This window comes from Somniosus microcephalus, chromosome 1 (assembly GCF_052327205.1).
Source record: "Somniosus microcephalus isolate GS21.2 chromosome 1, FLI_Smic_1.0, whole genome shotgun sequence".
NCBI classification, from domain to species: domain Eukaryota; kingdom Metazoa; phylum Chordata; class Chondrichthyes; order Squaliformes; family Somniosidae; genus Somniosus; species Somniosus microcephalus.
In genome coordinates, this window is record NC_140987.1 from 154,812,910 (window position 1) to 154,957,088 (window position 144,179).

Consider the following 144,179-nt stretch of genomic DNA (forward strand, 5'->3'; position numbering starts at 1 on the left):
AAGCGTGTGAGGCTGCTTTTAAAAAGGGTAAACAACTCATTACATCAAAGGAAGTGCTCGCACACTTTGACCCAAAAATGCCAATGAGGTTGGCATGTGACGCCTCCCCGTACGGTATAGGGGCAGTGTTGTCACACAAATTTCCCAACGGGACGGAGAGGCCAATAGCATTTGCCTCAAGGTCGTTAACTACAGCCAAAAGAAATTATGCGCAAATCGACAGGGAGGCCCTCAGTCTGGTGTGGGGTGTAAAAAAATTCCACCACTACCTGCATGGGCAACGTTTCACACTACTGACGGATCATCAACCGTTGGTGTCGATATTTAATCCAACAAAAGGGGTGCCCCTGATGACGGCCCAAAGGCTACAGAGATGGTCACTGTTCTTAGGAGCACACCAGTACCTTATCGAATATAAGGGTACCAAACAGCATGGCAATGTGGATGGCCTGTCGCGGCTACCCTTGCCTGCCGAGATCGAAGAGATAGTACAGGACCCCATGAAAATATATCATACGGCTGTTATGGAACACTTGCCCATCACCAGCCAATGTATCGAGCGGGAAACATGGAACGACCCGACATTGGCAAGGGTTTACGAATTAACCGTGGAAGGCTGACCGGCACAGGGTGACGCATCATTGCCGGCGTTTTCGGCAAGGAAGGACCAGTTGTCCGTTTGCCGGGGCACATTGATGTGCGGAGCCAGGGTGGTGGTCCCTCAAAAATTACAACATAAAGTGTTGCAGGACTTACACGAAGGTCATCTGGGGGGTGTCAAAATGAAAAGCCTCGCCAGAGCCTACGTCTGGTGGCCCGGCATTGACAGGGACATTGAGGAAGTAGCAAAAGCGTGCCAAGGGTGCCAGATGGTACAGAACGTACCACCACAAGCCCCACTACATCCGTGGGAGTGGCCCTCAACGCCGTGGCAAAGGATCCACGTGGACTTCGCTGGCCCCTTCCTGGATGCGATGTTCCTTATTGTAGTGGACGCCCATTCAAAATGGCTGGAGGTCATAAAGATGTCATCAACGACAGCCGAAAAGACGGTCGCAGTCTTAAGGACCATTTTTGCCTGAAACGGGGTGCCCGAGCAAGTCTGTTCGGACAATGGGCCACAATTTGTGGCAGAAGAATTTCAAGCATTCCTAAAAAGGAACGGAGTGCGACATTATACGTCCGCACCATATCATCCGGCTACAAATGGGCTGGCAGAGCGATTTGTACAGACTTTTAAAAAGGCCATCAAGGCGATGGGGGAGGAAAGGTTGCCACTACAACACAAGGTGGACAACTTTCTATTCGCATACCGTAATGCTGCACATACGGTGACCAACCAGGCCCCCGCTGTCATGTTCTTTAATAGAAGGTTAAGGTCTCGCCTTGAATTGCTCAGACCAAACATTCAGAGAGATGTGGAAAACCGAGTATTTCGTAGGGCTCCTGAACGACAGACACGGAGCTTCGAGGTGGGGCAGCAAGTGTTGGCCCGTGATTATAGGAATGAAAAGTGGCGGTCTGGTAGGATAAAGGCCCGCCAGGGACCCTTAATGTACACAGTTGAGACAGGGGAAGGCATAATCAGACGACATGCTGATCAACTTGTGGAGTCCAGAAACCCAACTGATTCACTACCTCAAATGTCTCAGCACATTGTTACAGCAGAATCACGGCCCAGCTCGTCGTTACAGAGGTCTCAGGATTGCGAGGAGTTCAGCACTCCAGTGATCTCCACGGCACAGGATGTGCCATCAGACACCGACGAGTCCAGCGATGAAGGGGTGATGGAAGTACCGCCGCCTACACCGAGACCGACTAGAGAAAGACGTTATCCTAGTCGAGACAGGAGGCTTCCTCAGAGACTGAATCTATAACATGTTTCTGTTTATATATATATATATAAGTAGACAACTCTTGATGTAAATATGTTATGTATATTGTGTTACCAAATGTTATTAGCCCTAGTTATGGGGCATCTATTGACTTAATTGCACGGGTACGTTTTAATTAAAAGGGGAGGAATGTTGTGTATGTAATAGGTATGTTACTTTAAACCTATGGCCAGGGCAGCACTACTTTGTAGGGCGTAGTGATACCATAGTACCACCCCTGGCCATAGGGGTATAAATAGTACTGTGGGTACTGATCTCCCCTCAGTTCCCGCCTGTTGGTATTAAGTAAAGACCTACGTTGAATCTTCCAAGCTGTCTCTTCATTATTGGATTAAGTATAGACACATACTTTATAACTTCCATCTTAACAAGCGGCCTTTTCCATACATTGTACTCAAGGGAACACAGATAGACAGGCTGCGCTGGCTCTAGTCATAAGTCTATGTTAGCTGGGGCAGATGGAGTTAAAGCACCCGTGGCTGTGGCTACCCTCCCTGGGCCAGCCAACAAAACTCGAAGTGCAGCTACTGACGAATCGAAGCGGAATTGATTAGAGTTGACTGGGAAAATAGATTAAAGGGTAAGACGGTACATGATCAGTGGTGTATATTTAAGCAGTTACTTTACAACTTCAAAAAAATATATATTCCACTGAGGAAAAAAGGGTGCAAAAGAAAAGATAGCCATCCGTGGCTAAGTAAAGTAATTAAGGATAGTATCCGACTAAAAACAAGGGCATATAAGGTAGCCAAATCTAGTGGGAGGATAGAAGATTGGGAAGTCTTTAAAAGACAGCAAAAAATAACTAAAAGATTGATTAAGAACGGGAAGATAGATTATGAAAGTAAATTAGCAAAAAATATAAAAACAGATAGCAAAAGTTTCTATAGTTATATAAAAAGAAAAAGGGTGGCTAAAGTAAATGTTGGTCCCTTAGAGGATGAGACCGGGAAATTAATGGTAGGAAACATGGAGATGGCAAAAACGCTGAACAAATATTTTGTATCAGTCTTTATGGAAGAGGACACTAAGAATATCCCAACACTGGACAAACAGGGGGCTCTAGGGGGAGAGGAGCTAAATATGATTAAAATCACTAAGGAAGTGGTACTTGGTAAAATAATGGGACTCAAGCCAGATAAATCCCCTGGACCTGATGGCTTACATCCTAGGGTCTTGAGGGAAGTGGCGGTAGGGATTGTGGATGCATTGGCAATAATTTTCCAAAACTCCCTGGACTCAGCAAAGGTCCCGGCAGATTGGAAAACTGCTAATGTAACACCCTTATTTAAAAAGGGTAGTAGGCAGAAGGCTGGAAACTATAGACCTGTTAGCCTAACATCTGTGGTTGGTAAAATGTTAAAGTCCATTATTAAGGAGACAGTAATGGGACATTTGGATAAACATAATTTAATAGGACAAACTCAGCATGGTTTCATGAAGGGGAAGTCATGTTTGACAAATTTGCTTGAGTTCTTTGAGGAAGTAACATACAGGGTGGATAAAGGAGAACCAGTGGACGTAATGTATTTAGACTTCCAAAAGGCATTTGACAAGGTGCCACACAAAAGATTATTGCTCAAGATAAAAAATCACGGGATGGGGGTAATATTCTGGCGTGGGTGGAGGATTGGCTCTCTAACAGAAAGCAGAGAGTTGGGATAAATGGTTCATTCTCAGACTGGCAATCAGTAACTAGTGGTGTTCTGCAGGGGTCAGTGCTGGGTCCCCAACTCTTTACAATCTATATTAATGATTTGGAGGAGGGGACCGAGTGTAACATATCAAAGTTTGCAGATGATACAAAGATGGGAGGGAAAGTAGTGAGTGAGGAGGACATAAAAAACCTGCAAAGTGACATGGACAGGCTAAGTAAGTGGGCAGAGATTTGGCAGATGGAATACAATACTGGAAAGTGTGAGGTTATGCACTTTGGCAGGAAAAATCATAGAGCAAGTTATTATCTTAATGGCAAGAAACTGGAAAGTACTGTAGTACAAAGGGATCTGGGGGTCCTGGTGCATGAAACTCAAAAAATTAGTATGCAGGTGCAGCAAGTGATCAAGAAGGCCAATGGAATGTTGGCTTTTATTGCTAGGGGGATAGAATATAAAAACAGGGAGGTATTGCTGCAGTTATACAAGGTATTGGTGAGACCGCACCTGGAATACTGCATACAGTTTTGGTGTCCATACTTAAGAAAAGACATACTTGCTCTCGAGTCAGTACAAAGAAGGTTCACTCGGTTAATCCCGGGGATGAGGGGGTAGTCATATGAGGAGAGGTTGAGTAGATTGGGACTCTACTCATTGGAGTTTAGAAGAATGAGAGGCGATCTTATTGAAACATATAAGATTGTGAAGGGGCTTGATCGGGTGGATGCGGTGAGGATGTTCCCAATGATGGGTGAAACTAGAACTAGGGGGCATAATCTTAGAATAAGGGTCTGCTCTTTCAAAACTGAGATGAGGAGAAACTTCTTCACTCAGAGGGTGGTAGGCTTGTGGAATTTGCTGCCCCAGAAAGCTGTGGAAGCTTCATCATTCAATAAATTTAAAACAGAAATAGATAGTTTCCTAGAAGTAAAGGGAATTAAGGGTTACGGGGAGCGGGCAGGAAATTGGACATGAATCTAGGTTCAGAATGGTCATGGCCCTGTGGGTAGTGGAGCGGGCCCAGGGGCTGTGTAGCCTGGTTCTGCTCCTACTTCTTGTGTTCTAATTCTGTGTTAGATTTCAGGAGATGGTTTTATTCCTGTTCCTGGCTGGGGTGGAGATCGCCTTTACAGAAGGTAAGTACAGTCGAAAATATAGGGACAGAGTGATCTCCTGGACGAGTTTCAATCGCCTAGATGGGTCGGAGAGGAATTTCCCAGATTTTTTCTCCCAAATTGGCCATTGGGTTTTATATCTGGTTTTTCGCCTCTCCCGCGAGATCACATGGGTTCGGGTGGGATGGAGAGTGATAGAAGATTTGAGGTTAGGATCAGATCAGCAATGATCTTATTGAATGGTGGAGCGGGCTCGAGGGGCCTACTCCTGCTCCTATTTCTTAAGTTAACTGTGTGGGGAGATGTCGGTGTTTCTGCCTTTGGGGCAGGAGCTGGGGAGTTCTTTCCTACACTATCCTTCCAAGGGTTTCTACAGTCCCTTCTCCAATGCCCACTTTTCCCGCACCCAAAGCAGTTACGCCTCGTATCGGAAGGGTTACCCCCTTCCTGGTGCCATTCCTTCTTACTTTGGCTTAGTTTTAGCTCGTGATCCTTTTCTTTTGTTTGTGGTTCTTCCACCTCTCTACTGTTGTGGTAAGCCAGGGTCAGTTGTCTGACCGCTTTCTCCTCGGTGACTTGGGGGCCCTTTGGGTCGAACCACAGCTCGGCCTTGGCTCTGATCCATGGCAAGATGTTCACCACCAGACTTCGGAGCCAGTGAGCCAGCTCATCCTGGTTCAAGTTAGCCCTGCCGAGATCCCCATTACAGGCACTCCTATACACAGGCCACGGCCTGTCTGCGAAAGCCTGTGGGGTCTCCCCTGCTAACTGGGTAGTCTTCTCCACCCGGGAGAAAGGGCTACCATCATTCATCCCCATCGCCTCCAGAACTTGATCTCAGATGACAGCGTATCCGCCCTGTCCCTTCTTGCACTCAGCAGAGAGGGACTGGTACAGCTTGCCATCCAAGGTGAACAGAAGCATCTTGGCCATTTCTGAATGGTCGCACTCATTAATGGCTGCTGCTTGTTTCACTTCCATGAAGTGGACTGAGGGGGTCTCCCTTGTGGGTGAGTTTGTTCAGGTGGCTTACCATAGCCCTAAGCTGTTGGGTCCCGTGGGGAATCACGAATTGGCTTTCAAGGGGCCCCAGGCCCCCACCACCGCTGGGCGGGCCAAACATTTGCTGCCGAGCCGGGCACATCGGCCCCGGCTCCGACCTTTCCTGCATTTGTTTGCCCACTTCTCCCTACTGCCAAACTGAGTCAAAACCCGGTGCCACAGGTGGTGGTGGTGTGCACTCTTCCCTGCCCTCCCTACAGATTGCTTGCCCCTCCTGCTGCCCAACCGAGTTGTTCCCCCGTGCCACAGGTGATTTCTGAACAGTTTCCCCTTCTACTTCCATGTCCACCCGGGCTCACTAGGCATACCATGACTTTTGCCCTGTGTAGTGTATGTACCTTTAAGAGCCCCTGTGTACTGTAATACCGGTAGTGACCACTCGGGTATATAAGCCTGTATAGCGTCTTGTATCTTTTAGTTCACCTCCAGACTTTGTTCAGTAAACACCTGTTAAACCAACTCCTGCATTCCGTGTCTCCATTAACACACGGATACAACAGTGGCGACGAATTGGAAATGGACTTACCTGAAATTCGGCAGCACCTCAAGGAGATCGATTCCTCAGACGAAGGTCGAAGAAAAAAAAACAAAAAACTGTGAGTTCACCAGCTAGCTGGGCTGGTGGCAGGTACTGCACTAATCCTTCCTGGGCGGCGGGCTGGGGCTCGATCGGGTGGCTCTGCAGCGGGGCCGAGCAGCGAGTCGGAAGGCGGAGGCAAACAGAGACGGAGGGTGGAGCACTCGGGAGACGGCCGGCGCTGCAAAGCAGGTCGGTGTTCGGACCAAGCAGGGGGAGGGAAAAGTCCCAGAGAGTCCGGCGGGAACGAGTCTCCAACTATTAAAAATATCTGTGTAAATAAAAACCATGGAGAACAGCATTGTCAGCAGCGGCAGTGGCGGGAAAGCGCGGGAGGCGCCATTTTTTCTCAGGAGGGAAGAAAGGAAAGCGCGGGAGGTGCCATTTTTGATTTTCAGGATGCCTAAGACTGGCAATATTACTGCTTTCGATAGTAATATAGAGGATTGGACCACATATGTGGAAAGAGTGGAGGTATATTGCACAGCGAATGAAGTAGAGGATGATAAAAAGGCATCGGTACTTCTAAATCTGATGGGCGCAAGGACATATGGGCTGTTACGAAACTTAATCACTCCAGCCAAACCGATGGACAAGAATTTTAAGGAGATTGTTGATACCCTACAGGAGCACTTAAACCCAACACCGCTGCTGATAGCGGAATGATTCAAATTCTTCAGGAGGAATCAGCACAAGAATGAAAGTAACGCTGATTACCTCACCAAATTAAGAAAGCTGTCAAAGCACTGCCAATTCGGGGCAGGACTGGCAGATTCTCTACGAGACAAATTCGTCTGCAGTCTCCTAAGTGAAGGAACACAGAAAAGGCTACTTTCTGAGAAAGATTTGACACTGGACAAGGCTTTCAGTGTGGCTGTATCATACGAAGCAGCAGCAAGAGGAGCTGCAGAGGTACAGCAAAAGCCACAGGACTTCGGCACCCATGAAATGACATGGGGTTTCGTGAGATGTTATCACTGCGGCAGATCCACCCATGACGAGAGGGACTGCTGGTTCAAGGACAAAGCATGCAGGCAATGTGGAAAGATGGGACACATTGCACGTGTATACCGATCTGGAAACAAAAAATCCACTGACAGAAAAAAAATCAATAACGAAAAGTACAGAAAGGTACAAATGATGACGGGCAGTAGCTCCGAAGACCAGAAGAGCGATAGCGACTCCGGAAACAAGAGACTAAGCTGTCTCAAATTACATAATGTAATTGCCAAAGAAGATTACCAGACCATTTGGGTTACCCTCACAATAGCGGGGTCCCCAGTTAAAATGGAGCTAGATACAGGATCAGCTCTGACCGTCATAAGTCGACGGGATTACGAGCGGCTATTTCCGCATATACCTTTGAAAGACACATCCATTATCTTGAAGACATATACGGGGCAGAAAGTATACCCCAGAGGGAAAATAAGGGTGCCTGTTGTATACAACGGCAAGGAAATACAGAATTTGTAATTATACGTTCTGCAAGATGGTGGTCCACTGCTGTTGGGACGTGAATGGATCAGGAAGATACGTTTAGACTGGCACTCCATTCAGGCACTGACGGTGACGAGTAAGAAAAAAAATGATGATGACGTCATACCTGAATGATTAAAAGACATCTTGGCCAACGCCAAAGAAGTGTTTCAACAGGAACTAGGAACCTTGAAAGGCGTCACCACCTCAATAAAAGTGGAAGATGCGGCAATTCCCAAGTTTTTTAAGGCAAGGCCGGTGCCATACGCAATTCGTCCAGCAGTCGAGGCATAGCTGGAGAATTTGGAAAAGGCAGGCGTGTTATCCAAGGTAGATTGGAGCGAGTGGGCAACACCCAACTTCCCGGTCATGAAGAAAACATTGAATAATGATAAATCTGAAGGACAGAGAAAAATTCGCATCTGTGGGGACTTCAAGGTGACTGTAAACCCGGTCCTTCACAAGGTACAGTATCCTCTTCCGAGGATAGAAGATATTTTCGCCTCACTATCCGGAGGGAAACGTTTCACCAAAATTGACTTGGCACAGGCATATCTACAGATGGAGGTTGAGGAGGCCTCTAAAAAGTATCTCACGATAAACGCACACAAAGGCCTGTACCAGTACAATCGACTGGTTTTCGGAGTAGCATCAGCTCCAGCTATCTGGCAAAGAGCTATGGAGCAAGTCCTGCAAGGGATTCCGGGGACTCAATGCTACCTAGATGACATCCTTGTAACAGGAGAAAATGACAACGAGCACCTTGCCAATTTGGAGCAGGTGCTCACTAGGCTGAGAGAACGGGGCCAATGAGCAAATTGCCCGAAGTGCGAATTTTTCCAGAAACAAATATCATATTGTGGCCATATAATTAACGAAGAAGGGTTGCATAAGTCACCTGAAAAAATTGAAGCGGTCATAAAAGCCCCAGCACCTGAAAATGTCTCACAATTAAGGTCGTTCCTGGGATTGATAAATTACTATCATAAATTTTTACCAAACTTGTCAACTGTTCTACACCCTCTTAACGCGCTGCTACAAATGGGAGTAATTTGGAAATGGAGCGAAGACTGTAAACGTGCCTTCCATAAATGCAAAGGCTTGATCACGTTTTAATGTGCTGATCTAAAAGCTGGATCTGTTGTAGGGCACAGACCAACCAGATGGCCTTTTCCACTGACTTCTTATGATCCTTGCTCTCAGTCCATTTGGCTGCAGTGTCCATGGCACGCCCAGCATGCAACAGACTGGTCACCCATTTCTTGGTGATATTTGTAATGTATGTACCTTTTAGGGGGGAACTATTTTCTACAGCTCATGTATACTGTAGTACCAGCAGTGACCACACCTGTATATAACGCTGAGTAGTAATCTGTTGTTTCAGTTGCAGTTTGAACCACGTTGAGGAAACACCTGTTGTACCATTCTCTGCAGTCCTTTTCTTATTAGTACACGGGCGTAACAGTGGCGACGAGCAAGTTCGAACCTTCCTGCAACTCTGCATCACCTCCCAGGGATTCGCTCCTGGAGAACAGTGGAAGAAGGTCGAGTCCAGAAACACGGGCGTCGACCACGGGCAACTGCCCAGTCATCCAGCGGAGATTTGAGCATCGCAGGGGAGGCTGTCGAGAGCCAGGCTTGGCTTTCCAGTCACGGTGGTCCAGCTAAACAGGCTGGCAACAGGTACTGTGCAGACCCTTGCCGGACAGCGACGGACTAGAGACCGACCGAGCGGCACAGAAAAAGGCCAAGCAGCGTCGACGGGGGAGAGAGAGAGGGCAGAGCGCACAGGGCGCAGCCGGTGTTCAGGACCGAGCGGCATCAATGGGGGAGAGAGGCAAGAGAGAGCAGAGCGCAGCCGGTGTTCAAGGGCCGAGCAGTGTCAACAGGGGAGAGAGGCGCGCAGGAAAACGCGAGGCGCTGCCATTGCCACGAGGACCGCAGAGAGCGGCGTTGGCAGCAGCGCAGGAGCAGCGCGCGAAACCCACAGGGCATCGCCATTTGCCACGAGGACCACCGAGAGCGGCGTTGGCAGCAGCGCGGGAGGCGCCATTTTAAGCCGCAGCGGGGAAGAAAGGAAAGCGCAGGAAATGCCATTTTAAGCCAGTCTAACCACACCCAAAAATGCCGAAGAGTGGCAGTATCACAGCGTTCGAAAATGAAGTCGAAGATTGGACGACATATGTCAAACGCATAGAAGTATACTGCAAGGCAAATGAAGTGCCAGATGACAAGAAAGCACTGGTATTGTTGAATTCAATGGGTGCAAAAATGTATGGCTTACTACGAAACCTAGTAACCCCAGAGAAGCCAGTAGAAAAGGATTTTCAAAACATAGTGTCAATCCTACAGGACCACTTAAAGCCCACACCACTGCTGATAGCAAAAAGATTTAAGTTTCACAAAAGGAACCAGCATAAAGATGAAAGTAATGCTGAGTATTTAACGGAACTGTGCAAGCTATCGAAACACTGCCAGTTTGGAACGGGACTAGCAGACACTTTAAGGAACAAGTTTGTGTGTGGGCTTCAAAGTGAAGGAACCCAGAAACGGCTTCTATCAGAAAAGGATCTGACGCTGGACAAGGCTTTCAGCATTGCAGTATCACATGAAGCAGCAGCACGGGGCGCGGCAGAGATACAACGGAGACCGCAAGAATATGGCACAAATGAAATGTCATACGGAACAGTGAAGTGCTATCGCTGCGGCAGAAAAACACACGACCATAATGATTGCTGGTTCAAGGACAAAGTGTGCAGACAGTGTGGAAAAGTAGGACACATAGCAAGAATCTGCAGGTCGGGAAAGAAAACCAGCAGCAAGAAATCCCCACAGGAGAAGTACAAGAAGGTACATAAGTTGACGGAGAGTAGTTCAGACGAACAGAAGAGTGATACAGACACCGGAAGCAAGGAGCTGGGTTGTCTGAAACTACATAATGTGATCAAAACAGAGGATCTCCAAACTATCTGGGTCATGCTCAAGATAGCAGGATTCCAAGTGAAAATGGAATTGGACACAGGATCAGCCCTAACAGTCATAAACCGAAGGGACTACAAGCGGCTATTCTCACATATACCCTTGAGAGATACAAAGATTGTCTTGAAGACGTACACGGGGCAAAAAGTCTACCCCAAAGGAAGAATAAGGGTGAACGTTATATATAACGGCAAGGAAACACCAAAAATTGACCTATATGTATTGCCAGATGGAGGACCACCACTACTAGGACGTGAATGGTTCAGGAAGATACAGCTAGATTGGCATTCCATACAAGCACTGACTGTAGATGCCAAAAAGGATGACGACGTCACACCTGGACGACTGTCAAAAATGCTAACTGACGCACAAGAAGTGTTCCAGCAGGGACTCAGAACACTAAAAGGCATAACAGCGATGATCAAAATAGAGGAAAATGCAAGCCCAAAGTTTTTTAAGTCCAGACCGGTACCTTATGCGAACCGCCCAGCCGTCGAAGCAGAGCTGGAAGGGTTGGAACATTCAGGAGTACTGTCCAAAGTGGACTGGAGCGAGTGGGCTACACCCATCGTTGCTGTAATGAAGAGGTCGTTGAGTAATACGCCTGGGGAACCAAAGAAGGTTCGCATCTGTGGGGACATTAAGGTGACAGTGAACCCAGTCCTTCACACTGTACAATATCCGCTTCCGCGGATTGAAGATATTTTTGCCTCGCTATCTGGAGGGAAACGTTTCACTAAGATTGATCTGGCCCAGGTGTACCTGCAAATGGAGGTAGAAGAAGCCTCGAAACAGTACCTCACGATCAACACTCATAAAGGTCTCTACCAATACAATCGGCTGGTGTTCGGGGTAGCATCAGCTCCGGCTATTGGGCAAAGGGCAATGGAACAAGTCCTGCAAGGGATTCCAGGGACCCAGTGTTTTTTGGATGACATCCTGGTCACGGGCGAAAATGAGAGTGATCACCTCGCCAACCTGGAGCAGGTGCTCAATAGATTGAAGGAATATGGGCTCCGAGCTTATTGCCACAAATGCGAGTTTTCCAGAAGCAGATCTCGTATTGTGGCCACGTTATTGATAAAGAGGGGTTACATAAGTCCCCTGAAAAGATTGAGGCAGTAGTCAAGGCTCCAGCACCGGAAAATGTGTCACAACTGAGGTCGCTCCTCGGGCTGGTGAACTACTACCATAAGTTCTTGCCGAATTTGTCTACCGTACTACACCCACTGAACACCCTACTGCAAACGGGGGTACCATAGAAGTGGAGTGACGAATGTAAATGAGCTTTCCAGAAGAGCAAAGCATTGATCACATCAAAAGAGGTGTAGGCTCATTTCAACCCAGCACTACCAATTCGGTTGGCGTGTGATGCATCACCCTATGGCATTGGAGCGGTGCTGTCGCACAAATTCCCGGACGGCTCGGAGAGGCCAGTAGCCTTTGCGTCTTGGTCACTAACCTCAGCCGAGCGTAACTACGCCCAGATTGACAGGGAGGCCCTCAGCCTAGTGTGGGGAGTGAAAAAGTTCATTCACTATCTGCACGGGCAGAAGTTCACCTTGCTGACTTGTTAAGTCTGTGTGTTATATTGAGAATTACTACACAGACCACAAGAGTAAATTTTAACAGGTCTTTACTAGTCAAAGGTCAGGGCGGAACTGCCCAATAAATCATTACACAGCACTTATATACCGGTGTGGTCACCACCGGTATTACAGTATACAGCAGCCAAGATAAAGTAGTGCAAATCTTAAAATAGTTCTCTTAAAGGTGGAACGGTTACATACACAACAATCCTCCCTTCTTAGCTTAACAGTATATATTCCCCATTAACATAAAATAATAACATATATACACAACTTCATGTACCACAGTTCACAAATTCAGTCTCTCTGGAGGCTTCCTGACTCGGTCCGGATAACGCCTCGGTGGTGTAGTAGTTTTCGGTGGTGTAGTAGGTTCTTTTGGCAAGGTCGAATCGGCTTGAATGCCAGTGTCGGGTTCATCTGATTCCAGTATCACCGGATCGGAGGTAGATACTATGGGTATCTCTGCTTCATCATTAGGCATATAGGGTTGTGGAGTCGGTTGTCCCTTTTCGCATGACTCTATGATTTGGTCAACATGGCGCCTTATTATGCTTTCACCAATGTCCACGGTATACATCAGCAGTCCTAGTCGTGTGCAAATAGTTCCAGGCTGCCATTTCTCGGTACGGCAGTCCCGGGCCAAAACTTGTTGACCTATCTGGAAGGTTCTAGTTGGCCTTTCATTCATGCCTTGAAATTGCCGGTTCTCTACGTCCCTTCTGATGTTTGGCTTGATCAAATCCAGCCGGCATCTTAGTCTTCTATTGAAAAACATCATGGCGGGAGTTTGGTTTGTAACCGCATGTGTTGCATTCCTGTACGCCAACAAGAAGTTATCTACCTTATGTTGTAGATTTATGTCTTCATTACCCATGGCCTTTATGGCCTTCTTGAAGGTCTGGACAAACCTTTCAGCTAATCCATTGGTGGCGGGATGGTATGGGGCGGACGTGTAGTGCTTAACCCCATTGTTTTTTAAGAACTTCCTGAATTCTTCGGACACAAATTGCGGTCCATTATCAGAACAGATCTGTTCCGGCAGCCCATTCCTGGCAAATATGGTCCTTAATACTGTGATGGTTTTTTCCGTGGTGGTGGAGGACATCTTTATTACCTCCGGCCACTTGGAGTGTGCATCCACCGCGATTAAGAACATTGAGTCCATAAATGGACCAGCAAAGTCGATATGTACCCTTTGCCATGGAGATGAGGGCCACTCCCATGGATGTAGAGGGGCTTGTGGTGGGGCGTTTTGGACCTTCTGGCATCCTAGACAGCTCTTGGTCATTTCTTCGATGTCTCCATCGATACCTGGCCACCACACAAATGCTCTGGCTAGGTTCTTCATTTTTACTCCACCCAGATGCCCCTCGTGAATCTCCTTTAGCACTTTATGCTGGAGTTTGGGTGGAATCACCACTCTGGATCCACACATCAAAGTTCCTCGGCACACTGACAGCTGCTCTCTTCTTTGTGAGAATGCTGGCAACAGTGGTTCGCCATGTGCTGGCCATCCCTTCACCATTAAATCGTAGACTCATGAGAGGGTTGGGTCATTTCTCGTTTCCTTTTCGATGGTAGAATTTGTTACTGGTAGACATTCCACTATGGTTGAGTGGAACATCTCCACTGGGTCCACTGTAGGCGCCTCTTCTACCGTTGGCAACGGTAGGCGCGATAAACCATCAGCATTCCCATGCTGTTTTGATCCTTTGTATTCCATGTCATATTGGTGTGCCCCTAGGAAAAGGGACCACCTCTGTAGCCTTTGCGCTGTCATAATGGAAACACCCTTTTTAGGGTTGAATATGGATACCAACGGCTGGTGGTCTGTCAGCAGTGTAAACTTCTGGCCCTGCAGGTAATGATTAAACTTCTTTACTCCCCACACCAGGCTGAGAGCCTCCCTATCTATCTGAGCATAGTTGCGCTCAGCGGAGGTCAATGATCTGGATGCAAATGCGACTGGCCTTTCCGAGCCATTTGGCCACTTGTGTGAGAGTACTGCTCCAATACCATAAGGAGAAGCATCACAAGCTAAACGAATAGGTAGCGTTGGGTTGAAGTGAGCCAACACTTCCTCTGAGGTGATCAATGCCTTGCTTTTGCGAAAGGCCCTCTTACAGTCCTCGCTCCACTTCCATGGTACTTCTTTCTGCAAAAGAGCATTCAGCGGGTGCAGCACCATGGATAGATTTGGCAGAAACTTATGGTAATAGTTAATCAACCCTAGGAACGACCTCAACTGGGATACATTTTCCGGAGCGGGAGCCTTCACAACAGCTTCGATCTTGTCAGGTGACTTGTGCAGCCCCTCCTGGTCAATGACATGACCACAGTACGAGATCCGTTTCTGAAAGAACTCACATTTCTGGCGATTAACTCGAAGGCCATATTCCTTCAACCTGGTGAGCACCAGTTTCAAATTTGCAAGGTGTTCCTCATCGTCATCTCCTGTAATCAGGATATCGTCCAAGTAACATTGAGTGCTTGGAATTCCCTGTAATACCTGTTCCATGGCCCTCTGCCAAATTGCTGGAGCCGAAGCCACTCCAAAAACCAGTCTATTATATCGATACAAGCCTCTGTGCGTGTTGATTGTGAGATACTGGCGCGACTCTTCCTCAACTTCCATCTGTAAGTACGCTTGCGCCAGGTCTATCTTGGTGAAGTGTTTCCCGCCAGACAATGAAGCAAAGATATCCTCAATCCGCGGAAGCGGGTATTGCACCGTGTGAAGCACCGGATTAACTGTGATCTTGAAGTCTCCACAGATGCGGACCTTCCCCGGTTCCCCTGGCTTGTTACTCGATGAATGCTTCATGATGGGAACAATGGACGTGGCCCACTCACTCCAGTCCACCTTAGACAGTACTCCTGAACGTTCAAGCCCTTCCAGCTCAGCTTCCACAGCAGGTCGTATCGCATAAGGTACCGGTCTGGCTTTGAAAAATTTTGGGGTTGCATGTTCTGCAATCTTGATTTTTGCCTTAATTCCTCTCAGTGTTCCCAGTCCCTGTTGGAACACCTCTTTAGCCTCATCCAATATTCTGGACAATCGTTCAGGTTTGACATCTTTTTTTCCGAAATCTACCGTTATTGCTTTTAGGGAGTGCCAGTCCATATTTATTTTCCTGATCCACTCCCGTCCCAGAAGTGGTGGACCTCCCTCAGGTAGTACATATATGTCCATTCCTTGGTGTTCTTTGCCCTTGTGTACCACCTTGACTTTTATCTTTCCTATGGGGTATACTTTTTGCCCCGTGTATGTCTGCAATACTATCTCCGTATCCCGTAGGGGAATATGTGTGAATAACCTTTTGTAATCTTGCTTATTCATGACCGTCAACGCCGATCCGGTGTCCAATTCCATCTTCACTTGGACTCCTGCTATCTGAAGTGTGACCCAGATAGTTTGTCGGTCAGCTTCCTTACTCACATTGTGAATTCTCAGACTACCCAGTTCCTTGCTGTTGGAGTCTGAATCCGAATTCTGTTCATCCGAACTCTTCTCAGCCACCTTATGTACCTTTCTGCACTTTTCCTGCGGTGACTTTTTGTTGCTGGTCTTCTTTCCTGACCGGCATACTTTAGCTATGTGACCAAGCTTGCCACATTTTCTACATTCCTGGTTTTTAAACCAGCATTGGTTCTGATCGTGTGTTGTCTTTCCACAACGATAACATTTCGTTGTACCCAAAGCCATTTGATCTACGCTGAGTACCGCTGCCTTCAGCTGCATTTCCGCAGTGCCTCTCGCTGCGGCTTCGTGCGATGCTGCAATAGTGACAGCCTTATCAAGTGTAAGATCATTCTCTTCAAGCAGCCGCTTTTGTGTTCCTTCTTTCGACAATCCACACACGAATTTGTCTCTCAGTGCCTCTGTCAGTCTTTCCCCAAACTGACAGTATTTCGCTAGCTTACGCAGTTCAATTAAATACTCTGCTTTGCTTTCCTCTTTCAGTTGTGTTCTCGCATAGAATTTAAATCGTTCCGCTAACATCAGCGGTGTGGGGTTCAAATGATTTTTCAGAACAGCAACAATTTTAGCGAAAGTCTGATCCGCCGGTTTAGCTGGTGATAGAAGATGCTTCAATAGCCCGTATGTCTTTGCACCCATTGAGTTTAGTAAGGTTAGTGCTTTATCTTCATCTGATATTTTATTTGCCTTACAATATATCTCTATGCGTTCTACATACGTGGCCCAATCTTCAACATCGGGATCGAAATCGTTGATGTTACCACGCTTAGGCATCCTCGCAATCTTCTTGAGAAACAAAAAGAAATTTTTCTTTTATTTATTTTTTCAAAATGGCGGTTTCCCGCGCTTGTCTTCTTCCCCCGCCTATGAAAATGGCGGCTTCCCGCGTTTGCCTTTCTCCCCCCCGCTGGCTGTAATGTCGATTGCCGTATTGCTGCGTTCGCCCTCCCCAGCGGTTTTCAAATCGTGCCTCCCAGCCCCTCTTGCAGTCCGGTCCTTTCCCCCGGCTGCGGCTGAGTTCTCCGCGTTTTTTTTTTTGTATTTTCTCCCGCGCCTTACGCTGACCCGGTCGCTGCGCCTCGCGGCCTCGGTAGCTGCCCGGCCTTTTTCACCGGTCGCGGTCGAGCTCTCTCTCGATGCTGTTGCATCTCCCAGCCCGCTTGCAGCCCGGTCTTTCGCACCGGCTGCGTTTGCATTCACCGCGGCTCCCGTGCCTTACGCTGCCCCAGTCTCAGCGCCTCTGGCCCCGACTTCTGTCCGGCTCTTTTCCCCGGCCGTGGTCGAGTTCTCCGCCCTTATATCCTCCGTTTTTCCCTCCCCTACTTCACAGCCAACGTGGTCGACTTGCTGCTCGTCGCTGATCGGCTTACCCACCACCGTGATAGAAGGGATGATCACTGCCTGTTGCTGATGGAAGGCTTCATGTCAGAATTCTTCCTTTGCTCTATAGACCCGAGTCTTCTCTCAGCAGAATGATGAGGGCGGATGCCTCCTCTCGACGCCCGTTAAACTGCCTTGGATGTATCTCTGCCGCAGGGTAAGATCATACTCGTCGCCACTGTTAAGTCTGTGTGTTATATTGAGAATTACTACACAGACCACAAGAGTAAATTTTAACAGGTCTTTACTAGTCGAAGGTCAGGGCGGAACTGCCCAATAAATCATTACACAGCACTTATATACCGGTGTGGTCACCACCGGTATTACAGTATACAGCAGCCAAGATAAAGTAGTGCAACTCTTAAAATAGTTCTCTTAAAGGTGGAACGGTTACATACACCACATGACTGACCACCAACCACTTGTCTCAATCTTTAATCCAAAGAAGGGCGTTCCGGTGATGACTGCGCAATGGCTGCAAAGATGGTCCCTTTTTCTAGGGGCGCACCAATATGAAATCGAGTATAAGGGCACGAAACAGCTTGGAAACGCTGATGGACTATCATGCCTGCCACTGCCGACTGCGGAGGAAGCACCAGCAGTGGATCCTGTCGAAATATTTCATTCGACTATAATTGAATGCTTGCCTGTAACTAACGCTGGTATGGAGAAGGAGTCCCGAAATGACCCGACACTGTCTCGGGTATATGATTTGATGGTGAAGGGATGGCCAGCACATGGCGACTCACTGTTGCCAGCATGCTCATCGAGAAGAGAACAGCTGTCAGTATGCCAGGGGACCTTGATGTGTGGATCCCGAGTGGTAATTCCACCCAAGTTAAGGGAGAGAGTGCTCAATGAGCTTCACGAAGGTCATCTGGGAGGGGTGAAAATGAAAAGCCTTGCTAGGGCTAATGTGTGGTGGCCAGGGATAGATCAGCAAATTTGGACCTGACAAAGAGCTGCTCAGGATGCCAGAAGGTCCAAAATGCACCACCACATGCCCCTCTACACCCATGGGAGTGGCCCTCATCTCCATGGCAACAGGTGCATATTGATTTTGCTGGTCCATTCATGGACTCAATGTTTTTAATAGCTGTGGATGCACACTCAAAATGGCCTGAGGTGATCAAAATGTCCTCCACCACCACGGAGAAAACTATTGCAGTCCTACGGACCATTTTTGCCAGGAACGGCTTGCCAGAGCAGATTTGCTCTGATAACGGACCACAGTTTGTGTCCGAAGAGTTTCGACGATTTATGAAAATGAATGGGGTAAGGCATTACACATCCGCCCCATATCATCCAGCCACAAATGGATTGGCTGAGAGGTTCGTACAAACCTTTAAAAAAGCAGTAAAGGCCATGTGCGATGACAACATTCCACTGCAGCATAAGGTGGACAAATTCCTGTTAGCCTACAGAAATGCGAAACATGCAGTCACCAACCAGGCCCCGGCCATGATGTTCTTTAACCGAAGGTTGAGATCTCGACTGGATTTGCTCAGACCAAATGTACGAAGAGATGTTGAGAGTAAGCAATTCCAGCACATCAATGAGAAGCCGACAAGCAGCTTCAATGTAGGGCAACCAGTCTTGGCCCGCGACTACCGAACCGAGAAATGGCAACCAGGAACGATATGCACACGGCAGGGGCCACTGATGTACACAGTGGATGTTGGGGAGAGCATCGTGAGACGCCATGCTGACCAGATCCTAGAATCACAGGAACGAGTCAACCCCATGCCTCGCCCATACGTACCTGGTGATGAACCCAGAAACAGTAGCATCGGAAGCTGATGAACCAACTGACGACAGGGGGCCAGAATCGCCTCCGCACCAAGAGCAAGACACTCGGGAAAGGCGCTATCCAGAAAGGATCAGGAAGCCTCCCCAAAGACTGAATTTATAAGTAGATTATTTTCAGCTAATGTTGCATGTTAAAAGTGTTAATTGTAATTAGTTTGATATTTAATTGTTAAATGAGTGTTATGGTCCTGTTAATCTAAAAGGGGAGGAATTGTAATGTATGTACCTTTAAGGGGTGATCTATTTTCAACAGCTCATGTATACTGTAGTACCGGCAGTGACCACACCTGTATTTAACGCTGAGTATTAATCTGTTGTTTCAGTTGCAGTTTGAACCACGTTGAGTAAACACCTGTTGTACCGTTCTCTGCAGTCCTTTTCTTATTATTACACGGACGTAACAATATTCACCATCTCAAAAATGTAAGAGGAAATCCTCTCTTCCATCTTCGTTCTCTCATCAAATATAGGGTCTATTGCATTACATCCCTTTTGCCAAAGTCCTGCCACGATCGCCATTCTGTAAGGGGTGGTGTGTGTGGTCAGCTTTGCCGCTGACTCCCTGAGCGGTTTGAATCACTCCTTGGTTCTAGACTTTGGACTTATTTGGGGTTGTAATGAAATTGCAACAGACAAGTGAGTTGGTCAAAAAGAATTTAGATTTTATTTTGAGACAGGAAAATATCCAAAACAATAATCTTATACTCTAAAAGTGGGGGACACTTTGGAATATGCGAGGGAGAATGACAATAGACAAAATACGTTGCCCCTCCCAATCCCACTATACTTACTAGGTTGGATTCCAGAGGACCAGGAAATGCTCACCAAACGCAGGAAAAGTTAGTAGAGTGGAAAAAAAACTTGCGATTCTTCGGTTTCTTCCAGGTTGGTTTCTTTTTGGTTGTGGTGGCCCAATATTACCTAATTGGTGGTAATATTGTTAGTTGTTGGTTTCTTGAGGCCTTTGGTTGCCTTGATTCCTTTCTCCTTTCATTTCATTCTTCTTTCCTTGAGCCTCCGATTCTCCGATGATGATGATTAGTACCTTCTTCTCGCGTGTTGTTGTTCTGAGAGGCTGCTCATATCTGGATGAACTGTGAGGTGAACTGTGCTTTTCTGAACAGTGTAACTGACAATGCAGGCCTCAATTATACTGTATTGGGGCCTGGCTTATTTGACCACCAAACCTCCTCTGGCCCATTGTTAATTTTGGCAGGCTCGTTAATTTTAATAGTTTTAAAATACTTATCGAGTTTCGGGCTGGTCCCATCTAATTTTAATTGACCTTTAACTAGTTTTGGGATTGCTTCGAAATCAGTTTTAGTGTGCGAAGTGGTTTTGGATGTCTCTTTGAGTGGGTTTAATCTGTTGTTCGATTGTCTTCTCCTGCTGGGGCCAGGGTCTCTTTTGTTGATTAGTGGCATGTATTGTATTATTCATGTTCTTGATGGCCCTGCAGGTTTTGGTGCGAACTGTCCTTCTGTAGGCCTATTGGCCTAGAAATTGAGTTTTGGCGCAGCCAGGGCTTTAGCGCCGGAAGTTAGTGCCGGAGCTAAGTCGCGCTGGTCGGGCCCATAATTCAACAATTCTGCGCCCAAACGGCTGCCGGCGCTGCTGAGAGCTGTTTGCGCCTGAAAACTGGCGCTACGCGATGAATATCGGCGCTATTCCGGCGCTGCGGCGCCCGCTGCGGTGCGGCAGGTTCGGGAAGTGCAGGCCTCCTCCTTCCCTTAAGGAGGAGCTGCCTGCACCCGGCCGCGGCCCGCGAAAATCTTTTTAAAAATGAGCCCGGCACCTCGGACAAGTGCCGGGCTTGCTTCTGTTCCGGGGGGGGGGGAAGTCCGGGGAGGGAGCTGCGGCCAGGCGGCCGGCGGGAAAGCGGCCGGCCGCCGCGGTGCCTTTAATGCGCCGGCGCAAAGTCATGTAAGACTCTGGCCTAGAAATTCAGTGCCCTTAGCGCCGATTTTGCGGCGCTAGAGGGCCTAGCGCTGCAATTGGCGCCGGCGCCGAAATTGCCTGGGGCCCTTCCGCCGCGGTAGACCGGTAGCGCTGCGCCGGCACCGATGACGTCATCGGTGTGCGCAGCATCCCGGTTGCCATGCCGACGGGCCCCAGCGCCGAAATTCAGTTGCGGCCGCCTCGCCCATGGCAGCCGCAACTAAGACTCTGGCAACAGAGTCTTACATGACTTTGCGCCGGCGCATTAAAGGCACCGCGGCGGCCGGCCGCTTTCCCGCCGGCCGCCTGGCCGCAGCTCCCTCCCCGGACTTCCCCCCCCCCCGGAACAGAAGCAAGCCCGGCACTTGTCCGAGGTGCCGGGCTCATTTTTAAAAAGATTTTCGCGGGCCGCGGCCGGGTGCAGGCAGCTCCTCCTTAAGGGAAGGAGGAGGCCTGCACTTCCCGAACCTGCCGCACCGCAGCGGGCGCCGCAGCGCCGGAATAGCGCCGATATTCAGCGCGTAGCGCCAGTTTTCAGGCGCAAACAGCTCTCAGCAGCGCCGGCAGCTGTTTGGGCGCAGAATTGGTGAATTTTGGGCCCGACCAGCGCGACTTAGCTCCGGCACTAACTTCCGGCGCTAAAGCCCTGGCTGCGCCAAAACTCAATTTCTAGGCCTCTGTTGCCAGAGTCTTAGTTGCGGCTGCCACGGGCGAGGCGGCCGCAACTGAATTTCGGCGCTGGGGCCCATCGGCATGGCAACCGGGACGCTGCGCACACTGATGACGTCATCGGTGCCGGCGCAGCGCTACCGGTCTACCGCGGCGGAAGGGCCCCAGGCAATTTCGGCGCCGGCGCCAATTGCAGCGCTCGGCCCTCTAGCGCCGCAAAATCGGCGCTAAGGGCACTGAATTTCTAGGCCATTGTCTTTATGTGGAATGACTGGAACGGTCCAGAACATTCCCAGACAATCTGGCCTTTTCCAAATCTCAAACTGTCTGTCCCACAGTGCCCAACCCAGTTCCTTTGTTGCAGCTTTCCACAGAAAAGTCCCTTTTGGCCAAATATTCTTTAAAACAGTCCAAAATCTCTCCTTTTCTTGGTTTGGGGTAATCTGTTCAATTTTCCGAAACTTACAGTACCGCAGGGATCGGTGCTAGGGCCCCAACTATTCACAATATATATTAATGATCTAGACGAGGGGACTAAATGTAATATCTCCACGTTTGCAGATGACACAAAGCATGTGTGCTGTGAGGAGGATGCAGAGAAACTCCAGCATGATTTGGACAGGTTGGGTGATTGGGCAGATGCATGGCAGATGCAGTATAATGTGGATAAATGTGAGGTTATCCACTTTGGTGGCAAAAACAAAAAGGCAGATTATTATCGGAATAGAAATAGATTGGGAGAAGGGGAAGTGCAATGAGACCTGGGTGTCCTTGCGCACCAGTCACTGAAGGTAAGCATGCAGGTGCAGCAGGCGGTTAAGAAGGCAAATGGTATGTTGGCCTTCATAGCAAGAGGATTCGAGTACAGGAGCAAGGATGTCTTGCTGCAGTTGTACAGGGCCTTGGTGAGACCACACCTTGAGTCTTGTGTGTAGTTTTGGTCGCCTTATCTGAGGAAGGATGCTCTTACCATGGAGGGAGTGCAGCGAAGATTCACCAGACTGATACCTGGGATGGCAGGAATGACGTATGAGGACAGATTGGGTCAATTCACAGAATCACAGAAACCCCACAGTGCAGATAGAGGCCATTTCGGACCATCGAGTCTGCACCGACACAAATCCCACCCGATCCCCGTAACCCCTACACCAACACATATCCCACCCTATCCCCGTAACCCCACGTATTTAATCCCCCTAACACTAAGGGTCAATTTATCATAGCCAAACAACCTAACCCGCACATCTTTGGACTGTGGGAGGAAACCGGAGCACCTGGAGGAAACCCACACAAACACGGGGAGAATGTGCAAACTCCACACAGACAGTCACCCGAGGCCGGATTCAAACCCGGGTCCCTGGCGCTGTGAGGCAACAGTGCTAACCACTATGCCACCGTGCTTATACTTATATTGTGCTTATACTCGCTGGAGTTCAGAAGACTGAGAGGGGATCTTGTTGAAACTTATAAAATTCTAACAGGACTAGACAGACTAGATGCAGGAAGGATTTTCACGATGGTGGGGGAGTCCAGAACCAGTGGTCACAGTCTAAAGATAAGGGGTAAGCCATTTAGGACAGAGATGAGGAGGAATTTCATCACCCAGAGAGTGGTGAACCTGTGGAATTCTCTACCACACAAGGCAGTTGAGGGCAATTCATTAAATATATTCAAGAAGGAGTTAGATATATTTCTTAAGGCTAAAGGGATCAAGGGATATGGGGAGAAAGCAGGGACAGGGTACTGAATTTCGATGATCAGCCATGATCTCATTAAATGGTGGAGCAGGCTAGAGGGGCCGAATGGCCTGCTCCTGCTCCTATCTTCTATGTTTCTATTTTTCTCTGGAGCGGCACCTCAGCAATCTGTAGGGGGGCATCTTTTACCTGGTTTACGGTAATTTACCTTTCTTTACCTGGTTTTCGGTAATTTACCTGGTCAGGCAGCCGTTTTGCCACTGCACTTTGACCAGTTCCAATCAGCGGTTGCGAATCGCTAAACCCCTCCTTCCAGTTCTGACTGGAGGAACTTATAATTAATGATATATTAAAATGGACAAATGGTCTCGATGCAAGAAAGTCAAACTTTATTGACTAAATAAACTACACCACACGATCAATGTAAGCATGGTAAAATTGCTTAGATAGGGGAGGAAAAATGGGCATTACGAGGGAAAACGACTAAAATGACAATTCTAACGAAATCCCACTTTACTCCCCACCCCTATGCCTATCCTAAGTTGCCTTGTGGAAGGCCAGAAAAATATATGCTCACCACTATAGTGCCAGCTCCGTGTCCCATGAGATCTTCACTGTCCTGAAGTAAAGAAGCACCCCAGTGTTTTAAAAGTAAACTGCTGGTGTTCTTACTTTTTCAGACAGACTCCCATGCTGTAGAGGGCACACAGAGGCAAGCCAGAGAGAGAGAGATGCCCCTGAGAAGCTATCTCTATATACCCCAGTTATGGGGCCGAAATGTTCCCGCCCAGATCTGGAAGTTTCTGGGCTAAAACAAAAAGGATCCAATTGTCCCCGTTGTCCAGTAATGGGTGATTCAAACCCATTCAAATTTAAACTGCTCCCTTCCTCAGTCCAAATGTCTCTTCTGTGATAGCTGCAGTTTTGAATGTGTCTTCATTCATCCTGATGGGTTTGAATGGAATTGTATTACTATGTCCTGGGAGGAGTGTAAACAGAAACCCATTGTCTGTGGTCACTGAAACCGCAGCCTAAGTGGTTTAATCCTTTGTGTCAACAAGGTAGCAGTTTCAGTAAACAAATCAATCAACTGCTGTAGGGCGAGGAAACTTCCTGAATTGCCTTTGATTGGCAGATTCAAACGGGCTACTCCCCAGTGTAAACAAACAGCTTGTAGGTTACCTGACCCACCCAATTCCACAGGGTGATTGACAGCTCGGCCTCCATTTAAATGCTAATGGCCTGTCTGTCCTTTTTCCTATTGCAAATTCTGTTTCCATGAAGTTCAATACTCAAGAGTAAATCCTTTTCTTTAATAAAATGTACTAGCTTAAAGTGTGCGATTTTTACAAAGTCCTTTGATTCCAGTGTCCAAGTGCTGCTTAGCTCACGGGCTCCTTAACGCAGCCTTTTGCGGTTCTGGGCACATTTTAAAACATTGTCCAGCCCAGAGACAATTTAAATCACACAAAGTCTTCGTCCACGATGTGGATTAATATTTCCTGATCTTTGGGGGCTGAGGGGATTTTGTGAACCCCTACATTCCCCCTTGGATACTCCCAACTTGCTTGAAGTATCCTCTTGAAGAAGTGAGCAAAATTTTCTGACCCCCGACAAACAACCATCCCCTGTATTTACCTATAGCTACCTATCACTGATTCCCCGACCCATCTATTCCCCTTAAATCCGAGAAAAACCGTGCTATGGTAGGCATCAACAGATACTTCAATTACAAAATGTTACAACAAGGGGTCACATACCCCTGCACCACTTGTTACCTTACAACATATTACAAAATGTTGCAATCTTGGTCATACAATGTAATCAAAATGATCCCAAGCACGGAGAGGGTCCTACGCCTTTGCACCACTTGGAACTGTAAAACAAAATACAAAAATGTCCATTAAACATTTGAAACAAAATGCTGAAATAAACCCCGACCATCATGTGCCAATGATGTGTCACGAAATTCGAGTGGGTATTGCTCCTCCCACCCGGGCAGTAAATGTTCCTTCTACCGCCCCGCCCCCCCCTTTAAGGGTCTTAAACTTTTAAAACATAGAGAATGGATTTTACAGAACAGTCTGATCCCTTGTCCCTTTGTGGAGGCGGGGTACCCCTCATGTTTCACAGACTGAGACCGGAGAGTATGGGATCGCGACTCCCAGTCCCTCCCCCTCCCGCCTTCCCTCGACTGGCTGGAGAAAATGATGGATGCCGGTGTGGCGGCTCTCATTGGCCCCACACTCAAAGTTGGATCCCAGATCCGGCCACCCACTCATCCTTCCCAGCCATACTTACACTCTAACTTTGCCCATGGGCCCCAGGTGAGTTCCTCCCTTCCCTGAATGCACCCACACGACTCTTGGGTCTCCCCCTCCCCTTTACAATCTTTCCCGGGCCATCACCACGCACTCCCAGGGAACGTGTCCCTATTTGACAAGGCGCCCGCGCTTCCCCACCATGATTCCTCAATAATGAGGCCTCCCGCAAGTGAAATTCGGTCAGGATAGTGCTGGGTTCCCAGCTGGGGCCATCTCTTCCGCGTAGGATGAGTAGGCAGGTTCCTCTGGACCCTGTCCGGTTTCTCCCAAAGGTCGCTGCGGGGTCTCCTCCTGGATTTGTCCAGTGGCGAGGTGATCCCCAACATTCTGTATCCATATCTTCATTCGATGCCCAGCTCGGGCTGGTTGAACAGGGTTGTTCCTTTGTCCACTCTCCTGCAAAAGGACTTAAAAGGACATGCAGCCAGGTCTCTCACTGACCTGCTGCATTAGGTGGAGTCATGGTCGGGTCCCTCGACCTTGGACCAAAATACAAGCATTTGGCACACTTATAAACTTAAATTTTAAACTTAAATTTAAAACTACTAGTTACATTCTAAACTTAAAATTTTAACACCTTAAAAGCAAGCTAAAAACATGTTAACTTAACACAAAGCTATAATACAAATGCCGCCCGTCTCCGGACGGCCAGGCTAATCTCTGGTGTCACTGTCGCAGATTACTGCTGCCTGCAGCGAAGCTGGACTGCCTCCTGCTTCTTGTCCCTGGCAGCTTATGGCTGCTGATTGCGGACCTCTGCCCTTTGGCTTCTCCCTGGTTCGGGAGGCCGCCCTACTCCACTGTAAAGTGGGTGACCATGCTTTCTTGGGCTGGGGCACCCGAAGAGACCTTCTGAGGGGCGTCTCTGTGGGGGAAACTTTGGCTGACAGACCCTGAGCCTGGGTCACAGCCCTAGCTGGCTGGGAACCTTCACCCCCTGATGCAAACAGCCCGCACTGTTTAATATACCTGGCAGCCTGCCAGTACTCCGGGTTTGTCTCCTTTTTCCTATGCACTCCTGTACCGGGGGCAGGTATCCCCTCACCACCCGCTGCTGATGGCTGAAAATCTTCCTCCCCAGGTCCAAAACCTGATACCAGCTCCTCCCATTTGTCCCCTGCAAGAGGAGTTGCTATCCCTTCCTCCCCAGATTCCCACACCATAGAGAGAACCACTCTAGAAGTGGGCTGGGAAGCTTGTCCCTTTAAGCAGGTGACTGCGCCTGCACGAACCTTCTCCCCGGAGTCCCCCAGCAGAGGCTATGAAACCTCTGTCTTCAAACAGGCGACTGCGCCTGCGCAGGAAAACTGAAGAGGAGCCGCTGGGGTCACAGGCTGGGGAATTGCGCCTGCGCGCACCTTCTCCCCGGAGTCCCCCGGCAGAGGCTGTGAAACCTCTGTCTTCAAACAGGCAACTGCACCTGTGCAGGAAAACTGAAGAGGAGCCGCTGGGGTCACAGGCTGGGGAACTGCGCCTGCGCGAATCTCCTCCCTGGAGTCCCACGGCAGAGGCTGTGAAACCTCTGTCTTCAAACAGGCGACTGCGCCTGCACAGGGAAACTGAAGAGGAGCCGCTGGGGTCACAGGCTGGGGAACTGCGCCTGCGCGAACCTCCTCCCCGGAGTCCCACGGCAGAGGCTGTGAAACCTCTGTCTTCAACCAGGCGTCTGCGCCTGCGCGGGAAAACTGAAGATGAGCCGCTGGGGTCACAGGCTGGGGGACTGCGCCTGCGTGAACCCAGTGTTGGGAAACCTCTCCCCTCAGGCACGCGACTACACCTGCGTGAACCTGGTGTTGGGAAACCTCTCCCCTCAGGCACGCGACTGCACCTGCGTGAACCTCCTGTTCAAAAGACTGGGGAATTCCTGTCTCCAGACCAGCGACTACGCATGTGCGGGCAGTCTCTTCTGTGAATGAACTCGCAGCAGCCTGCAGATTTCTACTCTCAGGCAGCTGTTTCTCTGTTTCTGAACTAGATAACTGGTACAAATTTAAACTTTGGCCAAAACTTAGGTCCCACTTGGGTGGGGAAGTGTCCCACTTGGTGGGCCGGACAACTTTTCCCTTGAAACAAGCCACAGTGCCTGTCTTTACAGCCTGTGAACTTGAACTTGTATGGTCAGATTTATACAATTTACATTGGTTGGTGTGGAACCACTTTGTGCACCGGGGTAGTTTTACTGCATAGACCATGGGGCTGGCCCTATCAACTATACTATAGGGTCCCATGTAGAGTGGCTCTAAACTTCCCACCCAGGCATAGTTTCTTACCATCACTAGGTCTCCTATCTCCCACTGGTGGCTTCTGCTAGGCTCGAGCAGCAGCCGGTTATTCCGATGCTGCTTCCCCATGCTGTCTGCTGCCTGCCCATAAATTCATTTGCGGACAGTCAGACCCAGGAATTTAACCTCTTGCTGACTGATCTGCGCCTTCTTGGGGTTGACTTTAAACCCCTTTCTCTGCAGCAGCTCCAGCAGCTCAGCCAGCAGTGGGCCATGCTCCCCGACCGAGTCGGTAAATAAGAGCAGGTCATCCACATACTGCAATAACTGAGTGGGCTGACTGAACTCTTTTAAACTATCCTTCATGCATTGGTGGAAGATGCTGGGGCTATTGTGGAAACCCTGTGGCAGACAGGTCCAGGTATACTGCTATCCCTTAAAGGTGAAGGCAAACTTATATTGGTGCTCCCGTTTTAAAGGGATGGACCAGAACCCATTCGAAATGTCCAGCACCGTGAATGTGTTCACGGATGCTGGAATACTGCTAATAAGATTAGCCACTGCTTCTCCTGTGGGGGCACATGTGGGGATATTGCTGTTAAGCACCCGATAGTCCACCGTGGCTCTCCATGAATTGTCCGGTTTCCTGACCGGCCAAAGTGGAGAATTAACATGTGTGGCTTTGGGCCTCAACACTCCCTGTTTAACTAAGGAGGTGATGGCTGCCTCCATGTCGGGTTCTGCCTCCTTGGGGAAATTGTACTGCTTCTGTGGCTGGGCCATGGGGTACCCGTCTATTTGAACCTCAAACCCTGTGATCCTCCCGCAGTCGTGTTTATGGTTGGCAAAGGCTGTGAGGTTTGCCTGCACGACTGCCTGCAGTGCCTCCGGGACACCATTTACCATGAGCCTGAGGTTGTAACCTTCTTTGGGCTTCACAGTACACAAGGTCCCCTTACCCTCCTTGGCCGGGATGACCACTACACCTTCTTCCCTGTCTGTGCTAGCCCCCCAAAGGCAATGGTTGCAGAGATCCACGAGGGTCCCGTGGCCCACCAGGAAGTCGGCCCCTAGGATCCCCTTTCCTTCCTCCTTATTCCACTTTGCCAGGATGCACGTCCACTTAGTTTGGAGCATGCCCTGATGGACTGAGAGGGGTCTGGAGTATACCCCCGCCTGCTCCTGACCGGTGAATCCCGATAGTATGTATGGAACCCCGTCAGACAGAGGTGAGGTGGTGGGAGTATCCGTATGGATCACGGTGCATGATGCCCCCATATCCCTGTAACCTTCTCTACCTCCATCTGTACGAGCGGTCTCTTCCATTCATCGTACCAGAGATTACACAGACGGACAGGCTGCACAGGCTCCAGTCATTGTGGGGAGGCAGAGGTGGGCGAGGGGGCTGCAGCACCACTTATGGCTGCTACCTTTCCCTGATTGGCCCTAAGGAAAGATTTTATCGACTCCATGACGGACTCGACTGTATCGGGAGGAGTTTCTTTCTCTGCCTTCTGAGTTGGGGCTGCGGGGGTCCTGGCTTTATCGTCTCTCCCAGGCTTTTTACAATCTGTGCGCCAGTGGCCATCCTCCCCGCACCTGTAACAAGTAACCTTGTTCTGGGAGGGACGGCTCCCCTCCTGGCGCCACTCTTTCTTGCATTGAGCCCCAGACTTAACCTTGTGGAACTTACCCTTTTGCTGGGGGGTCGCACTATTCCTACCATTCCTTTATGCTACCGTGAGCTGCCGGATTACAGCCTCTTCGGTTGCTAGGGGGTCTCGGTGGTCAAACCAAGTATCAGCCTTTGCTTTTATCTGGGGCAGGCAATTGGACACCAGGCATCGAAGCCATTGGGTCCGCTGCTGCGGGTTCAGGTGTGCCCTATTTTGTCCCCCTGTACACGTGCTGTTGTAGACTGGCCACAGCATGTCTGCAAATGCCTGTGGGGTCTCCCCTTCCTTCTGCAGTTTTTTCCCTATGCGATCGAACGGACTGCCGTCGTTCGCACCCATGGCTTCCAGTATTTCCTCCTTTAGGTCCTCAAAACCCTTCTGCCCTCTCTTACCCTCATCTGAAAGGGTCTGATAGAGCTTACTGTCTACAGAGAAAAGCAACATTTTGGCTTTCTCTTCGTCATCACAGCCATTAACACAGACTGCCTGTTCTATCCCTTGGAAGTGCACTGAGGGGTCTCCCTTTTTGGAGAGCAGTGGAATATGTTTCACCAGGCCTCTGAGCTGTGGGGTATCATAGGGTAACAGATAGGTATGCTGAACAGCCCCATGGTCACTTTCGTTCACGGGCGGACCGTACCTCCGTTGTCAGAGGGGGTACACTGGTCCTGGTCCCCGCCTGCCTAGCGGGACCTGCTGGCGTTCTCCTACCACCCCATTGTCCATCCCTTCTTGCTGCCAGAGCTCCTCAAAACTCGGCGCTGTGGGCTGCGGTCTTGCGATCTCTAATTCCCTGGCCAGCTCTGTTCTGGGTGCTGCCTTTGGGGCGGTTTGATTTGGGCGGCTGGTACTGTCCAATGGACTTCCCTTCGGACTTATGAGACATACCATCCCTTTAGTCCTTAATAACTCCATACCCAAACTCTCTATCTTTCTGTTACATGGGGTATGATCTGCTCCACTAAACCTTTGGTTGCAGGCCAGCTTATAAGCTGCCTTTACCTCCTTAACCCTTTCCTCCTGCTCTGTTACTTCTGAGGTGAGGCGGGCATTCTCTTCCCGCAGTCTCATCTCGTTACTCCTTGCTTCTGTAATTTGGCACTTTAGGAACTCTATCTTGTGCCTCGCATGGCTTTTGCCCTCGCTAGCTTCTTGGGTGAGGTGTGCGTTTTCCTCCTGTAGCCTCATCTCACTGTCCCTAGCCTCTGTGACTTCCTGCACAAGGCGCTCTATCTCTGCCTGGCATTTCGTGACCTCTAGTGTGAGGCATGCATTTTCTTCCCGCACCCTCATCCCACTATCTCTGGCCTCATTCACCTCTCTTATGAGGCGTTCTACCTCCGCCTGGCATTTTCCAAACTCTGAATCCCGATTCTTAGCCTCTTTAACCTCCTCCCGCACCCTCATCTCACCCTTCTTAACGCAGCCACCTATACCATAATAGGTCAGTTTACACGCTGCCACTAACTTCTGCAGGGCTACCTGTAATGATATCAGCAAATAGTGATGGTATTTGCCTGTTTGATTATGATGCCTTACCAGCATAGTTGCCTGATTGATTACTTATGCCTGACCAGCAGAGGGCATGTGGCAGAGACAAGCAGTTTAGTTTTAGTTTCATTTTAGATGGATTTCTAGCATGGTGTCTCCAAAGGAAGATGCATTGTCAAAGTGACACACAAGGACAGAGAGCACATGCTAGCATTAATCGTGGTGCCAAAGGATGTGCAAGCCATATTAGGTTTAATAGCCTGTGAGAGACTGAACCTGGTAAAGAGAGTCCTCGTTGTGGAAAGCGAAGGAGAGACAGTCTATGATGAACTCATGAAAGAGTACAACGACCTATTTCAGGGTCTAGGCTGCCTTCCAGGAGAACACACGATCAGAGTAGATAAAAGTATGCCAACGGTCATACATCCATGCAGAAAAGTTCCGTTTCCTCTTCAAAAGCAACTGAAGGCAGAGTTGGACAGAATGGAAAGCCTGAACGTGATTCAGAAGATAGATGAGCTAACTGAGTGGCTGAGTTCCCTCGTCGTTGTGGACAAAAAGAATGGAAAGCTCAGAATTTGCCTGGATCCAAGAGATCTAAACAGAGCAATAAAGAGAGAGCACTTCAAGCTTCCTACACATGAGGAAATCATGTCACAGTTTGCAAATGCAAAGTATTTCAGCAAGTTAGATGCATCATCAGGATTTTGGCAGATGAAACTGGACAAGGCAAGTTCAAGACTGTGCATGTTCAACAGTCCATTTGGCAGATACAGATTCCTAAGGTTACCATTTGGCATTACCTCAGCTCCTGAAGTGTATCACAAAACTATCCATATGATCTATGAGCATCTGGAGGGAGTTGATACATCAATGGATGACATCATAGTATGGGGAACCACGAGAACTGAGCATGACGAGAGACTGAAAAAAGTGCTGGAAGCAACAAGGAAAACAAACCTGAAGCTGAATAGAGAGAAATGCCAGCTCGGGGTGACAGAACTGACATTCGTGGGAGATATCCTTAGCAGTGAGGGCATCAGACCAGATCCCAGAAAGGTGTCCGCCATTGAGAATATGCCAAAGCCACAATGCAAAAAGGACGTGCAGAGGTTTAATGGAATGATCAACTACATGGGGAAATTCATATCCAACCTCTCAGAAAAGATGGTGCCACTGAGAAGACTAACTGAAAAGAACATAGTATGGGAATGGAATCATGAGCATTAGAAGTCATGGAGCGATCTAAAGAAACTGCTCACAGAGGAACCAGTTCTGAGGTTTTATGACCCAGCGAGACCCATCAAGATATCATCAGATGCATCACAGAGTGGGCTCGGTGCCGTTCTTCTGCAAAAATATGACTACTGGCAACCTATTGCATATGCATCGCGCTCAATGACAGACGCGGAGACGCGATATGCTCAAATAGAAAAGGAGCTGCTCAGCATCACATACGCCTGTGAAAAATTTCACCAGTTTGTGGCAGGACAAGCAATCAGTGTAGAGACTGACCATAAGCCCTTGATTGCATTGTTCCAAAAGCCACTAAATAGCTGTCTGCTTAGAATACAAAGAATGATGATCAGGCTGCAACGCTATACACTGAATGTTGCATACACACCGGGTAAGCTGATGTATACAGCAGACACGTTGTCCAGAGCTGTTGACCCAAGAGCGCCCGCAAACACCAAAATGGATGAAAAAGTGAATGCCTACGTAGACATGATCACAAGTGCACTGCCCATAGCAGATGCAAAAATGGAGCTCATAAAGACTGAGAGAAACAAAGATGAAACAATGAGATGACTGAGCAAAAGCATCTTGGATGGATGGCCCAACATGAAGCAAGACTGCTCACCTGACATGGCAGTGTACTGGAACTGCAGGGCGGAACTATCAGTGGTCAAAGACATCATCTACAAAGGAAGTAAAATAGTTATCCCAAAGAGTCTGAGAAAAGAGATGCTAAAAAGGATCCATGGAGGACATCTGGGAATCGAAAAGTGTAAGAAAAGAGCACGAGAGGAGATGTACTGGCCACGAATCAATCAAGATGTGACAAATGAGGTGTCAAACTGCACAATATGCATGAAATATCGAGCAAGCAATCCGGTCGAACCACTAAAGCCACACCCAGCGCCAGACAGACCTTACCGGAAGGTAGGCGCTGACCTATTCGTATGTCAAGGGAAGGACTATCTTGTAGTCACAGACTATTACTCCCTGTATCCAAAGGTTTGTAGACTGTACACCACCACTGCAGATGCTGTGATAACATGTATGAAAGCCATATTCTCCAGACATGGCGTGGCAAGCGAGGTCTTCACAGACAACGGACCCCAGTTTTACAATGCAAGTTTCCGACACTTTGCCAAAGAGTGGGACTTTGTCCACACAACGTCAAGTCCTCACTTTCCACAGTCCAATGGACTAGTGGAAAAATTGGTCCAGACAGTGAAAAGACTGATGTACAAGGCAAAAGACAGTGGAACTGACTTCTACCAGAGCATGCTTGTATACCGCACAACGCCGCTCGAGTGTGGTATGTCACCAGCCCAACGCCTTATGGGACGTCGGCTAAGGTCAAACCTACCCATCCCGGAGAACCTCCTGAAAACAAAAGAGGGGGAGAAAGTGAGGAAGTTCAAAGAACAACAGAAAGAAAAGCAAAAGTACTACTATGACAGAGGAACACAAAACCTACCTGAACTCCACACTGGTGACCAAGTAAGGTTCAAAGACAAAACAAACATATGGACTCAGAAGGGAACTGTCCTGAGTGAAGTTCAACCAAGATCATACACCATTCAGACAGATGAGGGTGCTGTTCTGCGAAGAAATCGTCGGGATTTTCTCATGGGACCAGCCACAGCAAGTCAAAAGACTGATACTGTTGAACAACCTGATCACACAGCAGGTCAAAAGACTGATACTGTTGAACAACCTGATCACACAGCTGAGAAACCATCATCTGAGGCAACAACTCAGATTCAAGGACAATCAATCAGAAAATCCTCAAGACACGTGAAGCCTCCTGAGAGACTCATTGAGCAAATTTAAGGACTCTTGTTATAGAAGGAAGTAATGTTATCTTATTCTTTCTTCAAGTTCTAGTGTATTTACATATTTCATGTGAACACACAAAGCAAGGTTAAAAAGCCTTGATCATGATAATGATAATGTAAGTTCATTAAGTGTTACAGTTAAAATGCAGAGTAATGCAAAGAAAACATGTTGTTAGATAAAAGTAAAATACTTTTGTTTTAAGAAAGGGAGATGTAATGATATCAGCAAATAGTGATGGTATTTGCCTGTTTGATTATGATGCCTTACCAGCATAGTTGCCTGATTGATTACTTATGCCTGACCTGCAGAGGGCATGTGAAAGAGACAAGCAGTTTAGTTTTAGTTTCATTTTAGATGGATTTCTAGCATGGTGTCTCCTGTAAGGCTGTTAACCAGAGTTGAACAAACTTTAGATTAAAAGACATTGGGCTAAAAATTCGGTATCGCCGCGCCAGGTCTTTAGTGCCCGAAATTTTGCGCTCGCCCGGATTCCCGTAGTGCCCGCCTGAAATTCAGTTGCGCTGCCCCATGACGGAGGCGGGCGCTATTGCAGGGTTTGGCCGCCTCGTTTGGGGCGATGAAAGTCAGTTTCAGGCGTCCAGCTGCCGCTGCGGCACCCGATGCGGTGCGGCAGGCTGGGGTACTGCAGGCCTCCTCCTTCTCTTAAGGAGGAGCTGCCTGCAGTCGTGAGATCGCCGCTGGATTCCCCCGGCAAATGAGCCCGGCACCACGGAGAAGTGCCGGGCTCGCGGGAGTCAAACACCAATGCCGCGGGGGGGTGGTACAGGAGTCCAGGGAGGGAGGTGCGGCCAGGCGGCCGCCGGGAAAGCGGCCGGCCGCCCCTCCACCTTTATGCGCCGGCCTCTCGGAGCTGCAAGGCACTGTTTTTCAAACGCTGTTTGCGGCCGCTGCGGGCGAGGCGGCCGCAACTGAATTTGGCCATCGGCACGGAATAGCATTGGAACCGGGGCGCTGCGCACACCGATGACATCATCGGTGCCGGCGCAGCGCTACCGGCTAACGCCGATGTTAGGGACCAACTGAATTTCGGGCGCTAAAAAACTTCCGGCGCAAACCACTCTATAGCCAATAAGTGGGCGCAAACGCGACTGAATTTCTAGGCCATTCTCTTTCATAAATGCCTCGTCATTGAACCCACAAAGAAATCAATACACTACCCACAGACTAAAAGCAAGAAAAGCAAGAGCTGATGCTTTCTCCAGATCCAGACCACTTATCATATCAAAAACTGCCTCCAGTCCTGCCGCAGTCGTCAATGTGTAGGGGGGCATCTTTTACATAGTTCACGGTAATTTACCTTTCTTTACCTGGTTTATGGTAATTTACGTGGTCAGGCAGTGTAAACAGAAACCCATTGTCTGTGGTCACTGAAACCGCAGCCTAAGTGGTTTAATCCTTTGTGTCAACAAGGTAGCAGTTTCAGTAAACAAATCGATCATCTGCTGTAGGGCAGGGAAACTCCCTGAATTGCCTTTGATTGGCAGATTCAAATGGGCTACTCCCCAGTGTAAACAAACAGCTTGTAGGTTACCTGACCCGCCCAATTCCACAGGGTGATTGACAGCTCGGCCTCCATTTAAATGCTAATGGCCTGTCTGTCCTTTTTCCTGCTGCAAATTCTGTTTCCATGAGGTTCAAAACTCAAGAGTACATCCTTTTCTTTAATAAAATATACTATCTTAAAGTGTGCGATTTTTACAAAGTCCTTTGATTCCAGTGTCCAAGTGCTGCTTAGCTCATGGGCTCCTTAACGCAGCCTTTTGCGGTTCTGGGCACATTTTAAAACATTGTCCAGCCCAGAGACAATTTAAATCACACAAAGTCTTCGTCCACGATGTGGATTAATATTTCCCGATCTTTGGGGGCTGAGGGGATTTTGCGAACCCCTACAAATCCTAATGATCTTTTGCAGAACCGATTGATGGACTGCTGTGAGGTCCTGGAAGCCCCTTTGAACTGTAGAAGCTGTTTTTGCTGCAATGCAAGCTCTGACGTCAGCCATCAGATGCTGTATCATGGTTTGTTTCACAGGTTTGCTGATGGAGGTGACCATCCGTTCAATGTTGGAAAGGATGGGCTCCAACTCTCCACACAGCCCTGTGCCAAGTTGGTGCTGGACTCCTCCATGCCCCTTGACTTTGTGTGCAAGCTTCCTGGCAGGCTTTCCAGTTCACCAAGCATTTGGTTATGTACACCCATCAGCATTATTCTGTAGCCTGGGCCATCGAAGTACTCATCTGACTCCTCTGCAACAGAACTAGTGTGTGACCTCATCCTTCAGCGAACTGGCGCCTTCGCTATGCTTTCCCCCCACTCTGGCTCCAGTGCACTTATGCCCAGTGTCTCATGACATGCAGATCCCTTCTCTCCTAGCCTCTAAAATACGTGCAGTGTCAGTCTCAGAGCTGGTAGCTGCGAGTGTAAGATCAAGTGACAGTTTCTTTTCATCTTCTTCCTCTTCCTTATCTGACTGGGAATGTTCCAGTTCTTGAGTAACTAAAATGAAAAAGGGGCAAGGGTTGGATTGTGGTGAGGAGAGAGGAGAAAGTAAGAAGTGTATGCTTACACCATCTGAAGCTTTTGAGACAGAAGAGATTGTGGAATGAGGGAGAAGTAGGAAGGGAGAATGAGGATTAGGTATGCAGATACACTCATCATCAATCCCTCCAGCCCCGCCAGTGGCCACAGCCTCAGTGACATCCCTTCCCATAAGGGCCAGCACTGTCTCCTCCATGGGGGTTAAGCCATGCAGCCGCACTTGACCTACTGCAGGGTGGAGAAATTCAGTATCGCCCCATCTGGGGCGCAATTATCGGCCGGGCGCAAATATTAGCGCCTGGCACTAATAATTGCCTCCAACTGCAAACTTGGCTTTTATCGCCCCTGGAGGTGATTGGATCACTAAATCAGGTGCAACACACCTGTTTCAAGGCGCAAAGGCCGAGGAGCGAGGTGCTATCTCAGAGTGCTGGCGAAGCTCATGAGATGTCAGTCAGCAATGGAACACAGACACACTGTTGCCAGCCAGTTCTTAAAGGGGATTGGGTCGATGGTGCTCTCCATCCACATCCTGCTCATTGCAGCCTTGAATCTCGGCCTGGAGAGACCTGTACATCAAATCTGTTGGAAAGAACAAAGGAGAGGCCCAGGGAAAGAGCTCAGAGTGCAGCCCCCATATTCTCTTTTAAATCGATGCAAGGAAGATCAAATCAGAAAGAACCTGCAAAGTGCTGCTCATTACCCGAAACTCTGCAACACAGCTTTGAATATCTCCTGCAGTCTCTCTCTCTCACACAGAATGCGGGGTGCAAAAATTTTGCCAACAAAAAAAGGCAGGAAGCGGTCGCATTTAAATAGCGCTCCCCTAGTCCCTTCCCAACTGCAAAACACTCCCCTAAACCTGTCATTGCAAGCGGCAGGCGTTAAGACAGGGGGCACCACTCAATATCCGGTCCGGGGCGCTACCGGGACGTTGCGCACTCGACTGACGTCACGATCTGCCGGCGCAAGAGATCGTGACGGCAGTGTTTAGCGCCGCCGCAAAATGTCTCGTTAATTTCGTGAGCGGCGCAAACACCGCCACGCACGGGCACTAGTTGCTTTGCACCCCATTAGCACCCTCTTACGGCGCTAACGGGAGGCGCAAACCAACGGAATTTTTCCCCCCAGGTCTTTGATGCTGCCTCCTGCAAGAAAGAAGAAAGTGTGTCAGTGAATGTCCTGCAATATGTTTGGATATGTGGCTGTCATGATTGGATAGTGTGTGTGAACTGTGAGCTGTGGGTGCGTGGCTTGCAACAGTGCTAAGTGTGTGAGGGTGAGGTAAAGCATATGAATTGAAGGGTTGAGCACTGATTGATAGAGATTGTTGGTAGGTGGGTTATGGGAGTGTAGTGAATTAAGCAGTGGATGAGGCTGGTAGTGTAGTTGGTAGGATATGCCATTTGAAGATGAACTCACCCACCTTGAAAACTCGTGTTGGAGATTTTGAAAATGTTAAAATTATATTTTTTTACTTTTTTTTTCTGTTTCTTTTTTCTTTCTATCTTAATCCAACCATTCTTTCCCTCATTGAATTCACCCACTCTAACTTACACTTCTTTCTCAGTCCTTCCACTGTTTATTTTACAATCCTTCAATCTGATTGGCTAAGGAGATACACAGTTGTTTTCCCTGTTCACTCAGTTCCCAGATGCCCAGCTTCCCTCGTTGCAATGTCAGCAGCTCGTATTTTCAGCAACTTGCCACGCAAAAAATTAAAAACCTAAATGTGCAAGGGCAAATCTAATTAATGGCAGAAGCTGTTAGATGCCCTGCTGCAGCAAAATCTGCACCATTATTTTAGAATGACAGGAATGTTATACCATGTAATTCATGATGTATTGCAAGACAGTTGATCTCCAATGGCATTGTTCAGACAAAATAAATTACAGGGCTGAAAATGCGATCCCAGCTATGCAGCAGAAAAACAGCACCAAAGATTGAGTGCTGAAGGCACTGCCCAATTTAAATATATATGTATATATATTTATGTGTTGCTGTTGTTCATAAGCTGTGAGTGACTGCAATGCTGCTCAGGCACTCCAACCACATGATGAAACCCTGCACTAATTAGCATAGGTTCTGGGCCCTAAATGAGCCTGACAGGCTCCCAGAACACCACATGATGTCTAGCCACATTGGGGCTCACCAGGTACATTGGGCGTAGAGTAGACCACAGCCTTCTACACCTGATAATACAGAAAGCTGCCTGATGCACTTCAGCAGAATGGATATCAGCCATTGCATTATCAGCCCCAAATCACTCTTACTGCAAGTGTGTCTCTGCTTTTTAACCCCCACTCAATTCTTTTAGTGTTACTCTCTCTTCTTATGCCATTCTTTCTTTGTCTCTTTTTCTTCAGCTGTCACACACTTTTCTTGATGTGGTGTTTATCGCTCTGTCCAATTCTTTTTCACCTGCTTGAAAATCTCCCGCCCAGGACCTCTACTGCTGACTCGACCAGAATATATGGGGTCCAGGGGAGGTCTCTTGTTTTCCATGGCCTAGGTTGGCACCTACATTTCCATGGATGCCACAAACTGTGATGAGTGGTGCTGGTTCCGTGGAGGAAGAACAAAGACATACCTCTATCTTAGTGAGTGTAGGCCATGACCCTCAGGTTGAACTCACAGGTGGGTCTTACTTCCACAACCCAAGCAGTTGGTATTCCTGCTTTCATTGGTTGCCAATCCTGCCCTGAACTATTCCTGGACCAGGGATGCAGGAACTCTGGGAGGAGAAAGTCTTTACTCCTGGCCCCACCCCACTTCTTACAATACTGGCCTGGGACAGGGTGAGCGGAAGCTCTTCCTCTTACAAAGCCTGTGGAATATCGATGTTAGGCTGGCACCTGGCATGTTTGGGCCACAACCTGATTTCCAACACTCTCAGATTTTCAGTCTCAAAATCTATTTTTACCTTATACAGGAGGAAGATGAGGGGCTGCATAGACTGAGTTGGAGGTGGGAGTGGGGATAGGCTGTCAGAAAGGTGTTGCAACATTGAGCGAGAAGGTAGGGTTGAGCAGGGGCAGGAATGAGGTCTATGGCTGGGAGAAAGATAAAGGTTGGGGACCTGAGTGTGGAACAGAGGGGGCCATAATCTGACAGAAAATCAGGATACAGCTGGACCTAAGAGTAATTCTGGAGGATCCCGGCAACACTAGGAACAATCAATGGAACTGAAAAGTGAAATCTGGGAGAGCTATGGGAAATTTTATTCTGAAATCACCCCTGCGTGGTTAGGGCATGAATTACCCTTTGGGTGAGCTGTGTGGGTTGGGAGCACTTGGAGCAGGGAACCACCGCATCCACCACCAAAAAGGTAAGTTTAGTAAAATACTGACCAGAATGTGGAGCTGGGTGCTCCTCCCAACAGCGGGCCGTTGCCAGCCACAGCCCGACACCCCCCTCTGATTGTGCATTCGACTCCCCGCCTCAAAAGTGACCTCAACCCCTCAATTGATGACATCTCCCTCAATTGATACCCATATCTCCACAATCACTGCCGCTGCCCCAATACCCCCCCGTCCACCCCCACCCGCACCCCGACCCAAGCCCCACAATTACCGACACTACCCTCCATCATCCAAGCCACCACCACCCGCCCTCCTGGTCACCCACCCTCTGTCAATGTCCCCACTCTCGGTCACCTCCTCTTCTGGCCCTCCTTAAAGGCTTTCCTGAGGGCCACTGCAGGCGACGCAGTGATCTGACGATCGAGGGTTCTTCTCCAGCAAGCTGCCTGGGGATACCCATTAGTTGTCCGCAGCTCGCCATTTCGATGATAAAGAGGCCTGAGGCCTAATATTTGATGTACGTTTTAGGTGCAGGGATCGATCCATGTGGCCCGTTTTTGGGCCGACTGTGTTCAGTTTTGGGCACCCTGTTTTATAAAGTGGTCATTAATATGATTGACAGCATACAGTATAGAAAATGAAGATACGAGATAGTGCGCTAATTTCTATATTAGAGCAAATAAGAGGAAATTTAATTGAATATCTTAAAATAATGAAGGGTTGTGATTAGGGAAAAATTATTTCCTCTGGTTGGGGAATCAGTGACCAAAGGTTATCAATTAAATGTTGTCACTAAGACAATATGGAAATGAGAGACTTTACTCAGCAGGTTATTAGGACATGGAATGCTTTGTCACAGAGATTAGTTGAGGCAGAGATCATTCCATCTTTTAAGGGCAGAGTAGAGAAGCAATTGAAGCAGGAATATAAAGATAGAGTACAGCAGCATAGTTAGTTTTGGATTGTTCTAACAAAGGGGCAACAAAGACACAATGGCTTAGAATTTCAGTATAGCCACGTTTGGGGCGCTACAGCTGGGTGTTCGCTAAATTTTGCGCCCGGCGCAACTTAGAGCCACCTTCGCCAATATTCAGTTGCATCGCCCCAAGAGGTTGCTGCTGCGCTAAAGCAGGCGATGCACGACTATCATAAAGCACTAAGTCGGCGAGCCGGGGCGCTACCACTGAGGGCGGGCGCAGCGCAGGTGCGGCGAGTTGCTGATTGAAGGCAGACATGCTAGCGCCAGTCAGCTCTTAAAGGGGGAGGGTGGATTTGTTTGGCTGCCACGCCCTGCACACTGCAGCCCTGAAGCAAGGCCTGACCATTGCTGCTTGAACATTTCAACGCCCAGGACAATGGAGAAGGCCAGGGAGAGAGTGCAGCGCTTCAGCGAGGGTGACCTGAAGGTACTGGTTGGTGCAGTGGAGCGCAGGCGCCTTGTCCTCTTCCCTGAAGGTGGCAGGAGGCCGCTGCCCAACGAGTATCGAAAAGCCTGGAGGGAGGTGGCAAACAGGGTGACCTCCAACAGCGTGGTTAGTAGGACTCCTGTCCAATGCAGAAAAAAGTTCAACGACCTCACTCGGGTTGTCAGGGTGAGTACCCTTTCCAGTATCCTCCTCATCCCTGCATGTGCACCCCACTTTATGGCCAAAGGGACCTAAAAGCCCTAATGCCCAGCCCTCATCCAGCAGCTATGGGACTGTCATGAAAATCATTTGCACGTTCAGGACTTTACACACTTTCAGGGCTATTCCACCATGGGAGGCAGTGCAGGCAAGATCAGGGCTTCACACTGTCAGGGCTATTCCACCGTCGGAGGCAGTGCAGGCAAGATCAGGGCTTGACACTGTACTTAGAGGCCATCCTTTCTCTTGCAGGGCAAGCTGGCCCGCCCCGTCACCAGTGGAGATGCCGACCCTGTTCTGGGCCACAATGGTAAGGGCATTGCCTTTGTGACCTCTCTCTTTCCACTTGCGCCTCACACCAGCATCCTTTGCCACTATCGAACCAATGCAGTGCATAGCAGCACTCATGCCTCCCTCGCTGCCGCCCTGTCCTCACTCTAAATCAACTCTTGTGCCTCCCTGCTTTCAGATGGTGAATCGCCAGGTGAGGAGGTGGGCCCTCAAGCTGGCACTGTGTCTGAATCGGAAATCGAGGAGGAGGAAGAGGAAGCCGGCCCATCAGTGCCACCCTCAGCCGAGGCAGCCCATGGCCCTGATGGGGACACGTCTTCCCTGGAGGGGAGCAGGGGGGAAGGGTTTGAGGAGAGTGAAGCTCCGAGGCCCAGCGGGCTGCTGCAATGCGGGAGGGGTGGGGAAGCTCAGCGGCCTTCTCCCCGGAGGGGGAGTGCGGCCTCCAGTCCTGCTACAGTGAGCGCAGAGGAGGTGCGGCTCCTTGCTGAAATGGGTACCCAGGCTGAGCGCAGGCACACTGAGCTCATGGCTGCAGTGGCAAGGATGCCTGCCTCCATAGAGTCACTGGCAAGGAGTGTACAGGGATTCGGGGCAGCACAGGCCAGGAGTCTGCAAGAATTCAATGCAGCACAGGCCAGGAGTCTGCAGGACTTCACGGCAGCACAGGCCAGGAGTCAGCAGGACTTCGCTGCATCACAGGCGGCTTCCAGCCAAGTGCTCAGTCGTGCCGTGCATTCACTGGCTGGTGTCATGCAGACTCAGACCAGGGCCACACAGGCACTAACTGGTGCCGCCCTCGCTGGATCGGCCAGGCATCGCCGGGGCACTCGCCGTGCCGCAGCAGCCCAGCAGTCTGTGCTTCAGCAGATTGCTGCGCATGCTGCAGTGCTGGCCCGTGCGAGTGCCAGTGTATCAGCCGACCAGGGAGTGCCTGCACTCTGTCAGGTTGGCAGCATTCCTGCAGCCAACACTGTCACTCCTCCACTGCAGCTGCCACCAATTCCAATTCAAATGCTTTATTGGCATGAAAGTTTACAGAGAACCATATTGCCAAATGTTACCATATTACCATATTACCACCCGTAGGACAGACTGCTGCCGCCCAAGCAGAGTTGGAGCAGTCAGCAGCCGGCCCCTCCAGGCCCAGAGCTGGTCCAGGCCGAACCCCAAGGGCATCTGCCATCTCACAATCTGACCCTCAGCAGCCTTCCCCCAGCCTTGCTGCAGCCACTGGGGTCCCATTGAGGAGGAGCTGCAGGGCAGGAAGGGGCCACTCGCGGAAGCGAGAAGGATCACCCTCGCAGGGTTAAAGTAGAAGGTGTGGCCAAATGATTTTTGTATATATGAGGCCGAGAGGGTTTTTTTTATATATGAAGGCCGAGACTGTTGTGTTCTTTTATATATGAAGGCCGAGATTGTTGTGTTCTTTTATATATGAAGGCCGAGACTGTTGTATTATTTTATATACGAAGGCCGAGACTGTTGTGTTTGTTTTTTATAAAGGCCGAGGATCATGGTCATTTTTGTTTAACTGCTTTTTGCATTTTCTGAAGGTTGTGAGAGCCAGTTATGTCTCTGATTGTTTTTTGGGGGGTTTCTCTGAATTAGTTAGTCATGCGGGAAGGGCACAGAGTTTGCACAGTAAAAAAATTTCTTTAATCGCACTGTCCATGTTTGCTTTTGGAAGTATTTGTTTCCTTGACTGGCTGAGGGCTTGCGGAGCGGCTACATTCATCTTCTTTCATTGGCACAAGCCATTCCCTGAGAGGGGGCCTAGAACCGAGTTGCAATAAGCCACCGACGGACGGCCCTTGCACTTTGTGGCTCCCTCCCGTACTGGTGCTCCTCCTCCTCCTCCTCCTCTGTTCAATGTCTGCTGGCTGTGGCTGAGTCCTGCGGATAGCCAGGTTGTGCAGCATGCAGCACACTACAATGAAATGGGAGACTCACTCAGGCGAGTACTGTTGGGCTCCCCCGGAATGATCCAAACAGCGGAACCATTGCTTGAGCACGCCGATTGTGTGCTCAGTGATGTTCCTGGTTGCTTGATGGCTGTCATTGTATCGCTCTTCAGCAGGGGTGCTGGGCGCACGGAGCAGGGTCATCAGGCAGGTGCACAAAGGATAGCCTTTGTCCCCGAGGAGCCATCCTCGTGGGTGAGGCTGGGCATCGAAAATGTCTGCCACAGAAGTCTGGCGCAGGATGAAGGCATCGTGGCTGCTGCCTGGAAAGTGGGCATTGACAGCTAGTATGAGCTGCCTGTGGTCACACACCAACTGCACGTTGAGCGAATTGCAACCCCTCCGGTTGCAGTAATCCTCGGCATTCTGTAGAGGTGCCCGCAAAGCCACATGTGTGCAGTCAATGGCGCCCTGCACCATGGGGAAGCCCGCTAATGCTGCAAATCCCATTGCACGCTCTTGCTGCTTGTCCAGGGTCATGGGGAAGGAGATGAACTGACGTCTCCTTCTGAAAAGGGCATTGGTCACCTGGCGGATGCAGCAATATACCGCAAACTGGGAGATGTTGGCAATGTCCCCGGTAGCGGATTGGAAGGAGCCGGTGGCATAGAAATTGAGAGCCACCGTCACCTTCACTGCCACCGACAGAGACGTCCTGCTCCTTAGCTGTGGCTGCAGATCCCTGCGAAGCAGGTGGCAGATCTCATTGACCACCTCCCTTCTGAATCACAGCTTCCGAACACACTGCTCCTCCGACATGTTCAGATATGAGAACTGCTGGCGGTATACCTTGGGTGGGTAAGGCCTCCTGTGCCGATGCCTGTTGGCCCTTCTCTGTCTGGCCATGACTGGCACTCTCTCACAGCGTCTCTGAGCCCTTTGAATGCAATGCAGTAGGCCAACGTTTCCACCCATTGCAGCCCCCATTATATGTTTCGAATCAAGGCTATGGCACTGAAAGTTAAATCCAAGTGCAAAGCTCTGGCCTGAATCCAGAAGTACCTGTGCGAGCGTTGAGTCAAACCAGAAAGCTCTCTCCCTTTGTCTCTCTCCAAATATCCGTCTCTCACAAAGAAGGAGTGGAGCAAAATGGCTGCCACTTGTACTGCAGGAGGAGTCCCCTTTAATTAGCGCCCCCCGCGCCCCGCAGCGACTGGGAACTGTTCCCCTCTACCAGTCGCTGGGGGCGCCAGGTGCACATAAGGGCGGCGCCACTGAAGTTCCGGTTCGGGGCGCACCAACGGCGTTGCACCATGAAATTACGTCAGGATCTGCGCGCACAGCTGAGCGGGCGCTGTGGTTTTGCGCCGCCGTTAAATCTTGAGTGGAGTTCGCGAGAGGCACAGATCATGCCGTGCCCGGGCGCTAGCCGCTTAGCGCCCCACTTCTCCTCCTCCTAAGGCGCTAGCGGCTGGCGCTAACAACTGAATTTCTAGGCCAATGGGTCAAATAGCCTCCTTGTGTGCCATAGTTGTTTGGCCTTCCATGGTTTTTAAGGTGTAGGTGACAAAATTAGAGGACAAATAAATTTGGACCATTTCACACACCTCTCAGCAGTTGGCCGCTTTGTTTTTGCAGGTCTCGGATTTGTCCCTTTGACTGACAAATACTGCACAGCGCAGGAAGACCTAAACAGATGAAGGGAAAATAAACATGATCAGAAAGAGCATATAAAGAAATTACTTTGTAGCTGACATACCTCCTGAACACACTCTTGTAGCTTCTGATCTAACTGGGGCAGAAAATAAAACACGCAAAAACAAATGTTAGATTTAATGCTGATAGCATTTGTGTTGGAATTGAATTTCAATCTGGTTGTTTCAACTGCTGCAATGATTATCCTAATGAAATATTTACACAGGAGGCGCACAAGGAGAAACAGAGGTTAGTGCCTAGTTTTATTATATTCACTCAGTGGGCTGGATTTTGCCAATGGGGAGCTTTTGGAGGCAGGACTCCCACTTCTCGGGTTTTAGTCCCGCCTCCATCAACTTCTGGCCAACTCCCGCTATTTTCCCTTGATTGACCTTGTTAAGCTCGCCCAGCAGGTTTAGCAGGCCAATTAAGGGAAAGCCGGTTACAGAGAATGTCAGCGTATGATGTTTCACCTGTCAAAAATTTTTGATAGATGAATTGTCATCATTTGACAGCTCTGTGAAACTGTCAAACACTGATATTCTCTGTAGTTTGATGAGTTCTTGAATTCAAGACCTCATCAAACATCCTTCTTTTGCAGAAATTAGATGGTTGTTGCATTGGAGAATGCAACGTTCATCTGTCATCTCTGCCGCGGAGGTGCGAGACTCTCCGCATACCCACTGATTGAAGCCTGCAGGAAGAAACAAAGGTAAGTACACTTTTTCTAACACCTTCCACTTACCTCACATTCTCACTTCTCCACACTTGCACACATCCCCACCGCCACAGCGCACTTTTGCACCCCTCCAACCCCCACAGATCCACTACTCGCCTCGGTGACCCTGGCGGGTTTCGAAGCCTTCAGAAAGCCTGCACTTGTGTCCGCAAAAAGGGGATAATCCTCTTATCTGCCTGTTAACTACCTGTTAACAGGCAGATAAGTGGCACTAATCCCCTTCCCGCCTCCAATGAGACGGGACCCAGCGCGTGACGGCTACCCGCCTCCTGGCAAGATGATACGGAGGCGGGTTGGGCAACCGCCTCCAAATTCTGTCATTATCCCGGCAGTCCCGCCTCTAAACCTGCCTCCCCAGGGCTGGCAAAATCCAGCTCAGTGATTCCAAACTGACTTTACTGATCAGATTTGTCATCAAATCGTCATAAATATTACATAGGAAATACGGCACAGAAACAGGCCATTCGGCCCAACCAGTCCATGCCGTCATTTATGCTCCACACAAGCCTCCTCCCATCTTTCCTCATCTAAACCTATCAGCATAACCCTCTATTCCCTTTTCCCTCATATGCTTGTCTAGCCTTCCCTTAAATGCATCTATACTATTCACATCAGCCACTCCCTGTGGTAGCAAGTTCCACATTCTCACCACTCTTTGGGAAAATAAGTTTCTTCTGAATTTCCTATTGGATTTCTTGGTGACTATCTTATATTAATGGCCTCTAGTTGTGCTCTTCCCCACACGTGGAAACATTCTCTCTGTATCCACTCTATCAAAATTTGTCATAATTTTAAAGATCTCTATTAGGCCACCCCTCAGCCTTCTTTTTCCAGTGAAAGGAGACCCAGCCTGTTCATCCTTTCCTGATATGTATACCCTCGCATTTCTTGTATCATCCTTGTAAATCTTCTCTGCACCCTCGCCAGTGCCTCTATATCCTTTTCATAATATGGCGACCAGAACTGTACGCAGTACTTAAAGTGTGGGCTAACCAAGGTTCAATGCAGGTTTAGCATAACTTCCCTACTTTTCAATTCTATCCCTCTAGAAATAAACCCTAGTGCTTGGTTTGCTTTTTTTTATGGCTTTGCTAACCTGTGCCGCAACTTTTAGTGATTTGTGTATTTGTACTCCTAGATCCCTTTGTTCCTCTACCCCACCTCGCACCCTCCAAGTGATAAGTGACCTCCCTATTCTTCCTACCAAAACGTAATACCTCATAGTTATCTGTGTTGAACTTCATTTGCCAATTATATGCCCATTCTGCAAGTTTATTAATGTCCTCCTGTAACTTGTTGCATTCCTCCTCAGTATTGACTATCCCCCCCAATTTGGTGTCATCCGCAAATTTATAAATTGCGTTTTTGATTCCGAAGTCTAAATTGTTAATGTAAATTGTGAACAGCAATGGGCCCAGCACTTATCCTTGTGGAACACCACTACCCACCTTCTGCCACTGTGAATAGCTACCCTTTACTCCTACTCTCTGCTTTCTGTCTTGAAGCCAGCCAGCAATCCATTCTGCTACTTGTCCCCTGACTTTGCATTCTCTGACCTTGTTCATCAATCTATTATGGGGTACCTTATCGAAGGCCTTTTGAAAATCCAGATAAATTACATCTAATGCATTATCATTGTCTACTCTCTCTGCTGCCTCTTCAAAACATTCAGTAAGGTTGAAAGTTTAAAACTTTCCCTTTTGAAATCCATGTCGACTATTCATTATTATATTTTTGTTTCTAGATGTTCTTCTATCTTCTCCTTTAGTAGGGATTCCATTATTTTTCTTACCACTGATGTTAAGCTGACTGGTCTATAATTCCCTGGACGTGTTCTATCCCCCTACTTAAATATTGGTAATATGTTAGCTATCCACCAGTCCTCTGGCACTATACCTTTTTCTAACGAATTATTAAATATGCATAGTAATGCCTCTGCTATCTCTTCCCTAGATTCTTTTAAAATGTGTGGATGCAATCCATCGGACCAGGGGTTTTATCCTCTTTGAGTTTGATGAATTTATTTAATATATCCCCTTTTTTATTTTAAATGCACTTATCTCATGACTAATCTCATAATCCAATGTTATATCCACCTGTTCTGTCTCCCTGGTAAATACTGAAGCAAAATAATTATTCCATATTTCTGCCATTTCTCTATCATTACCTGTAGTATTATCCTGACTATCCCTTAATGATCATATTCCCATCCCAACCTTCCTTTTTTTATTGATGTGCCTATAAAATATTTTACTATTTTGTTTTATGCTCCTTGATAATTTAATTTCATAGTTTCTCTTTGCCTCCCTGATTGTTTTTTTGACTTCTCTCCTAATCTTTTTGTATTCTGTCTTATCATGCACTCCCCTGCTATCTATGTACTTAATGTATGCCTCTTTCCTTACCCTCAATTGTTCCCTTATGGCTTTATTCATCCATGGAGTTTCATTATTGTTTGGTTTGTTCTTTCCTTTTAGTGGAATATATTTTTCCTGCACTCTGTTCAACACCATTTTAAATGTTTCCCATTGCTGTTCTACATCATTGTTTGCCAATATTGTTGCCCATTTTTTTCCCAAGTTCTATTCTCAGCCCCTCAAAATCAGCTTTTCTCCAATCTATTAACCTGGTTTTCGTCATACTTATGTCCTTCTTAATTATCATCTTAAAGTGTATTATATCATGAGATCATTTCATAATTAAGAAATTATGAGATCTATTTCATAATTAACTTATTGTGTGAACAAATAATTGTTAATTAATTAAAAAGGCAAATGGTATATTAGTCTTTATTTTAAGAGAGTTGCAATATAAGTAAGAAAGTCTTGCTGCAATTATATGGGGTTTTGGTGAGACCACACCTGGAGTACTGTGTACAGTTTTGGTCTCCTTACCTAAGGAAGGATATACTTAGAGGGAGTGTAACAAAGGTTCACTAGATTGATTCCTGGGATGAGAGGGCTGCACTGTGAGGATAAATTGAGTAGAATGGGCCTATATTCTTTGGAGTTTAGAAGAATAAGAGATGATCTCATTGAAATACATAAAATTCTTAGTGGGCTTGACAGGTTAGATGCTGAAAGACTGTTTCCCCTGCCTGGAGAGTCTAGAACTAGGGATCACAGTCTCAGGTTTCCGCCCCTGCCACAGTACTGAAGTGGCTCACATCAAAGTCATAAATAACATCCTTTGTGACTGTGACAAAGATTAACTATCCCTCCTCGACCTTCTTGACTTGTCTGCAGCCTTTGCCATGATTGACTACTCCATCCTCCTCCAAAGCCTCTCCTCTGTTGTCCAGCTGGGTGGGACTGCACTCGCCTGGTTCCATTCTTATTTATCTAATCGTAGCCAGAGAATCACTTGCAATGGCTTCTCTTCCCGCTCCCGCATCGTTACCTCTGGTGTCCCCCAAGGATCTATCCTTGGCCCAATACTATTTCTTATCTACATGCTGCCCCTTGGCAACAGCATCCAAAAACACAGCGCCAGTTTCCACACGCACACTGACAACACCCAGATATATCTCACCACCACGTTTCTCGACCATTCCACGGTCTCTAAATTGTCAGACTGCTTGTCCGAGATCCAGTACTGAATGAGCAGAAATTTTCTCCAATTAAATATTGGGAAGACCAAAGCCATTGTTTTAGGTCCCTGCCACAAACTCTGTTCCCTAGTCACAGACTCCATCCCTCCCCCCAGCATCAGTCTGAGGCTGAACCAGACTGTTTGCAACCTTGGTGTCATATTTGACGCTGAAATGCGCTTCCAACCACAAATCTGCGGCATAACTAAGACCGCCTATTTCCACTCTGTAACATCGCCCGTTTCCGCCCCGCCTCATCCATGCCTTTGTTACCTCTAGACTTGACTGTTCCAAAATGTTCCTGGCTGGCCTCCCACGTTCTACCTGATGTAAACTTGTGGTCATTCAAAACTCAGCTGCCCGTGTCCTAACTCGCACCAAGTCCAATTCACCAATTACCCCTGTGCTCGCTGACCTACATTGGCTCCCAGTTAAGCAATGTCTCAATTTCAAAATTCTCAAAACCCCCCAAGATATCTGTGCTCCTCTAATTCTGCCCTCTTGAGCATTCCTGATTATAATCGCTCAACCATTGGTGGCCGTGCCTTCTGTTGCCTTGGCCCCATGCTCTGGAATTCCCTCCCCAAACCTTTCCACCTCTCTACCTCTCTTTCCTCATTTAAAACGCACCTTAAAATCTACCAATTTGACCAAGCTTGTGGTCATCTGCCCTAATTTCTTCTTATGTGGCTCAGTGTCAATTTTTTTTGTTTTTTTATAACTCCTGTGATGCGCCTTGGGATGTTTTATTCCATTAAAAGCACTATATAAATACAAGTTCTTCTTCTTCTTCTTCTGTCTGCTGATGGAGATCAATAGCCAATAGGCCCTGAGTGCTTGAAATTCATCCTGGGGCGTTGTGAAATTGAAAATAAATACGTACATATCTGCCTTCAGCCTGCCTGAGACCCCTGTAAACCTTCCAGTTAGTGGAGGTCTCAGGGACAAGCCATAGTGCCAATACCATAGGCAGCCCTGGACTAATGTGCCCAGCATGCAGATCCAAAGGGAAATGAGGTAAGTGACCAGGACCTCCCCTCCCGCATCATTAAAATACTAATATTGGGTCTATGCCCACTACACACGTGAAGCCCCAGGAAATTCCAGCAGGATGCATTCTGGGCAGAAACCCGGCCTTATTTGTCTCCGCCCTTTTTTGCTTTGCCCTGTGTCAATTACCTAGGTATAGGGCAGGGAAATTCTCCCCTAGGTTATCTGATTTTCACAATCAATGCAGGTGAAAGACTTATAGAGGTCAATAGTTTATAAAAAAAAGTTCCTATTTTTTTCCCTGTCAGTGCTTACAGATTGATTAAGAAAATAAGAACATAAGAAATAGGAGCAGGAGTAGGTCATACGGCCCTTTGAGACTGCTCCACCATTCAATAATATCATGGCTGAACTTTACCATCAACTACTTTCCCACACGATCCCCATATCCCTTGAATCCCTTAGAGCCCAAAAATCTATCAACCTCACTCTTAAATATACTCAACGACTGAGCATCTACTGCCCATGGGGTAGAGAATTAAAAAGATTCGCAACCCTCTGAGTGAAGAAATTTCTTCTTATCTCAGTCGTAAATGGCCGACCCCTTATCCTGAGACTGTGATCCCTAGTTCTAGACTCTCCAGCCAGGGGAAACAGTCTTTCAGCATCTACCCTGTCAAGCCCTCTAAGAATTTTATGTGTTTCAATTAGATCATCTCTTATTCTGCTAAATTCCAAAGACTATAGGCCCATTCTACTCAATCTATCCTCACAGGACAGCCCTTTCTTCCCAGGAATCAATCTAGTGAACCTTCGTTAGACTCCCTCTAAGGCAAGTATATCCTTCCATAGGTAAGGAGATCAAAACTGTACACAGTACTCCAGGTGTGGCCTCACCAAAGCCCTATATAATTGCAGCAAGACTTTCTTACTTATTTTGCAAATCCCTTAAAGTAAAGGCTAACATACTATTTGCCATCCTAATTAATTAATAATTATTTGTTCGCACAATAAGTTAATTATGAAATAGATCTTTATGACGGTTTGATGACAAATCTGATCAGTAAAGTCAATTTGGAATCACTGTGAAAATAATAAAACTAGGCGCTCACCTGTGTTTCTCCTTGTGCGCCTCCTGTGTAAATATTTCATTAGGATAATCATTGCAGCAGTTTAAACAACCAGATTGAAATTCAATTCCAAAACAAATGCTATCAGCATTAAATCTAACATTTGTTTTTGCCGTGTTTTATTTTCTGCCCCATTTAGAGCAGAAGCTACAAGAGAGTGTGGAGGAGGTATGTGAGCTACAAAGTAATTTCTTTATATGCTCCTTCTGATCACATTTATTTTCCCTTCATCTGTTTAGGTCTTCCTGCGCTATGCATCATTTGTTAGTCAAAGGGACAAATCCGATACCTGCAAAAACAAAGCGGCCAACTGCTGAGAGGTGTGTGAAATGGTCCAAATTTATTTGCCCTCTAATTTTGTCACCTTCAACTTGAAAACCATGGAAGGCCAAACAACTACGGCACACAAGGAGGCTATTTGACCCATTGTGTCTGTGTTGCCCCTTTGTTAGAACAATCCTATTATGTCCGTGTATAATTGAGACACGGACTGCAGGAGTTGATTATAACAAGTCTTTACTGAATGGAGACAACCTGGAACTGAAACTACAGAAGCCTGCTAGGGCCTTTTATACAGGGGTGGTCACTGCCGGTACTGCAGTCTGAGACCAGTTATTCCCTTAAAGGCACATACACAACAATTCCTCCCCTTTTAGATAAACAGTACATAACATTCATTTAACAACTAAATAATAACTAATTACAATTACAATTACGGTTGCTAGATACATTGGTTGAAGTTAATCAATTATAAGTTCAGTCTTTGAGGAGGCTTCCTGATTCTGTCTGGATAACGCCTCTTTGGGATATCAGGTTCTTCTGGCAAGGTTGAGTCGGGATCAATGTCGTTGTTTGGTTCGTCTGCTTCCAATATCACAGATTCTGCGGTAGATGCAATTGGTACTTCGGTTTCATCGCCAGGTGTATCAGATCGTGGTGTGGAGTTGACGTTTTCCAGTGACTCTAAAATCTGGTCAGCATGGCGTCTTACAATGCTCTCTCCAACGTCCACGGTATACATTAGAGGTCCTTGCCGTGTACAGATCGTTCCTGGCTGCCATTTCTCTGTGCGGTAGTCCCGGGCCAAAACTGGTTGACCTATCTTAAAACGCCTGGTCGGCCTTTCATTCATATTCTGAAACTGCCTGTTCTCCACATCTCTTCTGACGTTTGGCTTAACCAAATCCAAGCGGCATCGTAGTCTTCAATTGAAGAACATCATGGCTGGAGTTTGGTTGGTAACCGCATGTGTTGCATTCCGGTAGGCAAACAAGAAGTTATCCACCTTGTGTTGTAGGGGTATATCTTCATTACACATTGCCTTGATAGCCTTCTTGAATGTTTGAACAAACCTCTCGGCCAATCCATTAGTGGCTGGATGATATGGGGCGGATGTGTAATGCTTAACACCATTGTTCTTTAAGAACCTCCGGAACTCTTCAGACACAAACTGTGGTCCATTGTCAGAGCAAATCTGTTCAGGCAGCCCATTCCTGGCGAATATGGTTCGTAAGACTGTGATAGTTTTTTCTGTGGTGGTTGAGGACATTTTTATTACCTCTGGCCACTTTGAATGTGCATCCACCGCAATTAAAAACATCGAGTCCATAAACGGACCAGCAAAATCAATGTGCACCCTTTGCCATGGAGATGAGGGCCACTCCCATGGATGTAGAGGGGCTTGTGGTGGGGCGTTTTGGACCTTCTGGCATCCAGTACAGCTCGTGGTCATCTCTTCGATTTCTCTATCGATTCCCGGCCACCACACAAACACTCTCGCTAAGTTTTTCATTTTTACCCCTCCCAGATGACCCTCATGAAGCTCATTGAGCACTCTATCCTTCAATTTGGGTAGAATTACTACTCTGGATCCACACATCAAGGTTCCTCTGCACACTGACAGCTGTTCCATTCTCGGCGAGAATGCTGGCAGCAGTGGTTCGCCATGTGCTGGCCATCCCTTCACCGTTAAATCATAGACCCAGGAGAGTGTCGGGTCATTTCGTGTTTCGTTTTCTATGTTTGCATTCGTCACAGGGAGACATTCGACTATAGTTGAGTGGAATAACTCCATGGATCCACTGCCAGTTCTTCTTCCACCGTCGGCAATGGTAGGCATGACAATCCATCAGCATTCCCATGCTGTTTAGTTCCTTTGTACTCGATGTCATATTGGTGTGCCCCTAGGAACAGGGACCACCTCTGTAGCTGTTGTGCCGTCATTATCGGTACGCCATTCTGAGGGTTGAAAATGGAGACGAGAGGTTGATGATCAGTTAGTAGAGTAAATTTCTGACCGTGCAGGTAGTGATTGAACTTCTTCACCCCCCACACCAGGCTGAGGGCCTCTCTGTCAACCTGGGCGTAGTTACGCTCGGCTGAAGTTAACGAGCGTGACGCAAAAGCTATCGGCCTCTCTGCACCATCAAGGAATTTATGTGACAGTACCGCCCCAATGCCGTAGGGAGACGCATCACACGCCTTATCGGTAGTGATGGGCTGTAGTGAGCCAATACTTCTCTTCAAGTGATTAGGTCCTTACTCTTCTGAAAGGCCCGCTTACATTCATCGCTCCATTTCCATGCTACTCCCGTTCGTAGTAGGGCATTCAGTGGATGCAGAATTGTGGACAAATTCGGCAAAAACTTATGGTAGTAATTCACCAATCCGAGGAATGACCTCAGTTGCGACACATTTTCAGGCGCTGGAGCCTTAACTACCGCTTCAATTTTGTCAGGGGGCTTATGCAACCCCTCTTCATCAATCACTTGGCCACAATACGATATCTGTTTCTTAAAAAACTCGCACTTGGGGCGATTGGCTCATAGCCCATGTTCACGTAGTCTAGTGAGCACCTGCTCTAGGTTGGCAAGGTGTTCACTGTCATCTTCACCTGTCACTAGGATGTCGTCCAAGTAACACTGAGTCCCCGGAATCCCTTGCAGGACTTGTTCCATCGCTCTTTGCCATATCGCCGGAGCTGATGCTACTCCGAATACCAGTCGATTATACTGGTAAAGACCTTTGTGAGTGTTTATCGTGAGATACTTCCTAGAGGATTCTTCAACCTCCATCTGCAAATATGCTTGTGCTAGGTCAATTTTTGTAAAACGCTTCCCTCCAGATAGTGAGGCGAAGATATCTTCTATCCTTGGAAGAGGATATTGTACTGTGTGAAGGATTGGGTTCACCATCACCTTGAAGTCCCCACAAATGTAAACCTTCCTTGGCTCCTCAGACTTATTGTTTAACATTTTCTTCATGACAGGAACGATGGGTGTCGCCCACTCACTCCAGTCTACCTTAGATAACACGCCTGCATTCTCCAGATTCTCCAGCTCTGCCTCGACGGCTGGGCGAATTGCATATGGTACCGGTCTTGCTTTGAAAAACTTGGGAATTGCATTCTCCTCTATTTTTATCGAGGCGGTTACGCCTTTAAGAGTGCCCAGTTCTTGTTGAAATACCTCTTTGGCATCAGCTAAGATTGTTGACAATCGTCCAGGAGTGACGTCGTCATCCTTTTTACCAGCCACCGTCAGTGCCTGAATGGAGTGCCAGTCTAAACTTGTCTTTCTGATCCATTCACGTCCCAATAACGGTGGTCCACCATCTTGCAGAATGTAGAGATACAATTTCCGTATTTTCTTGCCGTTGTATTCGACAGGCACCCTTATTTTTCCTCTGGGGTATATTTTTGCCCCGTATACGTCCTCAAGACAATGGATGTCTCTCTCAAGGGTATGTGTGAGAATAGCCGCTCGTAGTCTCGTCGATTCATGACGGTTAGAGCTGATTCTGTATCCAATTCCATTTTGACTTGGGACCCTGCTATCGTGAGGGTGACCCAAATGGTTCGGTGATCCTCTTTTGCGATTAAGTTGTGAAGTTTGAGACAGCTTAGTCTCTTGTTCCCGGATTCACTATCGCTCATCTGGTCTTCGGAACTACTGTCCGTCATCTTTTGTACTTTCTTGTACGGTTCCTTAGTAGCCTTTTTGTTGTCATTGGTCTTCTTCCCAGACCTGCAAACTCGTGCAATGTGTCCCATCTTTCCGCATTGCCTGCATATTTTGTCCTTGGACCAGCAGTCCTTCTGGTCATGGTTTGTTCTGCCGCAGCGATAACATTTTGCAAATCCCCGTGTCATTTTGTGGGTGCCGTATTCCTGTGGCTTTTGTTGTATTTCCGCAGCTCCCCTTGCTGCTGCTTCGTACGATACTGCCATGCTGAAAGCCTTATCTAGCATCAGCTCTTTCTCTGAGAGTAACCTCTTCTGGGTTCCTTCACTCAGGAGTCCACAGACATATTTGTCCCGTAAGGTATCTGCCAGTCCTGCTCCGACCTGGCAGTGCTTTGATAGCTTGCGTAGTTCCGTAAGGTAATCAGCATTGCTCTCATTTTTATGCTGATTTCTCCTGTGGAATTTAAATCTTTCTGCTATCAGCAGCGGTGTAGGATTTAGGTGTTCCTGTAGGATAGCAACAATTTCGTTAAAACTCTTCGCCTTCGGTTTGGCTGGAGTAATCAGGTCCCGCAATAGGCCGTACGTTCTTGCGCCCATTAAATTTAGCAATACCGATGCCTTTTTCTCATCAGCTATTTCGTTTGCCTCGCAATATACCTCGACTCTTTCCACATACGTGGTCCAGTCTTCTATTGCATTATCGAAGGCAGTGATATCGCCAGTCTTTGGCATCTTGAAAATCTAAGATGGCGCCTCCCGTGCTTTGCCTTCGTCCCTGATGGATTAAAATGGCGCCTCCCACGCTTTTCCTTCTTCCCCGCCGAGTTAAGATGGCGCCTCCCGTGCTTTCCCGCCGCTGCCGCTGCTGTTGCTGGCGATTATATTTATTTTACTATCCTGTAATGGCGACGCCCTATGGTCTTCGCGCCTCCCCGATCGCTGCTGCCAACGCCGCTCTCTGCGGTATTTTCATTTTTCTATCGCGCTTCAATATTTGCTCCGTTAATTGAAGAACCGTTCCCGTCATGGAGCGGACCCTCTGGGCACTTCCCTCCCTCTTCTTAGGTCCGAACGCTGCCCGGCTTCGAAGCACCGGCCGCGCCCTGTGTGCTCCACCCTCTCTCTCTCTCTTTGCTTCCCGACTCACTGCCCGGCCCCGTTGCAGAGCCACCCGATCGAGCTCTAGCTCGCCGCAGCCCAGGAAGGATCAGTGCACTACCTGCCACCAGCCCGATTAGCTGGGAAACCACAGACTGGAGAACAAAGCCTGGCTCTCGACAGTCTCTCCTGCACTTTTCAATTCGATGATTTGGAGGGCGGTTGCCCACGGTCGACGCCCGTTTCTCGAGTTTCTTTGGATTATTTTTATTTATTTTTTTTTTCTTCTGGCTTTGACCTTCAATAACGTCGTCTGAGGTGCTGCCGAGTTGCAGGTAAGTTTGTTTCTTACTCGTCGCCAGTATTATGTCCGTGTATAATTGAGACACGGACTGCAGGAGTTGATTATAACAAGTCTTTACTAAATGGAGACAACCTGGAAACTGAAACTACAGAAGCCTGCTAGGGCCTTTTATACAGGGGTGGTCACTGCCAGTGCTGCAGTCTGAGACCAGTTATTCCCTTAAAGGTACATACACAACAAATCCAAAACTAACTATGCTGCTGTACTCTTTCTTTATATTCCTGCTTCAATTGCTTCTCTACTCTACCCTTAAAAGATGGAATGATCTCTGCCTCAACTAATCTCTGTGACAAAGCATTCCATGTCCTAACAACCTTCTGAGTAAAGTCTCTCATTTCCATATTGTCTCAGTGACAATGTTTAATTGATAACCTTTGGTCATTGATTCCCCAACCAGAGGAAATAGTCTTTCCCTAATCACAACCCTTCCTTATTTTAAGATATTCAATTAAATTTCCAGTTATTTGCTCTAATATAGAAATTAGCGCACTATCTCGTATCTCTTCATTTTCTATACTGTATGTGGTCAATCATATTAATGACCACTTTATAAAACAAGGTGCCCAAAACTGAACACAGTGGGCCCAAAAACGGGCCGCATGGATCGATCCCTGCACCTGAAACAACAGGGCTGTAGTGCATCAAATATTAGGCCTCAGGCCTCTTTATCATCGAAATGGCGAGTTGCGGACAACTAATGGGTATCCCCAGGCAGCTTGCTGGAGAAGAATCCTTAATGGTCAGATCACTGCGTCGCCAGCAGTGGCCCTCAGGAAAGTCTTTAAGGAGGGCCAGAAGAGGCGGTGACCAAGTGTGAGGACATTGGCAGAGGGTTGGTGACCGGGAGGGAGGGTGGTGGTGGCTGGGATGGTGGAGGGTAGTGCCGGCAATTGTGGGGCTTGTAGGGGGTTTTTCCTGCTCTCTTGCCCGTTCTGGCCCCCTGCCAGGCTTCGTGCAAGAATTACCCTTGAGTGGTTCGACCCACCCCCCCTACGGTTCTAGACCTTGGACTTAGATGCAGAGAACAGTAGTGCAGAGAAGAGGACTCAATAGACCAGGCTGAATAGCACGAAATGGATGCTTTTATTTTTGAACAGTTTGAAGCATTACAAAATACATGTCATAGGCACAGATTAAAGTAACTACAATCATGCACAAATTTATGAACTTGACTCTATGGAAATGGGGAACACACGGCACATCGAAAAAGGGGAAACACATTACGATTTCCCTTAACTCCCTCCCCTATACCTAAACTAAGTTTCGACCTGGGGAACTTGGGATCATGCTCACCACTCTCGAAATCGCGAGAAAGGGGGTTCGCAGCCTTTTTGGCACCGCTTTCCGTCGTCACGTGGATTTGGAAACTTCTGGCGCAGTCGATATTCTCTCTCTCTCGAAGCGGTGGGGTAGACACAGCCTCGATGAGCGCTCATTAAGGTTGAGATCCACTAAGTCGATTTGGGTTCATGGAGCAGACCCAGATGCAGGCTATGCACATGGGAGAATCTTGTGGCCTAGATCGCCAGTCCTCCAGAGGGTTTCTTCTCCGTCGGCCTGGGTCGTCGATGATCTCCCGACCCCAGTACCCGGGCCACCCTTGTCGTCTTCTCGTCGTGGCCGAGCCTTGTTTGGCTGAACACCGGCCACGTTGTCCTTTTTCCGAAACCGTCCGTCTTTAAAAAGACAAAAACGTTTTCATCGATTCTGCATCTGCCGAAGTGGAAGAGGCGCCGATCCTGGCCCCGTCCGAAGAAGTTGAAGTCGTCCAAGAAGAAGCCGTGGCAGTGAAGAAGAAGTAACTTAGATGGACTTTCAATCCATAGTTATACTCTTTTGGGACAGTCTTATCTCCCGCCAAATCATAGTCCTGTCTTTGTATTAATTTTGGCGGGCAGAAATCTCTGCAGGGGCGCTTTGTCTTGTAACGGAGCCGGTGATAACTTAAACTGGCCTTCCTGGCCGATAATGTCTGTTAATGTCCTTTGCATTGTCACCGCGGCTCGGTTCGCATATTGATCGGTCCGGACATTTTCCTTGATGGCTGCTAAACGGTTTTTCCTTTGTACGATAAATGGGTATAAGTGTTTTTACATTGTCCGCCCATATCTTGATGGGCCCCATCCTGTACTTATAATCCGTTGAATATGTATGCTGTTGCTCTGAGTTTCGGTTCCCAGATACTGGCTTTCGTGGGCTCACTGTCTTCAATCCACAAGCCTGTCTGGCTTGCAGTAACAGAAATAAAATGGTTCATAAACTGATCACGGGGCTTGGCGGCCATTTTGTATGCCCTTTTTATCAAAGGTTTCTCTGTGCAAGCTTACTTTGGTCAATAAACAGTCTTATTTTATCCAGTTTTCTTGCGTGATTTTTGCTGAAAATTGCGAATCTTACAGGCTCGGGGTGGGGTGGGGGTGGCGGTGGGCGGGGTGTGTTGGGGGCTGCGGCAGTGATTGGGGAGATATGGGTATCAATTGAGGGAGACGTCATCAATTCAGGGGGTTGAGGTCACTTTTGAGGCGGGGAGTCGAATGCACAATCAGAGGGGGGTGTTGGGCTGTGGCTGGCAACGGCCCGCTGTTGGGAGGAGCACCCGGCTCCACATTCTGGTCAGTATTTTACTAAACTTTCCATTTTGGTGGTGGATGCGGTGGTTCTCTGCTCCAACTGCTCCTAACCCACACAGCTCACCCAAAGGGTAATTCAAACCCTAACCACCCAGGGGTGCTATCAGAATAAAATTTCCCATAGCTCTCCCAGATTTCACTCTTCAGATCCATTGATTGTTCCTAGTGCTGCCAGGATCCTCTAGGATTACTCTTAGGTCCAGCTGTATCCTGATTTTCTGTCAGGTTATGGCCCCCTCTGTTCCACGCTCAGGTCCCCAACCTTTATCTTCCTCCCAGCCATAGACCTCATTCCTGCCCCTGCTCAACCCTACCTTCTCGCTCAATGTTGCAACACCTTTCTGACAGCCTATCCCCACTCCCACCTCCAACTCAGTCTATGCAGCCCCTCATCTTCCTCCTGTATAAGGCAAAAATAGATTTTGGGACAGAAAATCTGAGAGTGTTGGAAATCTGGTTGTGGCCCAGACACGCCAGGTGCCGGGCTGTTAACACCGATATTCCACAGGCTTTGTAAGGGGAAGAGCTTCCGCTCACCCTGTCCCAGGCCAGTATTGTAAGAAGTGGGGCCAGGAGTGAAGACTTTCTCCTCCCAGAGTTCCTGCATCCCTGGTCTAGGAATAGATCAGGGCAGGATCAGCAACCAATGAAAGCAGGAATACCAACTGCTTGGGTTGCAGAAGTAAGGCCCACCTGTGAGTTCAGGCTGAGGGCCATGGCCTACACTCACTAAGATAGAGGTATGTCTTTGTTCTTCCTCCACGGAACCAGCACCACTCATCACAGTTTGTGGCATCCATGGAAATGTGAGCACCCAACTGGGCCATGGAAAACAAGAGACCTCCCCTGGACCCCATATATTCTGGTCGAGTCAGCAGTGGAGGTCCTGGGCGGGAGATTTTCAAGCAGGTGAAAAATAATTGGACAGAGCGGTAAACACCACATCAAGAAAAGTGTGTGACAGCTGAAGAAAAAGAGACAAAGAAAGAGTGACATAAGAAGAGAGAGTAACACTAAAAGAATTGAGTGGGGGTAAAAAAGCAGAGACACACTTGCAGTAAGAGTGATATAGGGGCTGATAATGCAATGGCCAGTATCCATTCTACTGAAGTGCATCAGGCAGCTTTCTGTGTTATCAGGTGTAGAAGGCTGTGGTCAACTCTGCACCCAAGGGCCTAGAAATTCAGTTGGCTGCGCCAGGCGTTAGCCCCTTAGGAGGAGCAGATCTCGAGCGCTAGGCGCTTAGCGCCCGGGCGCTGCGCGATCTGCGCCTCGCCCCAACTTCAGTAGACATTTAGCGCCGGCGCAAAGTCTTTGCGCGCGCTCAGCTGCACGCGCAGATCATGACGTCATTTCGTAGTGCAACGCCCTTTGTGCGCCCGGAACCGGAACTTCACTCGCGCCGCCCCATTGTGCACCGGGCGGCCCTAATGACTGTAAAGTGGAACGGTACACAGCCGAGGCGGGCCGCGGGGAGCGCAAATTAAAGGGCACTTAACCTGCACTATAAATGGCAGCCATTTTGCAGCATTCACTCTTGTGCAACGGGTTTTTGGAGAGAGACCAAGGAAGAGAGCTTACTGCTTTGGCCCAACACTAGGACAGGTCTTTTTGGCTTCAGGCCAGAGCTGTGCAATTCTCTTTGCCTTCATTGAGATCTCAGTGTTTGCCAGCATATTATGGGGGCTGCATTGGGTGCCAACGCTGAGTTTCAGCCTTATGTCGGAAGGGCTTACAGACGCCGTGAGAGAGTGGCAGCCCTGGCTAGATGCAGAGGGGGCAACAGGCGTCGCCAAGTGAGGCCTTACCCACCCAGGGTATACCGCCAGCAGTTCTCCTATCTCAACATGTCTGCCGCGCAGTGTGTTAGGAGGCTGCGATTCAGAAGGGAGGTGGTTGCAGACATCTGCCAGCTGCTTCACAGAGATCTGCGTCCACAGCTGATGCGCAGGACGTCTCTGTCGGTGGCAGTGAAGGTGACGGTGGCTCTCAACTTCTATGCCACCGGCTCCTTCCAATCCGCTACTGGGGACATCGCTAACATCTCCCAGTTCACCGTGCATTGCTGCATCTGCCAGGTGACCAATGCCCTTTTCAGAAGGAGACGTCAATTCATCTCCTTCCCCATGACCCTGGACAAGCAGCAGCAGCGTGCAGTGGGATTTGCAAGAATAGCGGGCTTCCCCATGGTGCAGGGCGCCATTGACTGCATGCATGTGGTTTTGCGGGCACCTCTGGAGCATGCTGAGGATTACCGCAACCGGAAGGGCTACCATTCCCTCAACGTACAGCTGGTGTGTGACCACAGGCAGTGCATCCTAGCTGTCAATGCCCGCTTTCCAGGCAGCAGCCATGATGCCTTTATCCTGCGACAGACAACTGTGGCTGACATGTTCCAGGCACAGCCTCACCCAAAAGGATGGCTTATCGGGGACAAAGGCTATCCTTTGTGTACCTGGCTCATGACCCCGCTCCGCGCGCCCACGACCCCTGCTGAAGAGGCATACAACGAGAGCCATCAAGCGACCAGGAACATCATCGAACAAACAATCGGCGTCCTGAAGCAACAGTTCCACTGTCTGGATCGCTCCGGGGGAGCCCTCCAGTATTCGCAGGAGCGAGTCTCCCAATTCATCGTCGTTTGCTGCATGCTGCACAACCTGGCTATCCGCAGGACTCAGGCACTGCCACCTCACGTTGGACCACCACCTCAGGAGGAGGAGCAGGAGGAGCATGAGGAGGAGGAGGACGAGGAGTACCAGCCCAGGAGGGAGGCAGAAGGTCCAAGGGCCGCCCGTCGGCGGCTTATTGACCGTCACTTCTAGGCCCCCTGTCAGGGAATGGCTTGTGCCAATGAAAGAACATGATTGCAGCCGCTGCACAAGCCCTCAGCCGGTTAAGGCAACAAACACTTCAAAGATCAAACATTGACAATGTGAATAAATAAAATGGTTTATTGTACAAACTCAGGGCCCTTCCCACATGAAAACCAAGAACACACGAAACCCCCAAAAAACACTCATACACATGAGTCACTCCCACAACCTGGGGAGGATTAACCAAAGATGTAAATAAAAATGGCCTCATCCTCGGCCTTCAAAAAACAACCATTCCACAAATCACAACATTTGGACACACCCTCTACTTTGTGTCCCGCGAGGGCGATGCCCTCTGCAAACTTTGCCGGCCCCTGGACGCCCTGCTGCTCCTCCTCAAAGTGAGGCCAGTGGCTGCTGCAAGGCTGGGGGAAGGCTCCTGAGGGGCACATGTTGTGATGGCAGATGCCCTTGGGGGTCGGCCTAGACGAGGTCTGGCCCTCGAGGGGCCGGCTGGTGAATGCTGCAGCTGTGGCTGGCCAGCATCAGTCGCTGCAGCAGCTCATGGCAGCTCCACTGGGGGAGTGGCAGTGGTGGCTGGAGCAATGGGGGCAAGCTGGCGGATGGCAGGCGCTCGCTGGTCGCCTGAGACACTGGCACTCGGCCGGGCCAGCACTGCAGCATGCGCAGCAATCTGCCGAGGGACAGACCGCTGTGCTGCTGCAGCGCGCTGGGTGCCCTGGCGATGCCGGGCTGACACAGCGAGTGTGGCAGCAGTGAGTGCCCGTGTTGCCCTGTTCTGTGACCGCATCAGAGCAGCCAGTGACTGCACGGCACCACTGATCACCTGGCCAGTCGCTGCCACAGGGGCCCCGAATTCGGTGACACTCCGAGACAGGGACTGCATGGCCTCAGGCATCCGTCCCACTACCCCCATGAGCTCCATGTGCCGGCGCTCCGAGTCCGTGGACATGTCCTCGAGGCGGCGCATCTCCTCGGCGTTGACCGTCCCCGGACTGGAGGCCGGACTCTACCTCTGGGGAGAAGGCCGCCGAACTGGCCGACCCTTCCTGCGTTGCTGGACGCCGCTGGGCCCAGCAATTGGACTCCCCTCCAACCCTTCCCCCACGCTCCCCTCCAGGGAAGACGTCTCCCCTACAGTGGCATGGCTTGCCGCAGCTGAGGGTTCCCCTGATGGGCCGCCTTCCTCTTGCTCCTCCTCCTCCTCCTCTTCTGAGGGGCTGTCACTGGCAACTTCAGGGACCTCCTCCTCACCATCTGAAAGCAGGAAGGCACAAGAGTAGCTTTAGAGTGAGGAGAGGGCGTTAGCGAGGGATGCATGAGTGGTGGCATTCAGCGCATTGGTCGGACAGTGGCAAAGGATGTAGATCTGATGCGCAAGTGGGACGAGAGAGGTCCAAAAAATGATGTCCTTGCCATTGGTGCCCAGAACAGGGTCGGCATCTCCAGATGCAACGGGGCCAATCACCCGGGCACCCATGATGCGCTCCACGCGCTGTTGCAGCTCGGTGAGCGGCTGGATCTGGGGTCCGCCTCCCCCGGTCACAGTCCGGCTCCTCTTATTATTGGCCAGCTTGGCCTGCAAGAGAAAGGACAGCCTCTAAGTACAGTGTGTAGCCCTGATCTTGTGTGTACTGCCTCCCATGGTCGAATAGCCTGGCCAGTCTGTAGCCCTGATCTTGTGTGCACTGCCTCCCATGGTCGAATAGCCTGGCCAGTGTGTTAAGTGTACAATGTGCAATTGATGTTCATGACTGACCCATAGCTGCTGCATGAGGGCTGGCCATTAGGGCTTTCAGGTCCCTTTTCCCATAATGTGAGGTGCACATGCAAGGATGAGGAGGACACTGGAAAGGGTACTCACCCTGACAATCCTGGCGAGGTCATTTAGTTTCTTGCGGCATTGTACCGCGCTCCTGGGGACCTCACTGTTCGATGTCACCCTGGTGGTGACATGCCTCCAGGCTCTCCGGTAGACGCGGGTCGGCGGCTTCCTCCCATTGTCTGGGAACAAAATATGGCGTCTCTTCTCCACAGCGCTAACCAGCACCCTCAGATCAAGCTCTGAGAAGCGCTGCGCTCGTTCACGGGCCTTCTCCATACTTTGAGGCGCTATATTGGTCCAGCAGCAGTGTTCAGGCCTAGCTGGAGGGCTCCAGTGTGCAGGGCGTGGCAGCAGACCAAGTTGACCCTTCCCCCTTAAGAGCTGGCCGGCGCCAGGGTGTCTGCTGTCAATCAAGAAATGGCCGCACCTGCGCTGCGCCCGGCCTCGGCGGTATCGCTCAGCACCTCTGGCTTAGCACCTAAAGAGAGCCGTGCATCGCCAGTTTTAGCGCTCCAGCAAACTCTTAAGGTGAAGCTAATGAATATCGGCGAAGTGGCCTCGAATTTGCGCCGGGCGCAAACTTTTGCGGCCGCCCGACTTTACCGCCCCAAAAGTGGCTATAATGAATTTCTAGGCCAAGGTGCCTAGTGAGCCCCAATGTGGCTGGCCATCATGTAGTGTTCTGGGAGCCTGTCAGGCTCATTTAGGGCCCAGAACCTATGCTAATTAGGGCTGTCTTTCATCATGTGGTTGGAGTGCCTGAGCAGCATTGCAGGCACTCACAGCTTATGAACAACAGCAACACATAAACGGCAGGGAAATATACTTATATATTTAAATTGGGCAGTGCCTTCAGCACTCAATCTTTGGTGCTGTGTTTCTGCTGCATAGCTGGGATCGCATTTTCAGCCCTGTAATTTATTTTGTCTGAACAATGCCATCGGAGATCAACTGTCTTGCAATACATCATGAATTACATGGTATAACATTCCTGTCATTCTAAAGTAATGGCGCAGATTTTGCTGCAGCAGGGCATCTAACAGCTTCTGCCATTAATTAGATTTGCCCTTGCACATTTAGGTTTTTAATTTTTTACGTGGCAAGTTGCTGAAAGTACGAGCTGCTAATGTTGCAATGAGGGAAACGGAGCATCTGGGACCTGGGTGAACAGGGAAAACAACTGTGTATCTCCTTATCCAAGCAGATTGAAGGATTGTGAAATAAACAGTGCAAGAACTGAGAAAGAAGTGTAAAGTTAGAGTGGGTGAATTCAATGAGGGAAAGAAAGATTGGATTAAGATAGAAAGAAAAAAGAAGCATAAAAGCAAAGTAAAAAATAAAATTAACTTTAACATTTTCAAAATCTCCAACAACAATTAAAACCTGAAGGACTGAGACTCCACACTTTTAATAGTTAATTTTTTGTGCCAGAGAGGTTGCTTGGCAGTAATTAACAGTTATCACATTGTTAAAAGTGTACTAGTGCTTATATTGTCAAGACTTAAATTTCAATGGCGAGTTTAGTTCGTATCTATTGTGCAAATACAGGAACTTCACAGCATTCATTGCATTTCAATGGTGAAGCAGACAGCGAAATTCTAATTCTGTTAATGGCAGAATGGCGCAATTCAGACAACAACTTTTGGGTATTGGCACTTAACCGCGCATCTTCCCCTTGCCTGAATTTGCTGTGCCATTTACGCTTAAATAACAGAAAACGTCATTAGCCTCACCTTTATTTTAACAGTAAAATCTAGGCCAATGTATTCCCCAATTTACCAACCAAAAATATTGGCGCAGCTTTTATCAATTAGCAGTCCCGCTAAATTTAGTGGAGCTGTAATGCTGGTATGAAAACAGATTAAAATATTTAACAATGAAATGTCAGAGGAACACAGTAAGCATTTGTCTGCTAATATTGACAGCAGTAATTTATAGCTTATGTCTGATGCAAAAAGCTAGAGAAAATCATATGTGGTGTTTAGCTCAATATAATCTGATAGTGAAAGGCAGGCTATGTTGCTATCAGACATGAGTCAGTAATGTTGGTCAAAAAGGTCAAACTGTCCAAATGATTTATTGTCAGGAAAGATGGTGAAGAGGCAAACAGATATAAAAAATCCTGATATCAATTGGATCTGAGTTTTACTTTTTAAGAGTTGTATTAAATGACTAATGTTTGCTAATGAGTGCGGGTGGAGAATTCATTTTAAAAATGTCTCTTGCGATAACCAGTTGTAAACTATTTGGGCGTTAAATTGGCTAATCCCCAAAAAAGGGTGTGGGGATCGCAGTACGGGATTAACCCGTGCCTGCTCATTGTGATGCAGGAAGCACGTTAAATTTGGGCTGTGTGCTGTTTTAAATGATTGCTGCATTCAGCCAGCGCTACCCATGCTGTTCATTGGCTGTACACATCAGCAGGGGGCCTGATATCACAAGTGGCTCATGCTACTTAAAGGCAGCCTGCACCTTTTGCCATTTAGCTGCAAGAATTGGTGGGATATTTTGAAAAATGGGCTGTGATACTTTGAGGAATGACTGAACATGTGAGAGAGTGAGCTCCAAGGTTTTCCGGTCATGCACTAGAGGTCTTGGTGCAAGAAATGGAGAGAAGGAGAGATATCCTGTATCCATAGGAGGCCTTCCAGACATATACTCAGGATGCAGTTGGAAGAAGTAGCAGCGGAGATCAATTCCTGGAGTGTTGCTCCAAGAACATGGATGCAGTGCAGGAAGAAGTTTAACAATCTGACATGACTTTTCAAGGTGAGCGAGTTCATCTTCAAAATGGCATATCCTATCAACTGCACCACCAGCCTCATCCACTGCTCAATTCACTACACTCCCATTAACCACCTACCAACAATCTCTATCAATCAGAGCTCAACCCTAATTCATATGTTTTACCTTACCCTCACACACTTAGCACTGTTATAAGCCATGCACCCACAGCTCACAGCTCACACACAATGGCAGCTATTCAGTCATGACAGCAACATACCCAAACATATTGTAGGACACTCACTGACACATTTTCATCTTTCTTGCAGGAGGCAGCATCAAAAACCTGGAGTAGGACAAGTGCGCCTACATGGTTTAACTCCCATGGAGGAGACAGTGCTGGCCATTATGGGAAGGGAATACCTAATCCTTCTTCTCACTTCGCACTTCTCCCTCATTCCACAATCTCTTCTGTCTCACAAGCTTCAAATGGTGTAAGCATACACTTCTTACTTTCTCCTCTCTCCTCACCACAACCCAACCCTTGCCCCTTTTTTATTGGAACAGTCCCAGACAGATAAGGAAGAGAAAGGAGAAAGTGAAGATGAAGAGACACCGTCACCTGATCTTACACTCGCAGCCACCAGCTCTGAGATTGATACTGCACGTATTTTAGAGGCTGAGATAGAGAAGGGGATGCCGTGAGACACTGGGAATAAGTGCACTGGAGCCAGAGTGGGGGGAAAGCATAGCGAAGGTGCCAGCTCACCAAAGGGCAAGGTTGCACAATAGTTCTGCTGCAAAGGAGTCAGATGAGTACTTTGATGGCCCCGGCTACAGAATAATGCTGATGGCTGTACATAACCAAATGCTTGGTGAACTGGAAAGCCTGCCAGGAAGCTTGCACACAAAGTCAAGGGGCATGGAGGAGTCCACCACCAACTTGGCACAGGGCTGTGTGCAGAGCTTGGAGCACATCCTTCCCAACATTGAATGGGTGGTCACCTCAGTCAGCAAACCTGTGGAGCCAACCATGATACAGCATCTGATGGCTCATGTCAGAACTTGCATTGCAGCACAAACAGCTTCTACTGTTCAAAGGGGCTTCCAGGGCCTCACAGCAGTCCATCAATCTGTTCTGCAACAGATCATTAGGATTGCTGAGGCGCCGCTCCAGGAGAGTGGCAGTGGCTCCATGGAGCATGAATCTGCTGTCCTCGCTCAGGACGACAGCAGTCCTGCTCCAACCCATGCCACTCGACCAGTGCCCAGCTGTTGCACGTCAGCCAGCCAGCCCAGACTGCCGCCGCCCATGCCGAGATGGTGCAGTCTGAAGCTGGGCCCTCTAGTCCCAGAGCTGCTTGAGGTTACCCTCCAAGGCCATCTGCAGTCTTCTCAATTGAAGGTCAGCAGCCTTCCACCAACCATGCTGCAGCCACTGGGGAAGCACCTCATAGGTGCACTAGGCCAGTCAAAGGCACACGGAAGACAGGCAGTAAGGGAATGCACAAGGGTTATTAGTTTATTTTTGTATGCATTATGTAATGATTGAATTTATAAAATTGGATTGGAATGTGCATTTTCTGATGGTTTTTATTTTTGTGTTGTCAGAAAGAGGACAATGTGATGGTCAGTGATAAAGGAAAGGTAAGGAGCGTGGGACTGTTGGTGAATGGGGAGATGCGGTTGAGGTTGCTGTTATCGCTCATGAATTATTTGATGACGTAGAGCCCGGCCAGGAAGGGGCTTTCCACATTGTACCCTCCCTTTCTCTTCATGTTCCTCCACTTCCTGTTACACTTCTTCCTCCTCCTCTTACTCCTCCTCCTCCTCATGCTCCTGCTCCTCAGCTTCTCACCTGGTGGGTGGTGGCAAGGGCTTTTCCCTCATAATGGCGAGGTTGTGCAGCATGCAGCATACCACTAGAAATCATGATACCCGCTCAGCTAAGTACTGCATGGTTCCTCCAGAGTGGTCCAGGCAGTGGAAACGTTGCTTTAGGATGTTGATGATGTGCTCTATGATGTTCCTTGTGGCAGCACGGCTCTCATTGTAGGTGTGCTGTGTACATATGCGTGGGTTCCAGACTGGAGCCATGAGCCATGTCATGAGTGGATAATACTTGTCGCCCATTAGCCAGCCTTTGACTTGCCATGGTGGTCAAATACAGATGTCACAGAGGGTATCTGCAGAATGATGGAATTGTTACTGCTGCCAGGATAATGGGAATTCACCTGCACGTTGAGGGAGTGGAATCCCTTTCGGTTCATGAAAAGGGCTAAGTTCACATGAGGCACAGGCAAGACAATATGCATTTGGTCAATGGCACCCTGCATCATGGGGAGGCCTGCATTCCTTGCAAACCCTCATGGTTGCTCCGCCTGCTTGTCTCGGGCAAGAGAGAAAGAGATTAAACTGTTTCTCAGTGTAAAGAGAGCCTCAGTGACACCCCTTATGCAGCAGTGCCCTGGAAACTGAGATGTTGCTTATATCTCCAGCAGAAACCTGGAAGGAGCCAGACGCATAAAAGTTACAAGCCACAGCCACCTTAGCAGCCACAAGCAATACTGCTCTTGCCCTACTTTGAGTTTGCAGTTGTGGCTGCAGCAGTAGGCAGATTTCAATCACTACCTCTTTAGTGAAGTGAAGATACCATATGTATTGGTCCTCACTGAAGTTGAGGTAAGAGAACATAAGAGCATAAGACGTAGGAGCAGGAGTAGGTCATTTGGCCCCTTGAGCCTGCTCTGCCATTCAATAGGATCATGGCTAATCTGGTCTTGGCCTCAACTCCACTTCCCTGCCCACTCCCCATAACTGTTGACTCCCTTATCATTCAAAATTCTGTCTATCTCCACCTTAAATATATTCAACTAGCTGAAGTGCCCGGTGGTGTCGAGGGTCTTTTGAGGGCATGTTGTTGTTGGATGAGAGAGAGAGAGCGACTGGGGAGAAGAGAGAGAGCGACTGGGGGGAAGAGAGAGAGCAACTGGGGGGAAGAGAGAGAGCGACTGGGGGGAAGAGAGAGAGCGAGAGACTGGGGGGAAGAGAGAGAGCGACTGGGGGGAAGAGAGAGAGCGACTGGGGGGAAGAGAGAGAGCGACTGGGGGGAAGAGAGAGAGCGAGAGACTGGGGGGAAGAGAGAGAGCGACTGGGGGGAAGAGAGAGAGCGACTGGGGGGAAGAGAGAGAGCGACTGGGGGGGAGAGAGAGAGCGAATGAGGGAAGTGGGGGGGAAGGGTGGGGGGAAGGGGCGGAAGGGTGGGGGAAATGGGGGGAAGGGGGGAAGGGGGGGAAAGGGAGGGGGAAAGGGGGGAAGGGTGGGAAGGGGGGAAAGTGGGGGGAGGGGGGCAAAGGGGGGAAGGGGGGAAGGAGGGGAGGGGAGGAAAAGGGGAGAGGGAAAGGGGAGGGGAAAGGGGAGGGGAGAGGGGGGGAAGGGGAGGGGGAAGGGGAGGGGAGAAGGGGAGGGGGGAGGGGGTAGGAGGGGAAAGGGGAGGGGAGGGGGAGAGGGGGCAAAGGGGAGGGGAGGGGGAGGGGGAAAGGGTCGGGGAGGGGGGAAAGGGGAGGGGAGTGGAGGGGTGGGAGGGGAGGGGGGGAAGGGGAGGGGAGGGGGGAAAGGGGGGAAAGAGAGGGGAGGGGCAAAAGGGGAGGGGAGGGGGGAAAGGGGAGGGGAGGGGGAAAGGGGAGGGGAGGGGGGAAAGGGGAGGGGGGAAAGTGGAGGGGAGGGGGAAAGGGGAGGGGAAGGGGGGAGGGGAGGGGGAAGGGGAGGGGAGGGGGGAAAGGGGAGGGGAGGGGAGAAAGGGGAGGGGAGGGGGAAAGGGGAGGGGAGGAAAGGGGGGGAGGAAAGGGGAGCGGAGAAAGGGGGGGGAAGGGGAGGGGAGGGGCGGAAGAGGAAGGGGGGAGGAAGGGGGGAAGGAAGGGGGAGGGGGGAGGGGGGAGGGGAGAGGGGAGATGGGGAGGGGGAGGGGGAGAGGGGGAGGAGGGAGGGGGAGCGGGGGAGGGGGGAGGGGGAGGGGGAGAGGGGGGAGGGGAGAGGGAGAGAGGGGGAGCGGGGGGGAGGGGAGGAGGAGGGGAGAGGGGGGAGGGGAGGGGGAGGGGGAGAGAGGAGGGGGGGGAGAGGAGGGGGAGGGGGAGAGGGGGGGAGGGGAGGGGGAGGGGGAGAGGGGGGGAGGGAGAGGAGGGGAGGAGTGGGGGAGGTGGGGGAAGGAGGGGGGGAGAAAGGGAGGGGGGAGCCAGCAGACACTCTCCCCTCTGCCGGCGATGGCTCCGCTGAGCTCCGTGCCACCCCACGCACTGACATGCCGAGCGCAGCGCCCCAGTCAGCCCGAGCCCTGCCCTCCCGAGGCCGGGCCTGATGCGGCTTGAGACGGCCGATTGCGGCTGGCCGGGCCCGGTTGCCTTGGTAACCGTCTTCCCCTCTCCACCTCCCGATCTCCGGGACCGGGCCTGAGCGGCTTGAGGCGGCCGATTGCGGCTGGCGAGCCCGGTTGCCGGGGTAACCCTCTCCGCTCCCCCTCCCCTCCCAAGCTCCCCCCCCCCCCGCTAACCTGCTCGCTTCCCTCTGGCCGCGCTCTGTGTGGAGGTGCGCGTGAGCCGTGCAGCGCGAGCGTGAATTTAGCGCGAGGAGCTTGCAGTGAGCCCAGCCAGCCTTTACCAAGATGGCTGGCCGCTGGTTCGGAATCGGGCCCAGCGGGGGTGGGGGGGTGGGGGGTGAGGAGCTTGCCACAAAACAATTGCCTAGGGTCATGCATGGCTGGCAACAGACGCCCAGGCTTCGAGGCCTACCTGCAAAAACGGGGAAAGGTAGGAAAATTAATGAGATTAGATAAAAGATTTAGAAAGTAATTAACTTTTTTTAAAAACAATATGTGTTTTAAAAGCAACTTTTTTTTTAAAGACGCAGAAAGCGGGAAAAAGAAATGAAAAGTTTAGAATCAAGATGGCGGCGACTCACCTCGGTTCAGAATGATAAGGCCCGCCCAAACACGCACCGATTGGTCAACCATCAGGTCACTGAACTGTAGGATTGGTCAATCATTACATCACTCAACTGTAGGATGGCCCGCCCGCACACACAATGAACCCGCCCCCACTCGATGCAAATGAGCGGATAATGAGAGGAATTTTGAACATTTTTTGGATACCGTCGGCACAATTTTTGTCCGACCGTCGGCACAATTTTTGTCTGAGCAAAAAGTAAATAAGCCTACAAGAGTCCCCTAATGATGAGCTTTCTTTTGATATAACATATGTGTAGGTACGCTCTATCCCTTTTGATTTTGATTGGATAGCCGGCCAGAGAGACAGACAGAGAGACAGACAGAGAGACAGACAGAGAGACAGACAGACAGACATATCCTTTTTATATATATAGATGACCCAGCCTCCACAGCTCTATGGGGAAGAGAATTCCAAAGATTCACGACCCTCAGAGAATAAATTCCTCCTCATTTCCGATTTAAAGGGTGCCCCCTTATTCTGAAATTATGCCCCCTAGTTCTAGATTCCCCCAAGAGGGGAAACATCCCCTCTGCATCTACCCTGTCAAACCCCTTTAGAATCTTATATGTTTCAATAAGATCCCCTCTCATTCTTCTAAACTCCATTGAGTATAGGCCCAACCTGTTGAGCCTTTCTGCATAAGACAACCCCTAATCTCCGGAATCAACCTTGTGAACCTTCTCTAAACTGCCTCCAAAGCAAATATATCCTTCCTTAAATAAGGTGACCGAAAGTGTACGCAGTACTCCAGGTGTGGTCTCACCAATGCCCTCTACGGTTGTAACAGGACTTCCCTACTTTTATACTCCATACCCTTTGCAATACAGGCCAAACTCCATTTGCCTTCCTAATTACTTACTGTACCTGCATGCTAACTTTTTGTGATTCATGTACAAGGGCCCCCAGATCCCTCTGTACCTCAACATTTTGTAATCTCTTCCCATCTAAATAATAATTTGTTTTTTTATTTTTCCTACCAAAGTGGATAACCTCGCATTTTCTCACATTAAACTCCATCTGCCAGATTTTTGCCCACTCACTTAGCCTATCTATATCCCTTTGGAGATTCTTTGCGTCCTCCACACAATTTGCTTTCCCACCTATCTTTGTATCATCAGCAAATTTGGCTACATTACACTCGGTCCCTTCATCCAAGTCATTAATATAGATTGTAAATAGTTGAGGCCCCAGCACTGATCCCTGCGGCACCCCACTAGTTATAGCTTGCCAACCTGAAAAGACCCATTTATCCCGACTCCCTGTTTTCTGTTAGTTAGTCAATCCTCTATCCATGCGAATATATTACCCCCAACCCCATGAGCTCTTATTTTGTGTAGTAACCTTTTATGTGGCACCTTATCGAATGCCTTCTGGAAATCCAAATACACGACATCTACTGGTTCCCCTTTATCCACCCTGCTCGTTACATCCTCAAAGAACTCCCACAAATCTGTCAAACATGATTTCCCGTTCATAAAACCATGCTGACTCTGCTTGACTATATTATGATTTTCTAAATGTCCTGCTATCACTTCCTTAAAGATGGACTCCAGCATTTTCCCAATGACAGATGTTAGGCTAACTGGTCGATAGTTGTCTGCTTTCTGTCTCCCTCCTTTTTTAAATAGGGGCGTTACATTTGTAGTTTTCCAGTCTGCTGGGACCTCGCCAGAATCCAGGGAATTTTGGTAGATTACAACCAATGCATCCACTATATCTGCAACCACCTCTTTTAAGACTCTAGGATGCAGGCCATCGGGTCCAGGGGACTTGTCAACATTTAGTGCCATTAGTTTGCCTAGTACTTTCTCTCTAGTGATAGTGATTGTTTTAAGTTCCCCACCCCAATAGCCCCTTGATTATCCATTATTGGGATGCTTTTAGTGCCTTCTACCGTGAAGAGCGATACAAAATATTTGTTCAAAGTCTCCGCCATTTCCTTGTTTCACATTTTTAATTCCCCAGACTCATCTTCTAGGGGACCAATGCTTACTTTAGCTACTCTCTTCCTTTTTATATACTTGTAGAAGCTCTTACTGTCTGTTTTTATATTTCTTGCTAGCTTACTCTCATAAGCTTTCTTCTCTCTCTTTTTCATTTTTTAAATCATCATTTGCTGGTTTTTAAAAATATCCCAATCCTCTGGCCTTTCACTATTCTTTGCAACATTGTATGCTTTTGTTTTCAATTTGATACCATCCTTTACTTCCTTAGTTAGCCACGGATGGTTCACCTTCTCTGAGAGTCTTTCTTTCTCACTGGAATATATCTTTGCTGAGAGTTCTGAAATATCTCCTTAAATGTTTGCCACTGCTTTTCTATAGTCTTACCCTGTAATATATTTTCCCAGTCCATTATAACCAAGTCTGCCTTCATACTTTTGTAATTACCTTTGCTTACTTTCAGGACACTAGTTTGAGACCTAGCTTCCTCACCCTCAAACTGAATTTGAAATTCTACTATGCTATGATTACTCTTCCCAAGAGGATCCTTCACTTCGAGATCATTAATTAATCCAGCCTCGTTACACATTACCGGATCTAAAATAGTCTCCTGCCTGGTTGATTCCATGACATATTGTTCCAAGAAACCATCCCTTATACACGCTAAGAACTCTTCCTCAAGTCTATCTTTGCCAATTTGCTTTGCCCAATCAATATGAAGATTAAAATCTCCCATGGTTATAGCCATACTTTTCTTACAAGCCTCTGTTTTTCTGTATTTATTCTCTGTTCTACAGTGTGGCTACTGTTTGGGGGCTTGCAGACCACACCCACCAGTGACTTTTTACCCTTATTATTTCTTAACTCCAACCAAACTGATTCTACGTCTTGATCTTCCAGGCCAGTATCATTTCTCATTACTGCACTGATCACATCCCTTATTAATAGAGCTACACCATTCCTTTTCCATTCTGCCTATCATTCCGAAATGTCAAATACCCTTGAATATTTAGTTCCCAGTCTTGGTCACCTTGCAACCATGTCTCTGTAATGGCTATCAGATCATACCCATTTATTTCTAGTTGTGCTGTCAACTCATCTATCTTGTTACGAATGCTGCGTGCGTTCAGATATAGAGCTTTTAATTTTGTTTTTTTACCATTTTTCCCTACTCTGACCCTTCTTTCTGAAGCACTCTTATGTGTACGCACTCTGTCCCTTCCTGTCACACTCTGGTTATCATTACCCCTATCGCTACCCTGCACTTTTGCCTTCTCATTTTTCTTTGACTGTTTTAATTTCCGCTCAGTGTATCCCTCCCCCCACTATTTTGTATAAAGCCCTCTCTACAGCCCTAGTTATTCGATTCGCTAGGACACTGGTCCCAGCCTGGTTCAAATGAAGCCCGTCCCAATGGAACAGCTCCCTCTTATCCCAATACTGGTGCCAGTGCCCCAGGAATTGATACCCATTTCTCCCACACCAATCATTGAGCCACTTGTTCAGCTCTCTGATCTTATAGGGCGCTAAGTGGGGCGCAAAGCAACTAGCGCCCGGGCGCGGCGATATCTGCGCCTCTCGCGAAATTGACCGGATATTTTGCAGTGGCGCTAAACAATACCGCCACGATCTCCTGCGCCAGCAGATCGTGACATCAGTTGAGTGTGCAACACCCCGTTAGCGCCCCGGACTGGAAATTGAGTGGCGCCCCCTGCCTTACCGCCTGCCGCTAGCAACGACAGGTTGAGGGGAGCATTATGCTGTCAGAAAGGGACTAGGAGAGCGCTAATTAAAGGCGACCACTTCCTGCCTTTTTCTGTCGGTGGCATTTTTGCACCACGCATTCTGAGAGAGAGAGAGAGACTTCTGGAGAGATTCAACGCTGTGTGAAGGAGTTGTGGGTACTGAGCAGCACTTTGCAGGTTGGTTTTGATTTGCCCTTCCTTGTATCGATTTAGAAGAGACTATGGGGTCTGCACTCTGAGCTCTTTCCCTGGTTCTCTCCATTGTTCTTTTCAGCAGATTTGATGTACAGGTCTCTCCAGGCCGAGATTCAGGCCGAGATTCAAGGCTGCAATGAGCAGGATGTAGATGGAGAGCAAGATCAACCCTCCCCTTTAAGATAAAAACAGAAAATGCAGGAGAAATTCAGCAGGTCAAGCAGCATCTGTGAAGAGAGAAACAGATTTAACGTTTCAGGTCGATGACCATTCTTCAGAACTCCCCTTTAAGAATTGGACGGTGCCAGTGTGTCGGTGTTCCATTGCTGACTGAAATCACATGAGCTTCGCCAGCGCTGTGAATTGGTGCCTCGCTCCTTGGCCTTAGCACCTTAAGAGAAGTGTGTAGCGCCTGATTTAGCGCTCCAATCACCTCCAGGGGCGATAAAAGCCAAGTTTGCGGTCGGAGGCGATAATTAGTGCCAGGCGCTAAACTTTGCGCACCGCCAATAATAGCGCCCCAAATGGTGCAATACCGAATTTTTCCCCTAGTTTTTAATCCTGGCTCTTAATTTAAACCAATATCCAAGATAAGAGAGAAATACTGACCAACCAATCACTTCCCTGCTTTCCTGTGATGTCACTCCTTGTTTTTGTTATCAGGTCTGCTGCCTCTGCTCTCGGGCCTTCCTCTGCCGTGCTGTTCATTTGCTCTGCCTCCGCTCTTGCTCTCGCTCCTGCTCAGGTCTGCTGCCTCTGCCTTTTCCCTGTGATGTCACCTTTTATTTTTCTCCGAATGCATTTGGGGAGTTTCACAGAGCCGAACTCCCGCTGGTTCTCTGTCCCCTCTCCTGGAGGTTGACAAAGATAGAAAAAGAAAAAAGGAGCACCTCCCTCCCCTCCTCACCGAACTCCTTTACTCACCAAACTCGCAAGTTTACACTCTGTCCCAAGCTGCACTCTTGTGACAACTGCACTCTAGCCTTCCTTATTTATACTACTGAGATTTATGAGATAACTCTCTGGCAGTTGCAGATCCAGACCAGTTAGAACAGTTAATTAATTAACTAGCCCCACCCGCTCTCCAGCACAGACCCTGCCCAAGCTTGGAAGAAACTAAGCTTAAAATTGCTCCATAAAGACCCTGGGCAGATATGGCCTCCTGCTGAGAGCTCTTCTCCCCCACCCCTTCCTCCCTCTTCCAGCAGCTTATCCTGCTCTGTGTGGCCTCTCTTCTTTCTCTCAGTCATGCTCAATTCCAAGAGGAAGCCCTTCCATGTCTGGAAACAACTTGTTTCAGCACAAGCTTTTAAGTGAACGGAAAAGTACTTCAGCACTCCCGGTACACTATTGAAACTTTAGGCAAGTATAGGAAGGCTCCAAAGACACGTACAATTTCAACAGCAGCCAGAAGAAATAATCCAGCAACTAACCTGTAAGTAGTTCATTATCCCTTTTATAGTGCTGGTGGAATGTCCTTCATTCTGTTTAACGTCATGTTCAATGGTGTGAGGTTGCCTGGAGTGTACTGTTGGAAAATGGCAGCACTGGCATTAAATCAGCATTGCACACTGATTTGTGTCATTATCTGCCTGCTCTATATGATGCCAGTGGTCATTAGGTGCGAGTGTACAAACCCCTTTACCAAGGGGTTTGTCCTGTGCATTTCCCGTCGGAAGTGTGCAGGCAAATCTCGGACCCCAATTTTAAGCATTAGGTGGCCGCGTACTGCATAAAAAATGGGCACTACACAGTCCAATTTAGCTCCCTTAGACCCTTGACAGAGATGATCAATCAAAAATATTAGGATGTTGAGAACAGGATGCCAGGTTAAAAATTCTGATGATTGATATCTGTCCTTCAACACTCCAGAATCAGCTAAGTACTGCAGGATAGGGGAATATGCACTCCAGTGTCAGAGACAAGCAGCTTAGTTGCACATCCAGTATCCCTCCTCAGTCACACAGAGAGAGGAGGAAGAGGTCACAGGGCGATTCCCCTGATTGAACTTGCACCTACAAACACCACAAACTAGCCAAAGTGACATTGATGACAGAGCTAAAGTTTACTCCTACCCCTTCAAATAATAAGGGCCAGCCCAGGGGATCTCTCAGTTCTAGAAGGTCATTCAACAAATAAAAAAGACACTATCTCCTGACCAGAAACATGTTGTATAAATGCAGACAAAAGTGACTGTAGAAGTGTAAGAGGCAGGAGGGAAGATTCATAGGAGATGAAAGGAGGCCAACACTGCAAAAATAATAAATCAAATGGAGGGATAAAGCTGCACATATACTGAAAGTATTGTAAGCATACCTGCCTCAGTACCTGACTCGCCACACGATAAACTCACTCAGCAACTCATGGCTCTAACAGAAAGCAAGGACCCTATAGCAGCGCTATTTAAAGTGCTCATCAACTCCATACAGGTTAGTTGCTGGTTGTCCTTTTAGGCTGCTGGTTAAATTCTGGGTGTTTTTTAGCTATTTTCTGCCTTCGACAATTGAATTGTGACAGTTTTTGTCTGATTTGAACATAGTTTTATTCCACTTATGGGTGGTCTGGAAGGTTGCCTTTGGGGCTGGAGGAGGAGGGGGAGCAGCCAAGAAAACAGATGAGATTAGGAGCAGTTGGGCAAAGAGGGAGGTGGAGGGCATTGCGCAAGACGCCATATCCATACAGGATCAGCAGGGAGCACATCTCCTAACTCAACTTCACTGAGGAGCAATGTGTCAGACAACTTTGCCTAATCAAGGATGCTGTCACCAAGCTATGTCACCTGCTACAGCAACAGTTCGAACCTCAAATCAGGGCATGGACAGCACTGCCTGTGGCTGCCAAGATCACTGTGGCCCTCAACCTTTGTGCAACAGGCACCTTCCAGGCTGCAGCAGATGACATCAGAATCCTCAGAATCAGATCACGATGAGCCCCAACACCAGCAGCACCAGGCACACCAGCAGCACCAACAACAAAACCACCAACCTTCCCCTCAACTACCTGATGTTGCACAGGACAGAGGGCATCAGCGCAGGGCTGCAACGTGCCAGAGGCGATACCCTCAACACAGGGTATACAGGCAGAGGATGAGCTTCCTGGACTTAACTGAGCAGCAGTGCCAAAGGAGGCTCAGGCTATTGCGCCAGGTCGTCGCAGACATTTGCACATTGCTAGAGCAAGACCTGCAGCTCAGAGGAGCGGGTGAATATGCCTTACCAGTGGCTGTCAAAGTCACCAGCGCCCTCAACTCCTTCGCCTCAGGCTCCTTCCAGGGTTCTGCAGCAGACATTTGTGGCGTCTCGCAGTCGGTTGCCCACAAATGCATCACACAGGTCATCAATGCCCTCTTTGACAAGTCAGACAATTATATCAACTTTGCCACTGATGAAGCCAGTGATACTGAACGGGCGCTCAGCTTTCCTACTCTGGCGTCATCGACTGCACACATGTGGCCATCAGGGCACCCCATCATAACCCAGGAGTCTTTGTCAACCGCAAGGACTTCCACTCCCTGAATGTGCAGCTGGTCTGCAACCATAGGAAGATCATCATGCATGTGTGCGTGAAATTCCCTGGCAGCTACCATGACTCTTTCATCCTTCACCAATCCACCCTCCCTCAGCTCTTCGCTCCTTCAAACAGACTTTCCGGCTGGCTGCTTGGAGACAAGGGCTATTCACTGAAGACGTGGTTCATGACACCCTTGAGGAGCCAAGTAATGAGGCCCAGGAGAGATATAATGAAAGCCACCTTTCCACCAGATGTGATATAGAGCAGACAATATGTATACTGAAATTGCACTTCAGATGCATTGATGGATCTGGAGAAGCCTTTCAGTAGGCACGAGCCAGGGTCTCCAGAATCATCATGGTCTGCTGCGCCCTGCAGCGGGGATTAGCGCTGCATGAGGAGCAAGGCACTGAGCACACAGATTCTTCAGAGGAGGAGGAGCAGGAGGAGGAGCATCAGCTGGAAGATGAGGAGGAGCAGTAGCTGGAGGAGCTGGCAGCCCAGATCCTACCAGCATCCGAGCACATTGCTGCTTGGGATGGCCTCACATGTCCAGATTTACTTAACGTTACGCAGTATACCCATATGGCTGCCACATGCTGTGCCAGGTCAGCACCACCACATAGCAACACCATAAAGGATCCCTACAATGACAAAGCCATTCCTTTCGCACTGGCCACCATTGCATTATGTCTCACCATTCACTTCAACTCACTAAGCCACTTCCAAAGGCGCACACAAATTTGTCCAAGACCAGAAAGTGGTGAAAATAAAGATTATTATGGTTGACGTCACATTAATAGAGGCTTGACATTAGCATTGAATAAAACACCCAAATGGCTACCCTTGTGAGTGTACTTGTGTGTCATCTTTATCTTCCGCATGCTTCTACAAGGTGCTACCCCTATGGCTTCAGCAGAGGTAGAGGCAGCCTGCTCAATTCCCTACTATGACTGCTTAGACACACTTGGAGAATGTCCTTTGGGTGTTGGAGCCTGTGATGGCCCTGCCAAAATCTGCTCCTCCTGTGACTGTGCAGGGGAAGACTTGGCCATCACTGTCCAAGGAGACATCTGAGGCTCTGACTGAGGCGGTGGCATTAGTGGGGCCATGAGGAACCATGTCTATGCTGACATCCCTCCTAGACAGGAGGTCGATGAGCATCTGCCATCTATTCTCCATGGAGACCATGTGCTCCTGTGAGCGGTACATTAGCTTCTCCAAGTTGGTAGCCATCCTATCCATGGAAGACCCTACAGTCGCCATCACCTGCAACACGGTGGTGCTCATGTTGGTGATGGACTCCTCCATTCTCTGAACATTTGCAGACATCGCGGTCGTAAAACCTGTTAAAGCCTCCTGCACTTCTTCCTGCACCTCTAGAAACACCCTCCTTCTGGATGGCCCATGAGGCTCAGCGCCTGCATGCAGCTGTGCAGAGCTGAGAGCATCCTCTTGCTCACTTGCTCACTTGTGACTTGTGACAGACCAGGTGACAACACTACTCTATGTTGCATGGGACCCAACGAGGTGTGCGTCTCATCGCTGGTGCTGGGTGCGCTTATGTCTGGTGACGTTGCACACTCAGAGGCTGGAGGCTCCTCTGAGGAGTCCTCTTCCTCTTCCTCCTGGCCAGTGGTGGGGGAGGAGGGGTGCTCTTGATGGACCTGTGGGAGAGTAAAAAGATGAGTTAGATATGCCATTTGAAGAATGGGTACACATACCATTATGTACATGGTGCCCATTCAATGGCTGACAACCTCAGTCCCCATATGAGTGACTGATGTATGCCATGTAGCTGTATGATATGTGATTCTGTCACCAGGTTGCTGTGATGTCCCCCTCTCTCCATCTCCCACCTCCAGCTGCTTGGCCACTCCCGATACGTCCAACACAGCCTCCTCTGCTGTAGTGAGGGTGGCAAATGATGGAGGCCCATCTCCAGATCTCTCCCTCTCCCTCTTATTGTGCACTCTCTTTTTCTGAAAGGAGGGAAAGAAGAGAAGTTTGAGTGAGAGTGATGGAATGAGTTTAAGGAATGGATGGGTTACATCTTTAGAGGGAAACTATAATGGATTGGGGTGGCAATGCCAAGTGGCCTCCTTTTGTGTTGTTTGTTGGTATGATTGCATTAGGGTGAGGGTGAGTGTGAGGGGTGGCTAGTAAGATGGGGATGTGATAATGTAGATAGAGAGGGATGGGTGGCTGTGCAAAGTATATTGGTGCGAATAAGGATGTGCAGGAGTAGGGTAGGGCAGAGTGATGGTGATATGATGAGAGGCACAGCAAGATGAAGTTCACTGTGGTTTTGTATTCACCTTTCCTGATCTAATGAGATCATTGAAACATTTCCAGCATTGCACCCAGGTCCTCCTGACAACATCCCTGCTGTTTACCTCCTCTACAATTTGGAGCCAGGCTCTTTTTGTCTCCTGGGGAGGTCCCTTCTGCCCAGTCGAAGGGAAGAGGACGTCCCTGCATGCTCTGACTCCCTCCACAATCATATGGGGGGAGTCATCGGAGAACCTGGGTGCAGCCCTCTGTCTCTGTGCAGTCATCTCTCCAAGTTTTTGGAGCAATCCAAACCTTCAGTGCAGTGACTGCACACTCCTAGATGAACCTTCAAATGCAATGTGGCCATGGCTCCTTTAAATATCCCAACTGAACACGCATCATTGATGACATCATCAGACTCGCACCATTTAATAGGGCCATTTAACTGGCAAGACGGGCTTAATAGGCTCCATTAGCGCAAAGTCGATTTCTGCAACAGGATGGAAGCAACAACGGGGTCGCGACCTGCCACGCCAACCGCCCACACCTGACCCACCCAGGTAAAGAAAATTCCGGCCTGTTTCTTTCTCCACAGATGCTGTCTGACCTGCTGAGTATTTCCAGTATTTTCTGTTTTTATTTCAGATTTCCAGCAACCACAGTATTTTGCTTTTGTATTAAATGGCGGCCCTGTCTGCCTGTTCAGGTGAAAATTAAAGATCCCATGGCAGTATTCAAAGCTAGGGAGTTCTTCCAGTGTGCTGCTAAACATTACTTTCTCATTCAAATCAACAAACAAAATAAATTAACTGGATATTCATCTCATTAATGTTTGTGGGATCTTGTGCATAAAATGACTGCCATATCTGACTACAAAGCAACCATCACGAAAGTAAACTATTGTATATGAATCACTTTCAAACATTTCTGAGCGTTGTGATCAGGTGTTTTATAAATATATAAGTCATAGAGTCATAACGGCACAGAAGGAGGCCATTCGGACCATCGAGTCCATGCCAGCTCTCTGTAGAGCAATCGAGTCAGTCCCATTTCCCTGCTCTATCACCGTAGCCCTACAAGTTTATCTTCCTCAATTGCCTATCCAGTCTCCCCTTGAAAACATTGAGTGTCTCCACTTCCACTACTTCCGTTGGCAGCGAATTCCAGGTCATCACCACTCGCTGTGTAAAAAGTTTTTCCTCACATACCCCCTGTATCTCTTGGCCAAAACCTTAAATCTGTGTCCCCTAGTCCTTGTACCATCAACTAGTGGGAACAACCTTTTCCCGTCTAGCCTAGCCAAACCCATCATAATCTTGTACACCTCTATCAAATTACCCCGCAACCTCCTTTGCTCTAATGAAAATAAATCCAGCTTCTCCAACCTGTCCTTGTAGCTAAGATCCACCATCCCCAGAACCAGTCTGGTAAATCTCCTCTGCACCCTCTCAAGGGCCTTCACATCCTTCCTAAAGTGTGGTGACCAGAATTGGACGCAATACTCCAGTTGTGGCCTAACCAGCACCTTATAAAGTTTCAGCATAACTTCTCTACTTTTGTACCCAATACCTCTATTTATGAAGCCCAAGATCCCATATGCTTTGTTAACCACTCTCTCAATATGTCTGCTTCCTTTCTTCACAACATTTTACAGAAAGTTCTAAAACATACACTTTTGAAGATTCTATAGTTTCTTATTAAGTAGAAAACATAATTACAAACTTTGTAGTGGTTTACATAAGAACATAACATAAGAAATAGGAGCAGGAGTAGGCCATTTGGCCCCTCGAGCCTGCTCTGCCATTAGATAAGATCATGGCTGATCTGGTCTTGGCCTCAACTCTACTGTCCCGCCCACTCCCCATAACCCTTGATTCCCTTATCATTCAAAAATCTGTCTATCTCTACCTTAAATATATTCAATGACCCAGCCTCTACGGCTCTCTGGGGTAGAGAATTCCAAAGATTCACGGCCCTCTGAGAGAAGAAATTCCTCCTCATTTCCGTTTTAAATGGGCGACCCCTTATTCTGAAACTATGCCCCCTAGTTCGAGATTCCCAGTCCACTTTAGCCAACTCTGTCTTCATATCTTTGTAATTGCCTTTATTTATGTTCAGGACACCAGTTTGAGACCCAGGTTTCTCACCCTCAAACTGAATGTGAAATTCTAACATGCAATGATCACTCTTCCCTAGAGGATCCTTTACTATGAGATCATGAATTAATCCTATCTCATTATACATTACCAGATCTAAAATAGCCTGCTTCCTGGTTGGTTCCATAACATATTGTTCTAAGAAACCATATCAAATACACTCTGAACACTACCTCAAGGCCACCTTTGCCAATTTGATTTGTCCAACCTATATGAAGATTAAAATCACCCATGATTATTGCAGTACATTTCTTACAAACCTCCATTAATTCTTGATTTATACTCTGTCCTACTGTTAGGGGGCCTATAGACTACTCCCACCAGTGACATCTTCCCCTTATTATTTCTTATCTCCACCCAAACTGATTCTACATCTTGATCTTCTGAGCCAATACCATTTCCCACTACTGCACTGATCTCATCTTTTATTAACAGAGCTACCCCACCTCCTTTTCCTTTCTGCCTATCCTTCCAAAATGTCAAATACCCCTGAATATTCAGTTCCCAGCCTTGGTCACCTTGCAACCATGTCTCTGTAATGGCTATCAGATCATAAGAACATAAGAAGTAGGAGCAGGAGTAGGCCATACGGCCTCTCGGGCCTGCTCCGCCATTCAATAGGATCATGGCTGATCTGAACCTAGACTCACGTCCACTTCCCTGCCCGCTCCCCGTAACCCCTAATTCCCTTATCAGCTAGGAAACTGTCTGTCTCCATTTTAAATTTATTTAATGTCGCAGCTTCCACAGCTCTCTGAGGTAGCAAATTCCATAGATTTACTACCCTCTGAGTGAAGAAGTTTCTCCTCATCTCAGTTTTGAATCATACCCATTTATTTCTATTTGTACCATCAACTCACCTATCTTGTTACGAATCCTGCATGCATTCAGATAAAGCACTTTTAATTTTGTCTTTTTACCATTTTTCCCTGCTCTGACTCTACTTTCTGGTGCACTCTTATGTTTATACACTCTGTCCCCTCCTGTCACACTCTGGTTATCATTACCCCTATCGCTACCCTGCACTATTGCCTTCTCCTTCCTCTTTGACTTTTTAAATTTCCCATCACCTGAACTCCATCTCCCCACTATTTAGATTAAAGCCCTATCTACAGCCCTACTTATTTGATTCGCCAGGACACTGGTCCTAGTATGGTTCAAGTGAAGCCCATCCCAACGGAACAACTCCCTCTTCCCCCAGAACTGGTGCCAGTGCCCCATGAATCAAAACCCATTTCTCCTACACCAATCTTTGAGCCATGCATTCATCTCTCTGATTTTATTTACCCTATGCCAATTTGCTCGTGGCTCAGCTAGTAGTCCAGAGATGATTACCTTTGTTGTTCTGCTTTTTAATTTAGTCCCTAGCTGCTCATACACCCTTAGCAGAACCGCTTTCTTTGTCCTGCCTATGTCATTAGTACCTACGTGGATCACGACAACTGGATCCTTCCCCTCCCACTCCAAGTTCCTCTCCAGTCCAGAGGAGATGTCCTTAACCCTGACACCAGGCAGGCAACACAGCCTTCGGGACTCACGGCCTTGGCTGCCAAGAGAAGTATCTATCCCCCTAACTATCATGGATAATGTGGATACAGCTGGCTGGTTGAGATAATTCATCAGCAGCATTTGTTGCAGCATGCAACATTGCTTCTGGATAAACAATCATGGTCCATGATAAAGTTGTCAAAATATTGTTTACACTCAGAGATATGGTCAAACTTATATTTTATAACTAATTATATCTCAGAGAAAAACCTTGGTAGCCAGGGACAAGTGGTAAGTAATTATTGTCACTGTGTTACTGAAGTAAACACCTGAGTTTAGCTTAACTCACAGCATAGACAAACAAACTGCTCTAGCTTTACTCTATTGCTTGCCCAGGCAGCACTTGCTTTTGTAAAATAAACATACGGTAAGAAAGCAATGGTTAAAGTCCTTTTTTACTCCTGTAAACTGAGTCTGAATCAGGCTTTTCTTACTGAAACCTGTCACTTTTAATATTTACAGAGGTAGATGTATTTCATAAGCTTGGATTAACATAGATTGGTAAAGATTTAAAATTCAAACCTTCATTCCACAATGGTTTGCAACTGCAAATTATTTGTTAGCCTGCAACTTTGCAGTGGTATGAAAGTTAAGATTTTAATATTTGAAGTCAATTGAAAATTAACAGTAAATGTGTATTTTTTAGAAATGAATGTTTGCTGTTGTATTTGGGAATATTCTAATCTGAAGAATAAAGATCTAATCTTAAAGTTACTTTATCTCAATTCTATCAGGGAGGCTATTTACATGTTACCACCAGAAATCCACTTAAACATTTATGTGTGTTAAAATTCAATATTTCAGACGTGTCCCACTTATATACCTTTGTAGCTAAAACATCTAGATATTTGGCTATACCTCAGCTTTATGTGTAACATTTTGCCATTGTTATTCTGACTGAGAAGGGTGATACATATAGTGACCCTACATTCATTGCTGGTCAAATAATGTAATTTATATTTATTTATTGGCCCTATTCCAGAATATGTTCCTTCAAAAGTAAAAAAAAATACTTTGGCCAAATCAATACCTAAGGACTCGAAAAGTAGTAGTAATATATTTTCTAGCCATTTATTTTGTCATTCAAGTGCAGCATTAAAGGTTATCAGAAAAATCAATGCCTGCTTTCACATCCACAATAAATGCTGAATCAGAAATGTGTTGTCTGGAAAGTTATTACTCAAGTCTATACACGGTTCCCTATTCATTGGTTAGTCTATAAATAAATGCACTGATTCTTCCCTCCGTTTTCCAAGGCCACTCTCTTTTGAGATGTGGCACATGGAAAGGAGTGCAGCCCTTATTCATAATGGACAAGCAATGGCAAACCATTCCTTGCTTTGAATGTCTCTCTTCATCTAATAAAATGGATAAACCAGTGCGACAAGGCTCTGGATGTCAGCACCCACACTCATATATGGACTGGGGCAATCTCTTTATTTTTGGAGCAACACCTTGTTAATAGTTAAAAGAAAAAACATGAAAATACTGGAGATCTAAATTTGAAAAACAAATGCTGTAAGTGTACAGTAAGTCAGTTAGAATTTGAAGGGAAATATAGCTTAACATTTTGGGTGCAGTGGTCCATCAGAACACAGGAATATTTGTATTTTTGGATACTTTAATGTATACCAATGTTTTTAAATTAAAGAAAATATACCAATGTCTATTGCTCTCATATAAATAGCATCAATGAAATATTGCATTGCTCAATCCAATTGCATGGAATAATAAATATCTGGATTAACTATTACAAAGTTGCAAAGCAGAACTTCAGTCCAAAGGTCCATGATAATAATATCATTGTACACAGAATGCAATGCAGGAAGGAAAAAGAACAACAGCCCCAGTCTTAAAAGATGTAGCACTGCCAACTGCACATCTATGAGGAAAGATTGAGTAGACTCGGCCTATATCCCCTAGAGTTTAGAAGATTGAGAGGTGATCTAATTGAAACATATAAAATTCTTAAGGGGCTTGACAGGGTTAATGCTGAGAAAATGTTTCCCCTGGCTGGGGAATCTAGAACACGGGGTCACAGTCTCAGGGTAAGTCCACAGACAAAGAGCTGTGGATGCTCAGTCATTGAGTATATTCAAGACAGAGGTTTTGGGAATTAAGGGAATTAAGGGATATGGGGATAGGGCAGGAAGGTGGAGTTGAGGTAGAAGGTCAACCATGATCTTGTTGAATGGCGGAGCAGGCTCGAAGGGCCAAATGGCCCACTCCAGCTCTTATTTCTTATGTTCTTATGTTCTCAATAGGACATCAGCTCAGATTTCAGAGCATCTGACAAGGATTGTGTTTGTGAATAAACTATGGTAATTTAGCTTTTACTAATATTGGATGTAGCTCCCTACACAAAACACTTCAGATGTGACAAATGTATTGACTGGCATTTATGACTCAGTCATCTGCCAGTTTTGTTTCAAAGTCAGCAGTGTTCTATGCAGCCTTCTCAAAGCTTTTTTCAAACAGCATTGCTCATATGGCTGTGGATATTAAATCATCTACTGAAAGGGATTGTATATTGCAGTGAATGGGAGCTATTGCGTGTGCAGATGAAGAACATCTTATGTGAAAGTAAACAATTGTTATCATGTTCTAATATACTTCAGAATAATTAATGTCACAATGTTATATAGCGGTACTGTTTCTCCCAGATATGGTAACAATTCTTCCCCTTTTCTGATGCTTGTGCTGATCTTGGTGGAAGGTTGAATGCAGCTGCATTTTTACCCATTAACTGTGAATGCAGTGAATTGTCCAGTCTTTTGTCTAAGCAAAGTTTTTTTTTAGTAATAGCTGTAGGTGAGGCATGGTGACATACAAATGTAATGAGAATTGAATACTGACTCTTCTGTGCCACCTTCTCTATCAAGGGAAACAGCCACATGGAGCACTTTGGATGGGCATTTGGCTAAATGAAATCTTTGGAGTTAAGCATTCCAAACATTATAACCCAAATATTACCATCTCATCGGTAAATATGGAAGTAGCTTTTCTTAGCTTTCTCCGATACATTACATACTTGGTTCACATCTAAATGGTCATAGATTAAACTGTGATGGCATTGAGATTGATGCTTGTGTGGCGGATCGCCACCTAAACGGGCGCAATCCACTTTTCCTTCCGTGGACAATAAATCGGGCACCTTGCCTTTAAGAAGCATGCTGCCTTTAAGGCATGACAAAGGAGTGGGCGTCGCCCTCAGTGTGTACACAAAAGCGCGGGCGTCGCCCTCATTCTGTTTTTTCGGGTTTAGCAGAGAGAGGAGCTGGGGCAGCCATCTCTCAAGAGAATGTAATAAAAAGCCATGTGTTCCTCAGATTGGTTCGGCCTCCATTCGTGTTCCGCGGCAGCCTCAACATTGGTGACCCTGACGCTCAGAACGTATTCCGAGCACTGCAATGGCGGACACGAACGCAGTTTCCGTGAAACTGCCGGAGTTTTGGGAAAACCAGCCCGAAGCCTGGTTCCTCCAAGCTGAGTCCCGATTCCGGCTGCGACACATCACCACAGATGGGACGAAGAATGACTACCTCGTCGCATCACTCGGTAGCTCCACAGTCACAAAGGTCTGGATAGCGCTGCAGAACTCACCAGAGGAGGGCAAGTATGCACATCTTAAGGCCGCGCTCCTTAAAAAATTTACGACCTCGACATACCAGCGAAACTGCCGCCTCCTCGACGTTCCAGGCCTCGGTGACGCCTCACCATCAGACCTCCTCTCCCACATGCTCTCACTCACCGACGAGAGCCCACCCGGGTCCCTCTTCTGCACGCTGTTCATCCGCCAGCTACCTCCCAGCATCCGCCCAGCGATCGTGGCGTCCGGCCTCACGGACCTAGAAGCCCTGGCCGACGAGGCCGACAAGCTGCTGTCCGCTCACTCCAGCCGCGACGTCGCTCCGGACCTGGCAGCCACAGCCTGGGCGCGCCCCTCACCGGCCACCACGCGGCCACAAGGCCCAGCCACGGGGCCCACGGGGCCTTCGCGCCCCACAAACCCGGGCTACTGTTACTACCACGCACGGTTCGGCGCCAGGGCACAACGGTGCACACCTCCCTGCTCCTTCAAGTCCGCCCCGTACCAACCCCTGCGATGGCCGTGGGCCACGCGGGCTCCCTGCTGTACGTCACGGATGACAAAACCGGCCGCCGGTTCCTGTGTGACACTGGAGCTCAGCACAGCATCATCCCGGCCTCCGCCCTCGACATCCAAAAGGGCGAACGAGGACAGGCGCTGGCTGCCACTAATGGCTTGGACATCCGGACGTACGGCACCCGCACAGTCACCCTCGACCTCGCTGGTCGCCGCTACCAATGGGAGTTCATCACTGCCAAGGTACTCTCCCCTCTCATCGGCGCAGATTTCCTGTGCGCCCATGGCCTACTGGTAGACATCCCTCGACACCGCCTCGTGGACATGAACACCATGTCCCCCACCCTGGGCGCCATGGCCCCCCGTCAACCCACCGACATGGTGTCACAGTGCCACGCCCGGGCCACGGATGACTACTCGGCACTCCTGGCCGAATTCCCGGCCCTCACCAACCCAACCTTCTCCGCGGAGGTCGCCAAACACGGGGTGGAACACTTCATCCCCACCACAGGCCCCCCAGTGTACGCCCACGCCCGCAGGCGGACCCGGCCAAACTGGAGATCGCGCGGACCGAGTTTGCCACTATGGAACAGCTCGGCATCATCCGCCGCTCCAACAGTCCCTGGGCCTCCCCACTCCACATCGCCCCCAAACCAGGCGGGGGTTGGCGCCCCTGCGGGGATTACCGCCGCCTCATCGACGCCACCACCCCTGATCGGTACCCCGTGCCGCACATTCAGGACTTCTCGGCTAGACTGGCCGGCCGCTCAGTCTTTTCCAAAGTCGACCTGGTGCGCGGCTACCACCAAGTCCCCGTCCACCCCGCGGATGTCCCCAAGACAGCCGTAATCACCCCCTTCGGGCTTTTCGAGTTCCTGCGGATGCCCTTCGGCCTCAAAAACGCGGCCCAGGCATTCCAACGGCTCATGGACTCGGTCCTTCGGGACCTGAAGTTCCTGTTCGTCTACCTGGACGACATCCTGGTAGCCAGTTCCTCCAAGCAGGAACACCTCGAACACCTTCGCATCCTGTTCAGGCGCCTCAGCGACCATGGGCTCATTCTTAGCCCAGCCAAGTGCCAGTTCGGCCTGGACAAGATCGACTTCCTCGGCCACAACATCACCCATGCTGGGGCCATTCCCCTGCCCACCAAGGTGCAGGCCGTCCAGCAATTTCCCCGCCCCACCACCATCAAAGGACTCCAGGAGTTCCTCGGGATGGTGAATTTCTACAACCGCTTCATCCCCAAAGCGGCGTCCCTCATGAGGCCCCTGTATGAAGCCCTCCGGGGCAGGAGTGGCAAGATGGCGGTCGAATGGACGGCAGACGTATCAGCCGCCTTCAACTCCACCAAGACCGCGCTCGCCGACGCCACCCTGCTCGCGCACCCACGGCCCAATGCCAGAGTAGCGCTCACCACGGATGCCTCCGACCACGCGGTCGGCGCCGTGTACGAGCAGTGGGTCGACGGCGCCTGGTAACCACTTGCCTTCTTCAGCTGCCAACTACGCCCCCCGGAGGTCAAGTACAGCGCCTTCGACCGCGAGCTCCTCGCGCTGTACCTGGCGGTCCGCCATTTTCTGTTTTTGCTGGAGGGCCACCCCTTCACTGTGTTTGTCGACCACAAACCCCTGACATTCGCAATGGCAAAGACAACTGACCCCTGGTCCGCCAGGCAGCAGCGCCAGCTCGCGGCAGTGTCCGAGTTCACCACGGACATCCAACACATCTCCGGCCGAGACAACGTGGTAGCCGACTGCCTCTCCCGCCCCACCATCCATGCCGCACACCTGGCAGTCGACTACGCTCAACTCGCACTGGCATTACGAATGTTATCACTTCTCTACTGTTAAGCTACCCATTCAGCTACTTGAGTGTCAACTTGCAAAATAACAGTCTACCTTGTTTGGCCACTTATTGTTGGGTGGATTTAAAGAATTTGTTAACCACAAGCCTGAGAAAAACGTGTGCCAAAAATGCTCTTCATAGATCATAGATTTTTATAGCACAGAAGGCGGCCATTTGTCGCACTGTGCCTGTGCCAGCTCTTTGAAAGAACTATCAAACTAGTCCCATTCCCCTGCTCTTTCCCCATAGCCCTGCATTGTTTTCCTTTTCAAGCATATATCCAATTCTCTTTTGAAAGTTACTATTGAGTCTGCTTCCATCACGCCTTCAGGCTGCGTATTCTAGATTGTAACAACTCGCTGTGTAAAACATTATTTCCTTATCTTCCCTCTGGTTCTTCTGCCAATTATCCTCTGGTCATAATGTGAATATAATAACCCTCAATGTTCAGAATGATTAAGCTGTTTTTCAGTTGTCTCTAACATAGTGAAAATGAAACTTTGTAGTCCAGCAGTATTACTCAGGTACTGCCTGTTCTATGTACCTCCCATCAATGTTGAAAATTTCAGCCTGCATTTTCCACATCTAAATTAAAACTGGAACTAAATTTCTTGATTTAAACCTACAAAAAACAAAGAGCTGAGACAAGGCTAAAAGGAAAATTATTTCGACAAGTCACATTTTGAGATTTTTGCCTATTTTGGGTTAATTTATGTTGTATTGCTATGGTATTACATTTGGGCCACAAGGGACTAACTCCAGTTGCATACAAAGATGGTGCCCTTCCTCTGTTATATAGTGGGTTCGAACCCAGGAGTAAAATTATTTTTGGCGTGGACAGGGTGATTAGGTAACCACTGCACACTCCCACCCACCTGCAGCCTGAGCCCATTCTGTAAGCAGCACAGCATACAGTGACGGGGCTATTCAGTTCACCATTACACCTGTCTCTCCAAGTAATCTAGGGGCAGCTGGGACTTCCTCAGTTAGGCCAATTATTGAAAAGACAGTGTCCTCCAGTATTTATTGTAACAAAATTAAATAAATCAATCCTATAAGCGTGGTTATGTGTATCTTTAGTGATAGCACGAGAAACTCTTGAAAATAGTTATATCGTGCCGATGATGAATACATTAAAATAAACTATCCCTTTGCTGAATAATTTGAGGCTCTATGACACATATAAACTGATTCCTGCATAAACTGCTGCTCAAAACTGGACTTTTCAATACAGATCTGCATGAGAATTTGACCAATGGAATCAATTATTGTGCTGCATTTTAACCTGTTTATTTTGACAAATGTTGTTGTCATTGTATAAATGATTTTTTTCCCTCTCAGGGATGACATTATTGGCCTTCTTTCTTCAGAATGACCCTGCTAAGTAGCAAATATCGGAAAATTCCTAACTAATCTTCTACTACCAATAGAGAGAAAGCAAACAAGCCGAACTAGTGACAATTCAAAATGAAGCTTAACAATATTTATCCTAGCAACGTAACCAGAGCCAGCAAGTTAGGGGTATTTATACCCCATCTTAGAAAGCTCTAGAAATCAAGTAATTTGTTCCTGTTGTAGGTGGTGCATTTGACATAACTACAGCGTGTAAGAACTTCTAATACAAAAAATTCTAGATAACTGCACTAGGGAACACTCTCAGCTCAGATCAATATTCAAGTTTGCCACATTGTCTATTGCCTTCCTTCTTTATGAAATGAGGTAAATACATTTTTTATACATTATAAAATTCTCTGCTGCTTCTCTCTTAGACATCTTTCATTTTTCTCTCAATCCACATTGTCTGTTTGCATTTTTTTCAGTTTTATATCTTTTCTTTTTCTTTTCCAACTTTCTGTTCCTCTTGCCTGTTGCATTCTCTTCTCCTCCTTTATTCCTTCACCCTTGTCATTTCTCATTTTTTTGACTTTCTGTCTATTTTACTCTTCCTGTGATCTCTTGCTTAGTCCTTCACCTTCCCCTTGTGAGCTGTTAGCACATCATTGCAGTTGTGCAGTAGCACAATAACAACTGCTGCTGTTGTCTCCATGGTTACCACCTCAGTCAATGAATGAATGCAAAGTTTATTTTAATTATGTTGGAAATGATTCAAAACCATCAAAATCATTAATAACATTGGATGTTACTACCCAGGTTATGAGCCAAAGACAATGTCTAGCAAATATTTGTACCAGTTTTGAGCAAACAAAAAGTCTAACCAGAATTCTACAACCCCAGGAGTGCGGTCATTTGAAAAATAGGTGTGGGCACTCATGCCAGTAATGGCTCAACTGGAACATTCATCTGTGGAGTCAGTGGCATTTCAGAGCAAACCTTTGCAGCTCTATTGGGTTGCACAAGCTGATCTGGCCAAAATCATAACCATTTGTTTGTTTTATTCATTCATGAGCTGTGGGCGTGGCTGCCCAGCAGAAATGGGTTCCATTCCAAATTCAAGATTATAGAAGTCATCAATTAATTCCTCAAATATATTAATTGATTCATCTCATTCATAAATTCCTGGTATCAAATCTTTGCAAAAATGCAATTACTCTCCATATTAGGAATGAATCTTCATAAACTTACAACTAAGAAATCAATCATTCTTAAGCTAAATTGATTGCAAAATTGGAGACTATAAGTGTTGGCTTCAAAAATATCTGAAAGCTTTTGGAGGAGTGCTGAGGAACGATATGCCAGGACAGAAATGAAGACTTATTGACAGGGGATAATTAAGGGCTGATATGCCAAGTGAAAGTACTGCAGTGATAGTGGGGTCGAGTGGAAACTAATAGCATTTACCTGCAGTACAAGGTCCATATCCCAGCTGTAAAAACATTTTCTGTTAAGTAGAATGCCCAGGAGAAAACTACGATTTTATTGATGAATCTTGCCTTGAGCTCAGTTGGAATAGATGAAAAATGGGAAGGGGAGAAAAATGGTGATTCATAGGAATGTTGTGGATCACACTTGTGGACAGAACAGAAATGTTCAGCAAAATTACCTAATCGGCATTTCTTCCCAATGTAGAAGATACTGCATCATGAGTGAATACAGCATACTAGATTGTACACACAAAAGGTGAATCAATTTGATGTTTCTCTAAATACTTTTCCCCCAATAAGGAAAATAATAAGGTCTGATTTTTTAATAAAGTTTCCAACATGAAAAGAAATTCACTATAATAGTAAAATAGCATGTAAAATCAAAATATTACAATTTAAGAAAGAATGCTGTAATCATCTTTAAACCAATCCAAATATATTTATTATTACTATATTAAAAATCTTATGTCATCGCACATTTCCTGTCTACACAACCTTACTTCCTGTTGTCATATTTTTGTCACATTTTAGTGTTCTTTCCTTACGTGACCTTTTTTAATCAGCTTTTGTCTTACTTAAACCACTTTATGATTATTTTATTAATGACATTTTGGTTAAATTATTTGTGAAACAAGTGATCAGCTGGAGTCATTTATATAAATTCTTGAACAGGCCCCACTGCTTCAGTGGTATCTCCCCATTCATAGGTACTTCTCACTACAGAGTTACAAACAGAGCTAACAAAGGTTCTTTGCATCATTCATATCTGTTAAGTGTTTATTGGTGCAACCAGTTACTATCCATGTCCAGCTTCATTTTCTGCAATTCATTATGTTGTAACAAAACACTGGAAAGTAACTCGGCATTGTGCATTGACAGCAACTAGTGCCTATTAGGAAATGTGCAGCTAGTGCAGAATCATCAATCAGGTGAAACGTTTCTAAGAATGTGCTTGTAATGCAGTGATTATGGAGAATCATAAGGCTGGATTTTACCAACCTTGGCAGATCCATGCCGGGTGACGTCAGTGGCAGGTCCCGCCCTCACTGCCGGCTCCAGCCCACTGTCCAAAATGATTTTCCCTTGATTGGGCTTGTTAAGCCCGCCCAGCGCGTTTCCCGGCCAATTAGAGGAAGCAGGTCTGGTGACATCAATTGATGACGCGTCATCAGCTGGTTTCCTTAAAGGGACCATGCGCAGATTTAGTTTGACAGTTGTGCTGTCATTGTTCTACAGCATTGAGGTGCTGCAAACACTAACAAGCACTGCGCAGAGGGGCAGGGCTGCACCCAGGCTCTCCCATTACTGCCTCCTGCTGTGCCACTCATCACATCCCCATCACTCTGCCTTCCCTATCCTACCCCTGCACATCCTTACTCACACCAACTTAACTTGCACCTCCACCCATCCCTCTCTATCGACATTATCACCCATCTCAATAGCCATCCCTCATACTCACCCTCATCCGAATCCAATCATACTAACTAACAACACACAAGGGTAGGCACTTGTGTGTTTTAGCCAATTTTCATGTGAAGTTTCTGTTAATGTGCTGTTAAACATTGAAACATTTATTTTGAACACTTTGCATTCTTGGATAGATCTGTGTGCACCTCTGGAAGTGTCTTAGTGAGTTGCAGTGAATGGTGAGATGTAACGGTATTCCCCGCAATGGTGATGAGTGTGAAAAGAATGGCTTGGGCATTGTAGGGATGCTTTATGGTGTTGGTGTGGGGCAGTGCCAACCTGGCACATCATGTGGCAGCCAGGGTGTACAGCATCAAGTGAAGTAAATCTGGCCATGGTGAGGCCATCCCTGGCATCCCAGACAGCAATGTGGTCGGGTGCTGTTGCCCTGTGTCCTGTGCAGCCAGCTGATTGCGGAGAAGGTTCATGTTGTTGTTGGTGCTTCTGGTGTTGGGGCTGTTCATGGTGGAATTCTGAGGACCAAGGTGAGATTTTTTCCAAGTGTACCAATGCTGATGTAATAGATGGCAGGTGAGGTTGAGATGACAGAAGCGATCTGTCAATGGTGAGAGAGGTTGTTCCAAGGAGGTGACACTGGATAGTTTACTCCAAACACTTGCAACCTGCATAAAGCTCAATCTGTCTTCCAAATGCAGTAAGCAACAGCTTCTGAGCTTGGAAAGTGAGCAGCTGTGAGATGGGAGCTTTTATAGCACATTTGCTGCTGTCAAGTAATGAGATGATTTCATGGCCATTCAGCTCCTGACCTGCTCACCTCACGTGATCCCCGAGCAGCGTAGACCCCGTGGGTGATCTGGTAAATTCTGAAGGCGAGCGCAAAATAGTTCTTAATAGTCTGTTAACAAGGTCATAATGATCTGAATTGCCTCCCCCGCCGCTGCATGTTGGGTCTGCTCAGCATTGCCAGACCTGACATTTGGGAAAGCTGCGTGGCGGCGGGTTGACAGCAGGGTCTCAACCCATTGTCAAAAGAAACATTTTCCCACCCGACCCACCACCAATCGTGCCCGCTGACCCCCAGAAAAATTCCCCTCAATGAGTTTTACTTTGATACTATTTTGGTTTATTTAAACTATTATTTCCCATTTGTTACCAAAATATTGCTCATGGACTATTTTTGTTTTCTTAGCAGCTGGACCTCAATTAATTGTTGAAAGAAATTGTCTAGTAACATTCTAAAGTGAAATTTGTGAAGACAATTATTGTAGTGTTTTGGCAGTATTGTAATTGTTGCACACTGTTAACTGTATAACATTTGCTAGCCCTAAGATTTAATAAATTTAAAAAAACTCTTGACTGAAAGCTATTGATCCAGTAAGCTTTCATTTCTTTACTTCCACATGAAGCATGTGGCATGTGTATAGTCTTTAATATAAATTATATTAAAATTATCCATCTATATCTACATAAAAAAATCGGTGCCCTATCACCTGTAACGAGTTCTTATTGACTTTTCAATGTTAATTGTGTCCACACCTCTAATACATCTGTAATTGCCTGTGATGCCTGTAGGCGGCATGTTAATAGTGCTTTCCCAGCTAAGTGAACTGTTACATTGGCCCTGAAATTAGGATCGGGAGCTTGCCGCGCGTGCAAGCCCCCGATGTTCACTTACCCGGCGCGCTGACATTTTAATTCTGGCCCGCATTGCATTTCCTCTCACTGGCCCGCTTGAGGTCCTGCCGCGCTGTGCGTGCGTGACCCAGCGGTGTACTTAGTGCGATGAGCCGGCTGGGATCACGTGAGCACAGGGCAACCAATGGGAGGTTGCAAAAGTTCATTCATGAGTTTGACAGTAAGAGCTGTCAAACTCATGAAAACTCCTGGCCCCAAAACACTACTTAAACCTGAAAGAAAATTTTAAAAAACATTGCACTACTTAACTGAACCATAAAGAACTCTGAAAAACTATGTTAAACAATAATTTTAAAATTTGAAAAAAAAAATTATATAAAAAATCAGGGCTAAAACTAAACTTACCTTACTGTAAATTCTTTAAAAATAACAAACCTGTGGGAAAAAAAATTCTCAATTGTATTAATAGACCACTTACTTGTAAAACTAAGTACTTATGTGTGGTTTCTCAATGCGTAAATACCGCAGGCCTTTACACACGCGCAACTCTCTAAAAATAGAGGAAATCCAAGTCGCACGCCCTGCCCAATACCACGCACGCGTTCAGCCTCTTAACCCCTTGGGTCAGAGGACAGGAAATGCCGGTTTTCAGCGCATGCGCTGTGCATGCTGAAAACCGGCAATTCCTCCGGGCACACGCGTGAGTACCCCGTCCTTACTCACGCGTTGGGCCCGGAATTACTGGGCCATTATTGCTGTCACAAAACCCCTGCGACCCTGTTAGAAAAATGTAGGTTAAAAAAAATTGGTTTGCGTCCACCTGCAGTTCATACTCTGGTCAATAGGTGGCAACGCAGAGCAATTGTTCTCCCCATTTCCCACCCCCCACCCCGAAAATACGACTGTATTTTTCCCCAGTGCCTAAAAATGTAGTAAATAATATTTTTCTTTATTAATTTGCAGGCATCATATTTAGGAAAATGATTTTTTTTGTGATCAAAACAGGCTGTCATCAGGAACTGCTCTTCACTACTGCTTCCCACCTCTGCCAACAAATATTATAATTGCTGTGTCCACATTTGTCATCCAATTTGCCTTGTGTAATTCAAGCTTTTATGATTGGAATTGCTGTAGAACTCCATCGTGATTCCTGGGGGCCGACATTCTCACCTGAAAAATGGACGTCCAGCAGCTGCAAATCGGCTGGTGGTGCACCTGCCCGTCTGATGCAATCTTCAGGCAGGCCTGTAAATGGGTGAGCAGCATGCCTACTTCCAAATTCAGGGCAGGATCCTGCACTGGGTGTAGGAGCTCAGGTAAAATGTTCGGTACAAATGGGCATAGTGTGCGCTATACATGCTGCGCCCATTTGTACCAAAGGCGTTGGGCCAGAAGATTTCTTCAGGGCTGGAAGAAGCACTCCTGCTCCTCCTGGCTCCACAAAAATCTTGAAAAAAAATCTCCAAAATCTTAACTTTTGGGAGGTGCCTCCACTATGTTTACCAATTCGGATGTATCCCTGGAGATTTGATCACGTGAAATTCAATCACGTGACACCACTCATGTGATGCTTAATCACATGACATTTGATCACGTGACATTTGCCCACTGTTTGCAAATTTTATTGCATTTACCTTAGTTGAATGCCTGAGTATCACCAAGCCCTGAATATAATGTTTGACTTTTTGTTTTATAGTGAGATGAAAGAAAAGAAAGACTTGCATTTCTATAGCACCTTTCATGATCACCAGACGTCCCAAAGCACTTTACAGCCAATTAAGTACTAATTGTAGTCACTGTTGTAATGTAGGAGACGCAGCAGCCAATTTGTGCACAGCAAGCTCCCACAAACAACAATGTGACAATGATCAAATAATCTGTTTTTGTGATGTTGATTAAGTGACAAATATTGGCCAGAAAACCAGGGATAATTCCCTGCCCTTCTTCAAAATAGTGCCATTGGATCTTTTACTTCCACCTGAGAGGGCAGACGGGGCTTCAGTTTAATGCCTCTTCCGAAAATGCAACACTTGCTCATTCAAAGGTGCAGCACTCCCTCAGTAATGTACTGGAGTGTCAGCCTAGATTTTTGTGCTCAAGTCTCTGGAGTGGGACTTAAACCCACAACTTTCTGATGCAGAGGCTAGAGTGCTACAAACTGAGACATGGCTGATACTAAGGACCCAAGAGGATTAAAAATACATTTAGATTAATGGATGTATAAATGTGCAGGCTTCGTTATTAGGCCATGTGATACTCCTCACCCAATTTTCCTCTTTGTGAAACGCCCAAGCACGATTAGAGGGAAATCTGCCCCAATTCCTTGCCATCTAAGCTATATTTAAAAGCTGCTAGCAGTGTAGCATATTCATCTTCTCTTCAGTAGGTACACTTGAGGACCACAACCAAAAAGGCAATGTTCATCGTGTTCCCTGTGTCACTCATTCAAAAAGTGGCAAAATCACAGTAAGCTCCCACAAACAGCAATGTGATAATGACCAGATAATCTGTTTTAGATTTTGAAGGACATCCTGCTCTTCTTCGAAATAGTGCCATAGGATCTTTAATGGCCACCTGAGAGCAGAGTGTGCCTCGGATTAACATCTCATCTGAAAGACTGCACCTCAGACAGTGCAGCACTCCCTCAGTATGACACTGGAGTGTCAGCCTAGATTTTTGTGATCAAGTCTCATGAAGTGAAATTTGAACCCACAACTTTCTGACTCAGAGGCAAGAGTGCTACCCACTGAGCTACAGCTGATGTAAGAAGAATAACATAATTTATAAATCAAAGAACACAAAAGAACAGAAAGATTTAAGGATAAACAATGTTTAAATGAAAACTACTTCTTTGATATTTACAGTATTGATCACAATAAGAAACACCAAGTAAGTACCCATGATAAAACAAAATCATCATTGATGTAAGTAACTTCTAAGTAAAGTTTTTGTACAATTCTTATGGCTTTTACAGTACACAGCGAGTTATAAAAATAATAAATAAACCAAAACCAAACCTAATTCAATTCAGACTCCCACACCCGACCGCTGAAGCCCAGCTTCAGGGAGGTGAGGCTCAGTCCTCAGAGAGAAGCACCAAAGTTGCCTGCCTCACAAACAAAACACACTGGCCCACATTTTCCAATCGCAGGCCTCCCACGGGCGGAGGCCTGCGATCTGGAAAAATCTACGCCCTTACCTGAGGGCTCCCGGGATGCACACACTTCTGCTTCTGGACCTCTCCGAACTCCAAGTGCGCAGGGCCCATGTATCCCAGAGGTGCATGTAGTTTGCGGCATCCCTGGGATCACGTGGGCCATGGGAGCCAATCAAAGAAGGGAATCTCCCTTCATACACTTGACAGGAAGACCAGTCAAATATATGAATGGACATCACCCCAAAAACATGGTAAAACTTAAAATAAATTTTTTTAAAAATCACATTTTTAAAATGACTTGAAACTACAATAAATTAAGTATATTAAACAAAAATTTAATTTTTTGAAAAAATAATTGAAGTTTTTTATGGGGCTAAAAATAAACTTACTTTTTTAAAAGTATTTTTAAATGACAAAGCAGTGAATTTTTTTTAAAAACCTTTTTTGAACTCTTATCCTGGTAAAAGCAGGCCCACAGAGGCCCTTCAGGGCAGCCGGAGGATCTGTCAAGACCATTCTTGACAGATCGGAAATGCTGGTATTCAGTGCATGCGCTGTGCATGCCTGAAACCGGCATTTCCGATGTCCCTACGGGTGGGTACACAGCGCGTACTCACCCATAGGGATCGTAATATCTGAGCCATTGTAACACAGCGCAGGTCACAGGTTGTGAGAACTCTCCTTCCCCCAGATTGTGTTTCTCTCTCTTATTCCTTCCCCAGTTTGTGTTTCTCTCTCTCCCTCCCCCAGTTTATGTAGCTCACTCTCTCCCATCCCCAGTTGCTTTCTCAGGACTCACTGAATTTCCGGGTGATTTTCATTGGCCCCAATGCCGTTTTCCTCACAACCGGTAATGAAGCGGTGCATTCGAGGAGTCTCGCAGGACCCAGACAACGGGGTACCATGCACACGAGGGCCGTTTCTCCCAAGTCACCAGCAGCAGCACTCAGGAGGCCAATCGCCCATTCCGATAGACTCCCACACAAAGCGGGAGGATTGGGAACCCTAGCCCCTATTGGTCCCTTTAAGGATTAGTTGTTAAGCCTTTCAATGCCTGGAGAAATGGGACTGGCATTCTTCGCCCTTTTCTGCTTGAAAGTTGCAATCGGGGTCAATTTCCATAGCTAAACAGACTCCCGCCTGTTTTAGGCACCCAGTTAAAGGCTTACTTGAAAGTTGATTCAGACGGGCAAAAGGCCCCCACCAGACTTTCAACTACGAGTCACCCATTTTTCGGGCAAGAAACAAGAGGCCGGCAGTTGAAAGTCTTCCCCAATGTCCTTAATCATAGTGACCAGAGCAGTTCTTTTCTCACTGCAGTTGTTTCAAGCATCAAGAACTACAAATTGAAATGATTCCTAACAGCACAGTGCCATTATAACTTATTGACACAAGCCAATGAGAAAATGCCTATGGGTGGATAATTCAGTATTAGAATGGAATACATTGGCAATACTCAGCTAATATTTTGACGCATTCTTTGATTTAAAGTTTGAAAATGGGAAATGTTAGCTTCTCTAACATGATGTTGATGTCCACTGACATATCCTTTCCACTGGTGAGCTCATTGTTCAAGGTGCTGGACAGAATGCACTCAAACATTATGGCCCAGTAATTCGGGTCCCAACGCATGAGTAAACACCGTGTACTCACGCGTGGGCCCGATGGAAGTGCCGGTTTTCAGCATGCACAGTGCATGCGCGGAAAACCGGCATTTCCTTTCCTCTGAGCCAAGGAGTCTGTGCGTGCGCGCTGAAATTCCTTTTTTTTTACAGGGTTGTGTAATGTATGTACCTTTAAGGGGGAGAACTACTTTTTACAGCTCCTGTATCCTGTAGTACCGGCAGTGACCACACCTGTATATAAACCCTGAGTAGTGATCTGTACAGCTAGTTGCAGTTTGAACCACATTGAGTAAACACCTGTTGATCGTTCTCTGCAGTCCTTTTCTTATTATTACACGTACGTAACATTGGCGACGAGCAGATTCGAACCTACCTGCAACTCTGCATCACCTCCCAGGGATTCGCTCCTGGAGAACAGTGGAAGAAGGTCGAGTCCAGAAGCACGGGCGTCGACCACGGGCAACCGCCCAGTCATCCAGCGGAGATTTGAGCATCGCAGGGGGGGCTGTCGAGAGCCAGGCTTGGCTTTCCAGTCACGGTGGTCCAGCGAAACGGGCTGGCAACAGGTACTGCGCAGACCCTTGCCGGACAGCGACGGGCTAGAGCCCGACCGAGAGGCACAGAAAAAGGCCGAGCAGCGTCGACGGGGGGGAGAGAGAGGGCAGAGCGCACAGGGCGCAGCTGGTGTTCAGGACCGAGCGGCGTCAACGGGGGAGAGAGGCGCACAGGAAAACGCGCAGAGCGCAGCCGGTGTTCAAGGGCCGAGCAGCGTCAACGGGGGAGAGAGGCGCGCAGGAAAACGCGAGGCGCTGCCATTGCCATGAGGACCGCAGAGAGCAGCATTGGCAGCAGCGCAGGAGCAGCGCATGAATCCCACAGGGCATCGCCATTTGCCACGAGGACCGCCGAGAGCGGCGTTGGCAGCAGCGCGGGAGATGCCATTATAAGCCGCAGCGGGGAAGAAAGGAAAGCGTGGGAGACGCCATTTTAAGCCAGTCTAACCACACCCAAAAATGCCGAAGAGTGGCAGTATCACAGCGTTCGACAATGAAGTCGAAGATTGGACGACATATGTCGAACGCATAGAAGTATACTGCAAGGCGAATGAAGTGCCAGATGACAAGAAAGCGCTGGTATTGTTGAATTCAATGGGTGCAAAAACGTATGGCTTACTACGAAATCTAGTAACCCCAGAGAAGCCAGTAGAAAAGGATTTTGAAAACATAGTGTCAATCCTATAGGACCTCTTAAACCCCACACCGCTGCTAATAGCAGAAAGATTTAAGTTTCACAAAAGGAACCAGCATAAAGATGAAAGTAATGCTGAGTATTTAACGGAACTGCGCAAGCTATCGAAACACTGCCAGTTTGGAACGGGACTAGCAGATACTTTAAGGGACAAGTTTGTGTGTGGGCTTCAAAGTGAAGGAACCCAGAAAAGGCTTCTATCAGAAAAGGATCTTACGCTGGACAAGGCTTTCAGCATTGCAGTATCACACGAAGCAGCAGCACGGGGCGCTGCAGAGATACAATGGAGACCGCAAGAATATGGCACAAATAAAATGTCATACGGAACAGTGAAGTGCAATCTCTGCGGCAGAACAACACACGACCATAATGATTGCTGGTTCAAGGACAAACTGTGCAGACAGTGTGGAAAAGTAGGACACATAGCAAGAGTCTGCAGGTCAGGAAAGAAAACCAGCAGCAAGCAATCTCCACAGGAGAAGTACAAGAAGGTACATAAGGTGACGGAGAGTAGTTCAGACGAACAGAAGAGTGATACAGACTCCGGAAGCAAGGAGCTGGGTTGTCTGAAACTACATAATGTGATCAAAACGGAGGATCACCAAACTATCTGGGTCACGCTCAAGATAGCAGGAGTCCAAGTGAAAATGGAATTGGACACAGGATCAGCCCTAACAGTCATAAACCGAAGGGACGACAAGCGGCTATTCTCACATATACCCTTGAGAGATACTAAGATTGTCTTGAAGACGTACACGGGTCAAAAAGTCTACCCCAAAGGAAAAATAAGGGTGAACATTATATATAACGGCAAGGAAACACCAAAAATGGACCAAAATGTATTGTCAGATGGAGGACCACCACTACTAGGACATGAATGGATCCGGAAGATACAGCTAGATTGGCATTCCATACAAGCACTGACTGTAGATGCCAAAAAGGATGGCGATGTCACACCTGGTCGACTGTCAAAAATGCTAACTGATGCACAAGAGGTGTTCCAGCAGGGACTCGGAACACTAAAAGGCATAACAGCGACGATCAAAATAGAGGAAAATGCAAGCCCAAAGTTTTTAAGGCCAGACTGGTACCTTATGCGATCAGCCCAGCCGTCGAAGCAGAGCTGGAAGGTTTGGAACGTTCAGGAGTACTGTCCAAAGTGGACTGGAGTGAGTGGGCTACACCCATCATTCCTGTAATGAAGCGGTCGTTGAGTAATACACCTGGGGAACCAAAGAAGGTTCGCATCTGTGGGGACTTTAAGGTGACAGTGAACCCAGTCCTTCACACTGTACAATATCCGCTTCCGCGGATTGAAGATATTTTTGCCTCGCTATCTGGAGGGAAATGCTTCACTAAGATTGATCTGGCCCAGTCGTACCTGCAAACGGAGGTAGAAGAAGCCTCGAAACAGTACCTCACGATCAACACTCATAAAGGTCTCTACCAATACAACCGGCTGGTGTTCGGGGTAGCATCAGCTCCGGCTATTTGGCAAAGGGCAATGGAACAAGTCCTGCAAGGAATTCCAGGGACCCAGTGTTATTTGGACGACATCCTGGTCACGGGCGAAAATGACAGTGATCACCTCGCCAACCTGGAGCATGTGCTCACTAGATTGAAGGAATATGGGCTCCGAGCTAATCGCCACAAATGCAAGTTTTTCCAGAAGCAGACCTCGTATTGTGGCCACGTTATTGATAAAGAGGGGTTACATAAGTCCCCTGAAAAGATTGAGGCAGTAGTCAAGGCTCCAGCACCGGGAAATGTTACACAACTGAGGTCGTTCCTCGGGCTGGTGAAATACTACCATAAGTTCTTGCCAAATTTGTCTACCGTACTACACCCACTGAACACCCTACTGCAAACGGGGGTACCATGGAAGTGAAGTGACGAATGTAAATGAGCTTTCCAGAAGAGCAAAGCATTGATCACATCAAAAGAGGTGTTGGCTCATTTCAACCCAACACTACCAATTCAGTTGGTGTGTGATGCATCACCCTATGGCATTGGAGCAGTGCTGTCGCACAAATTCCCGGACGGCTCGGAGAGGACAGTAGCCTTTGCGTCTCAGTCACTTACCTCAGCCGAGCGTAACTACGCCCAGATTGACAGGGAGGCCCTCAGCCTAGTGTGGGGAGTGAAAAAGTTCAATCACTATCTGCACGGGCAGAAGTTCACCTTGCTGACTGACCACCAACCACTTGTCTCCATCTTTAACCCAAAGAAGGGCGTTCCGGTGATGACTGCGCAACGGCTACAAAGATAGTCCCTTTTTCTAGGGGCGCACCAATATGAAAACGAGTATAAGGGCACGAAACAGCATGGAAACGCTGATGGGCTATCACGCCTGCCACTGCCTACTATGGAGGAAGCACCAGCAGTGGGTCCTGTCGAAATATTTCATTCGACTATAACTGAATGCTTGCCAGTAACTAACGCTGGTACAGAGAAGGAGACCCGAAATGACCCGACACTGTCTCGGTTATATGATTTGACGGTGAAGGGATAGCCAGCACATGGCGACTCACTGTTGCCAGCATTCTCATCCAGAAGAGAACAGCTGTCAGTATGCCAGCGGACCTTGATGTGTGGATCCCGAGTGGTAATTCCACCCAATTTAAGGGAGAGAGTGCTCAATGAGCTTCATGAAGGTCATCTGGGAGGGATGAAAATGAAAAGCCTTGCTAGGGCTTATGTGTGGTGGCCGGGGATCGATCAGCAAATCGAGGACCTGACAAAGAGCTGCTCAGGATGCCAGAAGGTCCAAAATGCACCACCACATGCCCCTCTACACCCATGGGAGTGGCCCTCATCTCCATGGCAACGGGTGCATATTGATTTTGCTGGTCCATTCATGGACTCAATGTTTTTAATAGCCGTGGATGCACACTCGAAATGGCCTGAGGTGATCAAAATGTCCTCCACCACCACGGAGAAAACTATTGCAGTCCTACGGACCATTTTTGCCAGGAACGGCTTGCCGGAGCAGATTTGCTCTGATAACGGACCACAGTTTGTGTCCGAAGAGTTTCGAAGATTTATGAAAAGGAATGGGGTAAGGCATTATACATCCGCCCCGTATCATCCAGCCACAAATGGATTGGCTGAGAGGTTCGTAGAAACCTTTAAAAAAGCAGTAAAGGCCGTGTGCGATGACGACATTCCACTGCAGCATAAGATGGACAATTTCCTGTTAGCCTACAGAAATGCGACACATGCAGTCACCAACTAGGCCCCGGCCATGATGTTCTTTAACCGAAGGTTGAGATCTCGTCTGGATTTGCTCAGACCAAATGTACGAAGAGATCTTGAGAGTAAGCTATTCCAGCACATCAATGAGAAGCCGACAAGGAGCTTCAATGTAGGGCAAACATTCTTGGCCCGCGACTACCGAACAGAGAAATGGCAACCAGGAATGATATGCACATGGCAGGGGCCACTAATGTACACAGTGGATGTTCGGGAGAACATTGTGAGACGCCATGCTGACCAGATCCTAGAGTCACAGGAACGAGTCAACCCCATGTCTCGGCCATACGTACCTGGTGAGGAACCCGACGTACAGGTCGCATCTACCTCAGAAACAATAACATTGGAAGCTGATGAATCAACTGACGACAGGGTGTTAGAATCGCCTCCGCACCAAGAGTGAGACACTCGGGAAAGGCATTATCCAGAAAGAATCAGGAAGCCTCCCCAAAGACTGAATTTATAAATAGACTATTTCTCAGTTAATGTTGCATGTTAAAAGTGTTAATTGTAATTAGTTGATATTTAATTGTTAAATGAGTGTTATGGTACTGTTAATCTTAAAGGGGAGGAATTGTAATGTATGTACCTTTAAGGGGGAGAACTACTTTTTACAGCTCCTGTATCCTGTAGTACCGGCAGTGACCACACCTGTATATAAACCCTGAGTAGTGATCTGTACAGTTAGTTGCAGTTTGAACCACGTTGAGTAAACACCTGTTGATCGTTCTCTGCAGTCCTTTTCTTATTATTACACGGACGTAACAGGTTGCCCGTGCGATAAGGCCTCCAGTTTTTACGCGAGAAAAAAGCAGACGTAAGTACTTAGTTTTAAAAGGTAAGTGGTCTATCAATTAAAGTTAGAACATTTTTTCAACAGGTTTATTATTTTTAAAGACTTTACAGTAAGGTAAGTGTATTTTTAGACCCGATTTGTTAAAAAATTATTTTTTTCAAAAATTTGAATAATTGTTTAAATTAGTTTTTTACAGTTATTAATAGTTCATTTAATTAGTGGGATTTTTTAAAACTTTTATTTGTAGTTTAAGTACTGTTTTGGGCACCCGGAGTTTTCATGAGTTTGACAGTTCTTACTATCAAACTCATGAATGAACTTTTGCAACCTCCGATTGGTTGCCCAGTGCTCACGTGATCCCAGCCGGCTCATCGAACTAACTACGCCACTGGGTCACGCAAGCACAGTGCGCCGGGAGCTGAACCGGGCCACAGAGAGGAAATGCACTCAGGGCCAGGCTTCAACTGTCGGCGTGCTAGGTAAGTGTAGGTCGGGGGCTTGCACCCGCGGAAAACCCCCGATACCAATTTCTGGGCCAATGTGAGTTTGCGAATAACAATAGCAATTGTGAAAAGAATTACTGCAATATTTCCAAAAATGCCTGGAACAGACACTCTGGAGCAATTTTAACCTAACCTCCACCGCCCCCGGTGGCAAACTGAATGGATCAGATTGAAGTCAACGGAGAGCCAAATCAGTTGTGGTGTAAAACCGGCGACCGACATGATCTGGTCAGTTTCCCGCCAGGTGGGTTAGTTACAATTACCCTCTCCCAGTTTAAATGTTAAAAGTTAAGATAGGCTCAGCACTATTGGCTCTGCCAGTGAAAGAGAGTGGGCAATCATTTGGGAATACATCGTTATACTTTTCCTTGTGAACATTGTAACCCTTGTTATAAACCCCAGAAGTAATTTCATATTGGCATTGTTTGGTGATAAGTCCAACAACAGCACAATTAACTTTAACACCAAGACACTAAGGGGGCAAAATTGGGTGTCTTTGCGCCTCCCGTTAACACCCCCGGGGGGGACGCTAACGGGGCGCAAATGACTTTGCGACTGGGCGCAGCACTGACATCGACTCCCGCCAGGAGTTTTGCGGCGGCACTACAGCATTGCGCCCCGATCTCCTTCGCTCGGAAATCGTGAAGCCATGCGCATCATCCCGGTAGCGTCCCGGACACGAAATTGACTTCTGCCCCCTGCAGCAGCGCCGGTTGAAAACACCGACAGCTGCAGGAGGTGTGCATCGGGCGGCCGGCTGCTTCGGGGGCGATGATTAATGACGAGGTGGCCAAGGTAAGTTTAAAAAAATCTTACCTTTCTTGTTCCAGTGTTTTTTACGGGTTCCTGCCTGTGAGTGATCAGCCCGGCACTCTGCTTGAGTTCCGGGCTGATCACGTGGGATCGCGACTGCCTTGGTGGTCCAGGCAGGTACTTTTTATATTGCAGAGCCTGCAGCGATGGCCCTTCCCTTTAAGGGAGGGAAGAAGCCTTTGAACGTGGCAGCGCTGCATGGCCCAGTGTTCAGCACTGTGGGAGTCTCCGCCCCGATTGCTGCTGATTGCGCTCCAAGAAGGAAGTGGAACGCTTGATTTAACGCTCCACTTCCCTCTTGGAGCGCAAATGGCAAATTTTTCAAAAGTCTGAAATCCTTAGCGCCCGGAGCTAACTTTTAAAACTTTTAAAAATTTGCACCCCCAACGGGGCGATAGTGAATTTCTCCGCCACTGCCAGGAAGTAAGGATTATACACCTGAAATGCCACTTACCCCTTATTTCTGTTTCAAAATGTTCCCTAGCCTGCTGTGTATTTTGAGAATGTTCTATCTTTATGTCATACTTCCAGCATTTGCAGTTTTTTCTTTCTTTTTTCTGCAGGACTAATAATACTCCTGGAACCATCAGATAAAGCATCTGTAGCCATTATGTCAGATAACTTTTGCAGAATGGCAAAAAGTCAACATGTTGACGTTTTTGGTTAAAAATGAAAAGTAACAGGAATAAATGGATGGAAATATATTAAATAAATCTGGACCATGTATTTCCTTGTATTGTAAAATATATATAGGCATCTGTCAGTGTCATTTAAATAGCTTCCGAAAACAGAGCACCATCAGACTAAGCTGCACTCAGTGCTGTTTAAAAAGTGTAGAGAAAAACAATTCCTCAAAAAAGCACAAATTCATGACATCTGTGCATCCCATGGCTTCAGCATCAAAAGCTACAATCCCATTAATAAGTTATTTGATTATGTGCAAGCCCAAAGGACAGCTCCAATTGTCTGAGAGTCTTTGTAAAATCTAGAGAAGATGCAGTTTCATGCAATTTCTGAACCTTTCATTATTCCACATTCAAGTTGCCACTGTGAAGTGAGGCTGAATCAGACAGAGAATAAATTAAACCATTTTTATCAGAAATAGAAAAATACGGTGGAAAAAATGGTATTCTCAAAGGCATATACGTACCCGCAGCTTTTAACAGAACAGCAAAGGTTCTAGAGCTCAGCTTTACCTGATGTCAAAGCAATCCAATGGTCCAGTATTTGCTGGAGTGAGGCATCTTGAGGTGAGCGTCGTGAGTTGGATATTTTCCTAACCCTTCAGCTCCAATTAATTTTGCCCCGCAAATTGCTGGAGGTGCGAATTGATAGCAGGGTCAACAGGGCATCAGGGACCTTGGTGAATGATGTGATCCACAGTTTATCTCCTTACCAATGAAATTTAAGAATAGAGAAACCAACAGAGTAAATGACAGAGAAGGAAGTAAGGTGAATTAGAGTCAAATTAGATACAGAAAGAGAAATAAATAGAGGGAAAGAAAGATTGGCTTAAGAGAGAGGGAAAAGAGAGACAGAACAGAAAAGTAAAAAAAAAATACATTTTAAAAACCTCTAGGAACAATTTACTACCTGCAGGAGTGAGACTCCACAGTTTCCATTGTTCTCGTTCTGGGCCTCCGAGGTTGAGTGGCATTGCATGAACATAAATCTTGTTATTACATCGTCAAATACCAACCCTAACTTTCTGCGGTGAGTTTAATTTTTATTTATGCCGCAAATTCAGCAATTTCTTGACACTCATGGGGAGATTGATGGGGTGATCCCGTTTTTGCAAGGCTAACGGTGGAGTTGTGCAAATTATCCAGCAATTTGTGGCAATTCGCAACTCATTACATATTTCTTCCTCGCCAAAAAATATTGGATTGTATATGCACCTTTAATGTGCCATTATTTTGCCAGCAAATTCTGACCCATTGTGTGCTAAAATCTTCCCATTCATTATGAACTTTACATTCAGGAAATAATGAAGCAGGAGGCATATCAACTGACAGGAGATATGTCCTTATTCTTCCTATTGACAACTGTATCAGAGCCAGTCAGAAATAATTGGAGGACAAATAAAACAGATCTGAAAGTGTAGCAGGAGTTATATGACACTATGATAGGACTGATGAGAGCAAGATGGGCAGGATGTTTTGGCACCCATAGGAAGAGAGCCTCTCGGGCAACAAGTGAGGGCACAGTAGACAGAGGTGTCTGACGCAGTGAGTGCCAATTCCATTACCTTCAGATCAGCAGTATAATGTAGGCAAAAGTTTATTGGTCTCACGGACCCAGCCTTGTGTATTGTCACATTGGCACAATCAATGTCTCAGGGTTGCATGCGCTACCAGTACAGACAATGTGAGGCACCAATGCTCACACACACAATTGTCAGTCCATCAACACTCCTGCAAGCGATTGCACGATCACTAACACCCCCTTCTCCATGCTCCCTACTGAAAATTTCAGTGTCAGCCCTCTCTTTTTCACAGTCATGAACCTTCCAATTTGTATGCAATCACTCAATGCCATGCCTAGTTCCTACATAAGCAGAGAGAGTCAAACAGTTAATATTATTTGCATTTGTGTTACAGGAAAAGAAAGCACAGAATGCCAGGGAGAAAGTCCACCTGGGAGGATAAGCTAATCTTTGGAAATTGGACCCTATGAGGAGGCGGCACTTACCATCCTGGGAAGTTCAGTACAAATGGAAAAGTTGGTTTGCAGGTTTGGGTATAGATGATGTACTTCCGGTATCTAAGGCTTCAACAAACTAATCTATCCTCAGCATGCCTAATGCTATTGTAATTCAGTGCTGCTGCCTGTTTAATGGCCACATTTTGATCTAGAAAGTCATTGGCGCCGTGCCTGTTGTTCAGTGCAAAATGGCTGCCTAAGCAGCCAATATGGTGGACAGAGAGTGCTCTTTCATTCTGTGCTATGATTGTGCTGGCTGCCACACTGGATCTGGCTGCTCTGTAGGCATCCAGAGCAACGCTGGGAGTACTTGAAATGATGAATAAAACATTTAAATGAGAGACCTGCAATTGTAGGATCCTTTTGTGACATTAGTCTGCCCCAGCGCCTGACCACCACATGATATACTCGCTCAGCAACTTGAGTCACCAACAGGCAGGAAGGACCTTGCAGCAGCGTTATTTAAAGGGCGCATTCGCTACACACAGGTTAGTTTCTGGTTTGTACTTTTACACTGCTGGTTAACTTCTGGGCATTATTTTTAGCCTGCTTTCTGACTCATAAAACTTAATTCAGACTTCTGCTTGCAAGTTTTTGCTGGTGCTGTATTATTTTTGCCTGCTTTCAAAACAGTTTTACTGCCGTCATGGGTGGTCTGTTAGCACTCCCTTTGGAGGATGAGAGGAGCACAAGGAAGACAAGATAGAGTAAGAGAAGATGGAAGAAAAGGGAGGAGGAGAGCACTACGCAGGAGGTCATATGCACAGCGGGTCTTCAGGGAACACTTCTATGAACAAAATTTCACTGAGGAGCAATGTGCCAGATGCCTTTGCTTCATAAAGGAGGCTTATCACCAAGCTATGTCACCAGCTGAAACCACAACTCGAGCCATGATCCAAGGCATGGATAGCACTGTCTGTGGCTGTGAAGGTCACCGAGGTCATTAACGTTTATGCAATAGGCTCCTTCCAGGCTGCAGCAGGTGACATCAGCTACATAGCCAAGTTTGTACTCCACCGTTGTAGCAGCTAGGTCACTGCGGCTCTTTACGCCAGGAGGAACGCCTACATCTTTTCCCATGGACAGAGTAATGTGCAAGGTGCCATAGACTGCACCCACATTGCTTTGTGTGCTCCCCATCACCAGCCTGGCATCTTTCTGAATAGAAAGGGATTCCACTCCTTCAATGTCCATATTGTTTGCAACAACCAAAATAATGGAGAATATTGCTGTCATGGTGGAATAGCTGATAGTCTGTGTATGAAATGTGAGTTATGGGTAATTAAGGGTTTTAATAGCGGTGAATGTGTGAGCATGTGGAGAAGGAGATTTAGTGAAATCTGGTGCAGTGATTGTAGGAGAGTGAAGGGCAATGGGGGAGAGCAGTGTTATGAGTGCTGTGTGTGTTGTAAGTATTGAGCTGCGCTGTGACCAAAAAGTATGAGAGCAATCTTCTTACCTTAACAATTCTAGTTACATCATTGATGTTTTTTCCAGTATTACAGTCATGTTCTTGGTGCACTGCTTCTGGCATTGACATACTCAGTAATCTCTTCCCATTGCCTCCTCAGTAGATGCCTGGAGGACTCCCTGCTCCCTGGGAAAAAAAGGATGTCCCTCCTCCTCTCCACTGGCTGCACCAAGGCCTCCAGTTCAGCTGACTTTACCTGCCCTTATAGCTCCCCCCTTCCCACTGTCCAGGGCCCCAAACACCACTTCCAGGTGAAACAGCGATTTACTTGTACTTCTTGCAATCTAGTATACTGTATTCGCTGCTCACGATGCGGTCTCCTCTACATTGGGGAGACCAAACGCAGATTGGGTGACCGCTTTGCGGAACACCTCCGTTCAGTCCGTAAGGATGACCCCGAGCTTCCGGTCGCCTGTCATTTTAATTCACCGCTCCATTCCCACTCAGACCTCACCGTCCTTGGCCTCTTGCATTGTTCCACGGAAGCTCACCGTAAACTCGAGGAACAGCACCTCATCTTCCGATTAGGCACTTTACAGCCTTCCGGACTCAATATCGAGTTCAACCATTTCAGATCATAACCTCTGCCCCTATTACATTTTTACTTATATTTTTTATCCACACCTTTGTTTTGGCCTTTCCCCCCCCCTTTCTTTTTATTTCTCTCTCTCCCACATGGCAGCTGTCTCCCATTCTGCCAGCGCACTTCACACCTAATCTAGAGCTGTCTTTTGTCTCCACTAGTCCTATCACCATCTCGTCTCGTTTTGAATACCTCTTAATGTCTCTTCTCTTCTCTTTTGTTCTCTCCCAGCCTGGCCTCTTAATCTATTTCATTTCCTGTGCTTCTTTAGTCTTGACAAAGGGTTCACCCGAAACGTTGACTCTATTTTCTCTCCATGGATGTTGCCTGGCCTGCTGAGCTTTTCCAGCATTTTCTGTTGTTATTTCAGCTTGACTGCTCCCTCCTTCAGCCATTTGTTACTCAAGTTGTTCTTGAGTCTCTGCAGCCAGAATGCAACTCACGTTTAAGAGGTGCTGACTGCCTTTAAGTAGTATCATAGATTCCTGAAATGCCTACCCCCGCACACCCTGTCCGGGATAGGCATGCAGCCAATGATTAGCACCGATAGCACTGGTTGCATGCACGGATGATTATAATTAGCATTGGCCTTAACTGGCAAGGGCAGTGTGCCTCTGCCCCCTGTAAAATGGGCATGATTCGATTTCTAGACCAATGACTTTATTAAAATAAAGCGTACAAGAACTTGATGTGACTGTGTCAAACAATGCCCTAAAAATAGCAGAGGAATTTCATCCTGATACACAAGGTTCAAAATTAATAGTTAACAGCAGCACAGGCAGGCATTCAGAAGCAAGGAAACTAACAGCTTTCTAAGTGAAGGCATGATGTATTACACAGGAACTGCCAGACAAGGGAAAATTACTGAAAATCTCCAGCAACAAATATCAATTCAATTGATTGCTGTATTTAAAAACATATTATAGTGGAGAATTTTTCATGAGCAGGATTGCTTCCAATGATACAATATAGGTTTGCAGGGGCAGGAAATCCTGTAGTTTTAAAATTACCAGCTCCCAACTGAAAAATTATTGTGAAAATTTACTACCTAGTTGATCATCAGTATTAAGTGCTCTTGTGCAGAATATGCAAGAGCTTCATTTATATAGCCACTTAAATGTTAATGACATGTTAATAAATCCCCACACAAAATCTCATTGTTCACGGATCATGCAGTGCACTCAACGTGTCCATATACAATTGGCATTAAAGGCCAGTCATGTTCAGAAAATCATTCCTTAAAGGGAAACTGCTCCATTTTTGATCGCTGCAACCTAATTTCAGAAAATGGGTACTGCTTCTCTCCTGTTGTCTTTGAGAGATGAAGAAGTGCTTGAGCGAAGGAATGAATTAAAAAAGTATTTAAGTATTTAAAAAATGTAACCAATGAAAACAACACAGATTATGGGCAGAGGGTACCACTAAACTTCCTGCAGCTTGTCCACCTAATACCTTACCCATTAGCTTGCAGGGATACTTGGAATCAAGTGGAAGAATCCCAATTCTCAGTGACAAGTTTACCCATTCCCGGTCCCATTAATGAGTGGGTTGGCTGGTCACTTATCAACAGTTCTAGTATAAATGACTAGTGTAAAACTGCATTGGGCTCAGGTATTGCATCTCTGAGTCTGTTGCAGAGAATGTATTCAGTTCCAACCTCCAGTACCAGGTCTGTCATTTTGCAGCCAACTCAACCCCAAAGAGACCTCACCTTATTTCCTCCACCTACAAGGGGATAGTCACCAGTTGGTTATTGGACGACTGGAAAGTGTGGGTTTGAACCCTCACTAGTTAGACAGAAGACACCTGGAGCTCTTTTGTACCATGATGGTGAGCAGCGTAACACACAATACAATTTGTGTGTGCATTGTCACCATGCTCCTGACCATAGCATGGACTCATCATATCCCACTGTTCCACCAGTTAGAAGTGGAGAGATTCAACATCAGCTGTTTACCTCCCTGCAATAATTGTTAGATCCATTGCAATAAGAGTTGAATCATAATGGAATGGTGGGGAGTGAATATACTACAAGATGAGCTTTGATGGGCTGAGTGGCCTTTTCCTCATCTTGACTTTCCTCATCTTCTTGTGATCAATTGCCATTGGCCCCACTTCCACCAGGATCTGATCCTGGCATGCTATGTATGCCAGAATTATGCCTAAGATAGGGAAATGATGAGGTTGAATTTCCATCGGGGTTCTCCATGAAAATTTAACCCTTATGCATTTAAGAGTTGCAACAATTTATTTGATCTTGACTCCTATGGTTTGCTTGGGCTTGGGGGAATATGGGAGCCTGCCAACATTGGCTAGTGATCGTGCTAACCTGAGTCGCTGTTCTTGTCTGGCTTCAGGAGTGTGAGTCTGCTTTCTTTTTCTGACAGATGATTTGGATGTTTTGGGACAGTGACTTGCATTGCACAGGCTTACAAGAGGAAAAGCACAACTACATGGTACATTCCCTATTACAGATGGAGACTGGACGCCACTGTTCCAATTGGTATTTCTTTTTAAATACCATATATGTTAATTTTTAATGACTAAAAATAATGGAACAGATATTTCAGTAATAACTTGCATAGATTTAGCAATTTAATGCAGGAGAAATAAAGCTCTACAGCCTGAATGACATAGGGAATTGGCTGGATTTTCCTATAAACATGTACCGAATGTATTATCTGTATTCCTGCTGCATGTTAACTTTGTTATTTTCCCTTCACAACAGTGGAGCAATCATTTTAATATTCAAATATCTACCCAGCGACAGCTGCTGACAGAGCTGGAGCAGGAAAAGCGCTGAAAAGTATGCAGGACTACACAGCATAAATCATGGTCTAAACCACTGAAGGAGGAAACTAGGAATGGATATTCAGAGAGTAGGGTATACAGGACTTGAGATGGCTTTGCATAGATTCATTAATGAGCCATTAATCCAGAATATTCTAATTCAAGACATCCAATAGGATCAAATTTTGCATTCAATAAGTGGAAATAACATAGTTGACCTGTGCAGTGAGTATTTCCTACTGCTGTGGCCAAAATGTGGATTGAAAAGAAGGCACAAGGGAAACCACATTTTAATGAGACTGAATTGTTTGTTTCAGCAAAGAAATACATCAAATTTAAACAAGCATTAGCAAAAGCAACATTTCCACATCAGCCTTAGAGAAGTTAGTTGCTTGCTTTTTTCATTCATGGCAAAAGCATGGCCTTCAACTTATGCCATGTGATAATAACAGAGGGATCCTGACTGTGTTTGTCTGAAATCCGTCTCCCTGCTATTCTAACAGCGTTTCTAAATAAAAAAAGATGATATTCAGACAAATATATTAAATGTTGAGTTTTTTGCTACCTGTAACATGGTGTAATTTCAGGATCCATATTTGAGACATGTTGTATTTGTTGATTATCCAGATAAACCATCCATTACTGACAATAATGAAGAGAAAATTGGTGGCATTCTCTTCCCAGCGGTGTATTCCAGTGGGGCATGAATTTGCCTCCAGCTATTTGACTCCACCATAACCTCAACTCATTTTCCTGGATAAGGGGTCATTTGTTATGCAGGGTGGGTTTTTTGTAGGAGTCCTGCCAAGAGGGAGCCCATAGTTACATTAAAAGGAAATTATGCTGGTACTACAGCTGTGGGAATGGCATTAAAGGGGCAAAAGTGCCCGGAAATTTTGACCAGGACCTTCAGCAGGTAAGTGCTAGGGTGAAATAGAGGGAGAGGAGGCCACTATGAGGTCATCTCCCTCCGTGGGGGCACCTCAGTACCATTGCCATTGCTTCCTGGGGCCTACCACCAACAGGTAGCAGGTGCTGACAGTAGTAAAGTCCATCAAGGGACCCAGGCCCTGCAACCCCTCCTCCCCACCCCCCAACCATTTTCATGCAGCGGAAACAAAAGGAGTGACCATTGGCAGTCCAGCAGGGGTGGGGGGAAGGAAATGTGGGTGGGGAAATGAGGCAATGGTAGGTCTCACTGCCCAAATGTTCCATTGCTCTCCACCACTCTCCTGCCAAATATTGCAGACGAGAATCCAGCCCAACGTGTTCATTAAACTTATGTTCAAATCCGATAAACAAAGTGCACTTTGCTGCCCGTATTACTAGAATTGTTCGAAAAGTGAATGTGCTTCACACATTAATAATTCATTTGTCGATATTCATGTAATTATTTTGTGCCAAACACTTTAAGTGAAGATTTGTAATACCACGACTTTGAACACAACCCTATCCAAATGGATCTTCTAAGGTGAATATAATATTCAAGAATATTATCAGTTACTAATTAAAGCAGATATCCCTGCTTAATTTTTATTGACACTATTCATTTTTTTGTCTCATCTGAAGTAGCATCCGTAAGAACTTTAACAAAAAATAAATTAAAATCCTTCAACAATTGGCAGGGAGTATGTAATAGTGCATTAAAGAGCAGCAACCTAATTGAGCTTAATGCTTTCATTCAAACAAAAGCAAAATACTGCGGATGTTGGAAATGTGAAATGAAAACTGAAAAGGCTGGAAATACTCAGCAGGTCAGGCAGCATCTATGGAGAGAGAAACAAAATTAAAGTTTCAGGCATGCTTGCGGACTGAATGGAGGTGTTCCGGAAAGCGGTCACTCAATCTGCATTTGGTCTCCCCAGTGTAGTGGTGACTGCATTGTGAGTAGCGACTACAGAATAGTAAATCGCTGTTTCACCTGGAAGGAGTGATTGGGGCCCTGGACGGTAGGAAGGAAGGAAGTACAAAGGCAGGTGTTGTATCTCCTGCGCTTGCATGGGAAGGTGCCATGGGAAGGAGAGAGCATGTTGGGGGTGATTGAAGAGTGGACTAGGGTATCACAGAGGGAATGGTCCCTTCGGAATGCTGAAGGATGAGGAGAGGGAAGATATGTTTGGTGGTGGCATCAAGTTGGAGGTAGTGGAAATGGCAGAGGATGAACCATTGAATATGAAGGCTGGTGGATTGGAAGTGAGGACAAGGGGAACCCTATCATGGTTCTGGGAGGGAGGGGAAGGGGTGAGAGCAGAAGTGCGGGAAATGGAACGGACATGGTCGAGGGCCCAGTCAACCACTGTGGAGAGAAATCCTCGGTTGAAAAAAAGGAAGACATATTGGAAACACTGGTAGGAAAGGTGGCATTGTCAGAACATTTGCAACAGAGACGGAGAAACTGGAAGAATGGAATAGAGTCCTTACAGGAAGTGGGTTGGGAGGAAGTGTATTATCCATAAGTTTTCAACGTTTTTTAAACCAATAATGGCCCAGATATTCCGATCCCTACGGGTGGGTACGCGCTGTGCACCCAACCGTAGGGACATCGGAGATGTCGGTTTCAGGCATGCACAGCGCATGGCTGAAAACCGGCATTTCCGATCTGTCAAGGGCTGAGAAGGGCCTCTGCAGGCAGATAGTTCCGCTTTTTGGAGACCCTCCGCCCGCAGAAAACCCTTACAATTCTTGCGCCTGGTAAAAGCAGGTGTAAGGCCTGCTTTGAGCAGGATAAGAGTTGAAAAAAGTAAAAAAAAATGTTCACTGATTTATCATTTAAAAATACTTTAAAATAGGTAAGTTTATTTTTAGCCCCGTAAAAAACTTTCATTATTTTTGTTTAAAATACTTAATTTACTGTAATTTCAAGTCATTTAAAAAATGTGAGTTATAAAAAAAAAATATTTAAAGTTTTACTATGTTTTTGGGGTGATCTCCATTCATATATTTAACAGGTCTTCCTGTCAAGTGTATGAAGGGAGATTCCCTTCTGTGATTGGCTCCCCATGGCCCACGTGATGCCAGGGACGCTGAGAACTACATGCGCCTCTGGGATACGTGGGCCCTGCGCACTTCAAGTTTGGAGAGACCCAGGAGTGGAAGCATGTGCATCCCGGGAGCCCTCAGGTAATGGCGTAGATTTTTCCAGATCGCAGGCCTCCACCCACGGGAGGCCTGCGATCAAAAAATAAGGGCCAATATAAAAACCCATGCTTTGGGACTTTTACTTATTCGTTCATGGGATGTGGGTGTCGCTAGCAAGGCCAGCATTTATTGCCCATCCCTAATTGCACTTGAGAAGGTGGTGATGAGCCACCTTCTTGAACTCCAGTATGATTTGGACAGGTTGGGTGATTGGGCAGAAGCATGGCAGATGCAATATAACGTGGATAAATGCGAGGTTATCCACTTTGGTGTCTAAAACAGGAAGGCAGATTATTATCTGAATGGCAATAGATTGGGAGGAGGGGAAGTGCAACAAGACCTGGGCGTCCTTGTGCACCAGTCGCTGAAGGTAAGCATGCAGGTGCAGCAGGCGGTTAAAAAGGCAAATGGTATGTTGGCCTTCGTAGCGAGAGGGTTTGAGTACAGGAACAAGGATGTCTTGCTGCAGTTGTACAGGGCCTTGGTGAGACCACATCTTGAGTATTGTGTGCAGTTTTGGTCGCCTTATCTGAGGAAGGATGTTCTTGCCATGGAAGGAGTGTAGCGAAGATTCACCAGGCTGATACCTGGGATGGCATGAATGATGTATGAGGAGAGATTGGGTCGATTGGGCTTATACTCGCTGAAGTTTAGAAGAATGAGAGGGGATCTCATTGAAACTTATAAAATTCTAACAGGACTAGACAGACTAGATGCTGGAAGGATGTTCCCAATGGTCGGGGAGTCCAGAACCAGGGGTCACAGTCGAAGGATAAGGGGTAAGCCATTTAGGACAGAGATGAGGAGGAATTTTTTCACCCAGAGAGTGGTGAACCTGTGGAATTCTCTACCAAAGAAGGCAGTGGAGGCCAATTCATTAAATGTATTCAAGAAGGAGTTAGGTATATTTCTTAAGGCTAAAGGGATCAATGGATATGGAGAGAAGGCAGGAACAGGGCACTGAATTTGGATGATCAGCCATGATCTCATTAAATGGCGGAGCAGGCTTGAGGGGCCGAATGGCCTACTCCTGCTCCTATCTTCTATATTTCTATGTTTCTATGCTGCAGTCCGTGTGGTGAAGGTACTCCCGCAGTGCTATTCGGGAGGGAGTTCCAGGATTTTGACCCAGCGACGATAAAGGAACGGCGTTATATTTCCAAGTCAGGATGGTATGTGACCTGGAGGGGAACTTGGAGGTGGTGGTGTTCCTATGTGCCTGCTGCCCTTGTCCTTCTAGGAGGTAGAGGTTGCAGGTTTGGGAGGTGCTGCCGAAGAAATCTTGGTGAGTTGCTGCAATGTATTTTGTAGATGGTACACACTGCAGCCATGGTGCACCTGTGGTTGAGAGATTGAATGTATAAGGTGGTGAATGGGATGCCAATCAAGCGGGCTGCTTTTTTCCTGGATGGTGTTGAGCTTCTTGAGTGTTGTTGGAGCTGCACTCATCCAGGTGGGGGATTCGTTGATGGTAATCCTATTGAATGTCAAGGGGCGGTGGCTAGACTCTCTGTTGGAGATTGTCATTGCCTGGCACTTGTGTGGCGCGAATGTTGCTTGCCACTTATCAACCCAAGCCTGAATGTTGTCCAGGACTTGCTGCATGCGGGTACGCACTGCTTCATTATCTGATGGGTTGTGAATGGAACTGAACACTGTGGAATCATCAGCGAACATCCCCACTTCTGACCTTATGATGGAGGGAACATCATTGATGATGCAGCTGAAGGTGGTTGGGCCTAGGACACTGCCCATGCCTGAAAGAAGCATTAGGACTTTAGCATATGCAAATAAGCAGCCAAACTTTTTCACCCAGAAGGTGGTGGGGGTCTGGAACTCACTGCCTGAAAGGGTAGTAGAGGCAGAAACCTTCATGACATTTAAAAAGTACTTGGATATGCACATGAAGTACCATAACCTACAAGGTTATGGACCAAGTGCTGAAAAGTGAGATTACGGTGGATAGCTCTTTGTCACCCAGCACGGACAAGATAAGCCGAATGGCCTCCTTCTCTGCTATAAATTTCTATGATTCTATGATGACTGAGGTCCTCACTGCAAGATCAGTTTGTCCTGAGGCAGCTGGGGCTAACAGGGACTTAGAGTAATTCTCTATTAGGTCAGAACCACAAGTTAATTTTTTTTAATTTACTTACCTGAATGTGGCACTGGGAGGAGCAGGAATGCCCTTCCCGACCCCACATAAACAGACTGTGAGCTGCTAATGTCCCGGCTACTGATGGGATGAATGGCCTCCTGTGTCGTAAATTTTTATGCTTCTATGATTCCTCCTTCCCAGTCACTAATTGCCCACACTGGCTAATGATCCCCTCGACCCAACTACCGATAATCCTCTGGCCACCGGTCACCCACCTTCCTCACTTACCTGAGGGCCTCACCATTCAGGTGTAGGGAAAGTACCCTAGTGTGAAGATACTTCAAATATTTTCTGGTCATTAACTTCAGGATAATCTACTCTCTGATTTATCTGTGCAGCTGTGAAGTGCTGTGCGTATTTATTAATAATAACCTTAATAAAGCCTTGACATGTAAAAATTGACCGTTTCTTTTAGTATTCATGAATGCTTGTTTCACTCATTATTAGAAGGTAAGGGGAAGAAATTCATTATAGCCCCATTGGGGCTCAAACTATTAAAAGTTGAGAAAATTAGTGCCAGGCGCTACTATTTCTCAACTTTTAAAAAATTCGGTTTGGCCCTCCAGGAAGGAAGTGGAACGCTAAATCAAGAGCTCCACTTCATTCCGGGAGCACAACAGGCAGCAGGCGGGGTGGTAGGTGAGCAGCGCTACACAATGCTGCCGCGTTGGAAGTCTTCTTCCCTCACTTAATGAGAAGGGCCATCGCTGCAGGCTCTGCAAGGAAAAAACTTACCTGGTCCCCGACGGCAGCTGTGATGCGGCTCGATCAGCCCGATGCACTGCAGCAGAGTGCCGGGGTGATCAATGGCTGGCGACAAAACAAAAAAAAACACAAAGAGCATTTCAGATTTTTTTTAACCTACCTCGGCCACCTTGCCTTTAAGTATTGCCCCCGAAGCACCCAGCCTCCTGATCAACGGCTCCTGCAGCTGTCGGTGTCTTCGCCTGGCGATGCTGCAGGGGGCGGAAATGAATTTCAGGTCCAGGGCGCTACCGGGGCGATGCGCAGCCAAATGATGTCACAATCTCTGGGCGCAGGAGATCGTGGCGCTAGTGGTTACCACCACCACAAACCACCAGATTAATTTTGCGGGCAGTGGTAACATTGCCGTGCCCCGGCGGTAAGTGCTTCACGCCCTGTTATCGTCCCCCAGAGGCGCTAACAGGAGGCACTAAGGCACTGAATTTCTAGCCCTATATTGAATCCTCAAAGCACCACTTTCCAGCGATGTTGCATCAATTTTTTACCATCTCCATTTTCACTAAAATAATCATACCAGAACTGAAAGGATATACTTATCAGGAAAGGCTGAACAGGCTAGGACTCTTTTCTTTAGTAAAGAGAAGGTTGAGGGGTGACCTGTTAGAGGTCTTTATGGTAATGAAAGCGTAGATGTAGAAAAAATGTTTCCACTTGTGGGTTGTCCAAAACTAGAGGTTATAAATATAAGGTAGTCACTAATAAATTCAATAGGAAATTCAAGCGAAACTTCTTTACCCAAAGAGTGGTAAGACTGTGAATGCACTACCGCAAGGAGTAGTTGAGGCGAATAGCATAGATGCATTTAAGGGGAAGCTAATTAAGCACATGAGGGAGAAAGGAATAGAAGGACCAGTTGAGCCTAATGGCCTGTTTCTGCACTGTACACTAGATGTAACTTGATGTAAGGATGGGAAAATTTGACTGCAGGAGTCCATATAGAGGTCTTGAAATGTCAGGTTTTGTAGGTTCCCCCACTCTTTCACTAGTATCAGTAAAAGTAACCATGAAGCTGTTGTATGTCGTAAAAATCCAATTGGTTCACTAATGCCCTTTAGGGAAGGAAACTTGCCATACTTACCTGGCCAGGGCTATATGTGACTCCAGGCCCACATCAGCATGGTTAACTCTGAACTGATCGAGCAAGCCATTCAGTTGTATCAAACCTCAAAGAATACCAAGGTGATTCAAGAAGAAGACCCACTACCACCTTTTCAGGGCAACTAGGGATGCGCAATAAATGCTGGCCTTGCCAGCGACACCCACATCCTGAGAAAATTAATTTTTAAAAATTACCCGCTTCTAAGTACTCTGAAAAACTGTCCTTAACTCTTTCTTTAAACCAATGTTTAATTCAGTTGGCTATCCACCCAGTAATTTCATATCCTTTCATCTTCTCTACTCCTCTCACATGCCGTACCTTGTCAAAGGATTTCCTAAAGTCCATAACGTCAACCACGTTGGTGTGGGCTTGGAGTCACATTTGCTGCATTTCCCCCATTTACCATGTCTGTTACCTGCTCAAAGCATTCTATGAGATTTTTCATGCCTTTGTCCTTTTTAAAATCTGTGTTGGCTACATCTGTTCTCTCTTTGTCTAGGCACCTGGTAATTTCACCCTAAATTAAATACTCTAATAAAAGCTATAATGAATTAGTTTGTTTTCACTCTATATATCAGCATTAAAAACAATAAAATAAACTCCTAACGCTATTACACAAAGGAACTTTATTTTGCACCATGAAGTGGAATTCTGTGGCATAAACATAGAGTTAATAGTTAAATATATTTCCAGCATGCTATTGCATTACTGGTTTTATAATAGTGGAAGGTAGTTTTTTCCAGATCTCTTACTGGTCCACTCACATCTTGGTGATTAATATTACAGTAAACTCTTTCTTATCCGGCACCTATGGGACCAGGATGGTGCCGATTGATGAAAAATTCTGGATTACAGAGAAGTGTACCTACCAAGGCAATTTTTAACACAAACAAAAATAAAAAATCAAGAAATGTACTGTATAATTGGGCACGCACCTACAGAATGTTCTGTTAAATGGATGGATTCGGCAAGGTTACTGGTTATTGAGGTGTTTTTTGCCGGTTATTAAAGTATTCTGGATGATAAAGTGCCATTGAAACAAGAGTTTACTGTACTTAGATATTAGTCTGTTCCAGCATGGCAATCAGAATAAATAAAAATGAAATGTTTGTCAACCAAAGCCAAAATATTGCAACTCGGGACTTTGTTAGCCGTGGCTCAGTGGTAGTACTCTTGCCTCTAAGTGAAAACGTTGTGGGTTCAAGTCCCACTCCAGAGACTTGAATACAAAATCTATGCTGCAGTATTGAGGGAGTGCTGCACTATTGGATGATATGTTAAACCAAGGCCCTGTCTGCCCTCTCAGGTGGATGTAAAAGATTTGAAGAAGAGCAGGGTAGTTCTCCCTGGTGTCCTGACCAACAATTATCCCTCAACCAACATCACTAAAACAGATTATCTGGTCATTATCACATTGCTGTGAGTGGGAACTTGCTGTGTGTAATTTGGCTGCAGCATTTCCCACATTGCAACAGTGACTACACTTCAAAAGTACTTAATTTGATTGTAAAGTGCTTTGGGACATCCTGAGGTTATGAAATGCGCTAGTCTTTCTATGTTTTGTAGGCACAGTGACACTCACTTTCTAGAATGTATATGATAATTAAGGATGAAGCCAGTTGAAAATGGAACTGAGTGATAAATAGCACAGCTTGCTATGGAACTAGGGGGGGGAAATTTAGTATTGCCCAGTTTGGGGCGCCTTTATCAGCCATGTGCAAAGTTTAACGCCTGGCGCTAATTATCGCCTCCAACAGCAAACTTGGCTTTTATTGCCCCTGGAGGTGATTGGAGCGCTAAATCAGGCGCTTCACACCTGTCTTAAGGCGCAAAGGCCGAGGAGAGAGGCGCTACCTCAGAGCACTGGCAAAGCAAAGAAGGGCAAATCAAAATGAACCTGCAAAGTGCTGCTCAGTGCCCAAAACTCCTTCACACAGCGTTGAATCTCTCCAGAAGTCTCTCTCTCTCTCAGAATGCGTGGTGCAAAAATGCTACCAACAAAAAAAGGCAGGAAGCGGTCGCCTTTAAATAGCGCTCCCCCAGTCCCTTTCTGACAGCAAAACGCTCCCCTCAACCTGTCGTTGCTAGCAGCAGGCAGTAAGGCAGGGGGTGCCACTCAATATCCGGTCCAGGGCGTTGCGCACACGACTGACGTCACGATCTGCCGGCGCAGGAGATCGTGGCGGTAGTATTTAGCGCCACCACAAAATGTCCAGTTAATTTTGCGAGCGGCGCAAACATCGCCGCTCTCGGGCGCTAGTTGCTTTGTGCCCTATTAGCGCCCTCTTAAGGTGCTAACGGGAGGCGCAAATAACTGAATTTTCCCCCTTGGATTACAGTAGTTTGCTCTTGGTTCCCTCCTTTGCAGGCGGAGCAGCGTGTCATGCAGTAAGGTATGTAAACTTTCTGCCAGTTAATTTGCTAGACATAATAAATCACAAGAAACAAACCACCATGTGAATAAACTCACGTCTAATGGAAAGGAGTGAGATCAGCCAAATGGTTAAGTCACACAATGTTTGAAAATATAGGACCACATTGTCCTCTGCACATTCATTTTGCAGAAATTTAGACATACAGACAGCGATACATAGCCTGTAGAATTTGGTAACCGACTAATGCGCCACTTATACTGCTACTCACAGAAATCACAGAAACCCCACAGTGCAGATAGAGGCCATTTCGGCCCATCGAGCCTGCACCGACACATATCCCACCCTATCCCCGTAACCCCACGTATTTAATCCCCCTAACACTAAGGGTCAATTTATCATAGCCAATCAACCTAACCCGCACATCTTTGGACTGTGGGAGGAAACCGGAGCACCCGGAGGAAACCCACGCAAACACGGGGAGAATGTGCAAACTCCACACAGACAGTCGCCCGAGGCCGGATTCGAACCCAGGTCCCTGGCGCTGTGAGGCAACAGTGCTAACCACTATGCCACCGTGCTGCCCTGGGTCTTTTTCAATTCTAAATATATTCACAGTAATTAGCAGAGAAAAAAAATACTTGCTGGTTAAGGTCTTCTTAAAAGCCAATCAAAAGCAGATCATGCATGTGGTGGGAAGGTTTCTGAGAGGTCCCTCTTTGCTTTAAAAGGCAAAACCTCCACCTGCCCCTTACATGGCATTGCCCCCCACATCCACCCCTTACATGGCAGTGGCACCCACATCCACCCCTTACATGGCAGTGGCACCCACATCCACCCCTTATATGGCAGTGGCACCCACATCCACCCCTTACATGGCAGTGGCACCCACATCCACCCCTTACATGGCAAGGAGGCGGAGCCAGTAATGGGGAGTTCTCACTTCTTAGGCTCAGTCAGGACTCGACGTATCTGTGGAGGATGGTACGCCCAGTGAAGTGAGGTATACTGGCTTCCACAAGAGTGGGTGTGAATGACACTGATGGGGTTCAGGCCCGGTGAATAAACTGGACCCCTAAAGAAAAGAGAAGGTGTCAGCCGTGGCTCAGTGGGTAGCACTCTTGCCTCTAAGTCAGAAGGTCATGGGTTCAAATCCCACTCCAGAGACTTGAGCACATAATCTAGGCTGACACGTCAGTGTAGTACTGAGGGAGGACTGCACTGTGAGTGGTGTCATCTTTTGGATGAAACATTAAATCAAGGCCATGTCTGCCCTCTTTGGCAGATGTTAAATATTCCATGGCATTATTTCGAAGAAGAGCAGAGGAGTTCTCCCCAGTGTCCTCGCCAACATATATCCCTCTACCAACATCGCTGATACATTTTATCTGATCATTATCACATTGCTGTTTGTGGGAGCTTGCTGTGTGCAAATTGGCTGCCATGTTTCCTTCATTACAGCAGTGACTATGGGGGAGTTTTTTGGGGGGTCAGCAGGCAGCAGTTGGTGGCAGGATGGGTGGGAAAAAAAATTTTGACAGCGGGTAGGGAACCCGCTGTCAACCCGCCACCATGCTAGTTTCCCAGATGCTGGGTCTGTCATCACTGAACAGACCCGAAACCAAGCGGCGGGGGAGGCAATTTAGATGATGAAGAGCTTGTTAACAGGTACTTACAAACTATTTTAAGCTCAGCTTTAAATTTTACATGTTCGCACATGGGTTCCCCGTTGCTCAGGGATCATGTCAGGAAAGCAGGTCGGGAGTTGTCACTATGATATAATTTATTTACTTGACAGCTGCAAATGTGCTATAAAAACTCCCATCTCACAGCTGTTCACTTTCCAAGTTCAGAAGCTGTTGCTTATTGCAACTGGAATGCAGATTGTGCTTTATGCAGGTTGCAAATGTTCAGAGCAAACTCTCTATCCAGTGTCACCACATTGGAACAACCTCTCTCACCATTAACAGGTCACTTCTGTCATCTCAACTTCACCTGCTATCTATTACATCAGCATTGATTCCCTTGAAACTATCTCACCTTGGTCCTCAGGATCTTACCACGATCAGCCCCAACACCAGCATCATCAGGCACGCCAGCAGCATCAACAACACCAACCTTCTCCGCAATCACCTGCTGCTGCACAGGACACAGGGCATCAGCACCTGACCACTGTAGGATTCGCAAAATTGAACATTGTCCTATAAGGGTCTATTGGCAGAAAAGGCCTTCATTTTAAAGACTGTTTTAAAAGAAGCCCAGAAAAAGGGGCACACAAAATGGCCACCAGACCCCGTGACCAGCTTTTTGGGACATTTTAAAATGGTTCCTGCAGTCCACAGACAGCTTTTGTGGCTTCAGCCCACAGTAAGTTCTGGAATGCAATTTCGGAGAATGCGAAACCAGACAGAACCCCATACATATGGATTGGATGCAGATCCAATCAGATCGGCCTGTAGATAAAGGCCATCAAAATGTTTACCCAGACAAAGGGAAACAGCTTCAAATTCAAAAGGGAACATCAAGACCCATTAAAGACAATACAAGGTCATTCCAGACCAGAGGTGGCAGTTACCGGCCATCCCGAAAGTACTTTAAACACAGTGACTACCCCTCTCTGCTACAAGCCCGCCAAAATTTAAACAAAGACTAACCTTGATATGGCGGGAGATAAGGGCCCCGATGAGAAGTATAATTGGAGACCCGGGGTAGCTATCAGGAGTTCAGAAAATCGGAAGACGATCGAGTTGGAGGTTCAAGGTCGGATGATCGAGGATCGAGTTCGAGTTCGGAGCTGGAAAGAGAGGTTCGAGAGGGAAGATCGAGTCAGCACCCAGACCCGGGGTAGCTATCGGGAGATCATCGACAAACCCCGGGCCATTTTGACGAGACGAAAAGACGGCGACCCTCCAAGAAGAAACCTATATGAAAATGGTCAAACAGTTGGTCTCTCTCCACGCCGACGTCCAGGCCTGCTAACATCCAGCCTGTCCGAGTCCATTACCTCGAGGGAGGAAAGAGTGTGTCGCAGCCCACTGCGTTCCGCTGACCACGTGGAGACAGGACGCCTGAGAGGACCAAAACGCAGACTTCAAAACCTCTATTTTCTAACTGGGACTGGTGAGCATGTTTCTGGCCGCTCATAATCTAATCTAGCTAGGCTTAGGGGGTGGGCATTTTAGGGGATAATTAACAATGAGTTGTTGTCCCTCGATGTTCCGTGTGTTTCCCTATTTCATGGTGAACTTTGTAAAGTGTAATATGCCTGTGGATGTATTGGTTAGTATTGTATTATGATTTGATTTTCCCTCCCATGTACCTTATTTTGGCTGACATTCAACTTTTCCTTTATGCAATAAAATTTCACTTTGTTTCATTAAACTTGGTCTACAGAGTATTCTCTGCATTGTAGTTCCTGCCTCAAAGTCCAGTGTACAGAACCTAAGGGGTGAGTGGGTCGAACCACTCGGTAAATTACTGTGCAAAAGATAGAGAGGTCTCACCAGAGAGAGAGACCTAGCAAGAGAAAAACCCCTGACAGAAAATGGCGACCGTGGCAGGACATTGGCAGCAGGATTGCAATGTATTAGACCCAGGTTTAAATGGACGAAATGTTATGGATGAGAGGATAGCGGATTATGTTTTTGGTAAGGTAAATCTCACTAAGCAGCGGATTTCCGATCTCTTACTGGATGGGCGTCCGGTAGACGCAGCCGTCAGGTGGACAGAGAGTAAGGAACATAAAAAGTCAGTAGAGAAGGCAGTGTGGCTGATGTGCTACAAAAAACAAGTCCAGATTTTGGACAGAGTCGTTGCAGCGCAGGCAGCCAGGATCAAAACCCAGGCATCAGTGATAGAGGAAAAGGCCATGGGTGGGGAAAAGCTGATCGCAACGCTTCACGCGCTGAATCAGGAACACCAAACTCTAGCCAGCCAACATCAGGCTAAAGTAGAGTACCTGGAATGCCAGGTTACTGAGGCAAAGATTCATGAAGCGAGAGTACGGGAGAAAAGCGCCCGCCTCGCACAACAGCTAAGAGCGCAGGAGGAGAGAGTAGTGGAGGTTAAGGCAGCTTACAGGCTGGCCATCGAGCAGGGGTTTGAAAGCGCAGACCACAGCCCCTGCCAGAAGGCTGTAGAAGACCTAAGAATGGCACTGGTAAGGCTAAAGGCATGGTATGCCTCATAAGCCCAAAGGCAAGTCACATAGACTTCCTGAAGGAATCCAAAAAACCGATTCCACGTGAAGTAGTTGTGGCGCCAGCCACTGAACCCTCAGCACCGCCGAGCTATAATGAGGTTTGGCCCGAAGAAGGGGTGGTAGAAGAGGAGAAAGCCGAGGTAGAACCGAAGGAAGAACAACCCCCGGTAGTGAAGCCGGAGCCGGCACCAATGTGTCCTACTCGGCACCAGAGGTACGGTCCCACCGCCGCAAATGGCGATGACGGACCCCTCCAGAACCATATCATACTGCCCCACAGTGCCCAACAAATCAGAGCGATGGTGAGCCACCTCCCAAAACTCTCCGAGAAGGGAGATCCCTCAGTCCATTTCAGGGAGATAGAGCAGACAGCCGCCGTCAATGACTGCGATGGTCCAGAGCAGGCTAAGATGTTGCTATTTTCCCTGGATAGCACAATCCTTCAGTGCCTCTCAGACGGGAGTAAGAGGGGGCAGAAACGATATGAGGAACTCCGGGACGAGGTCCTGGGGTTTATGGGAGTGGACGACGGCAACCCGTTCCTCCGTGTGGAAGGGACTATGCAGCTAACTGGAGAGCCCCCACGGGTTTTCGCAGAAAGGCTGTGGCCAGTGTATCGGCGCAGCTGTCTGGGCATGCCTGAATGGGCCGCAATGAACGATGTCCAGCGGGTTCATTGGCTCCGCTGCCTGGTTGCCAACAGCTTACCGCAGATACAGGCCCAAGCCAAATCTTGGTTTGACCCCCAAGGTCCCGGTACCACAGAGGAGACAGTGCTCCGACAGCTCACCATTGCGAATAAGAATTGCAGGGGTCAGGAGGCACCTCCCTCTAACAGAAAAGTGCATGAGGCAAAACCTGCAGCCCCAAGTAAAAAGGAGTGGCATCAGGAGGGGAATCGCCCTCCCCAGGCCAAGCTCAATTGCTACGGGTGTGGGAAGGATGGACATTGGCGCAGGGACTGTAAAAATCCGTGGAAGGATAATAAGGGAAAATCTCCCGCAGCCCAAGCCCAAGCCCAGACCGCCGCCCCAGCATGAGTCCAGGTCCAAGCCGCAGCCCCTGTCCCAGGAAAAGGAGCCGGTGTAGCTATAGATCCCGCTGCGATAGAATCAATTTTAGAGACAATGCGGTCTCTTATGATCTCACAGGGGAAGATAGCAGTCACCACCGGTCCTGTCGTTCCCGCAGCCCCGACCGCTTCACCCCAATGACTAGAGCCTGCGCAGCCTGTTTACCTGTGTTCGTTGTGATATGATTTATGGAGGCAACCCCTCGTGGAGATGGAGGTAGAGAAGGTAAAAGGGACCTATCTGTTGGATACGGGGGCATCGTGCACCGTGATCCACACGGCTAACTCTACCACCTCACCTCTGTCCACCGGGGTTCCATATATTCTGTCGGGCTTCATGGGCAAAGAACAGGCTGGCGCATTCTCAATCCCTCTCTCCATTCATTTAGGACCACTCCGCACCACGTGGAAGTGTATACTGATGAAGTGGGAGGTGGAGAGTGGAAAAGGGATCCTTGGGTCCGATTTCTTGGTAGAACACGGGATCCTCGTGGATCTTAGAAATCACTGTCTCTGGGGAGCAAGTACGGGTAAGAAAGGCGAGGTAGTCATCATCCCAGGGAAGGAAGGGAAAGGGACCCTATGTACCGTGAAGCCAAAAGAGGGCTACGACCTCGAGCTCATGGTTGCCAGCGTCCCACAAGATCTGCAGGCTTTCGTGTCAGATCACCTGACTATGTTTACCACTCACAAACACGATTGTGGGAGGGTCACTGGGTTTGAGGTCAGAGTAGACGGGGACCCCATGGCCCGACCCCAAAAACAGTACAACTTCCCAGGGAAGCGGAGCCCGACATGGAGACAGCAATGTCTTCACTGGTGCAGCAGGGCGTGTTGAGGCCGATAGCCACCCATGTAAACTCTCCTTTGTGGCTGGTGAAGGAGCTGGACAATTCCTGGAGAGCCACGGTGGACTACAGAGTCCTCAATAGTAACATTCCAGCCTGCGCGCCGACGGTAGCAGCAGTTGCCGACCTGATAGGAAGTATTCCAGCATCTGCGACCACGTTCACGGTGCTGGATATTTCCAATGGGTTTTGGTCCATCCCTTTAAGGAGGAAGGATCAGTACAAGTTTGCCTTTACTTTTAAAGGGCAACAGTACACCTGGAACTGCTTGCCACAGGGTTTCCATAACAGCCCCAGCATTTTCCATCAATGTATGGCAGGGAGCTTAAAAGCGTTCAGCCAGCCCAATCAGCTAGTGCAGTATGTGGACGACTGTGGTAAACCACTGTTATTGTTGTTCACCGTTGTTGTTGTTGTTGCACACTGTTGTACCTATGCATGCCTCAGCATGTCTCTGCTGGCTCCGCCCCTGGCTCCACCCACAGGCCCAGGTATAAAGGTGACCGCTCTGCAGCCCCCTGCCTTCTTGGAACCCAGTCAACCACGAGAGGCATGCTCTGTTCTTTGCTAATAAAAGCCTTTTAGTTATTCTCCTAACTCTCCGTCTTTTATGAGTAATTGATAGCACATCAATTTTATTAGCAAAAACAAAATGTTGGCAACAAACGCTGAGCAGCAGGCTGCTGCACCAAACACTGAGCAGCAGGAGCTGCTGCGAGCCCTCAGACCAACATGCCTGGACCTAGACCCCCCAAGAAGCGGGTTCGGCTACCAAATTCGCGCATTGGCTGCGTTGCTTCGAGGCTTACCTGCAAGCCTCAACTGTGACCCTGGACGAAAACAAGCTTGAAATCCTGGCCTCAAAGGTGAGCCACTAAGTTTATACAATAATCCAGGACGCGACGACCGACGCGGCGGCTATCGATCTGCTAAAAGGGCAATACGCACGCCCGGTAAATACGGTCTATGCCAGGCACCTCTTAAGATCCCGCAGACAGCAGCCCGGGGAATCGGTGGAGGCCTTCCTACGGGCACTACGGATACTCGGCCGAGGCTGCGATTGCAAAGAAGTATCAGCCGCAGCACACACGGAGGGACTGATCCGAGATGCTTTCATCGCGGGTCTACGGTCCGACTACTCCCGGCAGAGACTGTTGGAAAAGGGAGAAATGGACCTGAGAAAGGCAGTGTCCCTCGCGCTCTCGCTCGACGCGGCCCACAGAAATATGGACGCCTTCTCCCCTAACCGCTCCGCAACGTGGACGCCACAACCTTGGGTCATGGGACCGTCACCTTCAACTGCTGCTGCGATGTCCAAGGCACAGAAATGTTATTTTTGTGGCCAGGCAAAACACCCCAGAGCACGCTGCCCGGCGAGAAACGCTACCTGCTCCGGCTGCGGGAAGAAAGGACACTATGTCAGCGCCTGCAAAGGTAAAACCGCTAACGCCAGCAGCGCCGCGTGCGAACCGTGGGGGCAGCCATCTTGTCCGCCATCTTGGGCTCCCCCAGCCGCGTGGGGATCGGGATCATGGGCGCCGCCATTTTGTCTGCCATCTTGGACGTCTCCAACTTCAACCACGGGGGACCCGGACTCAACCACCGCCTCATCTGACGACCACATCAACTCGCTCGACCATACGCTGGCCTCCGTGACGCTGGACCAATCTCTCCCTCATCAACTGTCCAGGTCCATGATGGACATTACGGTAAACGGCCGCGCCACTACCTGCCTTTTTGACAGCGGGAGCACGGAGAGCTTTATCCACCCCGACACGGTGCGCAATTACTCTCTCCCGGTCCTGCCGACGCGCCATCGGATCTCTTTGGCTTCCAAAGCCCAGTTAGCGGACGTCGGTGGCTATTGTGTAGTGACCCTTTCAGTAAGGGGCACAGAATACAAAAAATTTTAAACTTCTGGTCCTGCCCCATCTCTGCGCTGCCGTTCTACTGGGGTTGGATTTTCAGTGCCACCTTAAGAGTGTCACATTAGCGTACGACGGACCCCTCCCCCCACTCACAGTCTGCAGCCAGCAGCTTTTAAATCGCCCGCCGCGCACCATTTGCAGCCTCTCCACCCTTAAAGTCCCCCCCCCCCTCCTTGTTCGCTAACCTCACCCGCGACTGTAAGCCCATCGCTACCAAAAGCAGGCGTTACAGTGCCGGGGATAGGAGCTTCATTAAATCCGAGGTAGCGAGACTCCTGAAGGAAGGGATTATTGAAAGTAGCACCAGCCCATGGCGAGCACAAGTGGTGGTAGTGAAGACTGGCGAAAAACAGCGCCTAGTTATTGACTACAGCCAGACGATCAATCGCTACACCCAGCTAGATGCATACCCACTCCCCCGCATATCTGACATGGTCAATCAGATAGCACAATACCGGGTGTTCTCGACGATTGATCTGAAGTCGGCATACCACCAGCTCCCTATCAGGGCTGAGGACCGCCAGTACACAGCTTTTGAAGCTGACGGTCATCTCTACCACTTCCTCAGAGTTCCCTTCGGCGTCACCATCTGCGGCCACGACCAGCAGGACCATGATGTTAATCTAGAGAAATTCCTCCGTACGGCCCAGCGGCTGAACCTAACATACAACAAGGACAAATGTATGTTTCGTACCACGCGCCTTGCCATTCTTGGCTGTGTAGTGGAGAACGGAGTCATCGGCCCCGACCCCGACAGGATGCGCCCCCTTATGGAGCTCCCCCTCCCCCACTGCCAAAAAGCACTGAAGAGATGCCTAGGGTTTTTCTCGTACTATGCTCAGTGGGTGCCCAACTATGCGGACAAAGCCAGACCCCTCATCAAGTCCACCTCCTTCCCCCTGACAGCAGAGGCCTGTGCAGCCTTCACTCTCATAAAAAGAGATATTGCGAGGGCCACGATGCACGCAGTGGATGAGTCCATCACTTTCCAAGTGGAGAGCGACACATCCGACTTTGCCCTAGCTGCAACCCTTAACCAGGCGGGGAGACCCGTGGCCTTTTTCTCAAGGACCCTCCAGGGCCCCGAGATTCGACACTCCTCTGTCGAAAAGGAGGCCCAGGCCATTGTGGAAGCTGTGTGACATTGGAGGCATTACCTGGCCGGAAAACGATTTACCCTGCTCACTGACCAGCATTCAGTAGCTTTTATGTTTAATAATAAGCAGAGGGGCAAAATCAAGAATGACAAGATCTTGAGGTGGGGAATCGAACTCTCCACCTACAATTACGATATCTTGTACCGGCCCGGGAAACTCAATGAGCCCCCAGATGCCCTATCACGTGGTACATGCGCCAACGCGCAGGTTGATAGACTGAAGACCCTCCACAATGACCTCTGCCACCCGGGGGTCACCAGGTTTTTTCACTTCATCAAATCCCGTAACCTGCCCTACTCCATCGAGGAGGTCAGGACCATGACCAGGAACTGCCAAATCTGTGCCGAGTGCAAACCGCATTTTTATAGGCCAGACAGAGCAAGCCTGATCAAAGCCACGCGCCCCTTTGAACGGCTGAGCGTCGATTTTAAAGGGCCCGTCCCCTCCTCTGACCGCAATGTGTACTTCCTCAACATAATTGACGAGTACTCCCGTTTCCCGTTTGCCATCCCTTGCTCAGACATGACCAGTACCACGGTCATTAAGTGTCTGAATGACCTCTTCGCCTTGTTCGGTTTCCCTAGCTATATTCATAGCGACAGGGGCTCATCCTTTATGAGCGACGAACTTCGTCAGTACCTGCTCGCGAGAGGTATTGCTACAAGCAGACCACCAGCTACAACCCCCGGGGGAATGGCCAGGTGGAAAGGGAGAATGCGACGGTCTGGAAGGCTGTCCTTTTAAACTTGAAATCTAAGGGCCTTCCGACCTCTCGCTGGCAGGAGGTCCTCCCTGCGGCGCTCCATTCCATTCGGTCACTGCTCTGTACAGCCACCAATGCCACCCCTCATGAGAGAATGTTCTCCTTCCCCAGGAAGTCCACATCGGGGATCTCGTTACCGACATGGCTGACTTCTCCAGGACCCGTCCTACTGCGGAAGCACGTGAGGTCCCATAAGACGGACCCCCTGGTCGAGAGGGTGAGCCTCCTCCATGCAAACCCTCAGTATGCTTACGTGGTGTACCCAGACGGGCGGGAGGACACAGTCTCCATACGAGACCTCGCACCTTCGGGTGCTCCCGAAACACTTCCTTCGCCACCCACCACTACCCACGCCTACCCCCAGTACGCTTACGTAGCGTACCCGGATGGGCGGGAGGACACAGCCTCCACACGAGATCTCGCACCTTCGGGTGCCCCTGAAACACTACCATTGCCATCCACCACTACCCACAACCCAACCCCGCTAGACGGCATGCCGCAGCCCCAGGACCCGTCATTGACCACCCAACCACCCAATGAGACGCCTGATTCAACGTTGGATGCTGCACCATCACCGCCGCCACCACGACGATCAGGACGGCATACAAGGCCACCTGATAGACTTACTTACACGAACCTTTAGTACACTTCACCCCGCCGGACTCAATTTTAAACAAGGGGTGAATGTGGTAAACCACTGTTATTGTTGTTCACCATTGTTGTTGTTGTTGCACACTGTTGTACCTATGCATGCCTCAGCATGTCTCTGCTGGCTCCGCCCCTGGCTCCACCCACGGGCCCAGGTATAAAGGTGACCGCTCTGCAGCCCCCTGCCTGCTTGGAACCCAGTCAACCACGAGAGGCATGCTCTGTTCTTTGCTAATAAAAGCCTTTTAGTTACTCTCCTAACTCTCCGTCTTTTATGAGTAATTGATAGCGCATCAACGACCTGCTCCTGTTCACAGATTCCAGAGAGGAGCATGGCCCACTATTGGCCGAGCTATTGGAGCTGTTAGGCAGAAAGGGTTTCAAGGTGAACCCAAAGAAGGCACGGATTGGCCAGCAGGAAGTAAAATTCTTGGGCCTGACCATCCGCGCTGGAGAGAGAGCCATAGACAAGGCTAGATGGGAATCGGTCCAAGACCCACCGGTCCCCACCACCGTAGCCCAGAAGTGGGAAGTAGGAGACAATGTCATGGTAGGAAACTCTGCCCGAGTGGGGAGTTTAGAACCACTGTACATGGGGCCCTACAGTATTGTAGATAAAGCCAGCCCCATGGTAAACACAGTGAAGTAGCCCCGGCGCACTAAATGGTTTCACGTAAACCAGTGCAAACTATTTAAGCCGGGTGCAAAAGAGCCAACAACCGAGGCCAGGTCTGAGGGTAAAAATCCTCAGCCTGAGGCGTGCAAAAAGTCACAGACCACACAGGCTGGCGCCGCAGCCTGCTTGAGGGGAGGAGCTATCCCGCCCACCTGGGAGGTTTCCCCATTGGCCTGGGACTCGGATGGGGAGGAGCCCGAAAACCAAGGCCCTCCCCCTGACCCGAGCACAGTTAGGGGGGAGCCAGAACAGCTGGGCCCCGCCCCTGACACGATTCTGGATGAGGTGGAGTCGGAGGACGGAGGTCCCGCCCTCAGCTCAAGGTTAGGGGAGGTAGAACTTGGGGGCGGAGATTCTCCACCTGTAGGGACAGGTAGGGAGGAGTCGTCTGCCACAGACCCAAATCCCAAAGGGGTGGAGTCTGAGGGAAGGGAGCCGAAGCCGACAGTCGTGGAGAAGCCACGGGCTGTGAGGGCTAAAGTCCCAAGCAAAGGTCCACTCACAAAGGGAGCCTCGCCCGAAGTACCCCCTCGCAGGTCGACTCGGACGCCTCAGCCAATAAAACTCTGGCCCGATTCCCCCTACTTCAGCAGACACCGACTTGGGAAATCCCTAGAAAGACGCAGTCCCCAATTGGCAGCAAAAGGCTGCGGGGGACTCAAGCTACAGGTCAGTGCGGCCCCGCCACAGGGAGCGGTGAGCTGCAGTCCGAACAGGGATTAGGCAGGCCGCCCGGGAATGGGCAGCGCTGTACATAAGTTTAGTTACGTTTAAGTTTGGTTAAGTATAAGGTGTGTAAATTTTTAAGGTGATGGGTGTTATAAGAAATAGTTTTGGAATCTGCCCAGCATGTGTGTTTGTTTTGGATCGAGGTCGAAAGACCCGATCATGCCTTCACCTAGGTCAGAATCTCTCGGGAGCCTGGCTATATCGTTTAATCTGTTGCAGGAACCAAAGGTACCATGGAGCGGATTCTCATCGTGTTCGTGGTGATCGGGTGTAGCTTGGCCTATCGGGGCTACACCAAGGACTCCATCGTGTATGGATGCTACGGGGACACAGCCCCCATCGCGACTGATGGGACAGGTGAACGGGACGTTGAGGAAACAGCCACCTACTTCCACGAAGGGAGGTGGCCAGGATGGCTGGGGTCGAACTCTACGGAATACTCCAGCCAGTCCGGGTTTGCATATGGAGAGACTTCTCTAATGTGTCCCAGGGTGAGGATCATCGCGCCCAGAGTCAGCGTAACCGTCGGGAGGAAGATTTGTTTAGTATGCAACAGACATGTTCCTTTGGACAGATGGTGGTGGCTTCGGAAGCTGAGTAAAACCATGAAAAACTCCACGGTCGAGTGGGAGCGATTGGGTAACAATATCCATCGGACTATTACGGGGACTCGTGGGGGATTGAGTGTCTGTTGGGACAAGTGGTGGGAACCAGATGAGGGGATTTACATCTGCATGTGGGGTTCAGAACGAGTCTGTCCCACAGGCGTCTCCATCTTTTTCCAGAGACAGTGGCAGGATGCTGGGAAAGGGATGAGGTGGGACGTCAGCACGCAGGCGTGCGGAGTCCCATACTCTCCGATCCCGGTGAATGCCACTGAGCTCATCACCCACCCCCGCAAGCCCCTGCCCACGATGCCGGTAGCCAAAGCCCACAAGGGAGGGTGCCCCGCCACTACCAAGGGACCTGGGAACGGACTGGTATTGGTACCCACAGGTCAGGTGCTGTACCAAGGGGTGCACTACGTGGTAGCCTCGGTGATTTTAAACCTCACCAAGGTGCGATTGCCAGAGTGGTGCCCCAAGGAAATGGAGCAATTGTACCAGCTCCTTTTAACAAATATGTTCAGACAATTTTATGAGTTCGACTTTGCCGATGTCGAAAGAGCCAAATTGTACACCACACCACATGAGGTCTTGGACAGGGTAGGGAGACAAAGAAGGGGTACAGTCAATGATATTTTTACCACCGTTAACACAGGGACTTCTGCCATCAACACTCTGGATGATGTGGAGCTGCAGACCCAGATCAATGGTTTAAAAGCGCGGTTAAGAAAGATACTGACGGACGAGAATAAGGTAGTGGGTTCTGAGTTACATGAGGACCAGGCCATGACACTACACTTAAAAGAAATCATAGCTGAGCTGGAGAAACACGCTAAAACGGTAAATGCTCTCATCAGAGAGGATCGGAATGCGTCAGATCAGGCTGCGCAGAATGAGGCGTGCGTGCTGTATGGGGCGTGGTTACTGGGCAAGGGCCGCAGCAACCTGGAGGATTTAAAACAAGGTTTCGTCCCCTCCTAGATCAGCAATAAGCACCTCGCAGCCCTCCACCCTTTTGAGAACGCATAAGTCCGTGCCAGCTCAGACTGGCTTCAGAGGCCTACCCAGTCCCAGTGGACTGTGGGCGGTCTAATCACACCATTATGGGTATAGTGGTAAGAATGCTGGTTATGGGAAAGACAGCTAAACCCGCCCCGGTATACAGGGTGGAGAACATTGGAGTCATTCAAGGGGGTGCACACATTCGCTACACAGTGGTCCCACCTTACGTCATTCGATGGGAGCATGCAATGACGGGTACCAACCTCTTGGGGTGCCGGAGCCGGGGAGCACACATCATCCTCTGTCCCCAGCACTTGAATGCCTATTCAAAACCACAGTGCGGGTTCAGAGCTGCTGGCGCGAAGCCTATAAATTGCACCATGGAGGCAATGGCACAAAGCCATGCGCCCCCGCAGGTGGCATATATAGGAGATGGGACATTCTGTGTCACCACTGCAGTGCCCCACTACCAACATGGACAGCACGGCTGGTGTCCGGTCAGTGACAGCAGTTTCTGCTTCAAACCCAAGGCAGAAGTTCAAGCGGCCCAAGAGTGAATTGTCCCTATTCCTGAACCTTCTACTGTTCACCTCACTGTCAAGGAAAATTTCACCGCTCTGCAACGATTCGTTGCACATTTTGGCTACATCATTCCCCCTCTCCCTGAACACCTCACCAAGATACTAAAAGCCGTTGCCGTTTCACAGAAACATTTTTACACGCTGGAGCAGAAGACATTAGAAATAGGGGCAGGCATATTAGATATAGTGACCCCACAGTGGTGGGACCTGTTCACTAATATAGAAGTCCCTTCATGGATTAGGATAGCCTCCCACATCCTCGTAGTATGTCAGGTTTTTATTGTGATTTATTTATTCTTTGTACATTGTAAGAGGGACAAACGTTTCCAGAAGTATGAGAACAGAGGAGAATGGAGGGAGCATTATGTGCGGGTAGACGAGGAAACCCCCATTTAAATTTTGCTGCTATGTATAGAGTTAGAGTTTCCCTCCTTCCTCTATTTTTGATAGTATTCATGTGTGATTTTGTGTGTATTTTCTTTCTTTATTATTTTTATTGGAGCTTATTATGTGTGTTGTTATTAATAAAAGATAATATGTATGAACCAGGTGGTGTAGGGGTATTAGGCTCCCCTCCACGCCAGGAAATATGTGTGTCAGATTTTTAACTCCAATGTATTGCCATCTATAGAGGCTTAATGTGCACTGTGGGTTTTCTGAAATGGGAAATGCATGTGTCGTGGGGTCATAGACAGGTAAATACAGGGGATGGTTTGATTATGGAGAGTCAGAAAATTTTGCTCATCCAGAATTATGATACTTCAAGCAAGTTATAGTATCATCAGGGGGGACTGTAGGATTTGCAAAATTGAACATTGTCCTATAAGGGTCTATTGGCAGAAAAGGCCTTCATTTTAAAGACTGTTTTAAAAGAAGCCCAGAAAAAGGGGCACACAAAATGGCCACCAGACCCCGTGACCAGCTTTTTGGGACATTTTAAAATGGCTCCTGCAGTCCACAGACAGCTTTTGTATATTCAGCCCACAGTAAGTTCTGGAATGCAATTTCGGAGAATGCGAAACCAGACAGAACCCCATACATATGGATTGGATGCAGATCCAATCAGACCGGCCTGTAGATAAAGGCCATCAAAATGTTTACCCAGACAAAGGGAAACAGCTTCAAATTCAAAAGGGAACATCAAGACCCATTAAAGACAATACAAGGTCATTCCAGACCAGAGATGGCAGTTACCGGCCATCCCAAAAGTACTTTAAACACAATGACTACCCCTCTGTGCTACAAGCCCACCAAAATTTAAACAAAGACTAACCTCGATATGGCAGGAGATAAGGGCCTCGATGAGAAGTATAATTGGAGACCCGGGGTACCTATCAGGAGTTCAGAAAATCAGAAGACGATCGAGTTGGAGCTTCAAGGTCGGATGATTGAGGATCGAGTTCGAGTTCGGAGTTGGAGAGAGAGGTTTGAGAGGGAAGATCGAGTCAGTGCCCAGACCCGGGGTAGCTATCGGGAGATCATCAACAAACTCCGGGCCATTTTGACGAGATGAAAAGACGGTGACCCTCCAAGAAGAAACCTATATGAAAATGGTCAAACAGTTGGTCTCTCTCCACGCCGACGTCCAGGCCTGCTAACATCCAGCCTGTCCGAGTCCATTACCTCGAGGGAGGAAAGAGTGTGTCGCAGCCCACTGCGTTCCGCTGACCACGTGGAGACAGGACGCCTGAGAGGACCAAAACGCAGACTTCAAAACATCTATTTTCTAACTGGGACTGGTGAGTATGTTTCTGGCGCCTCATAATCTAACCTAGCTAGGTTTAGGGGGTGGGCATTTTAGGGGATAATTAACAATGAGTTGTTGTCCCTCGATGTTCCATGTGTTTTCCTATTTCATGGTGAACCTTGTAAAGTGTAATATGCCTGTGGATGTATTGGTTAGTACTGTATTATGATTTGTTTTTCCCTCCCATGTACCTTATTTTGGCTGACATTCAACTTTTCCTTTATGCAATAAAATTTCACTTCGTTTCATTAAACTTGGTCTACAGAGTATTCTCTGCATTGTAGTTCCTGCCTCAAAGTCCAGTGTACAGAACCTAAGGTGTGAGTGGGTCGAACCACTCGGTAAATTACTGTGCAAAAGAGAGAGGTCTCACCAAAGAGAGAGACCTAGCAAGAGAAAAACCCCTTACACCACATTGCTGGCCGGGAGGCCAGGGATGGCCTCACCATAGGCAGGTTTATTTCACTTGATGCTGTACACCCTGGCTGCCACATGATGCGCCAAGTTGGCAACACCCCACAACAACACCATAAAGCGTCCCTACAATTACCAAGCCATTCCTTTCACACTCATCAACATTGTGAGGAGTACCGTTATGCCTCACCATTCACTGCAATTCACTAAGCCACTACCAAAGGTGCACAAAAATCTGTTCAAGAACGCAAAGTACTGAAAATAAAGATTTCAATGTGTGAGTACATTAGCAGTAGCTTCACGTGAACATTGGCAAAACACCCAATTGCCTATCCTTGTGTGTTGTTACTTAGTATGATTGGACTAGGATGAGGTTGAGTGTGAGTGGTGGCTTGTGAGATAGAGCGAGATGGGTGGAGGTGCAAGGTAAGTTGGTGTGAGTAAGGATGTGCAGGAGTAGGGAAGGCAGAGTGATGGGGATGTGATGAATGGCACAGCAGGATGAGGTTGAGTGTGGCTTTGCAGTAACGTTTCGTGATCTACTGAGATCATTGAAAGGTTTGCGCCACAGCAGCCTGGTCCTCCTGATGACATCCCTGCTTGTGTCCTCCTGTGCAATGTGCAACCAGGCTGTGTTGATCTCCTGTGGAGGTCTCTTCTGCCCATTGGAAGGGAAGAGAACCTCCCTGCGTGCTGTGTCTCCCTCCATAAGCATATGGAGGGAGCCATGGGAGAGTCTGGGCACAGGCGTGCACCTCTGTGCAGTGCTTGTCAGTATTTGCAGCACCTCAGTGCTGTAGAACACTGACAGCATGAGTGTCAAAATCAATTTGCGCATGGTCCCTTTAAGGAAACCGGTTGCTAACATGTCATCAAATGATATTATCAGACCCGCTTCCTTTAATTGGCCAGGAAACACGTGGGCGGGCTTAATAAGCCCAATCAGTGTAAGATCATTATGGACAACTGGCTGGAACCAGCAGCAGCATCACAACCCGCCACCGACACCGGCCGCACTGGACCCGCCGAGGTAGGGGAAATCGCGGCCTATGATTCAGAAGGTATTTACTTGGCTTTAAAGTGTTTTGGAAAGTCCTGGTGTTGTGAAAGGCGATATATAAATGAAAGTCTTGGGGGGGAAAATTGGGTTGGTTTGCGCCTCTCGTTCGCGTCCCCGGTGGGCGCTACCTGGGCGCAAATCCTGTAGCGCCCAGGTGTGGCGCCGCTAACACCACCCACGAAATTCAGCAGGAGGTAAGTGGCGGCGGTAACCTGTAGCACCCCCGCACCGCTGCGCCTCCGGCGATGACATCATCGCCATGCAAAGCGCCCCGCTTGCGCCCTGGCCACAAACTTCCCTTGCGCCCCTTGACCTATCGCCAGACAATATGTCCGACAGGATCAGGGGGCATTTTTGCAGCGGTGGCGGCGCTACTTAAAGGGCAGGTGTCGGGCGGCCATTTTTATTTTGGCCAACTGCCAGCACCTACCCCCTTTCACTTTTTTACGCGGGGTGCTGGCTGTGATCGCTCAGCCTGGCACTTCTCTTGAGTGCTGGGCTGTTTTCACGGCATCCCGCTCCCCGGTGGTCCAGCAGGGCCCCGGTGCACGCAGCGCTAGGCCCCTGCCTTTTAATCAGGGGAGGGAGGCCTGTAATACTGCTGCGCTATGTGCCACCGTGCGTGGCATGGCAGCACATAGCGCCGCAAAATTCAGTAGTAGCGCTTCAAGCAGGAGGTGGAGGGCTTTCTAG